The sequence below is a fragment of the Salmo salar genome, unplaced genomic scaffold (genome assembly GCF_905237065.1).
Source record: "Salmo salar unplaced genomic scaffold, Ssal_v3.1, whole genome shotgun sequence".
NCBI lineage: Eukaryota > Metazoa > Chordata > Actinopteri > Salmoniformes > Salmonidae > Salmo > Salmo salar.
Window position 1 is genome coordinate 171,438 of NW_025548647.1, and position 144,179 is coordinate 315,616.

Consider the following 144,179-nt stretch of genomic DNA (forward strand, 5'->3'; position numbering starts at 1 on the left):
GTGTCTCATGTTTATACTGCTCCTAAACACAACCCACCATCACTGTGTCTCATGTTTATACTGCTCCTAAACACAACCCACCATCACTGTGTCTCATGTTAATTCTACTCCTAAAGCTCTTATGAAGTATCCACTCAATCACTCTTACTCCTACTTTCACTCTTACAAAAAGTCTCACCAACAATATATTGCTCTCAGAGGCCTCAAAATAGCATGCACAAGTCTTATACTTGAAACCACGTCATTAAACTCACCTAAGACGAAGAAGAGGAAATTAACTACTTTAAAATGGAGATAGCCCTCAATGGCGCTGCCCATGCTGTTTTTCTGCACTTAAAAATGCATGTCAAATATTAACCCTAAATAAATGAAACACCATCAAAATATCTTACACATAGATTCACATGCAAAGCATAATTCACACTCAAATTCTCTATGTAGGTCTACATTATGTATGTCTAGGTTAACAGACAAACAAACTGTATGTAGGTCTACATTATGTATGTCTAGGTTAACAAACAAACAAAACAGCAATATAAAAACATTGTTATACCCTGCAGAAGTTTGAATTGTCATGCCAGGCAGAAGTTTGAATTGTCATGCCTGGCAGAAGATTGAATTGTCATGCCAGGCAGAAGTTTGAATTGTCATGCCAGGCAGAAGTCTGAATTGTCATGCCAGGCATAAGTCTGAATTGTCATGCCAGGCAGAAGTTTGAATTGTCATACCAGGCAGAAGTTTGAATTGTCATGCCAGGCAGAAGTTTGAATTGTCATGCCAGGCAGAAGTTTGAATTGTCATGCCAGGCAGAAGTTTGAATCAAATCAAATCAACATTATTTATATAGCCCTTCTTACATCAGCTGATATCTCAAAGTGCTGTACAGAAACCCAGCCTAAAACCCCAAACAGCAAGCAATGCAGGTGTAGAAGCACAGTGGCTAGGAAAAACTCCCTAGAAAGGCCAAAACCTAGGAAGAAACCTAGAGAGGAACCAGGCTATGAGGGGTGGCCAGTCCTCTTCTGGCTGTGCCGGGGTGGAGATTATGACAGAACATGGCCAAGATGTTCAAATGTTCATAAATGACCAGCATGGTCAAATAATAATAATCATAGTAGTTGTCGAGGGTGCAACAAGTCAGCAACTCAAGACTAAGTGTCAGTTGGCTTTTTCATAGCCGATCTTTGAGAGTATCTCTACTGCTCCTGCTGTTTCTAGAGAGTTGAAAACAGCAGGTCTGGGACAGGTAGCACGTCCGGTGAACAGGTCAGGGTTCCAGCAGGTCTGGGACGGCAGGTCTGGGAAAGGTAGCACATCCGGTGAACAGGTCAGGGTTCCATAGCCGCAGGCAGAACAGTTGGAAACTGGAGCAGCAGCACGGCCAGGTGGACTGGGGACAGCAAGGAGTCATCATGCCAGGTAGTCCTGAGGCATGGTCCTAGGGCTCAGGTCCTCCGAGAGAGAGAAAGAAAGAAAGAAAGAAAGAAAGAAAGAAAGAAAGAAAGAAAGAAAGAAAGAAAGAGAGAAAGAGAGAATTAGAGAGAGCATATTTAAATTCACACAGGACACCGGATAAGACAAGAGAAATACTCCAGATGTAACAGACTGACCCTAGCCCCCCGACACATAAACTACTGCAGCATAAGTACTGGAGGCTGAGACAGGAGGGGTCAGGAGACACTGTGGCCCCATCCGATGATACCCCCAGACAGGGCCAAACAGGCAGGATATAACCCCACCCACTTTGCCAAAGCACAGCCCCCACACCACTTGAGGGATATCTCCAACCACCAACTTACCATCCTGAGACAAGGCCGAGTATAGCCCACAAAGATCTCCGCCACGGCACAACCCAAGGGGGGGGCGCCAACCCAGACAGGAAGACCATGTCAGTGACTCAACCCACTCAAGTGACGCACCCCTCCTAGGGACGGCATGGAAGAACACCAGTAAACCAGTGACTCAGTCCCTGTAATAGGGTTAGAGGCAGAGAATCCCAGTGAAGAGAGGGGAACCGGCCAGGCAGAGACAGCAAGGGCGGTTCGTTGCTCCACCCTTTCCGTTCACCTTCACACTCCTGGGCCAGACTACACTTAATCATAGGACCTACTGAAGAGATATGTCTTCAGTAAAGACTTAAAGATTGAGACTGAGTCTGCGTCTCTCACATGGGTAAGCAGACCATTCCATAAAAATGGAGCTCTATAGGAGAAAGCCCTGCCTCCAGCTGTTTGCTTAGAAATTCTAGAGACAATTAGGAGGCCTGCGTCTTGTGACCATAGCGTACGTGTAGGTATGTACGGCAGGACCAAATCGGAAAGATAGGTAGGAGCAAGCCCATGTAATGCTTTGTAGGTTAGCAGTAACACCTTGAACTCAGCCCTTGCCTTAACAGGAAGCCAGTGTAGGGAGGCTAGCACTGGAGTAATATGATCAAATTTTTTGGTTCTAGTCAGGATTCTAGCAGCCGTATTTAGCACTAATTGAAGTTTATTTAGTGCTTTATCCGGGTAGCCGGAAAGTAGAGCATTGCAGTAGAAGACCTAGAAGTAACAAAAGCATGGATACATTTTTCTGCATCATTTTTGGACAGAAAGTTTCTGATATTTGCAATGTTACGTAGATGGAAAAAAGCTGTCCTTGAAACAGTCTTGATATGTTCTTCAAAAGAGAGATCAGGGTCCAGAGTAACGCCGAGGTCCTTCACAGTTTTATTTGAGACGACTGTACAACCATCCAGATTAATTGTCAGATTCAAAAGAAGATCTCTTTGTTTCTTGGGACCTAGAACAAGCATCTTTGTTTTGTCCGAGTTTAAAAGTACAAAGTTTGCAGCCATCCACTTCCTTATGTCTGAAACACAGGCTTCTAGCGAGGGCAATTTTGGGGCTTCACCATGTTTCATTGAAATGTACAGCTGTGTGTCATCCGCATAGCAGTGAAATTTAACATTATGTTTTCGAATGACATCCCCCAAGAGGTAAAATATATAGTGAAAACAATAGTGGTCCTAAAATGGAACCTTGAGGAACACCGAAATTTACAGTTGATTTGTCAGAGGACAAACCATTAACAGAGACAAACTGATATCTTTCCGACAGATAAGATCTAAACCAATCCAGAACTTGTCCATGTAGACCAATTTGGGTTTCCAATCTCTCCAAAAGAACGTGGTGATCGATGGTATCAAAAGCAGCACTAAGATCTAGGAGCACGAGGACAGATGCAGAGCCTCGGTCTGACGTCATTAAAAGGTCATTTACCACCTTCACAAGTGCAGTCTCAGTGCTATGATGGGGTCTAAAACCAGACTGAATTGAATTGTCATGCCAGGCTGAAGTTTGAATTGTCATGCCAGGCAGAAGTTTGAATTGTAATGCCAGACAGAAGTTTGAATTGTCATGCCCGGCAGAAGTTTCATGACTATAAATAAATAATAATGAAAAGATAGACATCATCCATCGTACTTACAGCGTGAGGAGAGAGAGGGTAGGTGAGCTTACTGTCCAAGAAGAGAATGAAACAGAAGGGTGTAAGTTCTGTGGTTAGCAGCCACTAGATTTACTGAGGGTATAAGATGGTGATGCAGAGCTGGCTTCCTGTCTTCATGATTCCTCTTCCTGACAACCAACACGTCAGTGAAGGGCTTTAAGAAATGTGTGAACACCTTCATGGGGGTGTCGAGGGCTGGGGGTAAATTATCAGGTCAGACAGTGTCCACAATATGGTCTAAAGATGATGTTGATCATCTGACATCAATGATGTCATGTTTCACAGCTCAGGTCGAGGGAGAGGGGGAAGGAAATTAGAGGAGCACTCTTCTGTTTTATATGTTTATAAATGATAGTTGACGTTTTGACAGATAGACAGATGTCCTTATCCTGTGGAGGTGTACTGGGAGGCTGAGGAGTTGTTGAGGCCTATAGGGTTGGTCCTCTGTGGAGAGGGAGGGGTTCTCTGCATCCAGCGGTCTGGGTACCTGATCACCAGCCTGGTGCTCTCCAGCTCCACCCTTTGGACAGCAGGACAAACAGCAGTAGCAGCCAAAATACTTACAATGGAACCAATAGCATAGTCCCAAAAGTACAATGAAACAAAAGCATTATCCCAAAAGTACAATGAAACCAATAGATTAGTCCCAAAACTACAAGAAAAGGTTCACTCCTTATTTGTAAAAACAGAGTCGTTCAAATGTACTATCTTTGTAGCTAAACTACGTTGTAGCTAATCTTCAAAATAAATCAATGTTAGATGAACAGTATGCATTTCTATGTTGTTGTAGTATTTTGGGTAAATCATAAATCAAACTCCTCTATATTCAATGGCTATGCCACCTTCTAGTGGGGTCTGGTAGTGCAGCTTGTTTATACTATGACCCCAGTGGTGGGGCTGGTAATGCAGCCTGTCTATACTATGTCCCTGTGGTCGGGTCTGGTAGTGCAGCCTGTCTATACTATGTCGCTGTGGTCGGGTCTGGTATTGCAGCCTGTCTATACTATGTCCCTTTGGTGGGGTCTGGTAGTGCAGCCTGTCTACACTATGTCGCTGTGGTCGGGTCTGGTAGTGCAGCCTGTCTATACTATGTCCCTGTGGTCGGGTCTGGTAGTGCAGCCTGTCTATACTATGTCCCTGTGGTTGGGTCTGGTAGTGCATCCTGTCTATACTATGTCCCTGTGGTAGGGTCTGATATTGCAGGCTGTCTATACTATGTCCCTATGTTAGGGTCTGGTATTGGAGGCAGTTTATACTACGACCCCTGTGGTGGGGTCTGGTATTGGAGGCCGTTTATACTATGACCCCTGGGGTGGGGTCAGGTAGTGCAGCCTGTCTATACTATGTCCCGGTGGTCGGGTCTGGTATTGCAGCCTGTCTATACTATGTCCCTGTGGTGGGGTCTGGTAATGCAGACCCCACCACACTATGTCCCTGTGGTAGGGTCTGGTAGAGCAGCCTGGTAATGCAGCCTGTAAAATTGTTCTGCCATCCTGTATTACAGTTATGTTAACTGTGAGGGCTATTTATCTGACATAATTGTTACAGTAGACCACTTATTGGCCAGCTCATCCTCCTCTAGACCACTTATTGGCCAGCTCATCCTCCTCTAGACCAATTATTGGCCAGCTCATCCTCCTCTAGACCACTTATTGGCCAGCTCATCCTCCTCTAGACCACTTATTGGCCAGCTCATCCTCCTGTAGACCACTTATTGGACAGCTCATCCTCCTCAGGAGTATGACATCGTATTCTATTAGGAAATAGCAAGCATTTTTGAAACAGTCTGTTTGAGTTGAGTTTAAAAAAATTGGTTGGCCACAAATACAAGTATTGGATGAGTCAACAAAATGATTTGGGTATGAGTTAACAGAATATTAACTTTTAAAAGTGAAAGTATCACTGGACAGTTACTTTAAGAACCTGCCATTCTACTGTTAAAAACTTCTCTCCAACTACTTCTTACCCGTTATGCTATTTGTCCCTTCCTGCCTCCCGTCCAGGATGAGAACATAATCTGTTCGACAACGTCACTTAGTGAAACTACCTGTGGGCGTGGCCTAACAGTGCAGAAAGAAAGGGTTGAGAATAAGGTCAGTGTGCAAAAAAAGACGAGAGATTGCTGCTAAAGATCACGGTGTTGTAGACAAGACAAAAACGTCAACACAGGAGATAGAAAGTATGTTTTCCATGCAATGAGTTTAGCTTTTTTGTATACATGAATCTGCTGGAAGATTTAGCATAGACACTAGCCGCTAGCCTTTGATCATGACTCTCAGTTCCATTCCATTACATATAAGAGTCATTGGACAAAGGTGTCTTTGTAGGGGGGAGTTTTGTTAAGATCCCCGATGCTCGGTCTGAACATTAACACGCATCGCTTGCAGTATGGTTTTGGAAGCAGAAGGACCTTGTCTTTCATATCAGGAAAAAAAAGAAGAAAAAAAGGTTAAATTGACACACATTTTGATAGGGTTAGGGTTAGTGTTCCCACAAAGCCATATCTTCATGTTACAGCGCTTGCTTATGGAAAACAGATGGAATACATACGGAGACCACCTGTGCTAAATAGCTATCTAGCACGCGCCGAACTCCTGTGTGTAAGCGTAACTCAGGAAGTGTAGTTTCGTCGAATGGAAGCACCCATAGCTGTATGGATCTGTTTCAAAACTGCTGCAGTAAGTGTATCTTTTTATTTTAAGGATTCTTTCTCGCTTACGAAAGATAAGGGCCATATGTTTCGATAGCCATATCGCAATGATTATTGACGATTCTAAGCGTTAAACCACAGCGTCGGGATTGTAGTTCACATGAGGCAGTCGTGGGCGAATCTAATGGCTGTTAACTGTAGGGAGAAGGCAGAATGTCACCTAGAGTTTTCGAGAACTAGCTAGCCTCTAGCTAGCCTAGTGTTTGCTGGCTTATTAACTGTAGCTAGCTAACGTTAGCTTCTCTTGCATTTTTCTTAGGTCTACCAACTATGCTAGCTAGCTAGTTACCATCTACAGAATATAATTTCCCATGCAATCTGTTGAGCAAATAGCTATGATATGAGGGCTACTAAAGCTAGCTAGCCTCAATGGTCTAATCATCCCTGAACCTTGTTCACAGGGTATCGGCACCCCGATGGTATTATGTAAGACACACCTAGCATGTTAACCTTAGTTAGCTAGCTATATACTTATGTCAGCACACTATGAGTAATGTTAGTTCCTTTTAAATGTAACTAAACACTAGCTAACTTATTAGTGATAGTAAGCACTATTATTGCAAACTGGATAACACATCAATTATTTAATTAAATAATTCAATTCAATTAGTTCCTCTCTAGGTTTCTTCCTAGGTTCTCGGCCTTTCTAGGGAGTTTTTCCTAGCCACCGTGCTTCTACACCTGCATTGCTTGCTGTTTGGGGTTTTAGGCTGGGTTTCTGTACATCACTTTGAGATATCAGCTGATGTAAGAAGGGCTTTATAAATACATTTGATTTGATGTTGCTTCAATATATCCACATAATTTTCCATCCTCATGATGCCATCTATTTTGTGAAGTGCACCAGTCCCTCCTGCAGCAAAGCACCCCCACAACATGATGCTGCCACCCCCGTGCTTCACGGTTGGGATGGTGTTCTTCGGCTTGCAAGCCTCCCCCTTTTTCCTCCAAACATAACGATGGACATTATGGCCAAACAGTTCTATTTTTATTTCATCAGATCAGAGGACATTTCTCCAAAAGTAATATCTTTGTCCCCATGTGCAGTTGCAAACCGTAGTCTGGCTTTTTTATGGCGGTTTTGGAGCAGTGGCTTCTTCCTTGCTGAGCGGCCTTTCAGGTTATGTCGATATAGGACTCGTTTTACTGTGGATACAGATACTTTTGTACCTGTTTCCTCCAGCATCTTCACAAGGTCCTTTGCTGTTGTCCTGGGATTGATTTGCACTTTTCACACCAAAGTATGTTCATCTCTAGGAGACAGAACGCGTCTCCTTCCTGGGCGGTATGACGGCTGCGTGGTCCCATGGTGTTTATACTTGCGTACTATTGTTTGTACAGATGAACGTGGTACCTTCAGGCGTTGGGAAATTGCTCCCAAGGATGAACCAGACTTGTGGAGGTCTACAATTTTTTTTCTGAGGTCTTGGCTGATTTCTTTTGATTTTCCCATGATGTCAAGCAAAGAGGCACTGAGTTTGAAAGTAGGCCTTGAAATATATCCACAGGTACACCTCCAATTGACTCAAATGATGTCAATTAGCCTATCAGAAGCTTCTAAAGCCATGACATTTTCTGGAATTTTCCAAGCTGTTTAAAGGCACAGTCAACTTAGTGTAGGTAAACTGTTATAACAGCCTCCACTCTTCAGGGAAGTCATTAATATGGAGTTGGTCCCCCCTTTGCTGCTGTAACAGCCTCCACTCTTCAGGGAAGTCATTAATATGGAGTTGGTCCCTCCTTCGCTGCTGTAACAGCCTCCACTCTTCAGGGAAGTCATTAATATGGAGTTGGTCCCCCCTTTGCTGCTGTAACAGCCTCCACTCTTCAGGGAAGTCATTAATATGGAGTTGGTCCCTCCTTTGCTGCTATAACAGCCTCCACTCTTCAGGGAAGTCATTAATATGGAGTTGGTCCCCCCTTTGCTGCTATAACAGCCTCCACTCTTCAGGGAAGTCATTAATATGGAGTTGGTCCCCCTTTGCTGCTATAACAGCCTCCACTCTTCAGGGAAGTCATTAATATGGAGTTGGTCCCCCCTTTGCTGCTATAACAGCCTCCACTCTTCAGGGAAGGCATTAATATGGAGTTGGTCCCCCCTTTGCTGCTATAACAGCCTGTGTGTGTGTGTGTGTGTGTGTGTGTGTGTGTGTGTGTGTGTGTGTGTGTGTGTGTGTGTGTGTGTGTGTGTGTGTGTGTGTGTGTGTGTGTGTGTGTGTGTGTGTGTGTGTGTGTGTCACACGTCTGGTAAAACAGGCTTTGGTGCCTTGGGGGAAATGAAGACAACAGAAGCGTTAGTGAGAACCTGCTCGATCCACTAATCCACTGTTTTAACAACCTGCAATAACATGTTTTAATGTGGCTCAGATCGTTTCCTCGTAGAGACGGTTTGTCATGTTTGGTGAACATTACGGAGAGAGGATGTGAACTGCACCTTTTTGAGTTGTTCACTTTGAGTTTCTGTTACTGTGGGTCGTCAAAACCACTAGCTAGAGACTGTTACTGTGGGTCGTCTGTTATCAAAACCACTAGCTAGAGACTGTTACTGTGGGTCGTCTGTTATTAAAACCACTAGCTAGAGACTGTTACTGTGGGTCGTCAAAACCACTAGCTAGAGACTGGTACTGTGGGTCGTCAAAACCACTAGCTAGAGACTGGTACTGTGGGTCGTCAAAACCACTAGCTAGAGACTGGTACTGTGGGTCGTCAAAACCACTAGCTAGAGACTGGTACTGTGGGTCGTCAAAACCACTAGCTAGAGACTGGTACTGTGGGTCGTCAAAACCACTAGCTAGAGACTGTTACTGTGGGTCGTCAAAACCACTAGCTAGAGACTGTTACTGTGGGTCGTCAAAACCACTAGCTAGAGACTGTTACTGTGGGTCGTCAAAACCACTAGCTAGAGACTGTTACTGTGGGTCGTCAAAACCACTAGCTAGAGACTGTTACTGTGGGTCGTCAAAACCACTAGCTAGAGACTGTTACTGTGGGTCGTCTGTTATCAAAACCACTAGCTAGAGACTGTTACTGTGGGTCGTCTGTTATCAAAACCACTAGCTAGAGGCCTTCCCTGTAGCTCCGTTGGTAGAGCATGGTGTTTGCAACGCCAGGGTTGTGGGTTCATTTCCCACGGGGGGCCAGCACAGAAAAAAATGTATGAAATTGTATGAAATGTATGTATTCACTACTGTAAGTCGCTCTGGATAAGAGCGTCTGCTAAATGACTAAAATGTAAATGTAATTAGCTAAGTCATGATGATGATAACTCGTATAGTGTAATGTAAATTGCCATAGCTACATTATTCTTCTTTAAAATGGACTAAGGGAGAAGCGCATCTTTGATTTGTAGGTATTTTCACTTGGTAATAGTAATCACATTGTACTTATGCAGATTGTACATATACTCTGTAGTGTACTTGTGTGTTTATCCTCCCACTTGAGGATGACACCCACTTGAGGATGACACCCGTATGGTAGACGCCAGTCAGTGAGGTTGACCTATATCTGATCTGTAAACTCAACCAAGTTAACCCAGATAGTACACTTTTTGGGTGCAAGTGCTAGCAACAACATTGAGTGGAACTTTTGAAAAGTGTGCGTTCACGGGTAAGTAATTAGAGCCTATGTAATCTCGGGACACCCAGAACATCAATCCACAAGAGATTATAACCTTGTGATAGTTATTACTGAATCAAATGCAGCTAACAAGAAACAAAACACTAAATTTGGGGCCCCCGAGTGGCGCAGGGGTCTAAGTCACTGCATCTCAGTGCTAGAGGCACAGACCCTGTTTCGATTCCAGGCTGTACACAACCGTCAGTGTTTGGGAAATCCCATAGGGCGGCGAACAATTTGCACGGGTTTGGCCGGGGTAGGCCATCATTGTAAATAATATTAACCGACTTGCCTAGTTAAATAAAGCTTAAAAAAAAGAAAAAAAAAGTGAATTAAGTGGAAACTTGACCATTTGAAACAAGCATGGTAACAACCATTCGTTGTTACACCTCTGTAATTACAAACTGCAATTACCACCAGTTACATGTTGTTATTACTGTGTAACTATGAGTTATTACAATGAACTACAATGCTTGTTACAGTGTAATTACATTTCTACTCCCCTTCAATCAGTGATTTATTTGACTAAACTAACCTCTATTATGTTAGAGTTAGAGAAGATGGTAGAGAAGACTGAAAGGCAGGTATCTTACATCACAGTTAGGACAGGAAGGAAGCATATATGACTGTCTTATGGTAGTTGCAGACCTCTAGTCAACTTTAACATGTTTCTCAAAAGGGGGTCTGATCAAATAGACCTACACATTTCATTTCCCATGGAGCCTTGTGTAAATAAGTCAAGTATGTGTGTGTTTGGGGAGGGGATGTTAAGCCTGCTTGTTGTAGTACAGTACCCTGGCCATGTGTGTGTTTAGTTAGGGGATGTTAAAACCTTTTAGGGATAGGGGGCAGTATTGTCACTTACGGATGAAGTACGTGCCCATATTAAACTGCCTCCTACTCAAACTCAGAAGCTAGGATATGCATATTATTAGTAGATTTGGATAGAAAACTCTAAAGTTTCCAAAACTGTTTGAATGATGTCTGTGAGTATAACAGAACTCATATGGCAGGCAAAACCCTGAGAGAAATCCAACGAGGAAATTAAAATACGGTTCCTGTAGTTCTCAAGTCCTTGCCTTTCTGACACACAGTGAGTTAGGACTCAAATAGCACTTCCTAAGGCTTCCACTAGATGTCAACAGTCTTAGAAAGTAGTTTGAGCCTTTTGTGGTAAACACAGACCGAAGGAGAACGCTGTTAAGCAGGTGCCCTGAATATCACAACAGTTCAGAGGGCGCGTTCATGTGAGAACTCCCTTTGTGTTCCAAACCATTTTAAGGCTACGCAAACGTCCGGTTGGAATATTACTGAAGTTTCACGTTCTCAAGGCCCTAAAGATTAATGCTATACAACGTTTGACATGTTTGAACGAACGTAAATAGTTCATTTTTTGACTTTCGTCGTCACTGTTTCCCTCGTGCGCCCTACATTTTGAGTAGCCTACAGAGCGCGCAACCAACATGGAGTTATTTGGACATAAATTATGAACTTTATCGAACAAAACAACATTTGTTGTGGACCTGGGATTCCTGGAAGTGCCTTATGATGAAGATTATTAAAGGTAAGTGAATATTTTTTATGCTATTTATGATTTTGATGACTCCAAGATGGCCGGTGTCTATAATTGCCTGCTGTTTTTTTCTGACCACAGTACTCAGATTATTGCAAAGTGTCCTCTCCCAGTAAAGTTATTTTGAAATCTGTCAACGCGATTGCGTTCAGGAGATGTTAATCTATAAATCTTTGAATAACAGTTTAATATTTTATCAACGTTAATGAATAGTATTTTTTAATTTGTTGTGCCGATTCACCGGCAGTATTGGAGGGAAAATATTTTCTGAACATTACATTTACATTACATTTAAGTCATTTAGCAGACGCTCTTATCCAGAGCGACTTACAAATTGGTGCATTCACCTTATGATATCCAGTGGAACAACCACTTTACAATAGTGCATCTAAATCTTTTAAGGGGGGGGTTAGAAGGATTACTTTATCCTATCCTAGGTATTCCTTAAAGAGGTGGGGTTTCAGGTGTCTCCGGAAGGTGGTGATTGACTCCGCTGTCCTGGCATCGTGAGGGAGCTTGTTCCACCATTGGGGTGCCAGAGCAGCGAACAGTTTTGACTGGGCTGAGCGGGAACTGTGCTTCCTCAGAGGTAGGGGGGCCAGCAGGCCAGAGGTGGATGAACGCAGTGCCCTTGTTTGGGTGTAGGGCCTGATCAGAGCCTGAAGGTATGGAGGTGCCGTTCCCTTCACAGCTCCGTAGGCAATCACCATGGTCTTGTTGCGGATGCGAGCTTCAACTGGAAGCCAGTGGAGAGAGCGGAGGAGCGGGGTGACGTGAGAGAACTTGGGAAGGTTGAACACCAGACGGGCTGCGGCGTTCTGGATGAGCTGTAGGGGTTTAATGGCACAGGCTGGGAGCCCAGCCAACAGCGAGTTGCAGTAATCCAGACGGGAGATGACAAGTGCCTGGATTAGGACCTGCGCCGCTTCCTGTGTGAGGCAGGGTCGTACTCTGCGAATGTTGTAGAGCATGAACCTACAGGATCGGGTCACCGCCTTGATGTTAGTGGAGAACGACAGGGTGTTGTCCAGGATCACGCCAAGGTTCTTAGCACTCTGGGAGGAGGACACAAGGGAGTTGTCAACCGTGATGGCGAGATCATGGAACGGGCAGTCCTTCCCCGGGAGGAAGAGCAGCTCCGTCTTGCCGAGGTTCAGCTTGAGGTGGTGATCCGTCATCCACACTGATATGTCTGACAGACATGCAGAGATGCGATTCGCCGCCTGGTTATCAGAAGGGGGAAAGGAGAAGATTAATTGTGTGTCGTCTGCATAGCAATGATAGGAGAGACCATGTGAGGATATGACAGAGCCAAGTGACTTGGTGTATAGCGAGAATAGGAGAGGGCCTAGAACAGAGCCCTAGGGGACACCAGTGGTGAGAGCGCATGGTGCGGAGACAGATTCTCGCCACGCCACCTGGTAGGAGCGACCTGTCAGGTAGGACGCAATCCAAGCGTGGGCCGCGCCGGAGATGCCCAACTCGGAGTGGGTGGAGAGGAGGATCTGATGGTTCACAGTATCAAAGGCAGCAGATAGGTCTAGAAGGATGAGAGCAGAGGAGAGAGAGTTAGCTTTAGCAGTGCGGAGAGCCTCTGTGACACAGAGAAGAGCAGTCTCAGTTGAATGCCCAGTCTTGAAACCTGACTGATTAGGATCAAGAAGGTCATTCTGAGAGAGATAGCAGGAGAGCTGGCCAAGGACGGCACGTTCAAGAGTTTTGGAGAGAAAAGAAAGAAGGGATACTGGTCTGTAGTTGTTGACATCGGAGGGATCGAGTGTAGGTTTTTTCAGAAGGGGTGCAACTCTCTCTCTCTTGAAGACGGAAGGGACGTAGCCAGCGGTCAAGGATGAGTTGATGAGCGGGTTGAGGAAGGGGAGAAGGTCTCCGGAAATGGTCTGGAGAAGAGAGGAGGGGATAGGGTCAAGTGGGCAGGTTGTTGGGCGGCCGGCTGTCACAAGACGCGAGATTTCATCTGGTGAGAGAGGGGAGAAAGAGGTCAAAGCACAGGGTAGGGCAGTGTGAGCAGGACCAGCGGTGTCGTTTGACTTAGCAAACGAGGATCGGATATCGTCAACCTTCTTTCAAAATGGTTGACAAAGTCATCCGCAGAGAGGGATGAGGGGGGGAGGGGGAGGAGGATTCAGGAGGGAGGAGAAGGTAGTAAAGAGCTTCCTAGGGTTAGAGGCAGATGCTTGGAATTTAGAGTGGTAGAAAGTGGCTTTAGCAGCAGAGACAGAAGAGGAGAACGTAGATAAGAGGGAGTGAAAGGATGCCAGGTCCGCAGGGAGGCGAGTTTTCCTCCATTTCCGCTCGGCTGCCCGGAGCCCTGTTCTGTGAGCTCGTAGTGAGTCGTCGAGCCACGGAGCAGGAGGGGAGGACCGAGCCGGCCTGGAGGATAGGGGACAGAGAAAATCAAAGGATGCAGAAAGGGAGGAAAGGAGGGTTGAGGAGGCAGAATCAGGAGATAGGTTGGAGAAGGTTTGAGCAGAGGGAAGAGATGATAGGATGGAAGAGGAGAGAGTAGCGGGAGAGAGAGAGCGAAGGTTGGGACGGCACAATACCATCCGAGTAGGGGCAGAGTGAGAAGTGTTGGATGAGAGCAAGAGGGAAAAGGATGCAACATCACCGCCATTGTGAAATTGTCACGGTTGTCGTAGGGTAGAGACCAAAACGCAGCGGGAAAATGTATACTCATCTTCTTTTATTACTTGGACAAAGAAGGAAAACCAAAACAATCACGTATACAAAAAAACACAAACGAACTAGACAGTCTTGTCAGGCGCACACACAGCAAAACAAGAAACAATCTCCCACAAACACTAAACCAAACACATACCCATATATAGGACTCTCAATCAGAGGCAACGAGAAAGCACCTGCCTCCAATTGAGAGTCCAACCCCCCATCAAACTAAACATAGAAATACAACTGACTAGAATCAACATAGAAATACAAACATAGAACATAACCCCAAAACCCGGAACTAACTAAACAAACCACCACCCCGAACCACATAATACAAATACCCCCTGCCACGTCCTGACCAAACTACAATTACAAATAATCCCTAATACTGGTCAGGACGTGACATTACACTCCCCCAAAGGTGCATACCCCGGATGCACCTCCATGAAAAACATAAATCCCCCAAAACAAAAAGGGAGGGAAGGGAGGGTGGCTGCCGTCACCGACGGCACTTGTGCTACACCCCCCCTCCCCAACCCACCTATACTGGAGGTGGTTCTGGCTCCAGTCTTCTACCCTCTAGACTGTAGGCAGACTCACTTGATTCCGGACCGTAGGCAGACTCCTTCGGTTCCGAGCTGTAGGAAGACTCGCACAGTTCAAAGTTATATTTAAACTCACTCGGTTCCAGATCGCAGGCAGACTCACTCGGTTCCGGACTACCTGCAGACTCACTCGGTTCCGGACTGGACACTGTTGCCGGATACTCTGGACTGGACACTGTTGCCGGATACTCTGGACTGGACACTGTTGCCGGATACTCTGGACGGGGCACTGTCTCCAGACCCTCTGGACGGGGCACTGTCTCCAGACCCTCTGGACGGGGCACTGTCTCCAGACCCTCTGGAAGGGGCACTGTCTCCAGACCCTCTGGAAGGGGCACTGTCTCCAGACTCTCGAGGCTGGGCTGACGCACTGGAAGCCTGATGCGTGGGGCTGGTAGAGGAGGTACCAGGCTGGAGACACGCAACCTAGGGCTAGTGCGGGAAGCAGGAACCGGACGAGAGGAACTACTATTACGCACTAGAAGCCTGATGCGTGGTGCTGGTACTGGAACTGCCAGTTTAAGAACACGCACCCCATGGCTAGTGCGAGGAGCGGGAACAGGCTGAATAGGACTAGGCTGACTCACTGGAAGCTTGATGCGTGGTGCTGGTACTGGACGTGCCAGACTAGAGGTTCGCACTTCCGGGTCAGCACGAGAGGCGGGAACTGGAAAGACTGGGCCAGGGAGGCGCACAGGTGGTCTTGATCGCACCTCCTGCACAACCCGTCCTGGCTGGATGGAACTAGCAGCCCTGTACGAGCGGGGTACTAGTACAGGGCGAACTGGGCTGTGCAGGGGCTTGATGGTTACCGTGCGTAGAGCGGGCGTAGGGTAGCCTGGTCCTAGGAGGCGTACCGGCGATCAGAAGCGCTGCGCAGGCATCCTCCTACCAGGCTGGATGCCCACTCTAGCACGGCATCTGTGAGGGGCTGGAATAGCTCACACCGGACTGTGCGAGCTTATGGGCGAGATCGTGCGCACTTCTTCATAACTCAGCGCCCTCCACTCCATACACTTCTCCATATAAACACGGGGAGCTGGCTTAGGGCCACTTCTCCATATAAACACGGGGAGCTGGCTTAGGGCTCACCCTTGGCCCAGCCAAACTACCCGTGTGACCCCCCAAAAATTTTTTTTATTGGGGATGCCTCTCGTGCTTTTCCCTCAGCGCGTACATAGCCTCGTACCTACGCCTCTCTGCCTTAGCTTCCTCTATTTCTTCCCATGGGCGACGGTATTCCCCAGCCTGGTGCCAAGGTACGGCCCCGTCCAGAATTTCTTCCCATGTCCAATTCCCCTGATAGTCCATGTAATCCACCTGCTGCTCCTTTCTCCGCTGCTTGGTCTTTTTGTGGTGGGAGATTCTGTCACGGTTTTCGTAGGGTAGAGACCAAAACGCAGCGGGAAAATGTATACTCATCTTCTTTTATTACTTGGACAAAGAAGGAAAACCAAAACAATCACGTATACCAAAAAACACAAACAAACTAGACAGTCTTGTCAGGCACACACACACACACACACACACACACACACACACACACACACACACACACACACACACACACACACACACACACACACACACACACACACACACACACACACACACACACACACACACACAGCAAAACAAGAAACAATCTCCCACAAACACTAAACCAAACACATACCCATATATAGGACTCTGAATCAGAGGCAACGAGAAAGCACCTGCCTCCAATTGAGAGTCCAACCCCCATCAAACTAAACATAGAAATACAACTGACTAGAATCAACATAGAAATACAAACATAGAACATAACCCCAAAACCCGGAACTAACTAAACAAACACCCTACCAAATAAACCACCACCCCGAACCACATAATACAAATACCCTCTCTCACGTCCTGACCAAACTACAATTACAAATAATCCCTAATACTGGTCAGGACGTGACAGAAAGGCTGTTTTTGGATATAAATATGAACTTGATAGAACAAAAAATGCATGTATTGTCTAACATAATGTCCTAGGAGTGTCACCTGATGAAGATTGTCAAAGGTTAGTGCATCATTTTAGCTGGTTTTCTGCTTTTGGTGACGCTTTGTCTATGTACTGTCCTAACATATTCTAACTTTATGCTTTCGCCGTAAAGCCTTTTTGAAATCGGACGTGGTTAGACTAAGGAGATGTTTATCTTTCAAAGGGTGTAAAATAGTTGTATGTTTGAGAAATTTGAATTATGACATTTAGTTGTTTTCAAATTTGGCGCTCTGATATTTCACTGGCTGTTGATAGTGTGTACCGCGTGTGGGACGCTAGCATCCCACGTAGCCCATAGAAGTTAAGCCTGCTTGTTGTAGTACAGTACTGTACCCCAGCCATGTGTGTGTTTAGTTAGGGGGTGTTAAGCCTGCTTGTTGTAGTACAGTACTGTACCCCAGCCATGTGTGTGTTTAGTTAGGGGGTGTTAAGCCTGCTTGTTGTAGTACAGTACTGTACCCCAGCCATGTGTGTGTTTAGTTAGGGGGTGTTAAGCCTGCTTGTTGTAGTACAGTACTGTACCCCAGCCATGTGTGTGTTTAGTTAGGGGTGTTAAGCCTGCTTGTTGTAGTACAGTACTGTACCCCAGCCATGTGTGTGTTTAGTTAGGGGGTGTTAAGCCTGCTTGTTGTAGTACAGTACTGTACCCCAGCCATGTGTGTGTTTAGTTAGGGGTGTTAAGCCTGCTTGTTGTAGTACAGTACTGTACCCCAGCCATGTGTGTGTTTAGTTAGTTAGGGGTGTTAAGCCTGCTTGTTGTAGTACAGTACTGTACCCCAGCCATGTGTGTGTTTAGTTAGGGGGTGTTAAGCCTGCTTGTTGTAGAACAGTACTGTACCCCAGCCATGTGTGTGTTTAGTTAGTTAGGGGGTGTTAAGCCTGCTTGTTGTAGTACAGTACTGTACCCCAGCCATGTGTGTGTTTAGTTAGTTAGGTTGTGTTAAGCCTGCTTGTTGTAGTACAGTACTGTACCCCAGCCATGTGTGTGTTTGGGGGGTGTTAAGCCTGCTTGTTGTAGTACAGTACTGTACCTCAGCCATGTGTGTGTTTAGTTAGGGGGTGTTAAGCCTGCTTGTTGTAGGACAGTACTGTACCCCAGCCATGTGTATGTTTGGTTAGGGGGTGTTAAGCCTGCTTGTTGTAGGACAGTACTGTACCCCAGCCATGTGTATGTTTGGTTAGGGGGTGTTAAGCCTGCTTGTTGTAGGACAGTACTGTACCCCAGCCATGTGTGTGTTTGGGGGGGGTGTTAAGCCTGCTTGTTGTAGTACAGTACTGTACCCCAGCCATGTGTGTGTTTAGTTAGGGGGTGTTAAGCCTGCTTGTTGTAGTACAGTGCTGTACCCCAGCCATGTGTGTGTTTAGTTAGGGGGTGTTAAGCCTGCTTGTTGTAGTACAGTACTGTACCCCAGCCATGTGTGTGTTTAGTTAGGGGGTGTTAAGCCTGCTTGTTGTAGTACAGTACTGTACCCCAGCCATGTGTGTGTTTAGTTAGGGGGTGTTAAGCCTGCTTGTTGTAGTACAGTACTGTACCCCAGCCATGTGTATGTTTAGTTAGGGGGTGTTAAGCCTGCTTGTTGTAGTACAGTACTGTACCCCAGCCATGTGTGTGTTTAGTTAGGGGGTGTTAAGCCTGCTTGTTGTAGTACAGTACTGTACCCCAGCCATGTGTGTGTCTCTCTGTGTGTCGTCCCCCTTCATACATTCTTCACCTGTTCCTGGGTCTGTTGCCATTGCTGGGCTGCCTCCTACCAATGTCTGTAGAGATGGCAGAACAGTCCAGCTCAGCTGTTATGTACTCGGGCCTCTCCAGGCCCCGGGCATGGCCTGGCATGGGCAACACCTCAACTCCCACAGCCACTGCAGGCTCCTCCTGCCTCTGCCTCTCTGCCTAGACCAGCCCCCAGAGACCACCACCACCACCTCACAGCCCGGCCCAACACAGCCAGGACGCTGGGGAAATATCAACAGAAGACAACATGGTCAATACAGCAATAACAACAGGCCACTACAGAGAAGAAGTCAGTAAAGGACAGGGTAATGTTCATAAGGCACAACACAGAAGAAACACTGAGAAACAGTATTCTACTTTCTATCTGAACTTGTGCAATATTAAATGCTTGTTTTTTTTCTTCGTTGCAACACATTTTGTTGTGATGTGTGCTCTAATGAACACAACCCAGCTTCAAAAAAAGAACATTTTCAACTCAATAGAGGACAGCACCAACAGGGTTGAGTTCAGGTGGATGACCATGTACACATTGAGTGTTTGTGTGTTTGTGAGTGAATGAATGAACAATGGAGGAGCATCCTCACCTGGATGCCTGAATGGCCATAATGTAAAATTTGCAGAAGCAGTACACACACACACACACACAGCTTGCCCATTGAGTGGTACAGTATACTGCAATAGAATAGTACTGTAGAATGTACCGTAATAGAATAGTACAGGACTGTAGAATGTAACAGAATAGACAGGACTGTAGAATGTAACATAAGAGTACTGTGGAAGGACCACCAGAGGGCAGGCTGGGCTCACGGATAGTAGCCCCACAAGGCATGTGAGACAAGGTAACCAGAGGCAATTAAGCACAGCTGATGGTACTAATGACCTATTATCTTTTCCCTACAAGAGAGAGGAGGGAACCAGCAAGAAGGGAGAAAAACCTATCTCTGGAAGATGACTACCAAGAGAGAGAAGCTAACCATGAAGAATCATTAAGATGGTGACAAACCTGTGACATTTGAATCCTACAGACGAAGAACCATATATGTCACAATTTTTCCATTTTAAGATAATCACTTATTTTTATATTATTCATTGTGTGTACCACATTAGGTGTTTTATGGTTGACAAATAATTCACCATACTCATTTCTTCCAACAACAATTTATATATTTTTTGTTATTTCAAAAAATACTTTTTTTTATTGCCGTTTTAATTTTTAGAATGTGGAAGAACAGTATATCTCCAGTGATGATTTCAGTTTGTGGAAGAACAGTATATCTCCAGTGATGATTTCAGTTTGTGGAAGAACAGTATATGTGACATTTTGCATGACACTTGTAAGATGTCCTTTTTTAATACCTGATATGATGTTTTAAGTACTTTCAAGTACAGATGCCCTTCATGTAAATAACTTAAATGCAATATGTAGTTAATTCATTTGTATGGAGGTTCATTTAAAGGTGGTCTATCAACTTTAGCACTGATGACTTTTCTTAAAAGTTGAGTCATGAAATCTTAGTCTCATTTAAAATGAAGCCCTCAATGTGAACATACCATAGAATAACTACAAAAATAGAATACAATTAAATTAATTCAATCAAAAGAAGCACAACTTGTACATATCAAATATGGATCAATGTGATGTGCCAATATGCATGTCCATTATGCAGGTCCCTAAGGTCAATATTACAAAACGTTCAGAAAACCATTCTCTTTGCGTTTAACACTATGATCTGCAATTAAGTTTTGAATTGTGTTAAACCCATGCTAAAGGCAAGAAATGTCCTTCTGTACTGAGGTGACAGCAGTAAATAAGTTAACTGCTTAGAGTTAATGCTAAATGTGGTGACAGAGAGATGTACTGTATATTGTAATGAATAAAAATAGGGAATCAAGATCAAATGAATACTCACATACTGTATGTGATGACTTATTTGTTTTTAATTCAGATTAAAAAAGGTTATAATGATCACACACAAAATCATTCTCAACAGAACACATTGTACATAACATTTTCTACACTAGGAACAACATCTTAAAATTAAATTAATTCAATATATTGTGCTGGTTGAAATCATACACAAATTGATTCACATAGAAAACACCTACTATACATTTAATTTCCTACAATAGGGGTGACATGTCTTCTGAAATGTATTCAGATTCAACATACTATACAGGTTCAGGGGATCATAAACTCACAGAAAAAACGGTTAATTATGTAGCTTGGTTTAACAACAAATTATTCACTCTGCAGTGATTTATAAAAAGAGCGTGCAGCAGCTGGCAAGTAGTTGAGCATGGTCATCAGATCTTGGTACTTGTTTTTTTTGATGGGCAGAGGACTCTCATATGCTCTAGGGTAGTGGCTTGCAAAATAGGGAGGTTGAGGTATAGCTCCTTGTTTTGGTTTGGCGATCAGCCACGATTTCCATCCCTCAAATAGACTGTGGCTCTGTCTGGCATACAGATTCCAAGGATCCTCAACTGAAATTAGAACAGAAACATTTTAAGTTCCTGACATCAATAAACAACTTTCACAGTCAAGCATTAGGATATTTTATTGTTAGAACAACATGTTGCATGTTGATGGGATGTTAGTAAACTATTCTCTCTGCAATATCTGTGACTTTTAACCACCTCATTGAGGTGATCTGTAGTCCAGCTGGTCGCTTGATGACAGAATCTGGAAGGTGCCTGAAGTCTTCACATTGCATCCTCATCACCTTGAATGGTTTTGCTGGTTGTGCTTCAAGTATCATCTTTGAAACATCATCAGGTGTATGAAGGACTGACACCTTGCGCCTCGTCTCAATGGTGGCAAAAGATCGATCACAAGGAAGAAAAGAATGACCAGAGACCATGAACTTCTGCTCAACTTGGGTAAAGTAACCCATAGAGATGAGCATCGACATCAGATGGAGCATCCGCCAGTTGTTATTCTGCCAACAGCATCTGTCACTGAAGATGATCAACTTGCGCACCTCTGGTTTGGTGAGTGGCGTGAATTTTGTCTTCACCCACTTCAATATGCAGCTTGCTACCTCAATGGACCCTCGGTGTGCAATCCCCTCATGCCAAACACACATGTATGCAGGATCTTCTTTTCCAAGTTCCTGGATGCAAAGGTTAGAATTTGACAGCTGCCGCTGGTAGTAGACATTGGAGTGGGTCAGATTAGGGGTGTACATCACCCCCTGTAGATCCACAGAAATTACATGGCAGTCAGCATTGGCTTAAGCCCACTCAGTGTCACTTTGAAGCTGTGTGTAGGCCTTTTCGGCTTTTTGATGGTGCAACTCACTTTCAACTGCAATCTTCCTCTTCTCCTCTTCAGATGTTGCTGCTGACATCTTAGTGAAGAATGCGTCACATTTTCCACAGGTGTCACTCCTGGGTTGGCCGAAATTGAGACTCTGCTGTTTTAAAATGTCCCTATAAACCCAGAATTTTGCAGATGATGTGGTATTCTTCTCTTTGTAGAGTCGGTACATTCGCAACAAATTCAGATCAGGGCTGAGGTATTCTCTGTGTACATCACCCTTCATCCGAGAGTAGTGGTTCTGGGTTCTTGGGAAAGATAGAATGTGCTCCTTGATGCCCTCTTTCACTGTAGCATGTATCCGATGTGGCCTGTAAGGAGACAACAAGATGTTGTTAAACTTGTATTCTCTCAGTGGTCTAGGGGACCTGCCTTAGAGTGCAACTGTGTCGCTATAACCGGGGTACAAATCCCGGTCACGCCATTGCCGTTTGTGGCCGGGGGGTCCTGTAGGGCGGCGAGAATTAGGCCAGTGCCGTCCGGTGGGAGGGGAAGGTAATTGGCACTCAGTCCTCAATGCTCAGGTTGTAGTTGGACAGCTTAGTTACCATCATTTTGTTTAAAAGTAATAAACATTCGCTATTCATCCATTCGATACTCTATGTTAATGTTTAGAAGATTGTTTAGAGCACTGCTATAGTGAAATAATCCAGGCTGGAATCCATAGCGCATTACCTATTGCTATGCTTCCCTCTTCCATCTTCTAAAGGAGACCTAGCCTCAGTAGCCTGATCTGGAGACCCTGAAACCTCACCTGCCTCAGCTTGAACTCCTAACTTTTCCTGAACAACCTGACCAAAACAATTACATTTCAATTAGCAGGTTCTAAAAAAAACTAGTACAAAGAATACAATATGTTTGTAATTGATATTCATATAGACATTCATTCATATTTTCACTTGCCTGAAGACGGCTGTTGGTTAGCTGGAACACAGACATGAAAGTGACCTTGCACACATTCAATCTCTGGCCTGCTTGCTGTACATGGTATTTGAAGGTTTGTTTCCGTCGTTTGTTCTCCTTTGTATCCTCAGGTTTACGTCTCCGTTTCACCTCATGCTGCAATAAAAATTGACAATGATAAATTCAGAATTTAATATACTGTAGCACATTCAGGGGATTGCTTGATCAGGACCTCCATCTTTCACACACTCCCAACCTATACACAGAATGAGTTTGTATTGCACCGTTGTGTAACACTGCACTTTTAGAGTTAATGTACGTATCATTACTGTCAAAGTTAAACTATGCAAGTGTGCAAACTAGCTATTATAATAATAGGAGTTTTGTCCTATTTGTAACCTGTTCTAAGCCGAAGAGAATCAACGCTTGTTGTTTCTCATATGGGACAGTGAAGAAACTGTTGAACAGATGCAGCTTACGCTCATCAGTCAACTTTCCACAATCCTTTCTGCACGTCGTGGAACATGCTCTTCCCTGCAGGATACAGTGTAACGTTACATATAACTGGCTAGCTACTGTAGCCATGTCGAATCATCCGGTGGATGGAGAAAAAGTAGCTAGCTATGTTTCTTCTATAATCTAGCAATAACATTTGTAACGATAATGTATAAGTTAGTAGCCAACGAACTTTAGCTAATATGTTTTCTCTATAGTTACAAATTAGACAACCCAGAACATACATGTTAGTTACTGTACTCTATAGCTAGCTAGCTTGATTGTTTGATATACGGTTCTTCCACATACCTCTTTTGGACAGCTTTTCCCAGTTTTTTCTTGACCCTTACGATTTGTATAGGGTTTTCCCGCATCCCGTAAGATCTTCCTTTGCCTGTGTTTCCATTCTTTTAGTTTTGTTTTACGTTTCTTTCCCACATTTTGGCGATTTTCATCAGCAACAGAAAAGTTGTGCGCTTGTCCGTCCATTCTGATTGGTGCACATAAACGGTTATTCCACGAGAGCCTATCTTTAAATTTTAAATGATTGTTAATTAGCGCGTGGAAAGCTTGTAAAACCGGTTCACTATAGAAAAAGGGTGTCCATTAATGATTTTTCATGTATATCTCTATTTTTTTTAAATGTCACATATATGGTTCTTCGTCTGTAGGATTCATTTGTTATAGTTTAAAGATAATTGTATTGTGTTCCTGTTTGATCTGGAGAAGAAGATGTATGGTCTTCCTTGGGAGATTTTCATTGATTGTGTTGGAGTGTTTGTATTGACCAAAAACCCTCAAAAGAGAACTGTGTTCAATCAAGAAACCAACTCCTGACTCGTTTATTCCTCCTTTCCGCTTTAGAGTGACGCCAATTTACTTGGTCCGATCACATTGGTGGACAATGCGGGCATTAGGTGGACGAGTGACGCAAGGATTAGTGAGTAAATAAAGATTCTTTCAGTAGACACAGAGGAACCATTCAAGAACGATGGACATCCCCCTACTACAACAGTTGATCACGGCACAGCAGACAACCATAGAACTCCTGCCACAACAGCTGAGCCGGCGAGAAGAACCTAGAGTCAAGTCAAGAGCGGCTGCTCACGCCATCTTACCTCGTCTCTCCAAGGAGGATGATATCGAGGCCTTCCTCGTGACCTTCGAAAGGACGGCCTCCTTGGAAGAGTGGCCGCCCACAGAATGGGCGAGCGCATTAGCCCCTCTTTTGACCGGGGTGGCCCAGGAAACCTATTTTGACCTGGATTCCCGCGAAGCTGCGGACTATGGGCGACTAAAAACCGAGATCCTGTCCCGGTACCAGCTGACTGCCAGAGATAGAGCTGTAAAGTTCCATCAATGGACCTATACGGCTGACCAACCCGTCCGTGCCCAGATCTTCGCACTAATACGACTGACGAAACAGTGGCTGGAACCTGGAAAGGGAGTAGGACATGTAATAGAGACCCTCGTAGTGGACAAGATATTGAGGGAATTACCCAGTGACTTAAAAAGGGTCGTGGGGCAAGCCAACCCAACCCGTTATCAGCCGACGACATATCGCAGGCGGTGGAAACCTTCCGATCTACAGGGGAGTTGTTAAAAGGGGACAAGGAGGAATGGAAGGATTCTGCAAATCCCATACCACGACTCACCCCGGCACGTCCGCCACCGACACGTCCAAACCCCCTCCGGAGGTGGGAGAAGTCATCCCCCACACAGCAGGGTCGGTGTTATAAATGTCGGTCTCCAGACCATTATGCCCCACAATGTCCTAGCAAGGACAAGTTCATGGTCACGGAGTCATCGCTGCCCATCCCGGTTCGAGAGGGCAGGATCAACACTGTTGGTTAGCAGAAATAGCCCCAGCCCCAGAGATTCCGGTTCGAATAGAAGGACAAGATGTGGTAGCCATTCTCGACTCGGGAAGTATGGTTACGTTAGTAGAGGAGCGGATGGTGACCTCCGCAACACTGCTACCAGACAAAGTAGCCGTGTCCTGTATCCATGGAGACACCCACTATTACCCCAACGTGAATCTGTCTATTCTCACTCTGAAAGGAAGGTGTACCGTCAGGGCAGGGAATGTACCCCAGCTGAAGGTGCCATTATTGATCGGGAGAGACTGTCCCCTATATAAAGAGCTTCGGCAGATGACGTTATGCACGGGAAGAAGGGGAACAGGAAAGAAAAAAAAGAAAAAATCCAAGCCCGAGGTAGTAGCCCTTCAAGGAGATGTAGCCTCGTCCTCTGGAGCAGAGGAAGAAATAGCGACCCAACATTTACGACAGATATTCCAGAAAACCACCGATGAAGACACCTGCAAAGGGTTATACACGACGCAGGAAGGAAGGAGCAACCAGGCACTAAGGGAGGTATTTGAAGCCCCATCCGAGGAGGGAACCTGGAAGGGATTCTCCTCGGTCACCCCTGGTGGGGATGGGGAACAGCCTCCACACCCCTCTACCGAGGTCGACCTGCCCCAGGAATTAAAGGGACAGTTCGGCACCTTGCAGCATAGAGACCCAGACCTAAGGGAGGCCATGAGGAAGGTGAAGGTGATCGATGGGAGGAACGTTGACGGATCAGGTGAGCCCCCTCTTCCTTACTATGCAATCAGGTGGGGTCTCTTATATTGGGTTGTGCAACGAAGGGGGGAAAACCAGGAATTACTAATGGTGCCTAGACCATACAGGGATACAGTCCTACAGTTAGCCCATTCCCACGTCCTAGGAGGACACCTGGCACGGGACAAGACTATTGACAGAATCATGCAGAGATTCTATTGGCCCCGTGTCACCCGGGATGTGGCCAGGTATTGTAGGACGTGTGATCAATGTCAGCGTACAGCTCCACGGCCACACCTACGTAACCCTTTGATTCCTCTCCCCATCATAGAAAACCCTTTTGAACGCATAGCTATGTACCTCGTGGGACCCCTCCCAAAATCCGCCAGAGGACACGAGTACATCCTAGTGGTCGTAGATTACGCTACCAAGTTCCCAGAGGCCATACTCCTGCGTAACATGTCGTCAAAGGGAATTGCCAAGGAATTGTTCATGATGTTCTCTCGGGTAGGCCTTCTGTCACGTCCTGACCAGCAGAGGGAGCAATTGTATTAGTTTTGGTCAGGACGTGGCAGAGGGTTTGTGTTACGTGTGAGTTGGTTGTTGGACTCCCAATTGAAGGCAGGTGTGTTGAGTTGCCTTTGATTGGGAGTGCTATATGGTAGTGTGTGTTTTTCCTTGTGGTTGTGGGTAATTGTTTCTGTTCAGTGTGTTATCCTGTCAGTACTGTTGAGCTGTCGGTGTTTTCTTGTTTTGTAGTGTTCCAGTGTTCTTTTTTTATTAAATCATGAACACTAACTCCGCTGCACCTTGGTCTTCTTCTCTCCATGACGACAGCCCTTACACCTTCCCAAGATGATCTTAACCGATCAGGGAACCCTGTTCATGTCCCGGTTGATGAAGGACCTGTGTCGGTTATATCAGGTTCAACAGATACGTACAAGCATATTCCACCCTCAAACAGACGGGTTGTGTGAATGCTTGAACAAAACGATTAACCTATTGGGGATAGGGGGCAGTATTTGCACGGCCGGATAAAAAACGTACCCGATTTAATCTGGTTACTACTCCTGCCCAGTAACTAGAATATGCATATAATTGTTTGATTTGGATAGAAACCACCCTAAAGTTTCTAAAACTGTTTGAATGGTGTCTGTGAGTTTAACAGAACACATTTGGCAGGCCAAAACCTGAGAAGATTCCAAACAGGAAGCTCTCTCTCTGACTATTTCTTGGCCTTCTTGATCATCTCTATCCAAAACAGGGGATCTCTGGCATAACGTGACATTTTCTAACGCTCCCATAGGCTCTCAGAAGGCGCCAGAACATTGAATGGTGACTTTGCAGCCCATGGCTGAAAAACAGTAGCGCATTTGGATAGTGGTCGATCTGAGAACAATGAGACTGGGGGCGCGTGCACGAGCCAACACCATGTTTTTATTTTTTCGTCTTTGAACAAAAACAGGGTTTCCCGGTCGGAATATTATCGCTTTTTTACGAGAAAAATTGCATAAAAATTGATTTTAAACAGCGTTTGACATAATTCGAAGTACGGTAATGGAATATTTTGAATTTTTTTGTCACGAAACGCGCCGGGCGCGTCACCCTTCTTTACCCTTCGGATAGTGTCTTGAACGCACAAACAAAACGCCGCTATTTGGATATAACTATGGATTATTTGGAACCAAACCAACATTTGTTATTGAAGTAGAAGTCCTGGGAGTGCATTCTGACGAAGAACAGCAAAGGTAATCCAATTTTTATTATAGTAAATCTGAGTTTGGTGAGTACCACACTTGGTGGGTGTCAAAATAGCTAGCCTGTGATCGCCAGGCTATCTACTTAGAATATTGCAAAATGTGCTTTCACCGAAAAGCTATTTTAAAATCGGACACAGCGATTGCATAAAGGAGTTCTGTATCTATAATTCTTTAAATAATTGTTATGTTTTTTGTGAACGTTTATCGTTAGTAATTTAGTAAATTCACTGGAAGTGTTCGGTGGGAATGCTAGTCACATGCTAGTCACATGCTAATGTAAAAAGCTGGTTTTTTATATAAATATGAACTTGATTGAACAAAACATGCATGTATTGTATAACATAATGTCCTAGGAGTGTCATCTGATGAAGATCATCAAAGGTTAGTGCTGCATTTAGCTGTGGTTTTGGTTTTTGTGACATTATATGCTAGCTTGAAAAATGGGTGTCTGATTATTTCTGGCTGGGTACTCTGCTGACATAATCTAATGTTTTGCTTTCATTGTAAAGCCTTTTTGAAATCGGACAGTGTGGTTAGATTAACGAGAGTCTTGTCTTTAAAATGGTGTAAAATTGTCATATGTCTGAGAAATTGAAGTAATAGCATTTCTAAGGTATTTGAATATTGCGCCACGGGATTCCACTGGCTGTTGAGTAGGTGGGACGCTTGCCTAGCCCATAGAGGTTAAAAGCATGTTGAGAAGAGTGGTGTCCAGAGACGGGAAAAACTGGGACATGCTTCTCCCACACTTAATGTTTGCCCTGCGAGAAGTACCCCAGGCGTCCACTGGATTCTCCCCGTTTGAATTGCTCCATGGCAGACCCTGTCGAGGGATCCTCGACTTAGCCAAGGAGACCTGGGAGACCCAACCATGCCCCTTTTGATCCACAATAGAACATGTTACCCTGATGAGAGACCGCCTGTCGGCAGTGTGGCCCATAGTAAAGGAGCACATGGAGAAGGCGCAAAGGACCCAAGGCCGGGCCTACGATAAGTCCGCGATATCCCGTGAGTTCACCGTGGGAGAGAAAGTGATGGTGCTCATACCCACGGCTGAACACCGCTTGCTGGTGCAGTGGAGGGGGCCCTACGAGGTAATGAAAAGGGTCTCACCGGTCAATTACCTCATCAAGCAACCTGACAGGAGGAAAAAGGTCCAACTCTATCACATAAACCTGTTGAAGAAGTACCATGGAAGAGAGGAGGAGGTGGCCTTGATGGCCCTGGAGGACAAAGAAAAAGAGGAGGCTCTACCGCAGGTGCGCCGTGGCCAAACTCTCCTGCCGGAGCAGTCGAGACAGCTAGACAAGCTGATTATGAACTTCGGCAGGGTATTCTCTCCATTCCCAGGACAAACAGATGTCTTGTTCCACCATATCCACACTGAACCCGGCAAGAAGGTTCATATCCGTCCTTACAGGATTCCTGAGGCTTGCTGAGTCATCGCTAAGAATGAGGTAAGAGAGATGCTGAGGATGGGTGTGATCGAGCCATCGACGAGTGACTGGTCCAGTCCCATAGTCCTGGTCCCCAAACCTGATGGTAGTATGAGACTCTGTAACGACTTTAGGAGTGTGAATGCCATCTCCACATTCGACGCGTATCCCATGCCCCGCGTGGGTGAATTCTTGGAGCGCTTAGGAAAGGCCAAGTTCATCACCACCCTGGATTTGACGAAGGGATATTGGCAAGTGCCGGTGGCTCCGGAGGACCTCCCAAAGACTGCCTTCGCCACACCGGAGGGGCTTTTTCAGTATGTGAGGATGCCCTTCGGACTGCATGGTGCCGCTGCAACTTTCCAACGCCTCATGGATGCCATTCTACGGCCCCATCAAGAGTATGCAGCGGCGTACATAGACGATGTGGTCATCCACAGCGAGGACTGGGATAGTCAGCTCCTGCGACTACGGGCGGTGCTCATGAGTCTGGAAGCCACAGGCTTGACGGCCAATCCAAAAAAATGCTGCCTGGGTCTGTCCGAAGCGGAATACCTGGGGTACACCGTGGGGAATGGGAAAATACGCCCACAGGCAGAAAAGACCAGGGCAATCCGGGACTGGCCTCGACCCCGGACCAAGCGGGACGTTTGGGCCTTCTTAGGGATAACGGGATATTATCTCCATTTTATCCCTGGATATGCAACCATTGCCAACCCCCTCACAAACCTCATCAAGAAAAACTTGCCAAACCGGGTAGAGTGGAAAGACGAGACAGAAGACGCCTTTCAATTGCTAAAAGATGGCCTGTGTTCTGATCCTGTCCTACAGGCTCCGGACTTCTCACAAGAGTTAATTGTGCAGGTAGACGCCTCAGATACGGGGCTCAGGGCCGTCCTAGCTCAGGGGGAAGGAGAAGCAGAGAGACCGATTCTCTTCATAAGTAGGAAACTCAGCGATCGGGAACCGAGATATGCTACCGTAGAGAAAGAGGCCCTAGCCATTAAGTGGGCCCTCGATTATCTCCGATACTACCTACTGGGTCGGAGGTTTGCATTAGTTACGGACCATGCGCCCCTCATGTGGATGGCTGGTAAGAGAAACAATAACAACAGAATAGCCAGATGGTTTCTTGCTTTACAACCGTTCTCTTTCAATGTCATCCACAGGGCCGGATCGAGGAACGGGAATGCAGACGCGCTGTCCCGACGCGACCAAGACGGTGCGTCTGGCGCCCGACCCTCCGGTCCGGTCCTGAGGGGGAAAGTATGTGGAAGGACCACCAGAGGGCAGGCTGGGCTCATGGATAGTAGCCCCACAAGGCATGTGAGACAAGGTAACCAGAGGCAATTAAGCACAGCTGATGGTACTAATGACCTATTATCTTTTCCCTACAAGAGAGAGGAGGGAACCAGCAAGAAGGGAGAAAAACCTATCTCTGGAAGATGACTACCAAGAGAGAGAAGCTAACCACGAAGAATCATTAACCTCTATGGGCTAGGCGGGACGAATTCGTCCCACCTAAATCGGAGTTTGGTCAGGGCTAAACTTGGTCGGTGTCTAAATGGCTAGCCGTGATGGCTGGGCTATCTACTGAGAATATTGCAAAATGTGCTTTCACCGAAAAGCTATTTTAAAATCGGACACCTCGATTGCACAAAGGAGTTCTGTATCTATAATTCTTAAAATAATTGTTATGTTTTTTGTGAACATTTATTGTGAGTAATTTAGTAAATTTAAATTTAGTAATTTAGCAAATTGCGGACTCCCCTTTAAATCTGCGTGTTCCTCCAAAGCTCCGTTGTCCTGAGTCTGCACAACTCTGCCAGGACCTAGGATCAAGGGAGATACTAAAGTGTTTTAGTACTATATCTCTTGACACAATGATGAAAATAATCATGGCCTCTAAACCCTCAAGCTGCATACTGGACCCTATTCCAACTAAACTACTGAAAGAGCTGCTTCCTGTGCTCGGCCCTCCTATGTTGAACATAATAAACGGCTCTCTATCCACCGGATGTGTACCAAGCTCACTAAAAGTGGCAGTAATAAAGCCTCTCTTGAAAAAGCCGAATCTTGACCCAGAAATTATAAAAAACTATCGGCCTATATCGAATCTTCCATTCCTCTCAAAAATTTTTGAAAAAGCTGTTGCTCAGCAACTCACTGCCTTCCTGAAGAAAAACAATGTATACAAAACGCTTCAGTCTGGTTTTAGACCCCATCATAGCACTGAGACTGCACTTGTGAAGGTGGTAAATTACCTTTTAATGACGTCAGACCGAGGTTCTGCATCTGTCCTCGTGCTCCTAGATCTTAGTGCTGCTTTTGATACCATCGACCACCACATTCTTTTGGAGAGATTGGAAACCCAATTTGGTCTACATGGACAAGTTCTGGCCTGGTTTAGATCTTATCTGTCGGAAAGATATCAGTTTGTCTCTGTGAATGGTTTGTCCTCTGACAAATCAATTGTAAATTTCGGTGTTCCTCAAGGTTCCGTTTTAGGACCACTATTGTTTTCACTATATATTTTACCTCTTGGGGATGTCATTCGAAAACATAATGTTAAATTTCACTGCTATGCGGACGACACACAGCTGTACATTTCAATGAAACATGGTGAAGCCCCAAAACTGCCCTCGCTAGAAGCCTGTGTTTCAGACATAAAGAAGTGGATGGCTGCAAACTTTCTACTTTTAAACTCGGACAAAACAGAGATGCTTGTTCTAGGTCCCAAGAAACAAAGAGATCTTCTGTTGAATCTGACAATTAATCTGGATGGTTGTACATTCGTCTCAAATAAAACTGTGAAGGACCTCGGCGTTACTCTGGACCCTGATCTCTCTTTTGAAGAACATATCAAGACTGTTTCAAGGACAGCTTTTTTCCATCTACGTAACATTGCAAAAATCAGAAACTTTCTGTCCAAAAATAATGCAGAAAAATTAATCCATGCTTTTGTTACTTCTAGGCTGGACTACTGCAATGCTCTACTTTCCGGCTACCCGGATAAAGCACTAAACAAACTTCAGTTAGTGCTAAATACGGCTGCTAGAATCCTGACTAGAACCAAAAAATGTGATCATATTACTCCAGTGCTAGCCTCCCTACACTGGCTTCCTGTTAAGGCAAGGGCTGATTTCAAGGTTTTACTGCTAACCTACAAAGCATTACATGGGCTTGCTCCTACCTATCTTTCTTTTTTGGTCCCTCCGTACATACCTACACGTACGCTACGGTCACAAGACGCAGGCCTCCTAATTGTCCCTAGAATTTCTAAGCAAACGGCTGGATGTAGTGCTTTCTCCTATAGAGCTCCATTTTTATGGAATGGTCTGCCTACCCATGTGAGAGACGCAGACTCAGCCTCAACCTTTAAGTCTTTACTGAAGACTTATCTATTCAGTAGGTCCTATTATTAAGTATAGTCTGGCCCAGGAGTGTGAAGGTGAACGAAAAGGCTGGAGCAACAAACCGCCCTTGCTGTCTCTGCCTTGCCGGTTCCCCTCTCTCCACTGGGATTCTCTGCCTCTAACCCTATTACAGGGGCTGAGTCACTGGCTTACTGGTGTTCTTCCATGCCGTCCATGGGAGGGGTGTGTCACTTGAGTGGGTTGAGTCACTGACGTGGTCTTCCTGTCTGGGTTGGCGCCCCCCCCTTGGGTTGTGCCGTGGCGGAGATCTTTGTGGGCTATACTCGGCTTTGTCTTAGGGCGGTAAGTTGGTCGTTGGAGACATCCCTCTAGTGGTGTGGGGGCTGTGCTTTGGCAAAGTGGGTGGGCTTATATCCTGCCTGTTTGGCCCTGTCCGGGGGTATCATCGGATGGGGCCACAGTGTCTTCTGATCCCTCCTGTCTCAGCCTCCAGTATTTATGCTGCAGTAGTTTATGTGTCGGGGGGCTAGGGTCAGTCTGTTACATCTGGAGTATTTATCTTGTCTTATCCGGTGTCCTGTGTGATTTTAAATATGCTCTCTCTAATTCTCTCTTTCTCTCTTTCTTTCTTTCTCGCGGAGGACCTGAGCCCTAGGACCATGCCTCAGGACTACCTGGCATGATGAGTCTTTGCTGTCCCCAGTCCACCTGGCCATGCTGCTGCTCCAGTTTCAACTGTTCTGCCTGCGGCTATGGAACCCTTACCTGTTCACCAGACGTGCTTGTTGCACCCTCGACAACTACTATGATTATTATTATTTGACCATGCTGGTCATTTATGAACATTTTAACATCTTGACCATGTTCTGTTATAATATCCACCCGGTACAGCCAGAAGAGGACTGGCCACCCCTCATAGCCTGGTTCCTCTCTAGGTTTCTTCCTAGGTTTTTGGCCTTTCTAGGGAGTTTTTCCTAGGGAGTTTTTCCTAGCCACCGTGCTTCTTTCACATGCATTGCTTGCTGTTTGGGGTTTTAGGCTGGGTTTCTGTACAGCACTTTGAGATATCAGCTGATGTACGAAGGGCTATATAAATAAATTTGATTTGATTTGATTTAAAAATGGGCACATATTTCTTTCAAAATTCTCAATACTGCCCCCTAGCCCCAAGAGGTTTTAATTAAGCCATTTTGACACAACTTTGGAAGTATGCTTGGGGTCATTGTCCATTTGGAAGACCCATTTTCGACCAAGCTTTAATTTCCTGACTGATGTCTTGGGATGTTGCTTCAATATATCCACTTAATTTTCCTCCCTCATGATGCCATCTATTTTGTGAAGTGCACCAGTCCCTTCTGCAGCAAAACACCCCCAGAGAATGATGCTGCCACCCGCGTGCTTCACGGTTGGGATGGTGTTCTTCGGCTTGCAAGCCTCCCACTTTTTCCTCCAAACATAACTATGACCATTATGGCCAAACAGTTCTATTTTTGTTTCAACAGACCAGAGGACATTTCTCCAAAAAGTGCAATCTTCGTCCCCATGTGCAGTTGCAAACCGTAGTGCAGTTGCAGTTGCAAACCCGTGGCTTTTTTATGGCGGTTTTGGAGCAGTGGCCTCTTCCTTGCTGAGTAGCCTTTCAGGTTATGTCGATATAGGACTCGTTTTACTGTGGATATAGATACTTCGTACATGTTTCCTCCAGCATCTTCACAAGGTCCTTTGCTGTTGTTCTGGGATTTACTTTCACTTTTCGCACCAAAGTACGTTCATCTCGAGGAGACAGATCACGTCTCCTTCCTGAGCGGTATGATGGCTGCATGGTCCCATGTTGTTTATTCTTGCGTACTACTGTTTGTACAGATGAACGTGGCACAATTGTTGGAAAAATTACTTGTGTCATGCACAAAGTAGATGTCCTAACCGACTTGCCAAAACTATAGTTTGTTAACAAGAAATTTGTGAAGTGGTTGAAAAACGAGTTTTAATGACTCCAACCTAAGTGTATGTAAACTTCGACTTCAACTGTATTATTATTAAACAAAGTATGATAAGCCAAAGTATAATTATTAATATTAGATTGAAATGTAATTTGCATTGAAATATTGAAGATGAAAGTTCACCTGGTAAAATGATCATCAGAGCTGTAGAGTTCCTAGATCCTCTTCCATTCCAGGCCTCACAGTGGTAATGTCCATTGTCCTTAGATTTGAAGTTACTTATGTTGTACATCTGTTCAAATTCATTTAGAAAAGTCTTATTTTGAAAGTACCAGATATATTTGTCCACAGGTGGGTTGGCATCACTGCTGCAGGTCAGAGTCACTGAACTGCCCTCCACTATTTCACCAGAGGGACTGACTGACACTGAGGTGTTCCTTGGTTTATCTGATGTAAAGGAGAATTTATCAGAGGGTTATGACAGTAGTATATTTACGACAGTACTATATTTACAAATGAAATGTCAAAAATAAATTAGAATTTGTCAGATGATTATAATGGTCATGATATAAAATCTGTGAAGCCAGACTATTAAAAATAGAATCCACTAACACAAAACATTAACAGGAACACATGTGATACTGAGCTGTACTTTACTCACATCTCACATTGATGTTGATATACTCAGACCTCCCTGTCTTAATCCCATTCCAGGCCCCACAGTAGTACTCTCCAGTGACTGAGGACTTGATATGATTGAAGACAAGATGTAGTCCTGTGGTCATATAGGTGGTTGATGGATAGTAGACTCCATTCTTCTTGTACCAGGTGTATTTGTCCACAGGTGGGTTGGCATCACTGCTGCAGGTCAGAGTCACTGAACTGCCCTCCACTATTTCACCAGAGGGACTGACTGACAAGGGTGTTTTTTGGTTTATCTGATGTAAAAGGCCCAACATTTTGTCAGAGTAATATTAACAGCGAGTAAAAAGTTTTGTTCTGTAATGATTGATAAAGTAAGACATGTCTCTTTTGCCTGAATGCATGATACTTGCTGAGTAGAATACGGTACTATTGTATTAATGTACTGTACTCACACACTTCTCATTTACAATTGCGACCTGGCCAAGATAAAGCAAAGCAGTGTGACAGAAACAACAACACAGAGTTATACATAAACAAACGTACAGTGAATAACACAATAGAAAATAAAAGAAAGTCTATATACAGTGTGTGCAAATGGCATGAGGAGGTAAGGCAATAAATAGGCCAGAGTAGCAAAGTAATTACAATTTAGCAGATTAACACTGGAGTGATAGATGAGCAGATGATGATGAGCAGATGATGGTGTGTAAGTAGTGATACAGGTGTGCAAAAGAGCACAAAGTAAATAAAAACAATATGGGGATGAGGTAGGTAGATTGGGTGGAGTATTTACAGATGGACTATGTACAGCTGCAGCGATCGGTTAGCTGCTCAGATAGCTGATGTTTAAAGTTAGTGAGGGAAATGTAAGTCTCCAGCTTCAGCGATTTTTGCAATTTTTGTAACTCTTCAGTCCAGGTTCTGTGGTGGTTTTATTCAGTCCAGGTTTTGTTTTGGTTCTCTTCAGTCCAGGTTCTGTTTTGGTTCTCTTCAGTCCAGGTTCTGTTTTGGTTCTCTTCAGTCCAGGTTTGGTTTTGGTTATCTTCAGTCCAGGCTCTGTGGGGGTTTTGTTCAGTCCAGGTTCTCTTCAGTTCTCACAATTGGAGGGTTGAGTGTCTCTCTGAGGGTCTGTATCACTGGGGGAGTCCCTCACACTCTGAAATAATAGGAAACATATTAGCACATTGAGACACAATGAGACACAGTTTCTCAAAACACAGTTAAATACTATATAAAACACAAACACACTCACAAACAAAAAAACACGTACATGAATTAATTATAAGAGACTTACTGCCAGACTGTCGTACTCTGGTGACCTGGTCCTCATGTTCAGAGCTGTGCACATGTCACAGTTAGGGTCCGTGTGGACACTCTGTGGAGAGAGAGAGACTCTCAATACCATGTAAAATACAAACACTTGTCAGCTGGAATCATGTTCTCTGGAGGGATGAATCACGCTTCACCAGGCCTAATGGCTCAACATCAGTCACCAACCTCACTAATGCTATTGTGGCTGAATGGAAGCAAGCCCCTGCAGAAATGTTCCAGCATCTAGTGCAAAGCCTTCCCAGAAGATTGGAGGCTGTTATAGCCGGAAAGGGGGAAACAACTCCATGTTAATGACTTTTTTTTAACCTTTATTTAACTAGGCAAGTCAATTAAGAACAAATTCTTATTTTCAATGACAGCCTAGGAACAGTGGGTTAACTGCCTTGTTCTGGGGCAGAATGTCAGATTTTTACCTTGTCAGCTCAGGGATTTGATCTTGCAACCTCTCAGTTACTAGTCCAACACTCTAACCACTATGTGTATATTTTGTGGTTTCATGATGATGGTGATGAAGGTGAATTAACCACTATTGCTCTCCAAACCAATGTACATTTCTTATTTGGACTCATTCCAAGATGGCGTAGCAGTTCAGACGTCCTTTATCCTCCTCTTGTCGTGTCCCGTGTATATATATATATTTACATATTTTCTTCGCATATCTTTTTACATATTTTTTTTTTCTTCTAAAAACTCAACCTTAACACTCTCTTGCAACCCGCCTCACCAATATAAAAAAGAAAGTATTATTTACCTCAAATCTGAAATCCACAACAGAAGCTAGCCAGAGGTTAGACATTTCACTGGCTAACGTTGGAGTTAAGCTAGCCACGGTTAGCGGTCCTCAGCTATCCATTAGCTCGAAAAGCTATCGCCAGTTTTTGTACAGCGCGACTCAGACCAGAGCATACCGGACCTATTCTCTCTCCATATCCCCGGATTTCTACCGCAGGCTCTGGACATTTACACCTGAATCTTGCAGCTAGCTAGCTGCTACCTGAGTGACTATTGGCAACGTCGGTCCTGGAATTAACATACATCATTACGGAGCTAGCCAGCTGAAGAGTTCCGTCAGCCACTCCTGGGCTATTCCGAGCTAGCCAGCTGAAGTGTCCCATCAGCCTCTCCTGGGCTACAGTCACCTATCCGGACCCGTTTTACTGCCGATGCGGAGCCCCATCGGGCCTTCACGACTGGACCACCGACGTTATCTGCCCGAGGGAGTTATCCAACTGGCCCCTCCGTCGCGACGTAACCTGAACGCCCATCTGCGGCCCGCTAATCATTAGCTGTCTTATCGGCTGCTATCTGAATAGGTCTATCGGACACTTTTCTTGGGCCACAATAACTAACTATTTTGCCAACTGGACTGGTCCCCCCTACCACACGGAACCCCACTAATCTAAAGACGGAAACGCACGAGGTGGCTAAAAACAGACCTCCCTCCATCTTCCACCAGCTTGCTACCTATGGCTCGGCTAGCTATCTAACTCTCACTGGACCCTTTGATCACTCGGCTAAGCATGCCTCTCCTTAATGTCAATATGCCTTGTCCATTGCTGTTCTGGTTAGTGTTTATTGGCTTATTTCACTGTAGAGCCTCTAACCCTGCTCATTATACCTTATCCAACCTCTCAGTTCCTCCACCCACACATGCTTTGACATCTTCTGGTTTCAATGATGTTTCTAGAGACAATATCTCTCTCATCATCACTAAATGCCTAGGTTTACCTCCACTGTATTCACATCCTACCATACCTTTGTCTGTACATTATACCTTGAAGCTATTTTATCGCCAACAGAAACCTGCTCCTTTTTCTCTCTATTCTGGACGTCACAGACGACCAATCCTCATAGCTTTTAGCCGTACCCTCATACTCATCCTTCTCTGTTCCTCTGGTGATGTAGAGGTGAATCCAGGCCCTGCAGTGCCTAGCTCCACTCTTACTCCCCAGGCGCTCTCTTTTGATGACTTCTGTAACCGTAATAGCCTTGGTTTCATATTAACATTAGAAGCCTCCTCCCTAATTTTGTTTTATTCACTGCTTTAGCACACTCTGCCAACCCGGATGTCCTAGCCGTGTCTGAATCCTGGCTTAGGAAGTCCACCAAAAACTCTGAAATCTTCATCCCTAACTACAACGTTTTCAGACAAGATAGAACGGCCAAAGGGGGTGGTGTTGCAATCTACTGCAGAGATAGCCTGCAGAGTTCTGTCCTGCTATCCATGTCTGTACCTGAACAATTTGAACTTCTACTATTAAAAATCCATCTCTCTAAAAACAAGTCTCTCACCGTTGCCGCCTGCTATAGACCACCCTCAGCCCCTAGCTGTGCTCTGGACACCATATGTGAACTGATTGCCCCCCATCTATCTTCAGAGCTCGTGCTACTAGGTGACCTAAACTGGGGCATGCTTAACCTGTTAGGGCTAGGGGGCAGTATTGACACGGCCGGATAAAAAACGTACCTGATTTAATCTGGTTACTACTCCTGCCCAGTAACTAGAATATTTATATAATTATTGGCTTTGGATAGAAAACACCCTAAAGTTTCTAAAACTGTTTGAATGGTGTCTGTGAGTATAACAGAACTCATATGGCAGGCAAAAACCTGAGAAGATTCCAAACAGGAAGCGCCCTCTCTGACAAGTTGTTGTTCATCTTGGCTCTTTTTATTGAAGACTGAGGATCTTTGCCGTAACGTGACATTTCCTACGGCTCCCATAGGCTCTCAGAACCTGGGAAAAAGCTGAATGATATCGAGGCAGCCTCTGGCTGAAACACATTATCGCGTTTGGATAGTGGCTGGTCAGAGTACTCTGAGACTCACGCTCGTGCACGAGGGCACGAGATGTATTTATTTTCTCTCTCTTTGTACGTATATAGGCTTTCCCGGTCAGAATAGTATCGCTTTTTTATGAGAAAAATTGCATAAAAATTGATTTTAAACAGCGGTTGACATGCTTCGAAGTACGGTAATGGAATATTTAGCATTTCTTTGTCACGAAATGCGCCATGCTCGCCACCCTTATTTACCCTTTCGGATAGTGTCTTGAACGCACGAACAAAACGCCGCTGTTTGGATATAACAATTGATTATTTGGGACCAAACCAACATTTGTTATTGAAGTAGCAGTCCTGGGAGTGCATTCTGATGAAGAACACCAAAGGTAATCAAACTTTTTTAATAGTAAATCGGAGTTTGGTGAAGGCTAAACTTGCTGGGTGTCTAAATAGCTAGCCCTGTGATGCCGGGCTATCTACTGAGAATATTGCAAAATGTGCTTTCACCGAAAAGCTATTTTAAAATCGGACATATCGAGTGCATAGAGGAGTTCTGTATCTATAATTCTTAAAATAATTGTTATGTTTTTTGTGAATGTTTATCGTGAGTAATTTAGTAAATTCACCGGCAGTGTTCGGTGGGAATGCTAGTCACATGCTAATGTAAAAAGCTGGTTTTTGATATAAATATGAACTTGATTGAACAAAACATGCATGTATTGTATAACATAATGTCCTAGGGTTGACATCTGATGAAGATCATCAAAGGTTAGTGCTGCATTTAGCTGTGGTTTGGGTTTATGTGACATTATATGCTAGCTTGAAAAATGGGTGTCTGATTATTTCTGGCTGGGTACTCTGCTGACATAATCTAATGTTTTGCTTTCGCTGTAAATCCTTTTTGAAATCGGACAGTGTGGTTAGATAAAGGAGTGTCTTGTCTTTTTAAAATGGTGTAAAATAGTCATATGTTTGAAAAATGGAAGTTTTCGGATTTTCGAGGACTTTGTATTTCGCGCCACGCCCATCATTGGATATTGGAGCAGGTGTTCCACTAGCGGAACGTCTAGATGAAAGAGGTTAACAACCCTCCAGATGAGCTTCAATGCCATACAACTTTCCTTCCGTGGCCTCCAACTGCTCCTAAATACAAGTAAAACTAAATGCATGCTCTTCAACCGATCGCTGCCTGCACCTGCCCGCCTGTCCAGCATCACTTCTCTGGATGGTTCTGACTGACAAGCTGGATGCAGTCTATCACAGTGCCATCCATTTTGTCACCAAAGCCCCATATACTACCCACCACTGCGACCTGTACGCTCTTGTTGGCTGGCCTTCGCTTCATAATCATCGCCAAACACACTGGCTCCAGGTCATCTACAAGACCCTGCTAGGTAAAGTCCCCCTTATCTCCGCTCACTGGTCACCATAGCAGCACCCACCTGTAGCACGCGCTCCAGCAGATATATCTCTCTGGTCACCCCCAAAGCCAATTCCTCCTTTGGCCGTCTCTCCTTCCAGTTCTCTGCGGCCAATGACTGGAATGAACTACAAAATTCTCTGAAACTGGAAACACTTATCTCCCTCACTAGCTTTAAGCACCAGCTGTCAGAGCAGCTCACAGATCACTGCACCTGTACATAGCCCATCTATAATTTAGCCCAAACAACTACCTCTTCCCCTACTGTATTTATTTATTTTATTTATTTTGCTCCTTTGCACCCCATTATTTCTATTTCTACTTTGCACTTTCTTCTATGACAAATCTACCATTCCAGTGTTTTACTTGCTATATTGTATTTACTCTGCCATCATGGCCTTTCTTGCCTTTACCTCCCTTATCTCACCTCATTTGCTCACATTGTATATAGTCTTATTTTCTACTGTATTATTGATTGTATGTTGTTTTACTCCATGTGTAACTCTGTTGTTGTATGTTATCGAACTGCTTTGCTTTATCTTGGCCAGGTCGCAATTGTAAATGAGAACTTGTTCTCAACTTGCCTACCTGGCTAAATAAAGGTGAAATAAAATAAATAAACATTTGTAGTTACTGTATGTACTGTACAGTAGAAGAGGTGTGATTTTGAAAGCTTTCCATTTTGTCTCCATTGAAGATACTGTAATAACAAGGTGAAAACAATGACGATTAAGTTTATTCTGATAAAAAGTCACACTTCACACAGTAGCTTACAAAAAAAATACATTTGATTAAAGCGATAAGAAACCTTGCGTCAAGCAGAACTCTTTCCTGGACATAAAATATTTTAAAAATATACCAAACTTCTACTATGTGTATCATCTAACAGTAACATATGAAGTAATACAATATAATAGAAACAGAGAATTACTTTATTGTTCTTAGCCTTCATACAGCATATAGTCTCACAAGTCTGATGATTGTTTCAGAAATATAACATAAAAACATATATAGAATATATAAAATATAACTCGACCTTGAGGTTGCCTACTTCAGAAATACACAATTTTGGGAAAAAGATATTGGAAATGTTTACAATTTTACAAAAAAAATGTATTTTAATGTTAAGGTCCTTTCTTATTCATCATAGTTTAAAAGCCAAAACTGACCCTAGATCAGAACTCCTACTCTAAGTGTGAATAGAGTAGTCCTGTGTGGCCCAGTTTGTACAGCATGGTGCATGGGTTCGATTCCTGCTGGGACTACACATACAAGAAATGTATTCATACTTTCATGACTGTAATGACTGAGTGAATTTGGATAAAAGTGTCTGCTAGATTGAAAATATTATTATAAGCTGGGTGGTTTGGGTCCTGGATGCTGATTGGCTGAAACAGCATTTCAGAAGTGTATACTGTATATCAGACAATATACCACGGGTATGATGTAAAAATACTTGTTTACTGTTCTATTTATGTTGGTAACCAGTTTAAAAAAGAAATAAGGCACCTCGGGGTTTGTTGTATATGGCCAGTATACCACGGCACATTCACTTTGTGTCAAGAACAGCCCTTAGCCGTGGTACAGTATATTGTCCATACACCACAAACCCCTGAAGTTTGTTATTGCTATAATAAATGTAAGCAATAAGGCCAGAGGAGGCGTGGTATATGGCCAATATAGCACGGCTAAGGGCTGTTCTTATGCAAAACGCAACACTGAGTACTTGGATACAGCCCTTAGCCGTGGTATATTGGCCACATACCACAAACCCCCGATGTGCCTCATTGGTACTATAAACTGGTGACCAATGTAATTAGACCAGTAAATAGTAATTTTATGTCATACCCATGGTATATATGGTATGATATACCACACCTTTCAGCAAATCAGCATTCAGGGCTCGAACCTACTGGTTTATATTGGCCAATTTTCCACACCCCCTCAAGCCTTACATCACTTAGTTTGAATACAAGGTTCCAGATATACAAGGTCTTTGTCAAATTGTTGTGTTCAGGTCTTCTTGGTTCTGGGTTTGTTGTGTTCAGGTCTTCTTGGTTCTGGGTTTGTTGTGTTCAGGTCTTCTTGGTTCTGGGTTTGTTGTGTTCAGGTCTTCTTGGTTCTGGGTTTGTTGTGTTCAGGTCTTCTTGGTTCTGGGTTTGTTGTGTTCAGGTCTTCTTGGTTCTGGGTTTGTTGCGTTCAGGTCTTCTTGTTTCTGGGTTTGTTGACTGTACTGTAGAGAACAGAGGGGTCCACCTCAGCTGCTTGTGCTGCTGTGGGTCTGAGGAGAGAGAAACAGAAATGAAACAAAGCTTGAATCCCAAATGGCACCCTATACCCTTTATAGTGCACTGCGTTTGACCAGGGCCTATAGGTCTCGGTCAAAAGTAGTTCCCTAAATAGGGAATAGGGTGCCATTTGGAACTCATTTCACTCCCTCATTATAGTCATATCACAGTAATTGTCTTGAGATGTCCATTGTTGGGTTAGTAGATTAAGGAAATGACATCACTAGTGGTCACTAGGGTTCAACTGTTTTGCATATTGATGACATCTCCTACAATAAGCAGCAGCATATGAATGACATTAGTGCAGAATATGGTCACCGGGTGGCTGCAGTGAGGCGGTTACATTTCACAACAGCTTATTGCACATCCTCATCCTGTTTCTGTTGTTGAGGCATGAATGACCTTTGATGACATCATCATTGTCTACTCCTCCAATGAGCACATGGCCGTAACTATGTCTAATTTTTAAATAATAATAATAGCCTAAGACAAATACTGTACACAATAAAGAAAATGAATTACGCATCAACATCTAAATATTGCTCCCTGCGTTGTTCAAAGCTTCTATTCTTGATCTGACTAATCACTAATCACCTCTTTGCGAACGGTTGGAATCATTAACTGTGGTTTGTTCGTTATGTTTGCCTGCTTCCCCCAGATCTGCCTCCCTGATTTGCCTTTTTAGCAGCATATTCACCATTCTCTCAAACGGCTAATTCCCCTTCTCGGCACAGGCCGAGGGTGACATGAAACAAACTACCCCAGCTCACAGGTTGCTCTGCTAACAGTGTGTTTGCGAGATGCCAGACAAAAGGCAATTTGTTAAACCGTCCTGCGACTCCTGCCGTGTCTACAGACATCCCCCAAAAAATCACTCTCGGAGAATGAGTGCACAACTGGTTAACAGTCTCTTATAGATAACGTTACATACTGTATGTCAGTCATTCAGGTTGAGGGGATAGCTGCAGCAGAGACTTCTATTGCAGTAACATTGAAGCTTTCTGGGTAATATTACTTAGCCAGCTAGAAGGATGAAGTAAGATGCTAACGTTAAACGGAGCCTACCTCAGCAGGAGTAAACCATACCCTACTAAGTCCTTTACAGAGAGTAGGCTACTGAGACAGACAGTGATGTGGCGATCAGTGTTGAGGCTGAGGCAGGCTGCAATGCAGGTGTAAGTAGAGGAGACAGAGAGGAAGCGAGCAGAGAGATGTTTTTAAAGTTGTTCCCAAACTTGGGGTCAGGCCCCCATGTGGGTTCCCCTGAGAAAATCTGTACTAATCTAATCAAACAATTCAGGAACATAAAAAGAAGATATATTTCAATATGAACATCTCAACAGCACCTATCTTCCATATAATCCTACATTAAAATGCTAAAAACATGCAAACAATACAGTTCTAAAAATGTCACACTTTTTTGTTTTGTCGCTGATTACTGTGTTTGGTTGTAATCAAGCAAACTTCTCCTTTAATACTGTGTGTCCACAATGTGTTCACAATGTGTTCACAATGTGTTCACAATTGATTGTTGTTGTAATGGCAGAATATGCTCACTGGGTGGCAGCACTGAGGTGGTTGAATTTCACAGCAGCGTATTGGACATCTTCGTCTTGTTTCTGGACAGTGGAGTACAGAGGCACTTCCTGGTTTTTGGAGCGAGAGAAGTGGACGCTGGCGTAGTGAACATCATCCTGGTCGTCTGTGGCTGCTGTCTGTGCTGCAGTAGGGGTCATGGCCATGCTTGAGATGTTGTCATATACTGGACTAGAGTCTCCCTGATGGAGAGAGAGGACAGACAACATGAGGAGTGGAAATGTTCCACAAAGAATACACATTAATCACAGTCATCTTCTGATTCCAACAGACTCACCTGTCCATCATCTGCTGTGTCTCTTGTGTCAGAGGGGGATGTGGAGGCCTTCTTCCTGTTTTACACATGAATGAATGTATGAAGAAAAAAATCGATCAATGAAGTTATTTTTATTTATTTTTATTTAACATTTATTTAACAAGGCAAGTCAGTTAAGAACAAATTCTTATTTACAATGACTAAAGTGAAATTATGTACAAAATATGCATTCTCACTCACCTGAACCACATAAAGACAGAGAGACAGAGGATGAGAACCAGAACAACCACTATGATTCCTACAGCTGCAGTCATAACTGAGGTCTGTTTCCCTATAATATAATATGGATGATATGAATACACAGCATGTTCTTGTATTCTAAAAACTAACATAATACAGAATATCAACACAATACATGTTAATACTTTGGGATCTTATAATACTTGTGATATCATAAGCCAACACATAATTATAAACTAAAGTGTAATCAGTCAAAACACAATGATTAACATTAGATTGAAACATGTAGTTTTGTATTGAAGTATTGAGATTAAACTTTACCTGCTACAATGATCATCAGAGATGTAGAGTTCATAGATCCTCTTCCATTCTGGGCCTCACAGTAATATTCTCCTCTGTCCTCAGAGATGATGTTAGTGATGATGTAACTCTGTCCTGATGCTTTTGGTGAGGTTACGTTCTTCTTGTACCAGGTGTATTTGTCCACAGGTGGGTTGGCATCACTGCTGCAGGTCAGAGTCACTGAACTGCCCTCCACTATTTCACCAGAGGGACTGACTGACACTGAGGTGTTCTTTGGGCCATCTGGTGGACAATATGTAACAACAGTGTTTAAAATAGTGTTTTACCTGTAATTGAAACATGAATTTAAATGTGATCCTCTGATTAAAAGATGAGGTTAGGTGAACTAACACTGAACGTCCACAGGCAGAGAAGAAGAGATGAGACGTCCATATTTATTCTCAGCCTCACAGTAGTATTCTCCTCTGTCCTCAGAGCTGATGGTGGTGAAATTGTATGTCTTTTCAGATCCTGTCAGTGAAGCTCCATTCTTCTTGTACCAGGTGTATTTGTCCACAGGTGGGTTGGCATCACTGCTGCAGGTCAGAGTCACTGAACTGCCCTCCACTATTTCACCAGAGGGACTGACTGACACTGAGGTGTTCTTTGGACCAACTGGTGTTGAAGATGACAGAACAAATAACAACTCATATAACATGTAAGATACCAAGAGATTATGTAAATTAGTATATTACACTGACATGTAGAACCATGTATTAGAGAGATGATGTAAATTAGTATAGATTAGTATATTACACTGACATGTAGAACCATGTATTAGAGAGATGATGTAAATTAGTATAGATTAGTATATTACACTGACATGTAGAACCATGTATTAGAGAGATGATGTAAATTAGTATAGATTAGTATATTACACTGACATGTAGAACCATATATTAGAGAGATGATATAAATTAGTATAGATTAGTATATTACACTGACATGTAGAACCATGTATTAGAGAGATGATGTAAATTAGTATAGATTAGTATATTACACTGACATGTAGAACCATGTATTACAGAGATGATATCAATGACTTTCACTGTAGATATATCAACACCCCATGCACTCACATCTGACAGTGAGAGTCTCTTCTGGAGAGAGGATTCTCTCAAAGCCTTCTACAGCACAGGAGTAGTTCCCTGTATCCTCACTGCTGACTGGGTCTAGGATCAGACTGTTATAACTGGTGATTGGTTTGGTCAGACGTTGTCCGTTCTTGTACCAGATGTAGGTGGGGTTGAGACTGACTGGACATTTGGTTCTACATCTCAGTGTGACTCTCTCCCCCTCAGACACAGACGTAGGATGCATCTCCAACAGGATATCTAAGAGGAAACATCAGTCATATTTGACTCCAGACAGGCTTGTCATGTGATTAGACTTGTCCTATTACAGTACTAACTGTAGGTGGAGTATTACCTGTGACAGTCAACATCACACCAGGAAGACCAGAAAATCTCCCATCATGTGTTGTTAGTAATCTGAATTTGTATTCAGCCGAGTCCTTCTCTGTCAGGTCTGTTATTGTCATGGTGTGGTGGTTCTCTGTGTTTCTATTGTACTCCACACGACCTGCATACTCTGGATATGAACTGAAATCCACAGGGTGTTTCTGTGTAAACCAGAATGAACCTTGTTCTATATAACTAGTGGGATGAGTGTAAGAACAGGATATGTTCACTGTTGACCCCTTCAAGACACAGATTCTCCTCTTGGTGTAAGTCACCCTCCAGCAGTTGTCACCCTGAGCACCTGAAAATACATGAAATAGTTTTTTTCACACATACCTTGAAGTTAGAAAATTGCCTTACTTTGTTAAACAGAAAGGTTAGCTACAAATTATCCCAATAGAATCCAGACTCACACACTGCAGGAGAGTGGAGTTCCTCATGGCCTTTAACAGCACAGGAGTAACTCTCTGTTTCAGAACTCCAGACAGAGTATTGTTGGGAAGTGGGCCAAGCAAGAGACTGTCCATTCCTGTACCAGATGTAGGTGGGGTTAACAGTCAGAGAACAGGTGGTGCTACAGGTCAGTGTCCTCTTCCCTGCCTCTGTGTCAGGACTCACCTTCACCTGCAGGTCTGAATGAGAGCATATAAAAACACACTTTCTGGTTTCCTTCTGTAGTTGACAATATTACTCAACATGACTTAAAGATAACCCAGTCTAACCTGTGGGATATATGGTAGTGCAAGGCAGGTCCACTGATGGTATCAAGGAACAGATAATTCTACTGGTGTAGGTCACACTCAAGCAGCTAAGAGAAGAAGTATCTGGAACAAATGATGAAGCACATGATGATGGTGATGGTGATGATGTTGATGGTGGTGATGATAATGATGATGGTGATGATGATGGTGAAGATGGTGATGATGATGGTGAAGATGGTGGTGATGATGGTGGTGATGATGATGGTGATGATGATGATGGTGATGATGATGGTGAAGATGGTGATGATGATGGTGATGATGGTGGTGATGATGATGGTGATGATGATGATGATGGTGATGATGATGGTGATGATGATGATAATGTTGATGGTGAAGATGGTGATGATGATGATAATGTTGATGGTGATGATGATGATGATGATGATGATGATGATGATGATGGTGATGATGATGGTGAAGATGGTGATGATGATGATGGTGAAGGTGATGATGATGATGGTGATGATGGTGAGAATGATGGTGATGATGGTGAGGATGGTGGTGATGATGGTGGTGAAGATGGTGATGATGATGATAATGTTGATGATGATGATGGTGATGATGATGGTGAAGATAGTAATGAAGATGGTGATGATGAAGATAATGTTGATGGTGATGATGGTGATGATGGTGATGATGATGGTGATGATGGTGATGATGGTGAAGATGGTGATGATGATGAAGATGGTGATGATGATGGTGAAGATGTTGATGATGGTGATGATGATGGTGATGATGGTAGTGATGGTGATGGTGATGATGGTGATGATGATGATAATGTTGATGGTGATGATGGTGATGATGGTGATGGTGATGGTGATGATGGTGATAATGATGGTGATGATGGTGATGATGATGATAATGATGGTGATGATGATGGTGAAGATGGTGACGAAGATGGTGATGATGATGATAATGTTGATGGTGATGATGATGGTGAAGATGGTGATGATATTAGCTTATTTGTATGATTCTTAGCTAATCTTCAGTACTAACATGTTATATGGTAATGAGCTATAGTTACTTAGAAATCAGTAATCTGAATTGACTGAAAATATCAAGTCTGTTTACAATAAGAGAGGAAAACTCTGGAGGTAAATCACAACACTCACCCACTGTGACTTTGGAAGAGCTGAGTTTCTCATGGCCTCTTAAGGTACAGGAGTAGCTGTCAGAACCTCCTCTACTGACTGAGTATTGATACTGGGGAGAGGAGTCAGAAAATAGGTATTCTCCATTCTTGTACCAGATGTAGGTGGGGTTGGGGATTTCAGTCAGAGTACAGGTGGTGCTACAGGTCAGTTTCACCCATGATCCTTCTGTCACTGTGTCAGGAATCACCTTCACCTGCAGGTCTGAATGAAGAGAGAATAACAACATAAAAGAACAACCCTCATTATTTCCACCTACTACTACTAGAGATAAAGTAGTTACAGCATGTCATAATGTTATGTAAGTGTAGTATTACCAGTATATCATAATGTTCTGTAAGTGTAGTATTACCAGTATATCATAATGTTCTGTAAGTGTAGTATTACCAGTATATCATAATGTTCTGTAAGTGTAGTATTACCAGTATATCATAATGTTCTGTAAGTGTAGTATTACCAGCATATCATAATGTTCTGTAAGTGTAGTATTACCAGCATATCATAATGTTATGTAAGTGTGGTATTACCAGTATATCATAATGTTCTGTAAGTGTAGTATTACCAGTATATCATAATGTTCTGTAAGTGTAGTATTACCAGTATATCATAATGTTCTGTAAGTGCGGTATTACCAGTATATCATAATGTTCTGTAAGTGCAGTATTACCAGTATATCATAATGTTATGTAAGTGTAGTATTACCAGTATATCATAATGTTCTGTAAGTGTAGTATTACCAGTATATCATAATGTTCTGTAAGTGTAATATTACCAGTATATCATAATGTTCTGTAAGTGTAGTATTACCAGTATATCATAATGTTCTGTAAGTGCGGTATTACCAGTATATCATAATGTTCTGTAAGTGTGGTATTACCAGTATATCATAATGTTCTGTAAGTGTAGTATTACCAGTATATCATAATGTTCTGTAAGTGTAGTATTACCAGTATATCATAATGTTCTGTAAGTATAGTATTACCAGTATATCATAATGTTCTGTAAGTGCAGTATTACCAGTATATCATAATGTTCTGTAAGTGCGGTATTACCAGTATATCATAATGTTCTGTAAGTGTAGTATTACCAGTATATCATGATGTTCTGTAAGTGTAATATTACCAGTATATCATAATGTTCTGTAAGTGTAGTATTACTAGTATATCATAATGTTCTGTAAGTGTAGTATTACCAGTATATCATAGTGTTCTGTAAGGGTAGTATTACAAGTATATCCTAATGTTCTGTAAGTGTAGTATTACCTGTATATCATAATGTTCTGTAAGTGTAGTATTACCAGTATATCATCAAGTTCTGTAAGTGTAGTATTACCAGTATATCATAATGTTCTGTAAGTGTAGTATTACCAGTATATCATAATGTTCTGTAAGTATAGTATTACAAGTATATCATAATGTTCTGTAAGTGTAGTATTACCAGTATATCATAATGTTCTGTAAGTATAGTATTACCAGAACATCATAATGTTCTGTAAGTGTAGTATTACCAGTATATCAAAATGTTATGTACGTCTAGTATTACCAGTATATCAAAATGTTATGTACGTGTAGTATTACCTGTATATCATAATGTTCTGTAAGTGTAGTATTACCACTATATCAAAATGTTATGTACGTGTAGTATTACCTGTATATCAAAATGTTATGTACGTGTATTATTACCTGTATATCAAAATGTTCTGTAAGTGTAGTATTACCAGTATATCAAAATGTTATGTACGTGTAGTATTACCAGTATATCAAAATGTTATGTACGTGTAGTATTACCAGTATATCATAATGTTATGTACGTGTAGTATTACCAGTATATCATAATGTTATGTAAGTGTAGTATTACCTGTGACAGTCAGAGTTGTTCCTGGGAAACTATGACCCCATTCAAAGTTGTCTGTTTTAAAAGTGAAGCGATACTCAGCTGAGTCCTCCTCTCTCAGGTCTGTGATTCTCAGGATGGAGGGACCTCTGTATGTTCCAGTGTACTTCACACGACCTGTATACCCTGGGTCTCTGGTTAGGTCTTCAGGGGTCGACTTATCACTTCTAAACCAGAATGTTGATGTGGTGGAATAATAACCAACATAAGTACAGGATATTTCCACTGTTGACCCCTTCAAGACACAGATTCTCCTCTTGGTGTAAGTTACTCTGTTGCAGATCTGACCCTGAACACCTGAAACACAGTGACATAACAAGAGGACAACTGGATTATATTCTCAGTTCTTTCTAGAAATGCTAACAGTTCTAATATTACATAGTGAAACCAACACACACAGAGGTTGTACGGTACTGTTAATTAAAGAAACACTCACACACTGCAGGAGAGTGGAGATCCTCATGGCCTTTTACAGTACAGGAGTAGCTGTCTACATAGTTACTGGAGACTGGGTCTTTGTACTGGGGGGAGGTGCTCTCATCTAGATGTTGTCTGTTCTTGTACCAGATGTAGGTGGGGTTGTCAGTCAGAGTACAGGTGGTGCTACAGGTCAGTGTGTTGTCATACATCCTCTCCACCTTTAGATCTGAAGGGCGAGGTTATGAAACAATAATGGAGGAAGTCTGTCAGTCACCACCATTTCACTGTTCTCATAGAACATGTAATAAATAACTTGAGTTGTACTATACTATTTATAAAGTACCTGTGAGACTGAGAATGAATCCGTATGAGCCATATTTCCATTCTGAATACTGGGTTGTTTTATATCTGAAGTAATATGTTGTTACGTCACTCTGTCTCAGGTCTGTGATTCTCAGGATGCAGTCTTTCTCTGTAGTTCCACGGTACTCCACACGACCTTTATAATTAGGGTCCCATCTCAGATCATAAGGCTCATGATTCAACCGTTTGTTATACCAGACTATGACTTTGGTCCAAATGGGATTTGTTACAGGACAGCGCAAGTCCACTGATGACCCCTTTAAGGCACAGACACTCCTCACAGTATTTTGTCCCAGAACACCTGAAAAACAATGAAACACCTGAAACACCTGAACACAGTGACATGTCACAGGACTCAACCATAAAAGAACATGTGTAGCATACTGTAGGACCCATCTACTCTAATGTACATTCCCTTATATCATTCTAGTATTCACTTCAATATACATCATGGAAGTAAACAGTACTGGTTGCCAGGGTTGGGGTCAATCCCATTTAAATTCCAGTCAATTCAGAGAGTAAAACAAATTCCAATTCCACATTTTCTAAATGTTCCTAATTGAAAAGCATTGAAAATAATTGGAATTGGAATTTCAGTCTACTTCCTGAATTGAGTGGAATTGACTCCAACCCTGCTGGTGTTTGACAACATTCTTATTCTGCTGCTGCTGCTGATGTGCAGAAGTGTGAATGGAAACCAGAGATAAGCATCACTCAATGAGGTGTGAAATATAACTATTCAAGTGAAGTGGAGACTCCTAACAGAACACACCAGAATAACATTACAATTGTTATGCTTTTAGAAATGTCTTTAGATTGATATACAGAGCAACTAAAACATTATGAATAAGACCATACCTGCTACAGACCAGAGAAAGAACACCAACACACTTCCTGTTGTTCTCAAGGCCATTGTTGCATCTCCCACCCTGCAGTCTTAGAAACATAAACAACAACTCACTCTATAGCTGGTGAATAACTCCACCTGATACATTGAAGTAGAAACTGTAAATGGGGTACAGGGCCTCATTACTGAAAATGAACCAGGCTCATATTGTGTTGTGTTGTATTGTGCTATTGTCACGATTCCCACCGACGGTGGCGTCCCCTCCTGCTCGGGTGGCGCTCGGCGGTCGTCGTCACCGGCCTATTAGCTGCCACTGATTCCCTTTTTTGGTTTTCCCTTCCTTTTGGTTTCGTGCACCTGTGTTTAGTTTGGTTAATTCGCGGGGCTATTTATGTTAGCTGGTCCGCTTCCGTGTTGTGCGGGATGTTCGTGTCGGCGCTATTTTACGCCGTGTGTATTTTCTCCCCTGTGTGTGGGAGTATTTTGTTTAATGAGTGAGTGTACATTAAATACGCCACTACCCTGTGCTCGCTGCTTCCTGTGCCTCATTCCTTCACCACGACTGCCAATCCGTTACAGCTATATAGTTGTCTATGTGAATACTGTCTGTCTGTAAGTCTATTGCACTATGTATGTATTGTGTGATGTGTTGCATGTCTCTCTACGTCTGTCTGTTTAAGATGACATGATGCAAAAACAATTTCCTAATGTATACAATAGTCATCATCATCAACAACAACAACAATCACTTATTGAAAAGATCTGTAGTACTGTAAACACATATTTATACATTGATTGTTCTGAAGCTGTTTTATTCTCAGAACCCCAAATATAGGAGGATAAATGTTCAATCCTCTACGGTCCGTCAAGCTGTACAGCAGCCTAAAGACTGACCACCAGGTTCAATGATAACTCCTATCCCCAAGCTGTGAGGCTAAACAGCAATGACTTACACACACACACACACACACACACACACACACACACACACACACACACACACACACACACACACACACACACACACACACACACACACACACACACACACACACACACACACACACACACACACACACACACACACACAGAGGCTGTCCAAGCTCCATGAGGGGCTGGTATTTAAGCAGCTTCTCTGTAAAGACCTGCTCCATGTAGCCTTTAAATGAGCAGCCCACTTCCAAAATGAGCACCCCTCCCCCCAACAACAACAATATATGCCGTATTTGGCTCACAGAAGAACACATCATCATCAACATCAAACCAGCTTCCCCTTACACAAGAACGTTTATGCATGTGTGCTGTTGGTGAGACTACTTGTCTCACCTCGCTGGCTAACATGTCAAAAAGGTGGTCATGTCTAGCAATGTACAAATCCCCCGCACACACACACACACACACACACACACACACACACGCACATGCACACTGCACTGTTCCAATGTTTGTTTGCATGACTTTTTTACCCTGGTTAATCATCTCATCCCTATGTAGATCAACACTCCTACACTGAGACACTTTATGAATACTGACCCTGATGTAACAACCAAAACACAGCTCAAAACATAACAAGAAGTAAAATGATACATTACCCTCAAGTATATGAATTATGACTAATAACAAGTAACTAAAAACTATATTTCAAGACATTGTCAAGAGTACTTACAGACTGAAGGGGAGAGGTCTTGTACAGTGAGTCAACTGACTGGTAGTGAGTGGGAACTGCTAGTAAGTGTCAGTTCTGTGGTTGATACATATTTAAAGTAGTCAGGACACGAGTAGATGATTGGATAAAGTAATCCTTCTAACCCCCCCCCCAGCCCAAAAAAGATATAGATGTACTATTGTAAAGTGGTTGTTCCACTGGATATCATAAGGTGAATGCACCAATTTGTAAGTCGCTCTGGATAAGAGCGTCTGCTAAATGACGTAAATGTTTAAAAAATGAAAATATAGAACTGTCATCTCCTTCCTCTTTAAGACATTAACATGCATGACGATCAGAACAACATGTCAGAAAAGGGAGGTTACTGTATTAGAGTGGGCCCTACATTTCTATAATGGACAAAATGTCCCCCATATCCACTTTTATTGAAATACAGCACCATGTTAACAATATGTTGACTATTCTATATGGAATGTTTATAATATCTTAGAATGTGTTGCCTTGTCCCTCTGAGTTCTACATGGAACAGGTCAAAGTGTCATTTACATTTGGTCAGTTCCATGATGTCATTTATTCTATTCTACAAACACATTCAATTTACACTCCTCATCAGCTGCATCAAAGTGGTACTGAAGGTTCCAGTGTTCTAGACCGGAGCTCTCCCTACTGGCATCTCAACATTACTGCACCATCCTAATAATAATGTCCTCAATAATATTGGGCTAATAACAACATTACAAACTGACAATACATCAGATAGAATGGTGAAACACAACACTGGCTACTACTTGACAAAGTCACATTTAATCACACAAACACTGATGTCTGTAGTATTACAACATGCCACTATCATATTATGTTACACTGTTGACCCTTGTGTACAGTTCTGGTAGTAGCATTAGTTAGCAGAGGAATCAGTATCATCATCACCATAGCCTGCTGTATTGTCTGCTGCTGTCCATATACTGTATAGTCTAATGTAGCCTGTTATCCATATATAGTCTAATGTAGCCTGTTATCCATATATAGTCTAATGTAGCCTGTTATCCATATATAGTCTAATGTAGCCTGTTATCCATATATAGTCTAATGTAGCCTGTTATCTATATATAGTCTAATGTAGCCTGTTATCCATATATAGTCTAATGTAGCCTGTTATCCATATATAGTCTAATGTAGCCTGTTATCCATATATAGTTTAATGTAGCCTGTTATCAATATATAGTCTAATGTAGCCTGTTATCTATATATAGTCTAATGTAGCCTGTTATCCATATATAGTCTAATGTAGCCTGTTATCTATATATAGTCGAATGTAACCTGTTATCCATATATAGTCTAATGTAGTCTGTTATCCATATATAGTTGAATGTAACCTGTTATCCATATATAGTCTAATGTAGCCTGTTATCCATATATAGTCTAATGTAGCCTGTTATCCATATATAGTCTAATGTAGCCTGTTATCCATATATAGACTAATGTAGCCTGTTGTCCATATATAGTCTAATGTAACCTGTTATCCATATATAGTCTAATGTAACCTGTTATCCATATATAGTTTAATGTAACCTGTTATCCATACATAGTCTAATGTAGCCTGTTATCTATACATATTCTAATGTAGCCTGTTATCCATATATAGTTTAATGTTGTGTCGAATTCCTACACAGAGCCTTCACCGTGCGCTGCCACTTTAAGAGCACATTGGCAGTCAGGAAGGAGGAAATAAAGTTATTCCTGCTCTCTGTGTGGAGCTGTCAGTTGGTGCACAGTGTGTGCTGCTCTGTAGAAGTCTTGTTTATTTTCAGCGTGCTTAGTTGTAAAGTGTTAAGTTGATCGCCGGTGTTACCTCTCTAGGTCGTGGTTTTAAAATACTTGTTTTTCCAGACGTTGAAGTTAGGTTCACTTTAGGTTCTGAATGAAAGATGAAAAGACATGATTTATAGACGTCTTTGTTTGGGCCAAATGAAAGCTGGTCCAGACCAGGCAAAATCTCAACCAAACACAGACGTATATGATTGGTTCAGATTTGGTCCGGACCAGACCAAAAACCAACGTCCGTGAATGTGGAAATCAGGGCCGGTCCGGAATGCACCAAAAAAACATCCAGTCCAGACAGGACCAAAAAAAGACATCCAAAAGGTGTCAGTGTTGGACGGTGCTTACTGAGGTATAGCCTACAGTGTTGTCTGAAATAGAATTTTAGGAATGCCCATCTATGTTGTAGGTCTACCATTTGTAAAACACCAAAAAAGACTGCCAGTTCGGACATGACCAAAGATGTCCAAAAGATGCCGGGCACAATTGAATTTTATGAATGCCCATCCATTTGGTATGTCCACCGTTTATAAAACAGGCCGTTGCATCAAGTTAATTAGTCCTGATTCCTGTGACTAATCAATTTGGCTAATTAAGCTCTGAAAATCAGCTACCCAACTTTATCAGGAGGAGTTATCCTGAGCCTATTTGCAATGTGTTTACACAGCAACAAATGCAGAAATATTTAATTTTCGCTATGATCAGCTTAGTAAAAAATTGAAGGATACAAACTTAAAACCACTGATCATGACAATTTAGCCCATGGATGAACCTCCTGGACAGCAGTGACTAGCCTGGTTGTCCTTACCATATTGTCTATTTTACTTTGACCTGTCCTGTTTTTAGAATATGTGGTTTGTTAAGTGTCAGCACATTTTTAAAGTGACTGGGCGCCATTTAGGTAAGCCTATTTGATCGGAGAAACCTGATATAAAAAGTTTCCCGAAAAGGCCACATACTCTTTCTTTCTTTTTTTACAGAATGTTGGTGGAGCTCAGCAGTGATGCGTCTCTCCAACAGCACCCTGGAGAGGAGCGCTGGGAACGGACAAGATACATATTTTGCATCCCTGCCATTGACAAAGTGGTTACTGCTTATCACAGGGTGGAATCAGTGCTCACCTAAAAACCACACTGGTTGAGAGAAATTGTCATTGTTTTTAGGCAGAATTATGTGAGGTTTTCTGTGTTGTTAGAGGTGGGTCTTGGTCAGTTTAGCTCAGAAAATGCTGCCCTCGTCAATCTGCCGACATAGGCCTAATCCTATGCAGGCCGGCCTTGTGTTTCATGTTAATACTACTGCTAAACAAAACCAGCCATCACTGTGTCTCATGTTAATACTACTCCTATACACAACTCACCATCACTGTCTCATGTTAATACTACTGCTAAACACAACCCACCATCACTGTCTCATGTTAACACTACTCCTAAACACAACCCATCATCACTGTGTCTCATGTTAATACTACTGCTAAACACAACCCACCATCACTGTCTCATGTTAATACTACTCCTAAACACAACCCACATCACTGTGTCTCATGTTAATTCTACTCCTAAACACAACCCACCTTCACTGTCTCATGTTAATACTACTCCTAAACACAACCCACCATCACTGTCTCATGTTAATACTACTCCTAAACACAACCCACCATCACTGTGTCTCATGTTAATACTACTCCTAAACACAACCCACCATCACTGTCTCATGTTAATACTACTCCTAAACACAACCCACCATCACTGTGTCTCATGTTAATACTACTCCTAAACACAACCCACCATCACTGTGTCTCATGTTAATACTACTCCTAAACACAACCCACCATCACTGTTTCATGTTAATACTACTCCTAAACACAACCCACCATCACTGTGTCTCATGTTAATACTACTCCTAAACACAACCCACCATCACTGTGTCTCATGTTAATACTACTCCTAAACACAACCCACCATCACTGTGTCTCATGTTAATACTACTCCTAAACACAACCCACCATCACTGTCTCATGTTAATACTACTCCTAAACACAACCCACCATCACTGTGTCTCATGTTAATACTACTCCTAAACACAACCCACCATCACTGTCTCATGTTAATACTACTCCTAAACACAACCCACCATCACTGTGTCTCATGTTAATACTACTCCTAAACACAACCCACCATCACTGATTCTCATGTTAATACATACAATATAGCTCAGTATTTGTCAAGGGTGCAATTCATTCTGGTCATGACTATATATCCAACAATCAGATTAATATATAAAAATACATTGACACTCACACAGAAACAGACACATAACACACACACACACACACAAACACACAGTTATACTTGACCCTGTTATACTTTGACAGTGAACATTGAATTGAGATCCGTCCATTACAGCATACTCTACTGATCACGTATTAAACATTTTTATTTATTTTATTTATTTATTTCACCTTTATTTAACCAGGTAGGCAAGTTGAGAACAAGTTCTCATTTACAATTGCGACCTGGCCAAGATAAAGCAAAGCAGTTCGACAACATACAAAAACACAGAGTTACACATGGAGTAAAACAACATACAATCAATGATGCAGTAGAATAAAAAAATAAAAAAATAAGACTATATACAATGTGAGCAAATGATGTGAGATAAGGGAGGTAAAGGCAAAAAAATGCCATGGTGGCAAAGTAAATAAAGTATAGCAAGAAAAACACTGGAATGTTAGATTTGTAGTTTGAAGAAAGTTCAGAGATAAAATATAAATAATATGGTGCAAAGGAGCAAAATAAATAAAATAAATAAATACAGTAGGGGAAGAGGTAGTAGTTTGGGCTAAATTATAGATGGGCTATGTACAGGTGCAGTGATCTGTGAGCTGCTCTGACAGCTGGTGCTTAAAGCTAGTGAGGGAGATAAGTGTTTCCAGTTTCAGAGATTTTTGTAGTTCATTCCAGTCATTGGCAGCAGAGAACTGGAAGGAGAGACGACCAAAGGAGGAGTTGGCTTTAGGGGTGACCAGAGAGATATACCTGCTGGAGCGCGTGCTACAGGTGGGTGCTGCTATGGTGACCAGTGAGCGGAGATAAGGGGGACTTTACCTAGCAGGGTCTTGTAGATGACCTGGAGCCAATGTGTTTGGCGACGATTATGAAGCGAAGGCCAGCCAACGAGAGCGTACAGGTCGCAGTGGTGGGTAGTATATGGGGCTTTGGTGACAAAACGGATGGCACTGTGATAGACTGCATCCAGCTTGTTGAGTAGGGTATTGGAAGCTATTTTGTAAATGACATCGCCGAAGTCGAGGATTGGTAGGATGGTCAGTTTTACGAGGGTATGTTTGGCAGCATGAGTGAAGGATGCTTTGTTGCGAAATAGGAAGCCAATTCGAGATTTCACTTTGGATTGGAGATGATTGATGTGAGTCTGGAAGGAGAGTTTACAGTCTAACCAGACACCTAGGTATTTGTAGTTGTCCACAAATTCTAAGTTAGAACCGTCCAGAGCATGCATTTAGTTTTACTTGTGTTTAGGAGCAGTTGGAGACCACGGAAGGAGAGTTGAATGGCATTGAAGCTCGTCTGGAGGGTTGTTAACACAGTGTCCAAAGAAGGGCCAGAAGTGTACAGAATGGTGTCGTCTGTGTAGAGGTGGATCAGAGATTCACCAGCAGCAAGAGCGACATCATTTATGTATACAGAGAAAAGAGTTGGCCCAAGAATTGAACCCTGTGGTACCCCCATAGAGACTGCCAGAGGTCCAGACAGTAGGCCCTCCGATTTGACACACTGAACTCTGTCAGAGAAGTAGTTGGTGAACCAGGCGACGCAATCGTTTGAGAAACCAAGGCTACTGAGTCTGCCGATGAGGATGTGGTGATTAACAGAGTCAAAAGCTTTGGCCAGGTCAATGAATACGGCAGCACAGTATTGTTTCTTATCGATGGCGGTTACGATGTCGTTTAGGACCTTGAGCGTGGCTGAGGTGCACCCATGACCAGCTCTGAAATCAGATTGCATAGCGGAGAGGGTGCGGTGGGATTCGAAATGGTCGGTAATCTGTTTGTTGACTTGGCTTTCGAAGACCTTAGAAAGGCAGCGTAGGATGGATATAGGTCTGTAGCAATTTGGGTCAAGAGTGTCACCTCCTTTGAAGAAGGGGATGACAGCAGCTGCTTTCCAATCTATGGGAATCTCAGACGACACGAAAGAGAGGTTGAACAGGCTAGTAATAGGGGTTGCAATAATTTCGGCAGATAATTTTAGAAAGAAAGGGTCCAGATTGTCAAGCCCAGCTGATTTGTAGGGGTCCAGATTTTGCAGCTCTTTCAGAACATCAGCTGAATGGATTTGGGAGAAGGAGAAATGGGGAGGCTTGGGCGAGTAGCTGTGGGGGGTGCAGTGCTGTTGAATGCAGTAGGGGTAGTTAGGTGGAAAGCATGGCCAGCCGTAGAAAAATGCTTATTGAAATTCTCAATTATAGTGGGCTTATCGGTGGTGACAGAGTTTCCTATCCTCAGTGCAGTGGGCAGTTGGGAGGAGGTGTTCTTATTCTCCATGGACTTTACAATGTCCCAGAACTTTTTAGAGTTGGAGTTGCACGAAGCGAATTTCTGTTTGAAAAAGCTAGCCTTGGCGTTTCTAACTGCCTGTGTGTATTGGTTTCTAACTTCCCTAAAAAGTTGCATATCGCGGGGCAGTTCGATGCTAATGCAGAACGCCACAGGATATTTTTGTGTTGGTTAAGGGCAGTCAGGTCTGGGGAGAACCAAGGGCTATATCTGTTCCTGGTTCTAAATTTCTTGAAAGGGGCATGCTTATTTAAGATGGAGAGGAAGGCATTTTAAAAAAAATAACCAGGCATCCTCTACTGACGGGATGAGGTCAATATCCTTCCAGGATACCAGGGCCAGGTCGAATAGAAAGGCTTGCTCGTTGAAATGTTTCAGGGAGCGTTTGACAGTGATGAGTGGAGGTCGTTTGACCGCTGACCCATTACGGGTGCAGGCAATGAGGCAGTGATCGCTGAGATCTTGGTTGAAAACAGCAGAGGTGTATTTAGAGGGCACGTTGGTTAGGATGATATCTATGAGGGTGCCAGTGTTTGCGGCTTTGGGGTTGTACCTGGTGGGTTCATTAATAATTTGTGTGAGATTGAGGGCATCAAGCTTGGATTGTAGGATGGCTGGGGTGTTAAGCATGTCCCAGTTTAGGTCACCTAGTAGCACGAGCTCTGAAGATAGATGGGGGGCAATCAGTTCACATATGGTGTCCAGAGCACAACTAGGGGCCGAGGGGGGTCTATAGCAGGCGGCAACGGTGAGAGACTTGTTTTTGGAGAGGTGGATTTTTAAAAGTAGAAGTTCAAATTGTTTGGGTACAGACCTGGATAGCAGGACAGAACTCTGCAGGCTATCTCTGCAGTAGATTGCAACACCGCCCCCTTTGGTCATTCTATCTTGTCTGAAAACGTTGTAGTTAGGGATGAAGATTTCAGAGTTTTTGGTGGACTTCCTAAGCCAAGATTCAGGCACAGCTAGGACATCCGGGTTGGCAGAGTGTGCTAAAGCAGTGAATAAAACAAACTTAGGGAGGAGGCTTCTAATGTTAACATGCATGAAACCAAGGTTATTACGGTTACAGAAGTCATCAAAGAGAGCGCCTGGGGAGTAGGAGTGGAGCCAGGCACTGCAGGGCCTGGATTCACCTCTACATCCCCAGAGGAGCAGAGAAGAATAAGTATGAGGGTACGGCTAAAAGCTATAAGAATTGGTCGTCTGTGACGTCCAGAATAGAGAGAAAAAGGAGCAGGTTTCTGGGGGCGATAAAATAGCTTCAAGGTATAATGTACAGACAAAGGTATGGTGGGATGTGAGTACAGAGGAGGTAAACCTAGGCATTTAGTGATTATGAGAGAGATATTGTCTCTAGAAACATCATTGAAACCAGAAGATGTCATAGCATGTGTGGGTGGAGGAACTGAGAGGTTGGATAAGGTATAATGAGCAGGGCTAGAGGCTCTACAGTGAAATAAGCCAATAAACACTAACCAGAACAGCAATGGAGAAGGCATATTGACATTAAGGAGAGGCATGCTTAGCCGAGTAATCAAAGGGTCCAGTGAGATTCAGACAGCTAGCCGGGCCATAGGTAGCAAGCTGGTGGAAGATGGGAGGGAGGTCTGTTTTTAGCCACCTCGTGCGTTTCCGTCTGTGGGTTAGTGGGGTTCCGTGTGGAAGGGGGGACCAGTCCAAGTTGGCAAAATAGTTAGTTATAGTGGCCCAAGAAAAGTGTCCGATAGACCTATTCAGATCGCAGCCGAAAAGACAGCTAACGATTAGCGGGCCGCAGATGGGCGATCAGGTTACGTCGCGACGGAGGGGCCAGTTGGATAACTCCCTCGGGCAGATAACGTCGGTGGTCCAGTCGTGAAGACCCGATGGGGCTCCGCAAACATGCAATTGATTAAACTGAAATAAACTAAACACATGAAACCACAGTCCAGGATCAGTATTCACAAAGTGTATCAGAGTAGGAGAGCTGATCTGGGATCAGTTTAGCCTTTTAGATCATAATGATATGGACCGCCTGAGACACTTTATGAATACAGGCCCTGATGTAACAACCAAAACACAGTTCAATATAAACCAACAAGTACAAAGATACAGGAAGTCATGTGATGTATGGCTAAAAACATCAAAACAAAACTATATTCCAAGATATCATCAAGTGTACTTACAGAGTTAAGTGAAGGGGAGAAGTCTTGAACAGTTAGTCAACGTACTGTCAATGGTTGGAAACATGAAGTAGTCTACTGTAAGTATTAGTAGAAGCAGGCGTAGCCTGTGTGAGTTCTGTGGTTGACACATTTTAAAGTAGCCTAGTCAGGGCATTAACATGCAGCAACAGCATGTCACATAAGGGATGTTACTGTATCTAAATAGAAAATGGTCTAAAGTCAGCATACTGTAGTTGTATTTCTTTTTTTGAGGAGTGGGCCTATATGTTTTACAAGAGACAAAATGTGACCCATTCCATCACTCTTCATCAGCTGGTACTGAAGGTTCCAGAACAGATGAAAGGGGAGTATCTTTGGTACCAGTGTTCTAGACTAGAGCTCTCCCTACTGGCATCTCAACATTACTGCAGCTTCCAGGCTTCACTTGTCCCTACTTGTCCGTTGAAAATATACAAAATAGAAGGTAGAAAATGGCATAAATATAGAATAAAACAGTCACGCACGTAAAAATACTGTGTTATTGGGACTTATGTTGAACTGGCGTTTGAATTGAGTGAATTAGTGAGCTCAGCTAGCTTGTTAGCTACATGAAGCTGCTGTTATTCAGTGATAAACAAGCATTTTTGTGCATCACACAGCTACTCTGAATGGAGTGGATTGTGAACAATACGATGCACTGCTGCTGAAATTACAGCAAGACCGCATCATTAGCTAGTGAGCTAGCTAGTTAGCTAACATTTAGCTATCAACATTAGCTAGGTAGAAACAACAGACAACAGTGAGCTGTCATTATGCCAAGGCCAAGGCAAGCTGCTCTGAATTTCCAGTGTGCTTGTGTGAAAGAGGTGTCTTCAGCTCACTGATCTTCAGAACAATGGACTCAAAGTGAACCCTGACATGCATATAACTAAGTCTGTTATAAGTCTGTCTGTCTGTCTGCTACCCTATGCTTTGACCTCTTTCTGCCTCTCTCTCCAGATGAAATCTTGCGACTTGTGACGGCCGGCCGCCCAACAACCTGCCGGCTTGAACCTATCCCCTCCTCTCTTCTCCAGACCATTTCCGGAGACCTTCTCCCCTACCTCACCTCGCTCATCAACTCATCCTTGACCGCTGGCTACGTCCCTTCCATCTTCAAGAGAGCGAGAGTTGCACCCCTTCTCAAAAAACCTACACTCGATCCCTCTGATGTCAACAACTACAGACCAGTATCCCTTCTTTCTTTTCTCTCCAAAACTCTTGAGCGTGCCGTCCTTGGCCAGCTCTCTTGCTATTTCTCTCAGAATGACCTTCTTGATCCAAATCAGTCAGGTTTCAAGACTGGTCATTCAACTGAGACTGCTCTTCTCTGTGTCACGGAGGCTCTCCGCACTGCTAAAGCTAACTCTCTCTCCTCTGCTCTCATCCTTCTAGACCTATCTGCTGCCTTTGATTCTGTGAACCATCAGATCCTCCTCTCCACCCACTCCGAGTTGGGCATCTCCGGCGCGGCTCACTCTTGGATTGCGTCCTACCTGTCAGGTCGCTCCTACCAGGTGGCGTGGCGAGAATCCGTCTCCGCACCACGTGCTCTCACCACTGGTGTCCCCAGGGCTCAGTTCTAGGCCCTCTCCTATTCTCGCTATACACCAAGTCACTTGGCTCTGTCATATCCTCACATGGTCTCTCCTATAATTGCTACACAGACGACACACAATTAATTTTCTCCTTTCCCCCTTCTAATAACCAGCTGGCGAATCGCATCTCTGCATATCTGGCAGACATATCAGTGTGGATTACGGATCACCAGCTCAAGCTGAACCTCGGCAAGACGGAGCTGCTCTACCTCCCGGGGAAGGACTGCCCGTTCCATGATCTCGCCATCACGGTTGACAACTCCATTGTGTCCTCCTCCCAGAGTGCTAAGAGCCTTGGCGTGACCCTGGACAACACCCTGTCATTCTCCGCTAATATCAAGGCAGTGACCCAATCCTGTAGGTTCATGCTCTACAACATTCGCGGAGTACGACCCTGCCTTACACAGGATGCGGCGCAGGTCCTAATCCAGGCACTTGTCATCTCCCGTCTGGATTACTGCAACTCGCTGCTGGCGGGGCTCCCTGCCTGTGCCATTAAACCCCTACAACTCATCCAGAACGCCGCTGCCCGTCTGGTGTTCAACCTTCCGAAGTTCTCTCACGTCACCCCGCTCCTCCGCTTTCAGTTGAAGCTCGCGTCTGCTACAAGACCATGGTGCTTGCCTACGGAGCTGTGAGGGGAACCGCATCTCCGTACCTTCAGGCTCTGATCAGTCCCTACACCCAAAGAAGGGCACTGCGTTCATCCATCTCTGGCCTGCTCACCTCCCTACCTCTGCGGAAGCACAGTTCCCTCTCAGCCCAGTCAAAACTGTTCGCTGCTCTGGCACCCCAATGGTGGAACAAGCTCCCTCACGACTCCAGGACAGCGGAGTCAATCACCACCTTCCGGAGACACCTGAAACCCCAACTCTTTAAGGAATACCTGGGATAGGATAAAGTAATCCTTCTAACCCCCCCAAAAAAAGATATAGATGTACAATTGTAAAGTGGTTGTTCCTCTGGATATCATAAGGTGAATGCACCAATTTGTAAGTCGCTCTGGATAAGAGCGTCTGCTAAATGACGTAAATGTAAATGTCTGGGATTATTGTGTCCCATTGTGTCTGCATGATGCGTGTTTCTTTTAAATGACAATGAATAATCTTTCATGTAATTGGTTATTGCTGATTCATTATTGTTATTTTATTGTCAGATTTTTTTGTAGCATTTTTAATAAAATCAACTGCATTGTTAGTTAAGGGCTTGTCATTAACCATTTTACAGTAAGGTCTACAGCTGTTGTATTTGGCGCATGTAACTAATACAAGTTGATTTGATTTGTGTGTTTAGGTGCTGGACATTGCTCCCTCTGACACTGGGATTCTGAACCTCTACATGTCTAAAACACATGATAACAACAGATGTCAGCCTCCTTAGTGTTTACAACATGGTCATCATAGAGGAGGCTCCCTGGGCAAAGATCCCATCAAGGTTCTAATGATGACATCATCTCCATTATCTGACATCAATGATGACATCATCTCCATCATCTGACATCAATGATGACATGTTTCACAGCTCATGCCGAGGGAGAGGGGGAAGGAAATCAGAGGTGCACTCTTCTTCACTTTGATTTACACTTCACACACTCATTCTATATGTCTAGTGTTCTGTCCCCCCCATCCACCATCCCCCCCAAACCTCCTGTTCCCTTTTAAAGTTGGGACACGGTCCCTCATCCTCTTCCTTAATCTTCATCATTCTCCTCCCTCTCTAGTATCCAGTCACTGTGTGGTGGTCAGGGTTGTCATGGTGGTCAGCGTTGCCATGGATTCCTGTCTCTTCCTCTCTAGTCAGGCTTGTGTTTGAAGCGACATTTGTCACCATAGAAACAGCCGGTGGTCCTCCAGAAGAAACACTCGTCACCGTTGATGGGAGCCATCCTCCTGGTCCTGGGAGAGAGAGACAAACAGTATCAAAACACAAACACCTGCACCTGTGCTCCTGCTTCCTCCTTCCATCACTTTGTACATTTCAAAAGTTTATGAGTTGATTGATAACACTTTAGAATAACTCATAATGATGTTTTGACAGACAGATGGATGTCCTTACCCTGTGGAGGCGTACTGGGAGGCTGAGGAGGTGATGAGGCCTATAGGGTTGGTCCTCTGAGGAGAGGGAGGGGTTCTCTACAGCCAGCAGTCTAGGTACCTGATCACCAGCCTAGTGCTCTCCAGTTCCACCCCCTGGACAGGAGGACAAACAGCAGCAACAGTCAAAATATTTAGAATGGAACCAATAGCAAAGTCCCAAAAGTACAATGGAACCAAAAGCATTGTCCCAAAAGTAAAATGGAGCCAATAGATTAGTCTCAAAAGTACAAGAAAAGGTTCACTTATTATTTGTAAAACCAGAGAGTCATTCTAATGTACTATCTTTGGTGAAACGTAGCTAAACCTCACAATAAATCATTATTAGATGTACAGTATGTATTTCTATATTGTTGTAATACTTGCTGTCTGGGTACCTGATCACCAGCCTGGTGCTCTCCAGCTCCACCCCCTGGACAGGAAGACAAACCGCAGGCATAGTCCAAATACATACAAATGAACCAGTAGCATGGTCCCAAAAGTACAATGGAACTAATAGCATTGTCCCAAAAGTACAATGAAACCAATAACATTGCATTGGATTTTATTACCGGCTTGTTTTTCATTTGCCGCCAGAAAGGAGTTGAATCGTTGTACTTTTCTCTCTGTGTTGGACTGTGATACTATTTATGTGCAAGACTCATGCTCTCCACCGAAGGCTCTTGACTCTGTGTATCATGCAGAGACGTCTAACTCACCATTGTGATCTCTACAGTGCTGTCAGGTGGACATCAGTAGCAACACGCAGGCTCAAACACTGGTACATTCTTATTTAGAAGACCATTTAAGGAAAACTGCCATGTTATATATGCTCTCTTCTAGCATGAAATGAGAACACATACAAACTCAGATCTCAATCTTGTTTTATGCTAACAGTTCTGAAAATTAGAACCAAACATGAAAAAAAGTATTTTCATTTCATTATTCAGCCCCTTGATATTAGAATGTCCTCCATTGGAGGAGTTCAAAGGACAAATAGATGAACAGGTTATTGAGATATGTAGCTGTTTCTAGTTGTCAGCCCATGTCACTAGTTTGTATTGCCTTATTTTAAGCCCCCGTCCCCACAGGAGACCTTTTGCCTCTTGCCAGGCCGCCATTGTAAATAAAAATTTGTTCTTAATTGACTTGCCTGGTTAAATAAAGATTATCCAAAAGTGCAATGGAACCAATAGCATAGTCCCAAAAGTACAATAGAACCAATAGCACAGTCCTAAGCGTACAGTGGAACCAATAGTATAGTCCCAATAGTACAATGGGACCAATGGCATAGTCCCAAAAGTACAATTGAACCAATAGCATGGTCCCAAAAGTACACACTCCTTAAGGTCAAGCTAAAAAATTGATAGCACATCTCACATAGTTCAATGCATATGACAGCATTATGTTTCATCCCACCACTCACCTTTAGCCTCTCCAAGGTGCAAGTGGACACGTTGGGATTCTTGAAGTTGACAAAGGCACATAATCTCTCTTGTAGAACTCTGATACTCTCTCTCTCCCCACAACTACAGTACATAAACTAGATTTAGAATGTAGAACGTTGATACTCTCTCTCTCCCCACAACTACAGTACAGAATAAAGAATTAGAATGTAGAACTCTGATACTCTCTATCTCCCCACAACTACAGTACAGAATAAAGAATTAGAATGTAGAACTCTGATACTCTCTATCTCCCCACAACTACAGTACAGAACATAGATTTAGAATGTAGAACTCTGATACTCTCTATCTCCCCACAACTACAGTACCGAATAAAGAATTAGAATGTAGAACTCTGATACTCTCTATCTCCCCACAACTACAGTACAGAACATAGTTTGTATCAAAGTTCTACCTTCTAATTATATCTCCACACAACTAAAGTACAGAATGTAGGAGAGGAAGGGAGGGAGGTGACCACAGTCAAAATACAATGCATATAGGAACAGGGTGCTATTTGAGACAGCCTATAGAACCTATAACTTTAGGAATATATACTGTGGAATAACCTGAATTAAACATACCCACCCACTGGAGTCCTGAGGGGAGGAGAGGACCACCACTGGAGTCATGAGGGGAGGTGAGGTCCACCACTGGAGTCCTGAGGGGAGGAGAGGTCCACCACTGGAGTCCTGAGGGGAGGAGAGGTCCACCACTGGAGTCCTGAGGGGAGGAGAGGTCCACCACTGGAGTCATGAGGGGAGGAGAGGCCTACCACTGGAGTCCTGAGGGGAGGAGAGGTCCACCACTGGAGTCAAGAGGGGAGGTGAGGTCCACCACTGGAGTCAAGAGGGGAGGTGAGGTCCACCACTGGAGTCCTGAGGGGAGGAGAGGTCCACCACTGGAGTCCTGAGGGGAGGAGAGTTTCGCCACTGCAGTCCTGAGGGGAAGAGAGGTCCACCACTGGAGTCCTGAGGGGAGGAGAGGTCCAGCATGTATTTCATGTACAGCATGTATTTCATTATTGTTGTAGTGTTTTGGGTAAATCAGAAATCAAACTCCTCTAATAATGGCTATGCTCCCTGTGGTGGGTTCTGGTAGTGCAGTCTGTCTATACAATACCCCCTGTGGTGGGGTCTGGTAGTGCAGTCTGTCTATACAATACCCCCTGTGGTGGGTTCTGGTAGTGCAGTCTGTATATACAATACCCCCTGTGGTGGGGTCTGGTAGTGCAGTCTGTCGATACCATACCCCCTGTGGTGGGGTCTGGTAGTGCAGTCTGTCTATACAATACCCCCTTTGGTGGGTTCTGGTAGTGCAGTCTGTCTATACAATACCCCTGAGGTGGGGTCTGGTAGAGCAGTCTGCATATACAATGCCCCTTTGGGGGGGTCTGGTAGTGCAGCCTGTCTATACTATGGCGGGTAGCCTAGCTGTTAGAGCTGAGTTTAGGAAACGCTGGCCTAGCCACTCATGGTTAAATGATTCAATGCCACCATCATGTGTCTAATAGGCAGAAATACAAGAAACAAGAGCTGAGTGGAAATAGTTATGAATCAGTGTATAATTAGTTAATCAAATAATCTATGTATTTATTGTCTTAAATGTTGATCTTGTTTACAACATGATGCTTATACTGTATTGACACTAAACCACACAGTAAAAACTGCAAAGGTAAACATGTATTTAACGTATATAAAGTACGTAATAATAAAAAATGTGATGACAAAACAAGTGATATCATGACACTGAACAATATAGCATTACATAATATACAATTATAATGAATATAAAATGTAAAAAACTGCAACTGTTTAAATGTATGTAATGTACTGATTACATTTTTTTTAAATAAAAAAACAATATCGTATTGCATAATATTTTTTACCTTTATTTAACTAGGCAAGTCAGCTAAGAACAAATTCTTATTTTCAATGACGGCCTAGGAACAGTCTTGTTCTGCCTTGTTCTTGTTCAGGGGCAGAACGACAGATTTATACCTTGTCAGCTCAGGGATTCAATCTTGCAACCTTCAGGTTACTAGTCCAACGCTCTAACCTCTTCAGAGGGAGATTCCCCTCACATTCTGAAAGAAGACATACTGAATTAGCGCTCCCTCTAAAATGTTTATGGACACACACACACACACACACACACACACACACACACACACACACACACACACACACACACACACACACACACACACACACACACACACACACACACACACACACACACACACACACACACACACACACACTTACTGCCAGGGTGTCATACTCTGGTGACCTGGTCTTCATGTTCAGAGGTGTGTACATGTCACTGTTGGGGTCACTGGTAGGGTCAGGATGGACATTCTGTGGACAGAGAGAGAGAAAGATGGAGTTGGAGAGAGGAAATGCATGACTTCATTGAGACACTAGTCTTTCTAAAACGTATAAAACAAACACACTAACAAACAATCAAAATGAATTATAAGAGACTTACTGCCAGAGTGTCATAGTCAGGGGACATGGTCCTCATGTTCAGACCTGTGTACGTGTCACTGTTACAGTCAGGACGGACACTCTGTGGAGAGAGAGAGAGAGATAGAGATAGATAGAGAGATAGAGAGAGAGATAGAGAGATAGAGAGAGAGATAGAGAGAGATAGAGAGATAGAGAGAGAGAGAGATAGATAGATAGATAGATAGATAGATAAAGAGATAGAGGGAGATAGAGAGATAGATAGATAGATAGAGAGATAGAGAGAGAGAGAGAGAGAGAGAGAAAGGTAACAATTAAAATAGTATGAAAGAGACTGTAGTGACACAGTAAATGAATGAAAATGGAGTTGTAACTCAGGGTTTCCCAAACTCAGAGCTGGGCCCTGCACACTTTGATCTCAGAGCTGCACATTTTTTTTCTTATTTTTTTTTCTTCTACTGCATCATTGATTGTATGTTGTTTTACTCCATGTGTAACTCTGTGTTTTTGTATGTTGTCGAACTGCTTTGCTTTATCTTGGCCAGGTCGCAATTGTAAATGAGAACTTGTTCTCAACTTGCCTACCTGGTTAAATAAAGGTGAAATAAAAATGTAAAAAAACATTTTGTTTTTTGCCCGAACACTACACAGCTGATTCATATAATCAAAGACTGATGAGTTGTTGGGGGGGGGGTCCTGGTGTAACTGATATAAACACCTGTGTGTCTGCTGTGGCATCACTTCCTCCTGTGGATCTCCTGTAAAGAGGGACAGAGTGAGTTCTGCTCTCTACTGACCTCTAGTGGAAGTTGATATGTTACCAATATAGTTTAGTAGTTAAGGGCTTTGGGCCAATAAATAAATGAATGAAGTTAATAACAAATCAGAGTGATAAGGTGAAAGAATAATACAAATATCAATTTTCCCTTCTTCACTATACCTGAACCACATGAGTCCAGAGAGACAGAGGATGAGAACCAGAACAACCACTATGATTCCTACAGCAGCAGTCAGAACTGAGGTCTGTTTCTCTATAATATTATATGGATGATACGAGTACTGGCATTTTATAAACTGAAAATAAACATAGTCCAGGACAATAATACAACATTTGTTAACTGATCTAATCTCAACGTATATATAATTATAAAACAAAGTCTGATAAGCCAATGTATAATTATTAATATGAGCATAAAATGTCATTTTGTATTGAAATATTGAAGATGAAAGTTCACCTGGTAAAATGATCATCAGAGCTGTAGAGTTCCTAGATCCTCTTCCATTCTGGGCCTCACAGTGGTAATGTCCATTGTCCTTAGACTTGAACTTACTTATGTTGTACATCTGTCCAAATCCATTTAGAAAAGTCTCATTTTGAAAGTACCAGGTGTATTTGTCCACAGGTGGGTTGGCATCACTGCTGCAGGTCAGAGTCACTGAACTGCCCTCCACTATTTCACCAGAGGGACTGACTGACACTGAGGTGTTCTTTGGAGCATCTAGTGAAGCAGAATTTGTCAGAGGGTTAGGACAGTAGTATACTACCTCAAATGACGTCATGTGTAAAATAAATGATATCTAAATTCAGAGGACTATCTAAAACTATCACTTACAAAAAACATGAACAAGAATACATTTGGAGATACTTTAGGACCAGAGTGTCTACTAAACTATACTTCAAGTGTTTGAGGTACTGAACATTCTAACTATAGACATGCATACATCTATGACATTGTCTGTAATTTCTATGTAATGATGAATATTAAAGTATTACCCTTCTCATTGACCTTAAATGATTGATACTTTCTAAGTAGTTTAATTCGTACTCACACACTGCAGGAGAGTGGAGACCCTCATGACCTTCAACAGAACAGGAGTAACTGTCCTCAGAATCACCCAACACTACTAGGGTATTACTAGAGTATTGTTGGGAAGTGGGCTCATCTAGACGTTGTCCGTTCTTATACCAGATGTAGGTGGGGTTGTCAGTCAGAGTACAGGTGGTGATACAGGTCAGTGTCTTCTGTCCCTCTGCAGCAGGAGTCACCTTCACCTGCAGACCTGAAACAATATGTATAAAACCACATACACCTCTGTGTTAACAGGATGGTTCATTTATTTTCTCCTGTAATTCAATATGATTTACAGTTGTATCATACAGTGTAGTATTACCTGTGACAGACAGAGTTGTTCCTGGGAAACTATGACCCCATTCAAAGTTGTCTGTTTTAGAAGTGAAGCGATGCTCAGCTGAGTCCTCCTCTCTCAGATCTGTGATTCTCAGGGTGAAGGGACCTCTGTATGTTCCAGTGTACTTCACACGACCTGTATACCCTGGGTCTCTGGTTAGGTCTTCAGGGGTCGACTTATCACTTCTAAACCAGAATGTTGATGTGGTGGAATAATAACCAACATAAGTACAGGATATGTCCACTGTTGACCCCTTCAAGACACAGATTCTCCTCTTGGTGTAAGTTACTCTGCTGCAGTCCTGACCCTGAACACCTGAAACACAGTGACATAACAAGAGAACAACTGGTTTTTATTCTCAGTTCTTTCTAGAAATGCTAAAAGTTCTCCTACTACAAAGTGAAACTAGCACAGACACAGATAATCAGTTTTACAGTTTTACAGTGATGTATTAGGGACAGATTTATTTATTTATTGCTTTGGGGAGGATGGAGTGTTTTTTTACATTCAGCCCAGGATCTCCACATCCGGCTTCTTGACCTGCGGGATCATCTGAGAACAGCCACCCAGACAGCTGATGAAAGTGAGGAGTATTTCTGTCTGTAATAAAGCCCTTTTGTTGTGAAAAACTCAGTCTGATTTGCTGGGCCAGGCTCCCCAGTGGGTGGGCCTATGCCCTCAAGCCCACCCATGGCTGCGACCCTGCCCAGTCATGTGAAATCCATAGATTAGAGCCTAATTGATTTATTTCAATTGACTGATTTCTTTATATGAACCCTAACTCAGTAAAATATTTGAAATTGTTGCATGTTGCGTTTGTTTTTGTTCAGTATAATTGTATATGTATTTATGTATAACATAGGGACCACAATGGAAATACGTCCCTGACTTTATTGTGCAATCGTGGTCACTTCAAAAAATATTGTGTATGTATGTCTTTTTTTTACTGACTGTCACAAGGGTCGTCGAAAGGGGACCAAGGCGCAGCGTGTAAAGTGCTGATAACACTTCAACAAAATAACACTTCAACAAAATAACAAAAACGACAGCCAACAGTTCCGTCAGGTCATAGACAAAACGGAAAACAACTACCCACAAAACCCAAAGGAAAAACAGGCTGCGTAAGTATGGCTTCCAATCAGAGACAACGATAGACACCTGCCTCTGATTGGAAACCATACCCGGCCAAAACATAGAAAACAAAACATAGAAATCTAGAAAAAACCCACATATAAACAGAAAACCCCAAACCACCCAAAACAACCACCTGTCACGCCCTGACCACTCTACTATGGAAAATGACCTCTTACAAGGGTCAGGATGTGACAGTACCCCCCCCAAAGGTGCAGACCCCGACTTCACCCAAACAAAAATCAACAAAAACAACCCAAAACAGAAAGGGAGGGAAGGGAGGGTGACAAACATCTATGGCGGCTCATGTGCTACACCCGGACCCTTCCTCTCCCTCCAATCCTCCAGCAACAGAGGTGGCTCCAGCTCAGGGCGTAACCCCCGTTCTGCCCACAGATCCCTCCGCTTCTGTAACACTGGCCTGTGGATCATTATCGGAGGAATCGGATTGTAGGTCATTACCGGAAGCTCTGTGCTGTAGACCACCGCTGGAGGTTCTGACCTACAGCCCGCCGCTGGATGATATGGGCTGCAGGCCACCACTGGAGGATCCGGGCTGCAGGCCGCCGCTGGAGGATCCGGGCTGCAGGCCACCACTAGAGGATCTGGGCTGCAGGCAGCCGCTGAAGGCTCCGGGCTGCAGACCGCCGCTTGAGGCTCCAGGCTGAGGAGCGTCGCTGGAGGCTCCGGGCTGAGGACCGTCGCTGGAGGGAGAGTGCGCGGAGCAGGCACAGGGTACACTGGGCCTTGGAGGCGCACTGGAGGTCTGGCTCGATGTTGGCCATAGCCCGGCAAGGGCGGGGAGCTGAAAAAGGCCACACTGGGTTGAGCTGGCGAACTGGGGTTACCGTGCGTAGAACTGGCGCAGGATAACCTGGGCCGAGGAGACGCACCGGAAACCAGGAACGCTGAGCTGGCGCACTCCTTCCTGGATGAATGCCAACTCTAGCACGGCAGCGGTAAGGAGCTTGCACCGAGTGCACCGGGCTGTGAGTGCACATGGGAGTTAGCTCAGGTCTTAACCTTGCCTTAGCCATTCTACCCGTGTGCCCCCCCCCCCAAAAAAAATGTTTGCCGCTGCCTCTCGGCCTCCAGTTGCTTGCCTAGTCGTTCCTCCCAGTATCGCCGTTCTGCCCTCGCTGCCTCTATCTCCTCCAGCGGGCGGCGATATTCTCCCGGCCTTGTCCACGGTCCTGCCCCATCTAGGATCTCCTCCCAGGTCCACTCCTCTGAGCCATACTGCTTAGTCCCGCTCATCCTCCTGGAGAATGCACGCTGCTTGGTCTTCTTGTGGTGGGTAGTTCTGTCACAGACGTCATAATGAGTCGACCAAGGCGCAGCATGTAAAGTGCTCATATTTCCTTTATTAATGATAACACTTCAACAAAATAACAAAAACGACAGCCAACAGTTCCGTCAGGTACATAGACAAAACGGAAAACAACTACCCCCAAAACCCAAAGGAAAAACAGGCTGCCTAAGTATGGCTTCCAATCAGAGACAACAATAGATACCTGCCTCTGATTGGAAACCATACCCGGCCAAAACATAGAAAATAAAACATAGAAATAGAAATCTAGAAAAAACCCACATATAAACAGAAAACCCAAAACCACCCAAAACAACCACCTGTCACGCCCTGACCACTCTACTATGGAAAATGACTTCTTAGAATGGTCAGGACGTGACACTGACAAATAAAATCAATCAGTCAATCAATCCGAACTGTGCAGCAGCCATTTGATGAATGGAAAGAGACATTTGTTACAAAACACCAAAAAGTTTAATGACATTCAGAGATTGTCAAGCCAAGCCTTCGATACTCGGTAAGACTACAAGGTAGGGAGGGATGTATTCTCTGTTTGTCCAGATTTACATTGTCTATTTATTGTGGCGTTGAAAACACAAACCATGATATTTAAGTGCCCGAAGTTTGTACGCTTTGCTTATTGGTTGTGTGGTGCATTGGCACAGAAACCTGTTGGTGGAAAATGTATTCCATATATTTTGTATATGATCGTAGTGTAATGAAACAGGCAGGCAGGGTGAGCTTGTCTGTAGTGATTGGGAACTGTCAAACTTCTGGTCCGCAGCCCTGCGTGGCATCGACCATGCCACAAAAGCATGCTGAAGTGGCAAAGTCGATATTCACGTTTATGAATACAGTTATTTTTATTTGTCGCCGTAAACATTATTTTGCATGAATTATATGAGGAGGAGGGTGTTCAATTTATTTTACAGTACAATAGGAGGGTCATGTGAAAATATTTTCAACTTTGGAGACCAGCCCCATTCCATGCCGTCCCTTAAAACCTGTTGGGGATAGGGGGCAGTATTTGCACAGCCAGATAAAAAACGTACCCGATTTAATCTGGTTACTACTCCTGCCCAGTAACTAGAATATGCATATAATTGTTTGATTTGGATAGAAAACACCCTAAAGTTTCTAAAACTGTTTGAATGGTGTCTGTGAGTATAACAGAACTCATTTGGCAGGCCAAAACCTGAGAAGATTCCAAACAGGAAGCGCTCTCTCTGACCATTTCATGGCCTTCTTGATCATCTCTAACCAAAACAGGGGATCTCTGGCATAACGTGACATTTTCTAACGCTCCCATAGGCTCTCAGAAGGCGCCAGAAAGATGAATGGTGGCTTTGCAGGCCCTGGCTGAAAAACATTAGCGCATTTTGATAGTGGTCGATCTGAGGACAATGAGACTGGAGGCGCGTGCACGAGCCGACACCATGTTTACTTTCTCTCTCTTTGAACGAAAACAACGACTCCCGGTCGGAATATTATCGCTTTTTTACGAGAAAAATTGCATAAAAATTTATTTTAAACAGTGGTTGACATGCTTCGAAGTACGGTAATGGAATATTTAGACATTTTTTGTCACGAAACGCGTCGGGCCCTTCTTTACCCTTCGGATAGTGTCTTGAACGCACGAACAAAACGCCGCTATTTGGATATAACTATGGATTATTTGGGACCAAACCAACATTTGTTATTGAAGTAGAAGTCCTGGGAGTGCATTCTGACGAAGAACAGCAAAGGTAATCAAACTTTTCTAATAGTAAATCGGAGTTTGGTGAGTACCACACTTGGTGGGTGTCAAAATAGCTAGCCTGTGATGGCCGGGCTATCTACTCAGAATATTGCAAAATGTGCTTTCACCGAACAGCTATTTTAAAATCGGACATAGCGAGTGCATAAAGGAGTTCTGTATCTATAATTCTTAAAATAATTGTTGTGTTTTTTGTGAACGTTTATCGTGAGTAATTTAGTAAATTCACCGGAAGTGTTCGGTGGGAATGCTAGTCACATGCTAGTCACATGCTAATGTAAAAAGCTGGTTTTTGATTTAAATATGAACTTGATTGAACAAAACATGCATGTATTGTATAACATAATGTCCTAGGATTGTCATCTGATGAAGATCATCAAAGGTTAGTGCTGCATTTAGCTGTGGTTTGGGTTTATGTGACATTATATGCTAGCTTGAAAAATGGGTGTCTGATTATTTCTGGCTGGGTACTCTGCTGACATAATCTAATGTTTTGCTTTCGTTGTAAAGCCTTTTTGAAATCGGACAGTGTGGTTAGATTAACGAGAGTCTTGTCTTTAAACTGGTGTAAAATAGTCATATGTTTGGGAAATTGAAGTTATAGCATTTTTAAAGTTTTTGTATTTCGCGCCACGCTCTACCATTGGATATTTGGCGAGGTGTTCCGGTAGCGGAACGTCTGTCCTCAACATTAATAAACATTTTAAGACTCCAACCATCTTCCTCCTGTGTCTGCATTTGGGTCTTGCCTTGTGCCTTGATAGAAACATTGGTGTTTTTACGCAATAAATTACTAGGAGGTTATACATATGGAGTGTCTTTGTTGTTATAGCTTACAGTTTATTCCCCTTTAGTCAGCACAATAAATAATTTTCTCTGGGTGTGCGCCAGCTCATTATTTGTATTAGATTAATACAAATCAAGACAATATCCAGACCTAAAGGGACAATGAAGATTAATCATGTAACGCGGGTCGTATAAAGGGGACAAGGCACAGCGTGTAGAGTGCTCATACTTTACTTTAATGAAAAAACACTTAAACAAAAACAACAAAATGACAGCCAACAGTTCCGTCAGGTATACTAAGAAAACGGAAAACAACTACCCACACCAACACAGGAAAAACAGGCTGCCTAAGTATGGCTTCCAATCAGAGACAACGATAGACAGCTGCCTCTGATTGGAAACCGTACCTGGCCAAAACATAGAAAACAAAAACATAGAATGCCCACCCACCTATCACACCCTGACCTAACTAAACAGAGAAATCACAGCTCTCCTAGGTCAGAGCGTGACAGTACCCCCCCCCCCAAGGTGCAGACTCCTGGCCGCAAATCTGAACCTATTGGGGAGGGTCCAGGTGGGCAACCATATTTGGCGGCGGCTCTGGTTCCGGGCGTAGAACCCCCCCTGCCCACTGATCCCCCCCGCTTCTGTGTGTCCGGAGGAACCAGACCGTGGGTCATCGCCGGAGGCTCTGAAACGGCAACCGCCACTGAAGACTCTGAGCTGAAGGCCGCCACTGAAGATTCTGGGCTGCGGATCGCAGTATGGCTTCCAATCAGAGACAACGATAGACAGCTGCCTCTGATTGGAAACCATACCTGGCCATAACACCCTGACCTAACTAAACAGAGAAAACACAGGTCTCCTAGGTCAGAGCGTGACAAAACAGAATATCAGACAAGAGCATGTTACCTGTTACAGACAGAGTGACTCCAGGATCACCAGTATATAGAATGTTACTGTACCTGTTACAGACAGAGTGACTCCAGGATCACCAGTATATAGAATGTTACTGTACCTGTGACAGACAGAGAGACTCCAGGATCACCAGTATATAGAATGTTACTGTACCTGTTACAGACAGAGTGACTCCAGGATCACCAGTATATTTCCCTCCAGTCTGATCTGTTATAAATCTGAACTTGTACGTAGCTGAGTCACTCTCTCTCAGGTCTCTGATTGTCAGGGTGTGATCATTGTTCTTATCTCCCTGGTAAGTCATACGACCTTAGTAGTCTGGGTCATCACTCAGACTCAAAGGATTACCCTCACCATCATTTTTAGTGAACCAGAATGTTGCTGTGACTGTATGACCACTGGGATATGTGTAAGAGCAGGACAGCTCCACTTTTGACCCCTTAAAGGCACAGATACTCTTCTTGGTGTAAGCCACACTCCAGCCATTCTGACCCAGTACCACTGAAACATTCACACAACACAAGTGTATTACCTATTGGCTTACACTAACAGTAGGGTGTGTCCACACTTTTTGTCTCTAGTTTCTGAGATGAGTGTAAATGGTATCCACAGCTACACTTATCGAGGTGTGAAATGCAGCTATAAAAGTGAAGTGGAGATTCCTAACAGGCGACATCACTGAACACACCAGAATAACATTAAGATCGGTATTCTTTCAGAAATGTCTAAGGATACTATAATACAATTATGAATAATAACATACCTTTCACAGACCGGAGAAAGACCACCAACACACTTCCTGCTGTTCTCAAGGCCATTGTTGCATCTCCCACCCTGCAGTCTTAGAAACATAAACAACAACTCACTCTATAGCTGGTGAATAACTCCACCTGATACATTGAAGTAGAAACTGTAAATGGGGTACAGGGCCTCATTACTGGAAATGAACCAAGCTCACATTGTTTTGTGCTGTATTGTGTTACGGATGTAGGATCTTAATTTGATCACTCTTTAGTTGTAGAGAATTTTCCTTCTCAGCAGGAACTGCAATCTTGTAGTGTATTCAAGATTTAAAGTTTAAAGTTTGTAATTTCAACTGTCAGACTTCATTTTCCCTAATGAAAACTGTGTCAACCACCACATTAATTATAATCCACATAATAATTCACTTTTCCTGTTGCTGCAGGATTACTTGTAAGATCCTACATATGTATATGGTTGTGTGAATACTGTCTGTCTATTGTACTGTAAACACATATTTCTACATTGATTATTCTGAAGCTGTTTTATTCTCAGAACCCCAAATATAGGAGGATAAATGTTCAATCCTCTACGGTCCGTCAAGCTGTACAGCAGCCTAAAGACTGACCACCAGGTTCAATGATAACTCCTATCCCCAAGCTGTGAGGCTAAACAGTAAGTGACTCTCACTCACTCACTCACTCACTCACTCACTCACTCACTCACTCACTCACTCACTCACTCACTCACTCACTCACTCACTCACTCACTCACTCACTCACTCACTCACTCACTCACTCACTCACTCACTCACTCACTCACTCACTCACTCACTCACTCACTCACACTCACACTCACACTCACACACACACCTTTTATATAATAATTATATGGACTGGGGGCCCTGATCCTAGATCAACACTGTGGCAATGAGACACTTTATGAATACTGGCCCTGATGTAATCACCAAAACACAGCTCAAAACATAACAAGAAGTAAAATTATACATTACCCTCAAGTATATGACTAATGACTAAAAACAAATAACCAAAAATTATATTTTAATATTTTGTCAAGTGTACTTACATAGGTAAGTGAAGGGGAGAGGTCTTGTACAATGAGTTAACTTACTGGCAGTGCATGGAAAGTGACATTATGTCACGTCCTGACCAGCAGATGGAGCTATTGTATTAGTTTTGGGGTCAGGACGTGGCAGTTTTGTGTATGTGAATGATTGTGTTGTTGATTGGGACTTCCAATTGAAGGCAGGTGTGTTGAGTTGCCTTTGATTGGAAGTCCTATATAGGTGTGTGTGTTTTTCTTTGGGGTTGTGGGTGGTTGTTTTTGCACTGCGTTTCTAGCCTGCAGAACTGTTGCTGCTGTCACCGTTATTGTTTTGTCAAGTGGATGCTTTACTCCTTTTTTAAAATTAAATATGAGTATTCACATACCTCCTGTGCCTTGGTCTTCTCTCCATGACAACTTCTGTTACACATTAAGTGTGAATTCTGTGGTTGATACATATTTAAAGTAGTTAAGACACAAGTATCTGATGCAGAACTTCCTTCCTCTTTAAGTCATTAACATGCATGAGGACCAGACCAGCACATCAGAAAGGGGAGGTTTTATTTCAATAGAAAATACACAACAGACTGCATATCTAGTTGTATTTCTTCATTTGAGGAGTGGGCTTACAGTTTTTAAATATGGCCCATTTACAATGTATTCTATTGACTAAATACAGAATCATGTTTACTGTAGCCTACTATATGGAATGTTTATAATATCTTAGAATGTGTTTACTATAACCTACTATTTAGAATGTTTATAATAAATTAGAATGTGTTTACTATAGTCTACTATTTAGAATGTTTATAATATCTTAGAATGTGTTTACTATAGCCTACTATTTAGAATGTTTATAATATCTTAGAATGTGTTTACTATAACCTACTATTTAGAATGTTTATAATATCTTAGAATGTGTTGACTATAGCCTACTATTTAGAATGTTTATAAAATCGATAGAATGCGTTTACTATAACCTACTATTTAGAATGTTTATAATATCTTAGAATGTGTTGACTATAGCCTACTATTTAGAATGTTTATAATATCTTAGAATGTGTTGACTATAGCCTACTATTTAGAATGTTTATAATATCTTAGAATGTGTTGCCTTGTCCCTCTGAGTTCTACATGGAACAGTTCAAAGTTCCATTTACATTTGGTCAGTTCCATGATGTCATTCATTCTATTCTACAAACACATTCAATTTACACTCCTCATCAGCTGCATCAAAGTGGTACTGAAGATTCCAGTGTTCTACACTAGAGATCTCCCTACTGGCATCTCAACATTACTGCACCATCCTAATAATAATGTCCTCCATAATGTTGGACTAATAACAACATTACAAACTGGAAATGAATCAGATAGAATGGTGAAAAACAACACTGTCTGGTACTCGACAAAATCACATTTAATAAGCAAACAAACACTTGTAGCGAAATCCTGCATGGAGTCTTCACCGTACACTGACGCTTTAAGAGCGAAGGAGCAGTCAGGAAGGAGGAAATCAAGACGGCTTCTCCGGCTCAGTGTAGGAGCTCTCGATTGGCGGGGCAGTTTTGACGGGTTTGTTCAACTCCGCATACGTCTTCTTTCGTTTATAACATTTCTAAGTTTGATCGCTGTTGTTATCGCGCTACTCCTGACGAGTTGGAAGCGTTCTGGCCTCTGATCTCATCGATTACTAGCAACATTGTTGCAAGCTTTTGTCAAACGAACAACCAAGTATTGTGTCGGACGGACAAATGCACGTTCAAGCCTGGACGCAACAGCTAAGCCCATCTCACTTTCTATCTCTTTCTTCAGTGAACTATTGTATCTCTTTGTGCTGCTCTCCCTTTCATGTTCAGTGCATTCAGTGAACTAATAATGCACTTTAGGACTGTTTGACATTTTAGGTAAAGGGAGGTTGCGTGAGTGTTTTGAACTTTATTGATTTTGTGTGGGACAACTGACATTTGGACATTTTTAAGTCCTTTTTTTTTTATCTATGAACACACCTACACCCACCCATTCATAACCCCTCCCTCTTTCATTTGGAGGTAATATAAAATATTGCAAATGCTCTACGTTTTATGACTGGGTTCTTTCTTGTCCATTGTTTCTAGGAAGTTGCCTTTGAATTGCTTTGACATTAATTTTGTGTGAGGTATTATTGGTTGGGTTACCCCTGTGCTGTGACGTGTGTGTTTTTATATGGTGTCTTTTCCTCCACTGGCTATCTGGCCAACAGGCTACCCTATAGGCAGTCTCTTCTGCTGATGTCTGGTAGTGGTTCTCTATCTATCCTACTCTTTCCAGTTCAGCAGGTTAATACCTGTCTGGTAGTGGTTCTCTATCTATCCTACTCTTTCCAGTTCAGCAGGTTAATACCTGACTGGTAGTGGTTCTCTATCTATCCTACTCTTTCCAGTTCAGCAGGTTAATACCTGTCTGGTAGTGGTTCTCTATCTATCCTACTCTTTCCAGTTCAGCAGGTTAATACCTGTCTGGTAGTGGTTCTCTATCTATCCTACTCTTTCCAGTTCAGCAGGTTAATACCTGTCTGGTAGTGGTTCTCTATCTATCCTACTCTTTCCAGTTCAGCAGGTTAATACCTGTCTGGTAGTGGTTCTCTATCTATCCTACTCTTTCCAGTTCAGCAGGGTTAATACCTGTCTGGTAGTGGTTCTCTATCTATCCTACTCTTTCCAGTTCAGCAGGGTTAATACCTGTCTGGTAGTGGTTCTCTATCTATCCTACTCTTTCCAGTTCAGCAGGTTAATACCTGTCTGGTAGTGGTTCTCTATCTATCCTACTCTTTCCAGTTCAGCAGGTTAATACCTGTCTGGTAGTGGTTCTCTATCTATCCTACTCTTTCCAGTTCAGCAGGGTTAATACCTGTCTGGTAGTGGTTCTCTATCTATCCTACTCTTTCCAGTTCAGCAGGTTAATACCTGTCTGGTAGTGGTTCTCTATCTATCCTACTCTTTCCAGTTCAGCAGGTTAATACCTGTCTGGTAGTGGTTCTCTATCTATCCTACTCTTTCCAGTTCAGCAGGTTAATACCTGTCTGGTAGTGGTTCTCTATCTATCCTACTCTTTCCAGTTCAGCAGGTTAATACCTGTCTGGTAGTGGTTCTCTATCTATCCTACTCTTTCCAGTTCAGCAGGGTTAATACCTGTCTGGTAGTGGTTCTCTATCTATCCTACTCTTTCCAGTTCAGCAGGTTAATACCTGTCTGGTAGTGGTTCTCTATCTATCCTACTCTTTCCAGTTCAGCAGGTTAATACCTGTCTGGTAGTGGTTCTCTATCTATCCTACTCTTTCCAGTTCAGCAGGTTAATACCTGTCTGGTAGTGGTTCTCTATCTATCCTACTCTTTCCAGTTCAGCAGGTTAATACCTGTCTGGCGCCTGAACATAAAAACCTTTCTCTTTACCTCTCTCTAACAGTACCGCTACAAACTGATGTCTGTATTGGTACAACATGCCAATGTCATATTCTGTTACACTGTTTCTGTCTCAAATGGCACCCTAATCCCTATATAGTGCAATACCCAGAGCACATAGTCAAAAGTATTGCACTATATAGGGATTAGGGTGATGTATGTGTTCCAGGGGATGACTCATATCATGCTCTCCATCTATGATACAATATGATGGGAATGTATTTGCCAGCAGCATACCACCCTGCATCCCACTGCTGGCTTGCTTCTGAAGCTAAGCAGGGTGGGTCTTGGTCAGTCCCTGGATGGGAGAACAGATGCTGCTGGATGTGGTGTTGGAGAGCCAGTAGGAGGCACTCTTTCCTTTGCTCTAAAACAATATCCTAATGTCCCAGGGTAGTGATTGGGGACATTGCCCTGTGTTGGGTGCCCTCTTTTGGATGGGATGCTAAACGGCTGTCCTGACTCTCTGGTCACTAAAGATCCCATGCCACTTATCATAAGAGTAGGGGTGTTAACCCTGGTGTCCTGGCTAAATTCCCAATCTTGCCCTCATACCATCACCTTCATCCCCAGCTTCCAATTGGCTGATTCATCCCCCTCCTCTCCCTGTAACTATTTCCCAGGTTGTTGCTGTAGATGAGAATGTGTTCTCAGTCAACTTACTTGGTTAAATAATATAAAAAATGTACCCATGGAGCATGTCGACAACTTATTCCAGGTAACAGAACTAACCACGTTTGCAAACATTTTTAATTGTGTTTTTGCTTTGTCATTAATGGGTATTGTGTGTAGATTGAGGGGAAAATAAACAATTTCATCCATTTTAGAATAAGGCTGTAACTTAACAAAATGTGGAAAAAGCCAAGGGGTCTGAATACTTTCTGAATCCACTGTGGCCCTTCAGTCAATCCAAATGTGCTTGTAGACAATATGTTTATTTAAAGGCAGAGTTCCTGCGTTAGTGGAGATCACATTCAAGGTAAACACAGCAGATGTCGGCTCAAATGGAAATGACCTTTTAAATGCTTTAGCACGGTTTCTAATTGGATCCAGGCCCCAGGGTTAGATACGTCCACATCCTGTGGTTTGTAATTGGATCCAGGCCCCAGGGTTAGATACGTCTACATCCTGTGGTTTCTAATTGGATCCAGGCCCCAGGGTTAGATACGTCTACATCCTGTGGTTTCTAATTGGATCCAGGCCCCAGGGTTAGATACGTCTACATCCTGTGGTTTCTAATTGGATCCAGGCCCCAGGGTTAGATACGTCTACATCCTGTGGTTTCTAATTGGATCCAGGCCCCAGGGTTAGATACGTCTACATCCTGTGGTTTCTAAATGGATCCAGGCCCCAGGGTTAGATACGTCTACATCCTGTGGTTTCTAATTGGATCCAGGGTTAGATGCGTCTACATCCTGTGGTTTCTAATTGGATCCAGGCCCCAGGGTTAGATACGTCTACATCCTGTGGTTTCTAATTGGATCCAGGCCCCAGGGTTAGATACGTCTACATCCTGTGGTTTGTAATTGGATCCAGGCCCCAGGGTTAGATACGTCTACATCCTGTGGTTTCTAATTGGATCCAGGCCCCAGGGTTAGATACGTCTACATCCTGTGGTTTGTAATTGGATCCAGGCCCCAGGGTTAGATACGTCTACATCCTGTGGTTTCTAATTGGATCCAGGTCCCAGGGTTAGATACGTCTACATCCTGTGGTTTCTAATTGGATCCAGGCCCCAGGGTTAGATACGTCTACATCCTGTGGTTTCTAATTGGATCCAGGCCCCAGGGTTAGATACGTCTACATCCTGTGGTTTCTAATTGGATCCAGGCCCCAGGGTTAGATACGTCTACATCCTGTGGTTTCTAATTGGATCCAGGCCCCAGGGTTAGATACGTCTACATCCTGTGGTTTCTAATTGGATCCAGGGTTAGATACGTCTACATCCTGTGTTTTCCACAAAGTGTTTTAAAAGGATCCTGTGGACATAATCTTCTCCTTATTGGTGCACTCAGACCTTATGAACAACCAGGACCAAAAGGTGAAATAGGTTGTGCTTATATTTGTCCTGTTTCAGAGGTAAGTGTGTAACCTGTACAGTGTGTGTGGTGTGAAATGGAAATGTGTTTTTTTGCATATCCCACTCCTACTGAGACACCCTCGGGGAGGAGAAAGGGTTGCATATTCAACTGTTTCTCTGTTAGAAAATGGACAAGAACAAAGATGGTGTGGTCACCATTGAGGAATTTCTGGACAGGATGCCCATATTTAGCCCACAGCCTCCACCCCTAGCTCTCCTCTATCCCTAAACACAGACTCATTAGGGCTGTCAGGGGGGTAAAACGTGCCCCTCCATGGATCTCCACTCTCCCATCCGCCACCCCCCCTCCAAAAAAGAGAGACCCCTACCTGGGAAGATCAGACAACAGTTAGGTGGGCAATAGGTACACCTCCATGGGTCTCCACTCTCTCATCCACCTCTAGCCCATCTCTGCTCCCCAAAAGAGACACCCCTACCTGGGAAGGTCGGACAACAGTTAGGGGCTCAAGAGCCACGCCATATTGGAGACCATAACACTCATTCTATATGACATCACATTCTCACTGTACAATAATGTCCTTTATTCTCTAACTACTAGTTGGACAAAATTAGACTGAGGAACCCTACAGGAAGATCAAGGATTCCAACAGAGAAGATGACAACGACATAGGGGCGTAAATATATATATACATTGCAATTATTCTCGAAAGAGCGGCCGTTCATGTGCAAAGGATCAGCATTTCAATGAATGTTATTATAGACTGTGTAGTGAATCCATTTTGTCTTTCCCGCCCCTTTCTTTTGTCTACCAAGAGGTCATATAGTGCACTAGGGACTTTTCTATCATTGTCAGTAACCAATATCTACTGTTTGTTTATGTCATTCTGTGTGATTATTTAGTTAGTAAATAAATGAGCCAATTTGTATATTGCTGATTCATTATGGAAACCAGAGTTCGTGCAAATAACCAATAATTTTACGACGTTCAGATGTGACTAAATGAGGTCAAGAATAATTGATGACTGAAATGTAAGATATTTTTAGATCTGTAAGAGTTAATTTGGAAGAGGGAAATCCTTTAAATAAGCCCCAGGTTATTAGTGAGTTAATTGTTGCATGATTTAATTCAATCACATAATCAATTAAACGTTAGGTAATGGATTTGTTAAAATAGCATGTCATCATATGACAGTCACTACAAAGTGATAAGAAACGTTGCATCAGAACAATGAGGTAAAATATTACCATAACTTTGTCATAAAACCAATAATAAATGTATAGGAAAATATCAAGGTAACATATTATGTGTATCATCTTACAGTACTGTAATAGAATAGTACTGTAAAAGTACAGGACTGTAATAGAATAGGACTGTATAACGTAATAGAATAGTACAGAATACTGCAATATAGTACTGTAGAATGTACCGTAATAGAATAGTACTGTAGAATGTATCTGAATATTACTGTATAAAGTAAATGAATAGTACAGTACTGTAGAATGTAACAGAATAGTACTGTACAGGACAGTAGAATGTAACAGAATAGTACTGTAGAATGTAGTATAATAGTAAAGTACTGTAGAATGCAACAGAATGGTACTGTTGTAACAAGGCCTCTCGATGGAGGGGGGTGTGTGGAATCAGGAGCAGGAGAGCAGAAGGGTTCAAGGAGAATCCACTGTTTATTTTGGTGGTTCCACAAGCACAGCGACACACACAGGGGAGAAATCTCAACTCCGCTAGCCACGAGCAAATATATCCCCGGTAAACACATACCGTAAATGAAACAAACAACGCCCGTGGTGCAGGCACGCACCCCTTACATGTTCCCTAAGGCAAACAATCCCGCACGCAGCCTAACCTGCAGCGGGGAAAATTATACCTACCTAAATCAGAGAAAACAAGACACAGGTGTGTAAAACTAGACAGCACTAAATGAAAAGGAAAAGGGGATCGGTGGCAGCTAGTAGGCCGGCGACGCCGAGCACCGCCCGAACAGGGAGAGGAGTCACCCTCGGTGGAAGTCGTGACAACTGTAGAATAGAAGTATTGTTCCTGTGAGCAAACATCAAGAAGAAATTAAAACATATTTATAATGTTCTCAGCCTTCATATAAAATAGAACTGTACATCGAGGCTATTACAGAAATACAAAGCAAAGTTGTGTTCAGATTCTGTTCCATGTTACTTAAACATTTCTGGAAAAATATTTAACATACAAATTATTTACAAGGTTTCCCATCTTATTCATCATAGTTTAAAAGGCAAAACTGACCCTAGATCAGCACTGCAACTAAGTGTGAATACAATAGTCCTGGGACTCAGTTGGTAGAACATGGTGTATGGGTTCAATTCCCAATGGGGCCACCGGCATGAAAGATGGATCCACACATAATAACTCACTTTGGATGAAAGCATTTCTAAATGGCATATCATGATATATTATTATAACACTTAGTTGGACTAGACAGGTTCCAGATATACAAGGTTTCTGTCAAACTTGTTGTGTTCAGGTCTTCTTGGTTCTGGGTTTGTTGTGTTCAGGTCCTCTTGTTTCTGGGTTTGTTGTGTTCAGGTCTTCTTGGTTCTGGGTTTGTTGTGTTCAGGTCTTCTTGGTTCTGGGTTTGTTGTGTTCAGGTCTTCTTGGTTCTGGGTTTGTTGTGTTCAGGTCTTCTTGGTTCTGGGTTTGTTGTGTTCAGGTCTTCTTGGTTCTGGGTTTGTTGTGTTCAGGTCTTCTTGGTTCTGGGTTTGTTGTGTTCAGGTCTTCTTGGTTCTGGGTTTGTTGTGTTCAGGTCTTCTTGGTTCTGGGTTTGTTGTGTTCAGGTCTTCTGGGTTCTGGGTTTGTTGTGTTCAGGTCCTCTTGGTTCTGGGTTTGTTGTGTTCAGGTCCTCTGGGTTTGTTGACTCTACTATAGATCTCAGAAGAGTCCTCCTCAGCTGCTTGTGCTGCTGTGGGTCTGAAGAAAGAGAAACAGAAATTTAACTGAATCTGCATCCCTCCAAAAAACCTTCATATTCTCTTTTATAGTGCATTACTTTGACCAAGACCCATCATGGTCTTCTCGTCCAATAAGCAGCAGCATATGAATGAGCTGTAATCAAGAATATAGCTTGTTTACAACCAAATCTAAAAACATATGTAACTGGAATGTTACAGGAGGGTCCAGATTATTTTGGTGCGAATTCACTCTTTTTTTGAGAAACTATTCCCAACCAACGATTCACTTCCTCATCCTCGTTGTTCAGTAAGTGGGCTCCAAAAACACCCCAAAACATGCTTTAAGAAACAAAAAAGCTATACATAGTCTATAGTGAGTGATGCATGTCTCTAGATGTTGTACACATGAAATTGTGTCATCCAGAACTTTATCCCCAACGTTTTGTTCCATGTTGTTGAGACTTGAACGATGCCTCTCGTCCGTTCTAGCAGCATGATACACAGAGAATAGAACAGTTGGACGGGGAAACAGCACGAGTCACACAAAATGGAATATAACGTTGTGGATAACGTTTGGAATGACACAATTTCATGTGTACAACTGTTACATCTAAAGAGCTGCATCACTATACTGAGATATTTCTGTTTCTAAAAGACAGTATTTGGGAGTTTTTGGAGCATTTGTTCATGTTTTTTCAGAGCCTCTACTGCACAACGAGGATGAGGAAGTGAATTGCTGGTTGGGTAAATCGCAATAAAAGGTGTCTGGACCCTTCTATAACATGGCATTTACATAAAAAAAATAGAAATTTGGTTGTAAAAAAGCCAACTTCTCCTATATTGCGGTGTATCCACAATGCTCTAGAATTGACTCTATGTTGTAATGGCAGAATATGCTCACTGGTTGGCAGCACATGGGAGGTTGAATTTCACAGCATCGTACTGGACATCCTCTTCCTGTTTCTGGGGTTGAGGCAGCTGGACAGTGGAGTACAGTGGCACTTCCTGGTTTTTGAAGCGAGAGAAGTGGACGCTGGCATAATGAACGTCATCCTGGTTGACGGTGGCTGCTGTCTGTGCTGCAGTAGGGGCCATGGCCACGCTTGAGACGTTTTCATACACGGGACTAGAGTCTCCCTGATGGAAAGAGAGGACAGACAACATAATGAGTAGAAATGTTCCACAAAGCAATACAAATAATCTGATTGTAACAGACTCACCTGTACATTCTCTGATGTGTCTCTTGTGTCAGAGCTGGATATGGAGGACTTCTTCCTGGTTTGCACATTAATTAATACATTTATTATTTAATGAATCAATGAACAAAGTAAGTTAATAAAAAAAGAGTTATAGTGAAATAATCTTTAAAAGAATCACTCACCTGAACCACATGAGTCCAGAGATACAGAGGATGAGAACCAGAACAACCACTATGATTCCTACAGCTGCATTCAGAACTGATGTTTGTTTCCCTATAATAAAATATGAATGATATGAGTACAATAGTACAATATTTGTTAACTGATCTAATATCAATGTATATATAATTATTAAACAAAGTCTGATAAGCCAATGTATAATTATTAATATGAGCATAAAATGTCATTTTGTATTGAAATATTGAAGATTAAAGTTCACCTGGTAAAATGATCATCAGAGCTGTAGAGTTCCTAGATCCTCTTCCATTCCAGGCCTCACAGTGGTAATGTCCATTGTCCTTAGACTTGAACTTACTTATGTTGTACATCTGTCCAAATCCATTTAGAAAAGTCTTATTTTGAAAGTACCAGGTGTATTTGTCCACAGGTGGGTTGGCATCACTGCTGCAGGTCAGAGTCACTGAACTGCCCTCCATTATTTCACCAGAGGGACTGACTGACACTGAGGTGTTCTTTGGACCATCTGGTGGACAATATGTAACAACAGTGTTTAAAATAGTGTTTTACTTGTAATTGAAACATTAATTTAAATGTGATCCTCTGATTAAAAGATGAGGTTAGGTGTACTAACACTGAACGTCCACAGACACAGAAGAAGAGTTGAGACGTCCATATTTATTCTCAGCCTCACAGTAGTATTCTCCACTGTCCTCAGAGCTGATGGTGGTGAAATTGTATGTCTTTTCAGATCCTGTCAGTGAAGCTCCATTCTTCTTGTACCAGGTGTATTTGTCCACAGGTGGGTTGGCATCACTGCTGCAGGTCAGAGTCACTGAACTGTCCTCCACTATTCCACCAGAGGGACTGACTGACACTGAGGTGTTCTTTGGGCCGTCTGGTAAAGGAGAATTTGTCAGAAGGATATGACAGTAGTATATTTATGACCGTAGTATATTTACAAATGTCATGTCATGTCAAAAATAAATGATCTGTTAAGTCAGAGAACTATCTGAAACTCTGACTAACACAAAACGTTAATAAATACAGATGGAGATGTTATGCTTTAGGACTAATGCATTTAATTCCAATTGTTTTGCTACCTTATCATTCAAACACTGAGCTGTACTTTACTCACACTTCACATCCATGTTTATGGTCCTAGACCTGTCTGTCCCCATCTCATTCTGGGCCTCACAGTAGTACTCTCCAGTGTCAGATGACTGGATTTGATTGAAGACATGCTGTGGTCCTGTCATACTCTGATAGTCACCTCCATTCTTCTTGTACCAGGTGTATTTGTCCACAGGTGGGTTGGCATCACTGCTGCAGGTCAGAGTCACTGAACTGCCCTCCACTATTTCACCAGAGGGACTGACTGACACTGAGGTCTTTGGTTTATCTGATGTAAAAGACAAACATTTTGTCAAAGTGATATTAACAGCGAGTAAAAAGAAAAGTTTTGTTCTGTAATGATTGATAAAGTAAGACATGTCTCTTTTGCCTGAATGCATGATACTTGCTGAGTAGAATACGGTACTATTGTACTGTACTCACACACTGCAGGAGAGCTGAGACCATCGTGGCCTTTTACAGCACAGTAGTAGCTGTCTGCATCCTCACTGCTGATGGAGTACATGTGAGAGGAGGTATCTTGTACATTCTGTCCATTCCTGTACCAGATGTAGGTGGGGTTGTCAGTCAGAGTACAGGTGGTGATACAGGTCAGTGTCTTCTGTCCCTCTGCAGCAGGAGTCACCTTCACCTGCAGACCTGAAACAATATGTATAAAACCACATACACCTCTGTGTTAACAGGATGGTTCATTTATTTTCTCCTGTAATTCAATATGATTTACAGTTGTATCATACAGTGTAGTATTACCTGTGACAGACAGAGTTGTTCCTGGGAAACTATGACCCCATTCAACGTAGTCTGTTTTAAAAGTGAAGCGATACTCAGCTGAGTCCTCCTCTCTCAGATCTGTGATTCTCAGGGTGAAGGGACCTCTGTATGTTCCAGTGTACTTCACACGACCTGTATACCCTGGGTCTCTGGTTAGGTCTTCAGGGGTCGACTTATCACTTCTAAACCAGAATGTTGATGTGGTGGAATAATAACCAACATAAGTACAGGATATGTCCACTGTTGACCCCTTCAAGACACAGATTCTCCTCTTGGTGTAAGTTACTCTGCTGCAGATCTGATCCTGAACACCTGAAATACAGTGACATAACAAGAGGACAACTGGATTTTATTCTCTGTTCTTTCTAGAAATGCTAAAAGTTCTCCTACTACAAAGTGAAACTAGCACAGTTTCAACTGTTCTGCCTGCGGCTATGGAACCCTGACCTGTTCACCGGACGTGCTTGTTGCACCCTCGACAACTACTATGATTATTATTATTTGACCATGCTGGTCATTTATGAACATTTTAACATCTTGACCATGTTCTGTTATAATATCCACCCGGCACAGCCAGAAGAGGACTGCCCACCCCTCATAGTCTGGTTCCTCTCTAGGTTTCTTCCTAGGTTTTTGGCCTTTCTAGGGAGTTTTTCCTAGCCACCGTGCTTCTTTCACATGCATTGCTTGCTGTTTGGGGTTTTAGGCTGGGTTTCTGTACAGCACTTTGAGATATCAGCTGATGTACGAAGGGCTATATAAATACATTTGATTTGATTTGATATACAGTTTATACAGTTTTACAGTGATGTATTAGGGACAGATCAATTTATTTATTGCTTTAGGGAGGATGGAGTGTTTTTTTACATTCAGCCCAGGATCTCCACATCCGGCTTCTTGACCTGCGGGATCATCTGAGAACAGCCACCCAGACAGCTGATGAAGGTGAGGAGTATTTCTGTCTGTAATGAAGCTCTTTTGTTGTGAAAAACTCAGTCTGATTCGCTGGGCCAGGCTCCCCAGTGGGTGGGCCCATGCCCTCAAGCCCACCCATGGTTGCGACCCTGCCCAGTCATGTGAAATCCATAGATTAGAGCCTAATTGATTTATTTCAATTGACTGATTTCTTTGTATGAACCCTAACTCAGTAAAATATTTGAAATTGTTGCATGTTGCGTTTGTTTTTGTTCAGTATAATTGTATATGTATTTATGTATAACATAGGGACCACAATGGAAATACGTCCCTGACTTTATTGTGCAATCGTGGTCACTTAAAAAAATGTTGTGTATGTATGTATTTTACTGACAAATAAAATCAATCAGTCAATCAATCCAAACTGTACAGCAGCCATTTGATGAATGGAAAGAGACATTTGTTACAAAACACCAAAACGTTGAATGACATTCAGAGATTGTCAAGCCAAGCCCTCACATCTCAAAATTGGGTTACTTAATGTTAGATCCCTCACTTCCAAGGCAGTTATAGTCAATGAACTAATCACTGATAATAATCTTGATGTGATTGGCCTGACTGAAACATGGCTTAAGCCTGATGAATTTACTGTGTTAAATGAGGCCTCACCCCCAGGTTACATTAGTGACCATACCCCCCGTGCATCCGGCAAAGGCGGAGGTGTTGCTAACATTTACGATAGCAAATTTCAATTTACAAAAAAAAAACAACAATGACGTTTTCGTCTTTTGAGCTTCTAGTCATGAAATCTATGCAGCCTACTCACTCACTTTTTATAGCTACTGTTTATAGGCCTCCTGGGCCATATGCAGTGTTCCTCACTGAGTTCCCTGAATTCCTATCGGATCTTGTAGTCATAGCAGATAATATTCTAATTTTTGGTGACTTTAACATTCACATGGAAAAGTCCACAGACCCACTCCAAAAGGCTTTCGGAGCCATCATCGACTCAGTGGGTTTTGTCCAACATGTCTCTGGACCTACTCACTGCCACAGTCATACTCTGGACCTAGTTTTGTCCCATGGAATAAATGTTGTGGATCTAAATGTTTTTCCTCATAATCCTGGACTATCGGACCACCATTTTATTACGTTTGCAATTGCAACAAATAATCTGCTCAGACCCCAACCAAGGAGCATTAAAAGTCGTGCTATAAATTCTCAGACAACCCAAAGATTCCTTGATGCCCTTCCAGACTGCCTCTGCCTACCCAAGGACGTCAGAGGACAAAAATCAGTTAACCACCTAACCGAGGAACTCAATTTAACCTTGCGCAATACCCTAGATGCAGTTGCACCCCTAAAAACTAAAAACATCTGTCATAAGAAACTAGCTCCCTGGTATACAGAAAATACACGAGCTCTGGAAGCAAGCTTCCAGAAAATTGGAACGGAAATGGCGCCACACCAAACTGGAAGTCTTCCGACTAGCTTGGAAAGACAGTACCGTGCAGTATCGAAGAGCCCTTACTGCTGCTCGATCATCCTATTTTTCCAACTTAATTGAGGAAAATAAGAACAATCCGAAATTTCTTTTGATACTGTCGCAAAGCTAACTAAAAAGCAGCCTTCGCAAATGGAGGATGGCTTTCACTTCAGCAGTAATAAATTTATGAACTTCTTTGAGGAAAAGATCATGATCATTAGAAAGCAAATTACAGACTCCTCTTTAAATCTGGGTATTCCTCCAAAGCTCCATTGTCCTGAGTCTGCACAACTCTGCCAGGACCTAGGATCAAGGGAGATACTAAAGTGTTTTAGTACTATATCTCTTGACGCAATGATGAAAATAATCATGGCCTCCAAACCCTCAAGCTGCATACTGGACCCTATTCCAACTAAACTACTGAAAGAGCTGCTTCCTGTGCTTGGCCCTCCTATGTTGAACATAATAAACGGCTCTCTATCCACCGGATGTGTACCAAGCTCACTAAAAGTGGCAGTAATAAAGCCTCTCTTGAAAAAGCCGAATCTTGATCCAGAAATTATAAAAAACTATCGGCCTATATCGAATCTTCCATTCCTCTCCAAAATTTTAGAAAAAGCTGTTGCACAGCAACTGACTGCCTTCCTGAAGACAAACAATGTATACGAAACGCTTCAGTCTGGTTTTAGACCCCATCATAGCACTGAGACTGCACTTGTGAAGGTGGTAAATGACCTTTTAATGACGTCAGACCGAGGCTCTGCATCTGTCCTCGTGCTCCTAGATCTTAGTGCCGCTTTTGATACCATCGATCACCACATTCTTTTGGAGAGATTGGAAACCCAAATTGGTCTACATGGACAAGTTCTGGCCTGGTTTAGATCTTATCTGTCGGAAAGATATCAGTTTGTCTCTGTGAATGGTTTGTCCTCTGACAAATCAATTGTAAATTTCGGTGTTCCTCAAGGTTCCGTTTTAGGACCACTATTGTTTTCACTATATATTTTACCTCTTGGGGATGTCATTCGAAAACATAATGTTAAATTTCACTGCTATGCAGACGACACACAGCTGTACATTTCAATGAAACATGGTGAAGCCCCAAAATTGCCCTCGCTAGAAGCCTGTGTTTCAGACATAAAGAAGTGGATGGCTGCAAACTTTCTACTTTTAAACTCGGACAAAACAGAGATGCTTGTTCTAGGTCCCAAGAAACAAAGAGATCTTCTGTTGAATCTGACAATTAATCTGGATGGTTGTACAGTCGTCTCAAATAAAACTGTGAAGGACCTCGGCGTTACTCTGGACCCTGATCTCTCTTTTGAAGAACATATCAAGACTGTTTCAAGGACAGCTTTTTTCCATCTACGTAACATTGCAAAAATCAGAAATTTTCTGTCCAAAAATGACGCAGAAAAATTAATCCATGCTTTTGTTACTTCTAGGCTGGACTACTGCAATGCTCTACTTTCCGGCTACCCGGATAAAGCACTAAATAAACTTCAGTTAGTGCTAAATACGGCTGCTAGAATCCTGACTAGAACCAAAAAATTTGATCATATTACTCCAGTGTTAGCCTCCCTACACTGGCTTCCTGTTAAGGCAAGGGCTGATTTCAAGGTTTTACTGCTAACCTACAAAGCATTACATGGGCTTGCTCCTACCTATCTTTCCGATTTGGTCCTGCCGTACATACCTACACGTACGCTACGGTCACAAGACGCAGGCCTCCTAATTGTCCCTAGAATTTCTAAGCAAACGGCTGGAGGTAGGGCTTTCTCCTATAGAGCTCCATTTTTATGGAATGGTCTGCCTACCAATGTGAGAGACGCAGACTCAGTCTCAACCTTTAAGTCTTTACTGAAGACTTATCTCTTCAGTAGGTCCTATGATTAAGTATAGTCTGGCCCAGGAGTGTGAAGGTGAACGGAAAGGCTGGAGCAACGAACCGCCCTTGCTGTCTCTGCCTTGCCGGTTCCCCTCTTTCCACTGGGATTCTCTGCCTCTAACCCTTTTACAGAGGCTGAGTCACTGGCCTACTGGTGTTCTTCCATGCCGTCCATGGGAGGGGTGCGTCACTTGAGTGGGTTGAGTCACTGACGTGGTCTTCCTGTCTGGGTTGGCGCCCCCCCCCCCCTTGGGTTGTGCCATGGCGGAGATCGTTGTGGGCTATACTCGGCCTTGTCTTAGGACGGTAAGTTGGTGGTTGGAGACATCCCTCTAGTGGTGTGGGGGCTGTGCTTTGGCAAAGTGGGTGGGGTTATATCCTGCCTGTTTGGCCCTGTCCGGGGGTATCATCGGATGGGGCCACAGTGTCTTCTGATCCCTCCTGTCTCAGCCTCCAGTATTTATGCTGCAGTAGTTTATGTGTCGGGGGGCTAGGGTCAGTCTGTTACATCTGGAGTATTTCTCTTGTCTTATCCGGTGTCCTGTGTGTATTTAAATATGCTCTCTCTAATTCTCTCTTTCTCTCTTTCTGTCTTTCTCTCGGAGGACCTGAGCCCTAGGACCATGCCTCAGGACTACCTGGTATGATGACTCCTTGCTGTCCCCAGTCCACCTGGCCGTGCTGCTGCTCCAGTTTCAACTGTTCTGCCTGCGGCTATGGAACCCTGACCTGTTCACCGGACGTGCTTGTTGCACCCTCGACAACTACTATGATTATTATTATTTGACCATGCTGGTCATTTATGAACATTTTAACATTTTAACATTTTGACCATGTTCTGTTTTAATATCCACCCTGCACAGCCAGAAGAGGACTGGCCACCCCTCATAGCCTGGTTCCTCTCTAGGTTTCTTCCTAGGTTTTTGGCCTTTCTAGGGAGTTTTTCCTAGGGAGTTTTTCCTAGCCACCGTGCTTCTTTCACATGCTTTGCTTGCTGTTTGGGGTTTTAGGCTGGGTTTCTGTACAGCACTTTGAGAATATCAGCTGATGTACGAAGGGCTATATAAAAATAAATTTGATTTGATTTGAAGCCTTCGATACTGGGTAAGACTACAAGGTAGGGAGGGATGTATTCTCTGTTTGTCCAGATTTACATTGTCTATTTATTGTGGTGTTGAAAACACAAACCATGATATTTAAGTGCTCGAAGTTTGTACGCTTTGCTTATTGGTTGTGTGGTGCATTGGCACAGAAACCTGTTGGTGGAAAATTCATTGCATATATTTTGTATATGATCGTAGTGTAATGAAACAGGCAGGCAGGGTGAGCTTGTCTGCAGTGGTTGGGAACCGTCAAACTTCTGGCCCGCAGCCCTGCGTGGCATCGACCATGCCACAAAAGCATGCTGAAGTGGCAAAGTCGATATTCACGTTTATAAATACAGTTATTTTTATTTGTGGCCGTAAACATTATTTTGCATGAATTCTATGAGTTGGAGGGTGTTCAATTTATTTTACAGTACAATAGGAGGGTCATGTGAAAATATTTTCAACTTTGGAGACCAGCCCCATTCCGTCCCGTCCCCTAATAAATGTTGATTTGTCCCTTAAATAAACACTCACACACTGCAGGAGAGTGGAGATCCTCATGGCCTTTTACAGCACAGGAGTAACTGTCTACATAGTTACTGGAGACTGAGTATTTGTACTGGGGGGAGGTGCTCTCATCTAGATGTTGTCCATTCTTGTACCAGATGTAGGTGGGGTTGTCAGTCAGAGTACAGGTGGTGATACAGGTCAGTGTCTTCTGTCCCTCTGCAGCAGGAGTCACCTTCACCTGCAGACCTGAAACAATATGTATAAAACCACATACACCTCTGTGTTAACAGGATGGTTCATTTATTTTCTCCTGTAATTCAATATGATTTACAGTTGTATCATACAGTGTAGTATTACCTGTGACAGACAGAGTTGTTCCTGGGAAACTATGACCCCATTCAACGTTGTATGTTTTAAAAGTGAAGCGATACTCAGCTGAGTCCTCCTCTCTCAGGTCTGTGATTCTCAGGGTGAAGGGACATCTGTATGTTCCAGTGTACTTCACACGACCTGTATACCCTGGGTCTCTGGTTAGGTCTTCAGGGGTCGACTTATCACTTCTAAACCAGAATGTTGATGTGGTGGAATAATAACCAACATAAGTACAGGATATGTCCACTGTTGACCCCTTCAAGACACAGATTCTCCTCTTGGTGTAAGTTACTCTGCTGCAGATCTGATCCTGAACACCTGAAATACAGTGACATAACAAGAGGACAACTGGATTTTATTCTCTGTTCTTTCTAGAAATGCTAAAAGTTCTCCTACTACAAAGTGAAACTAGCACAGTTTCAACTGTTCTGCCTGCGGCTATGGAACCCTGACCTGTTCACCGGACGTGCTTGTTGCACCCTCGACAACTACTATGATTATTATTATTTGACCATGCTGGTCATTTATGAACATTTTAACATCTTGACTATGTTCTGTTATAATATCCACCCGGCACAGCCAGAAGAGGACTGGCCACCCCTCATAGTCTGGTTCCTCTCTAGGTTTCTTCCTAGGTTTTTGGCCTTTCCAGGGAGTTTTTCCTAGGGAGTTTTTCCTAGCCACCGTGCTTCTTTCACATGCATTGCTTGCTGTTTGGGGTTTTAGGCTGGGTTTCTGTACAGCACTTTGAGATATCAGCTGATGTACGAAGGGCTATATAAATACATTTGATTTGATTTGATATACAGTTTATACAGTTTTACAGTGATGTATTAGGGACAGATCAATTTATTTATTGCTTTAGGGAGGATGGAGTGTTTTTTTTACATTCAGCCCAGGATCTCCACATCCGGCTTCTTGACCTGCGGGATCATCTGAGAACAGCCACCCAGACAGCTGATGAAGGTGAGGAGTATTTCTGTCTGTAATAAAGCCCTTTTGTTGTGAAAAACTCAGTCTGATTCGCTGGGCCAGGCTCCCCAGTGGGTGGGCCCATGCCCTCAAGCCCACCCATGGTTGCGACCCTGCCCAGTCATGTGAAATCCATAGATTAGAGCCTAATTGATTTATTTCAATTGACTGATTTCTTTGTATGAACCCTAACTCAGTAAAATATTTGAAATTGTTGCATGTTGCGTTTGTTTTTGTTCAGTATAATTGTATATGTATTTATGTATAACATAGGGACCACAATGGAAATACGTCCCTGACTTTATTGTGCAATTGTGGTCACTTAAAAAAATGTTGTGTATGTATGTATTTTACTGACAAATAAAATCAATCAGTCAATCAATCCAAACTGTACAGCAGCCATTTGATGAATGGAAAGAGACATTTGTTACAAAACACCAAAACGTTGAATGACATTCAGAGATTGTCAAGCCTTCGATACTGGGTAAGACTACAAGGTAGGGAGGGATGTATTCTCTGTTTGTCCAGATTTACATTGTCTATTTATTGTGGTGTTGAAAACACAAACCATGATATTTAAGTGCCCGAAGTTTGTACGCTTTGCTTATTGGTTGTGTGGTGCATTGGCACAGAAACCTGTTGGTGGAAAATTCATTGCATATATTTTGTATATGATCGTAGTGTAATGAAACAGGCAGGCAGGGTGAGCTTGTCTGCAGTGGTTGGGAACCGTCAAACTTCTGGCCCGCAGCCCTGCGTGGCATCGACCATGCCACAAAAGCATGCTGAAGTGGCAAAGTCGATATTCACGTTTATAAATACAGTTATTTTTATTTGTGGCCGTAAACATTATTTTGCATGAATTCTATGAGGGGGAGGGTGTTAAATTTATTTTACAGTACAATAGGAGGGTCATGTGAAAATATTTTCAACTTTGGAGACCAGCCCCATTCCGTCCCGTCCCCTAATAAATGTTGATTTGTCCCTTAAATAAACACTCACACACTGCAGGAGAGTGGAGATCCTCATGGCCTTTTACAGCACAGGAGTAACTGTCTACATAGTTACTGGAGACTGAGTATTTGTACTGGGGGGAGGTGCTCTCATCTAGATGTTGTCCATTCTTGTACCAGATGTAGGTGGGGTTGTCAGTCAGAGTACAGGTGGTGATACAGGTCAGTGTCTTCTGTCCCTCTGCAGCAGGAGTCACCTTCACCTGCAGACCTGAAACAATATGTATAAAACCACATACACCTCTGTGTTAACAGGATGGTTCATTTATTTTCTCCTGTAATTCAATATGATTTACAGTTGTATCATACAGTGTAGTATTACCTGTGACAGACAGAGTTGTTCCTGGGAAACTATGACCCCATTCAACGTTGTATGTTTTAAAAGTGAAGCGATACTCAGCTGAGTCCTCCTCTCTCAGGTCTGTGATTCTCAGGGTGAAGGGACATCTGTATGTTCCAGTGTACTTCACACGACCTGTATACCCTGGGTCTCTGGTTAGGTCTTCAGGGGTCGACTTATCACTTCTAAACCAGAATGTTGATGTGGTGGAATAATAACCAACATAAGTACAGGATATGTCCACTGTTGACCCCTTCAAGACACAGATTCTCCTCTTGGTGTAAGTTACTCTGCTGCAGATCTGATCCTGAACACCTGAAATACAGTGACATAACAAGAGGACAACTGGATTTTATTCTCTGTTCTTTCTAGAAATGCTAAAAGTTCTCCTACTACAAAGTGAAACTAGCACAGTTTCAACTGTTCTGCCTGCGGCTATGGAACCCTGACCTGTTCACCGGACGTGCTTGTTGCACCCTCGACAACTACTATGATTATTATTATTTGACCATGCTGGTCATTTATGAACATTTTAACATCTTGACTATGTTCTGTTATAATATCCACCCGGCACAGCCAGAAGAGGACTGGCCACCCCTCATAGTCTGGTTCCTCTCTAGGTTTCTTCCTAGGTTTTTGGCCTTTCCAGGGAGTTTTTCCTAGGGGAGTTTTTCCTAGCCACCGTGCTTCTTTCACATGCATTGCTTGCTGTTTGGGGTTTTAGGCTGGGTTTCTGTACAGCACTTTGAGATATCAGCTGATGTACGAAGGGCTATATAAATACATTTGATTTGATTTGATATACAGTTTATACAGTTTTACAGTGATGTATTAGGGACAGATCAATTTATTTATTGCTTTAGGGAGGATGGAGTGTTTTTTTACATTCAGCCCAGGATCTCCACATCCGGCTTCTTGACCTGCGGGATCATCTGAGAACAGCCACCCAGACAGCTGATGAAGGTGAGGAGTATTTCTGTCTGTAATAAAGCCCTTTTGTTGTGAAAAACTCAGTCTGATTCGCTGGGCCAGGCTCCCCAGTGGGTGGGCCCATGCCCTCAAGCCCACCCATGGTTGCGACCCTGCCCAGTCATGTGAAATCCATAGATTAGAGCCTAATTGATTTATTTCAATTGACTGATTTCTTTGTATGAACCCTAACTCAGTAAAATATTTGAAATTGTTGCATGTTGCGTTTGTTTTTGTTCAGTATAATTGTATATGTATTTATGTATAACATAGGGACCACAATGGAAATACGTCCCTGACTTTATTGTGCAATTGTGGTCACTTAAAAAAATGTTGTGTATGTATGTATTTTACTGACAAATAAAATCAATCAGTCAATCAATCCAAACTGTACAGCAGCCATTTGATGAATGGAAAGAGACATTTGTTACAAAACACCAAAACGTTGAATGACATTCAGAGATTGTCAAGCCTTCGATACTGGGTAAGACTACAAGGTAGGGAGGGATGTATTCTCTGTTTGTCCAGATTTACATTGTCTATTTATTGTGGTGTTGAAAACACAAACCATGATATTTAAGTGCCCGAAGTTTGTACGCTTTGCTTATTGGTTGTGTGGTGCATTGGCACAGAAACCTGTTGGTGGAAAATTCATTGCATATATTTTGTATATGATCGTAGTGTAATGAAACAGGCAGGCAGGGTGAGCTTGTCTGCAGTGGTTGGGAACCGTCAAACTTCTGGCCCGCAGCCCTGCGTGGCATCGACCATGCCACAAAAGCATGCTGAAGTGGCAAAGTCGATATTCACGTTTATAAATACAGTTATTTTTATTTGTGGCCGTAAACATTATTTTGCATGAATTCTATGAGGGGGAGGGTGTTCAATTTATTTTACAGTACAATAGGAGGGTCATGTGAAAATATTTTCAACTTTGGAGACCAGCCCCATTCCGTCCCGTCCCCTAATAAATGTTGATTTGTCCCTTAAATAAACACTCACACACTGCAGGAGAGTGGAGATCCTCATGGCCTTTAACAGCACAGGAGTAACTGTCCTCATAGTTACTGGAGACTGGGTCTTTGTACTGGGGGGAGGTGCTCTCATCTAGACGTTGTCCGTTCTTGTACCAGATGTAGGTGGGGTTACCAGTCAGAGTACAGGTGGTGATACAGGTCAGTGTCTTCTGTCCCTCTGCAGCAGGAGTCACCTTCACCTGCAGACCTGAAACAATATGTATAAAACCACATACACCTCTGTGTTAACAGGATGGTTCATTTATTTTCTCCTGTAATTCAATATGATTTACAGTTGTATCATACAGTGTAGTATTACCTGTGACAGACAGAGTTGTTCCTGGGAAACTATGACCCCATTCAAAGTTGTCTGTTTTAAAAGTGAAGCGATACTCAGCTGAGTCCTCCTCTCTCAGGTCTGTGATTCTCAGGATGGAGGGACCTTCGTATGTTCCAGTGTACTTCACACGACCTGTATACCCTGGGTCGCTGGTTAGGTCTTCAGGGGTCGACTTATCACTTCTAAACCAGAATGTTGATGTGGTGGAATAATAACCAACATAAGTACAGGATATGTCCACTGTTGACCCCTTCAAGACACAGATTCTCCTCTTGGTGTAAGTTACTCTGTAGCAGATCTGATCCTGAACACCTGAAACACAGTGACATAACAAGAGAACAACTGGATTATATTCTCAGTTCTTTCTAGAAAAGCTAAAAGTTCTCAACTGACAAAGTGAAACCAACACACAGTATACTGTATTAAATAAACACTCACACACTGCAGGAGAGTGGAGATCCTCATGGCCTTTTACAGCACAGGAGTAACTGTCGTCATAGTTACTGGAGACAAGGTCTTTGTACTGGGGGGAGGTGCTCTCATCTAGATGTTGTCCGTTCTTGTACCAGATGTAGGTGGGGTTACCAGTCAGAGTACAGGTGGTGATACAGGTCAGTGTCTTATCCTGATGTCCACCAGTCACCTTCACCTGAAGACCTGGAGAAAAAACAATATCACTGTAAATCCCTTTATCACTGACTTATCACTCTAATACAAAGATGGAGGAAATCTTATGTTATACAGACTATCATAAATACACCACAACAATTGTCCAGAACTAATTGTAATTGAACATAATAGCTGGTTTTTACTTTACCTGTGACAGACAAAGTCACTCCAGGATCACCAGTATATAGAATGTTACTGTACCTGTGACAGACAGAGTGACTCCAGGATAACCAGTATATTTCCATCCAGTCTGATCTGTTATAAATCTGAACTTGTACGTAGCTGAGTCTTTCTCTCTCAGGTCTGTGATTCTCAGGTTGTGACCATTCTTCTTATCCCCATGATACTCCAGACGACCTGCATACTCTGGGTCCTGACCTAGATCTTCAGGTTCTACACCAGTCCCCCATTTAGTGAACCAGACGGTTGATGTGACTGTACCACTGGGATATCTGATAGAGCAGGACAGCTCCACTGTTGACCCCTCCAAGACACAGATACTCTGAGTGGTGTAAGTCACACTCCAGACATTCTGCCCCAGTACAACTGAACATCCACAGAACACAAGAGTATTACATTAAGCCAATGCCAATTGGATCACACTAACAGTATAGGCTTTGTCCACACTTTGTTGCCATAGTTGCTGATTTGAGTGTGAATGGAAACCAGAGATAAACATCACTCAGTGAGGTGTGAAAGATAACTATTTAAGTGAAGTGGAGACGCCTAACAGAACACACCAGAATAATTAAACGCAAATATAATGTTAAAATGTTATAAATGTCTGTAGATTGACAAACATATCAAGTTATGAATGAGACCATACCTGCTACAGACCAGAGAAAGACCACCAACACACTTCCTGCTGTTCTCAAGGACATTGTTGCATCTCCCACCCTGCAGTCTTAGAAACATAATCAACAACTCACTCTATAGCTGGTGAATAACTCCACCTGATACCTGACATAATCATGAAAAATGTGAAGAATTTAATTATCTGGTTATGATAAAAAATATGCATAAAACATAAAACATTAAATATAAAACATAAAACATAAAAACAGTCCAGGGTCCATATTCACACAGTGTCTTTAAGTAGACTAGGAGAGCTGATCTACGATCAGTTTAACTTTTTAGATCATTATTATATGGACCAGGGGGACCTGATCTTAGATCAGCACTCCTACTCTGAGACACTTCATGAATACAGGCTCTGATGTAACAACCTAAACACAGCTCAAAACTAAACAAAAAGTTAAAGGATTTAGTATGTCGTACCACGTCATTTATGGCTAAAACATAAAATAATAACAATGATAATAATAATAACATAAAACACTCAACTATATAATATACTGTAGCGTACTTACAGAGTGAAGGGGAGAGGTCTTGTACAGTGAGTCAACTTACTGGCGTAGCAGGGCATAGAAACAAGAAGTGTGAGTTCTGTGGTTGATTGACACGCTTTTAAAGTAGCCTAGTCAGGAATTTAAAACAATCACATGCATCAACAGCATGTCAGAAAAAAAGATGTACTGTATTTTATGTATCTAAATATAAAATGTGACCACATAGCTAGTTGCATTTCTTCATTTGTGCCAAAAAAAAGTCAACAGGCAAAATGCAGCCCATTTTCAATGTGGTCTTTATACAGATCCAGTACAACGTGTTGACTGGAATGTACATGGTTTCTTAACCCTCATACTACCGACTGGGGTCATTTTGACCCCAGAGGCATATTTTTTATCATAACCAGATAATTAAATTCTTCACATTTTTCATGATTATGTCAATAAACGTGTTCTTAATGCATCTAAATCATTGTTTAGGGTTTCTGTATCAATATGGAATTTGAAAAGTTTGACCCCGTGCAAAAACACCTATTCCGCCCATATTAATTTGAGTGGACCTGTATCAGGGATTTTGATCACATAGACAGATCATCTGCAGAGATATAGCTCCCCATGTACTCTCCTCAGATCTTAGTTTTCTGTAAACCACTAGCCCTTTCAGTCTGATTGGCATTCAGGCCTGTCAATCACCCTCACATGCCAACCAATCAGGGCTCTTGGACGTTTTCCAGGGATCCGCACCTGACAACTCAAATTAGAGCTTGTTTAAAATGCTGTCCATAGAGAAGGATAGAGGCCTCAAGTGGCCAAAAGGCCGTGTTAGCATGGGCAGTGTCATTTTAATGTAGTCAACTGGATGTGACTTTCAACTTTATTGGCTGATCCCTCCTGGTGACCCAGTTGGAGTCATGTTCAACCAGCCAATCGTGAAAAATTCAAAATGGAGATAGCCTCAGTGGCGCTGACCATGCTGTCACAGATACTATAATGGCACAGATACAAAGATGCAAGAAGAAGAAATTGTTGTGCTGAGGGACTGTTCACATGCTGTTTCCTAACTCAAGTGTTGTGTGGGTCAATTGGCATGTACATTTTGGCATACACTATAGGGGATATATTCGGTGTGATGAAACTGAACAAAAATATAAACGCAACATGTAAAGTGTTGGTCCCATGTCTCATGAGCTGAAATAAAAGATCCCAGAAATGTTCCATAAGCACGAATAAGCTTATTTTTCTCAAATGTTGTGCATAAATTTGTTTACATCCCCATTAGTGAGCATTTCTCCTTTGCCAAGATAAGTCATCCATCTGACGGGTGAGGCATATCAAGAAGCTGATTAAACAGCATGATCATTACACAGTTGCACCTTGTGCTGGGGACAATAAAAGGCCATTATAAAATGTGCAGTTTTCTCACACAACACAATGCCACATCCCAAGTTTTGAGGGAGTATGCAATTGGCATACTGACTGCACAAATGTCCACCAGAGCTGTTGCCAGAGAATTTAATGTTCATTTCTCTAACTTAAACTGCATCCAACGTTGTTTTAGAGAATTTGGCAATACATTCAACTGGCCTCACAAGCACAGACCAGGTGTATGGCATTCTGAGGGAGAGCGTTTTGCTGATGTCAACGTTGTGAACAGAGTGCCCCATGGTGGTGGTGGGGTTATGGTACGGGCAGGCATAAGCTACGGACAACAAACACAGTTGCATTTTATCAATGGCAATTTGAATGCACAGAGATACCGTGATGAGATCATGAGGCCCATTGTCGTGTCATTCATCCGCTGCCATCACCCCCTGTTTCAGCATGATAATCACTGCCTCATGTCACAAGGATCTCTACACAATTCCTGGAAGCTGAAAATGTCCCAGTTTTTCCATGACCTGCATACTCACCAGACATGTCACCCATTGAGCATGTTTGGGATGCTCTGGGTCGACACGTGACGACACTGTTCTCCAGGTCCCACCAATATCCTGCAACTTCTTATAGCCATTGAAGAGTAGTGGGACAGCATTCCACAGACCACAATCAACAACCTGATCAACTGTATGCAAAGGAGATGAAACACAACGGCCCTCGTTGTGATTTTAAAGGTACTGTATCTGTGACCAACAGATGCATATCTGTATTCCCAGTCATGTGAAATTTCCTTATTTCCTTATGTGACCTCAGTAAAATTTTAGTAATGATTGCATGTTGCATTTGTATTTTTTTAAGCAAATATCCTGTATATACTTCCTTCTCACATCTATCTACACACTTTCCTCCTCCCACTTTTTCCCTTGCTTGTGGATTTTCAGGGCACAGCACATCAGCTGTATACAGTGTATATATACAGTATCAGTCAAAAGTTTGGACACACCTACTCATTCAAGGGTTTCTCTTTATTTATAATTTTTTAAATTTTCTACATTGTAGAATAATAGTGAAGACATCAAACTATGAAACAACACATATGGAATCATGTAGTAACCTAAAAAGTGTTAAACAAATATTTTATATTTTTCAAAGTAGCCACCCTTTGCCTTTATGACAGATTTGCACACTCTTGACATTCTCTCAACCAGGTTCATGAGGAATGCTTTTCCAACATTCTTAAAGGAGTTCCCACATATCAAATCAAATCAAATTTATTTATATAGCCCTTCGTACATCAGCTGATATCTCAAAGTGCTGTACAGAAACCCAGCCTAAAACCCCAAACAGCAAGCAATGCATGTGAAAGAAGCACGGTGGCTAGGAAAAACTCCCTAGGAAAAACTCCCTAGAAAGGCCAAAAACCTAGGAAGAAACCTAGAGAAGAACCAGGCTATGAGGGGTGGCCAGTCATCTTCTGGCTGTGCCGGGTGGATATTATAACAGAACATGGTCAAGATGTTAAAATGTTCATAAATGACCAGCATGGTCAAATAATAATCATAGTAGTTGTCGAGGGTGCAACAAGCACGTCCGGTGAACAGGTCAGGGTTCCATAGCCGCAGGCAGAACAGTTGAAACTGGAGCAGCAGCACGGCCAGGTGGACTGGGGACAGCAAGGAGTCATCATGCCAGGTAGTCCTGAGGCATGGTCCTAGGGCTCAGGTCCTCCGAGAGAAAGAAAGAAAGAGAGAAAGTGAGAATTAGAGAGAGCATATTTAAATTCACACAGGACACCGGATAAGACAAGAGAAATACTCCAGATGTAACAGACTGACCCTAGCCCCCCGACACATAAACTACTGCAGCATAAATACTGGAGGCTAAGACAGGAGGGATCAGGAGACACTGTGGCCCCATCCGATGAAAATATGCTGAGCACCTGTTGGCTGCTTTTCCTTTACTCTGCGGTCTAACTTATCCCAAACCGTCTCAATTGGCTTGAGGTCGGGTGATTGTGGAGGCCAGGTCATCTGATGCAGCACTCCATAACTCTCCTTGGTCAAATAGCCCTTACACAGACTGGAGGTGTGTTGTGTCATTGTCCTGCTGAAAAACAAAATACGCAAAACAGATGGGATGGCGTATCGCTGCAGAATGCTGTGGTAGCCATGCTGGTTAAGTGTGCCTTGAATTCTAAATACATCACTGACAGTGTCACCAGCAAAGCACCCTCACAGCATCACACCTCCTCCTCCATGCTTCCCAGTGGGAACCACACATGCAGAGATCAACCGTTCACCTCCACTGCATCTCACAAAGGCACAGCAGTTGGAACCAAAAATCTCAAATTTGGACTCATCAGAAAAAAGGACAGATTCCCACCGGTCTGATGTCCATTGCTCGTGTTTCTTGGCCCAAGCAAGTCTCTTCTTCTTATTGGTGTCCTTTAATAGTGGTTTCTTGACAGCAATTTGACCATGAAGGCCTGATTCACGCAGTCTCCTCTGAACAGTTGATGTTGAGATGTGTCTTACTTGAACTCTGTGAAGCATTTATTTGGGCTACAATCTGAGGTGCAGTTAACTCTAATGAACTTATCCTCTGCAGCAGAGCTAACTCTGAGTCTTCCTTTCCTGTGACGGTCCTCATTAGAGCCAGTTTCATCATAGCACTTGATGGTTTTTGTGACTGCTTTTTCAAAGTTTGATCTCATTTTTGTGAAAGATGAATTTCTCTCTTTCTTTGAGCTTTGTGTTAGTATTAAATATCATTTTCAAAAACCAAAATGACCATACAATATAACAATATATTTCTATTATTTAGTTCATACAGTCTTTATGCTCATCTTTATCAAGGGTGCCATTCACTTGGGACCTGACTGTACCTATCCAGGCAGCAATGTAACAAACTGGTTTCTAACCTAGGTCTCCTGCAGGCCACAAGACTGTGTTACCCTGCTACACCAAGTAAGCATAGGCGTTAGCTTAGGAAGCTTATACAAATCTTCAGGTCTCAGACAAGTTCTCAACACCTACATCACTTTTCAGGTTCCATCCCGTGTGGCTCAGGTGTAGTCCCGTGTGGCTCAGTTGGTAGAGCATGGAGTTTGCAACGCCAGGGTTGTGGGTTTGATTCCCACGGGGGACCAGTACGGAGAAAACAATGTATGAAATGTATGCCTTCACTACTGTAAGTCGCTCTGGATAAGAGCGTCTGCTAAATGACTTAAATGTAAATCCCCTAATGCCTTGGTGGCCGTGACGAAGACACTTTGCCCCTAAACTGCTCCAAGGACAAGACTGACTCTGTTGTGCTCCTGTTCTGTGCCTGATGTGTCATAGGGTTGGGTACTGTGACAGCAGAAATACACTTTCCCATTGTACAATAGACTTTCATATAAAAAAAATACAAATGTTGCCGGAGTGTGTGTGTTTTATTTTGTCACATGACTGTGTGCCTGTGTGTGTTTTTGTAATACATGTTGAGACTGTATGTAGGGGTATGTACTGTACCATTATGTGTGTTTGTAATACATGTTGAGACTGTATGTAGGGTTATGTACTGTACCATTATGTGTGTTTGTAATACATGTTGAGACTGTATGTAGGGGTATGTACTGTACCATTATGTGTGTTTGTAATACATGTTGAGACTGTATGTAGGGTTATGTACTGTACCATTATGTGTGTTGGTAATACATGTTGAGACTGTATGTAGGGTTATGTACTGTACCATTATGTGTGTTTGTAATACATGTTGAGACTGTATGTAGGGTTATGTACTGTACCATTATGTGTGTTGGTAATACATGTTGAGACTGTATGTAGGGTTATGTACTGTACCATTATGTGTGTTGGTAATACATGTTGAGACTGTATGTAGGGTTATGTACTGTACCATTATGTGTGTTGGTAATACATGTTGAGACTGTATGTAGGGTTATGTACTGTACCATTATGTGTGTTTGTAATACATGTTGAGACTGTATGTAGGGGTATGTACTGTACCATTGTGTGTGTTTGTAATACATGTTGAGACTGTAAACGTCAAAATAAAAGTCCAGTTTTTATTACAGTATTACACATTTCTTTAGTAGAAGAACATGGTGGGATTGAGCCAGATGGTTGCTGGTGTTACTGACTGGTTTAGACTCTGCTGAGCACAAGCCAATGTGTTAGCTTGTGGAGCTAATGCAAGTATTCCGTTTTCAGGCAAGGTTACGATGCTAAAATGACACCAATTACACTGGTGTTATCCAGACCTGGGTTCAAATAGTATTTTATATCGTTCAAATATTTTGAGAGTTTGCTTGAGCCCGCCTGGAGTGCCAGCTGAATGTTTTTTGCACCTTTGCACCTTTGTTCCATTGCACCAAACAAGCTCAATCATCAAGTACAGCTCATTAAAGTATATGAAATACACTATTTACACACAGGTGTGGTCCCAGCCCCTTCTGCCATTGTAGCCTTGTACAAGGCAAATAAACGCCTTAATTGCTAATGCTACCTGGTTAATGCTCTGAGGATTACCCAGTGTTCCCAGACTGTTGCACAAATAGCATGTCAGTGGGGTTGGGTACTATGACAGTAATAATTTGCATTTCCGTTGTGCTGATAAATAAAGAGCTATTCAAAAGGGACTTCTATTTTGAAAATTCCTTACAAATGATGTCAAATAAATGTGTTATGACAGTTGTAATGAACGATTCTGGAACACTAATGAAGGTTTCATAAAGGTTTCATAAAGGTGTAATGTGGTTCTGAGGTAACATGTTTTTATCACCTTATCATCAAGGCTGACCAAGGGCCTGTTGATTTTTTTTAACCTTTATTTAACTAGGCAAGTCAATGAAGAACAAATTCTTATTTTTAATGACGGCCTAGGAACAGTGGGTTAACTGCCTTGTTCAGGGGCAGAACGACAGATTTGATCTGGGGATTTGATCTTGCAACCTTTCGGTTACAAGTCCAACCCTCTAACCACTAGGCTACCTGTCGCCCCGTGAGAACAATTGATGAGAAGCATTATGATGAATGTTTGATTGCTGCATGCTATTTAGACATATCATTCATGTCAATCACCACTAATACATAAAATATGCCTATTTTAGACATTTCAGACTGATAAACTGAATAAGCAAAATGCAACATGTGTTTGATAGTTTGACCTCTCAACGAGTTACTCAATGGTGTTGGTTTTGAAGAAGTCAGCAAGAACAAACACAGGAAGAGAGGTTTCCTGTGTTGCAAACTTATCTTTGCCGCCTGTGCATTCACCAAACTGTCAGAACTGCTGTCACTGCAGGCTTATTCAGAATGTATGAAAATAGATACATTTTGATCAACTAATGATCAAATGTTAATTGTCAGTTGGATCTTCCTTCAGACTCAAGAAGGCAGAGCCATGTGTCTCATGCTGGGTACATAATGGCACATAAAAACATTGATTTTGGTATTATATTTATTACATGAACGGTTGAAGTTATATGTTATTCATTAAAAAAGTTGTTACTCACCTGAAAACATAATCATGGCAAAGATGCACCCTCTATCCAACTCTATGTCAGGGACCAAGAAGCTGACGCAGATGGCGTCCTTCCTCAACAACACATTTACATGCTTGACAACCAACAATGTAATGCAATATTATAATAACTGTTTACTGTACCGTGGAATACATGTTTAACCCTTGTGTGGTCTAAAGGGTAAAAAATGACCTGCCACTATGTTTAACAGCAGGGAAAACCCCCTAAATTATATTGTTTCAACTTAAAATTTGATGACTTTTCCAAGAGTGACCCCAACTTTAGAAAAAGTGAAAAATCACCTTTGTTCATATTTCCATGAAAGCTGTACACCACCAGGGTACAAAGATCGTCTTAGGGTCCTTTTTGACCCGGCAGTTATAAAATCATTTACACACCACACACACACACAAAATGAGAAATTGAGATTATGTGCAATACTGATTGAACTCAGCCAGCAGCTCCTGAAGAGGAAGATCACCGTGGTTGGCATAGTTAGAAAGAACAAGCCTGAGCTCCCCCTGCACTCCTTGCAACAAGGGGGAGAGAGGCCTTCTCATCAAAGTTTGCCTTTACCCCCACTCTAGTTTCTTACCTCCCAAAGTCGAACAAGAATGTGGTCCTCCTGAGCACACTGCACAAAACGGCTGAGATCAGCGATCGTGAGGACAGGAAGCCAGCCATCATCCTGGACTACAACCACAACAAAGGAGACGTGGACAACCTGGACAAGGTGATTGGAACTTACAGCTGCAGGAGGATAACTGCCCGCTGGCCATCTTCCATAAAATCATTGATTTGTCCTCATACAATGCCTTCGTGATTTGGAACAAGATCAACCCTACCTGGATGCCTGATAAGCAGAACAAGATGGTGTTCCTGGAGCAGCTGGGAAAGTCACTAGTAACCCCACACATTCGAAGAAGGGAGCGCCTCCCCCACACAGCAGCCTCTGCAGCGCTTGTGAAAGCTGTTGAGGGGGACTAAATCTTGTCCTGATCCACCTAAGGCTGCAGCAGGCAAGAGGAGGAGATACCAATTCTGCCCCCCAAAGAAGGACTGTTAAACAAATACTATGTGCTGCACATGTGAGAAATGCATCTGCAAAGTCCATGCACACACACACACACACACTTGTATACTGTCCTACATGTGCTAATTAGAGTTGATTGATTTATGTTCTTCACGTTTTTGTATCTATTATCTTATTCATTGTTGTTGTTTATACACCTTGTGGGTGGGGGCAATCATTAAAAAAGGGAGAAGACTAGCATTTTGTAGTTGAATTCCTAATTGTACATTAAAATGCATTCAAAACTACATTCTGCATATTTCTGCTACTTTCTTAGGCTATACAAGTGCTATCTCTTGCAAACAATGTTTTACACCTATGTAGTACCTTTAGCAATAATAATAAACCTCTACTTTAGTAAAGAAAACAATTATTACAGGTGTGTTGTCATAAAAACAAGTGGTGTCACCTGTTTAAATGCAGTCTTTCTGCATTGTGAAGAGGGAAAACCCACATATTCACAAAGTTTGTGATGAATGACAGGTTGTTTCTTCATGCAAAATAGATTTGGGGTTTAAAATTCAATTAAGCTGCTTTATTTTAAGGGTTTAGTGAAGGTGGGTAATTTTTTACCCATAGGACAAGGGGAGTATACAGAATGTTAAGACTTCACAAGGGTTAAAGCTTTTTCATTTTTCAAGTTAACACACAGTAAAGAATGGCAGGCTGAGCTGTAATATTTTCAAACACAATTAAATGTGTATTTATTGTCTTAAACTCTGAGCTTATTTACAACATGATGCTTATAATGTATTGCCACTAAACCACACTGTAAAAACTGCAAAGGTAAACATGTAATTAAATGTATCTAAAATAGGCAATAGTGAATAATTTGATGATAAAAACAAGTGATATCATGATACTGAACCATAAAGTATTACGTAATAAAAACTCTTAGTAACAGGCCATTGAGTAATAATGTCTGACAGCAATACAAAGCTAATTATTAAACACATAAGGCGCATAAGAGATGGTAGCGGAAACATTATGTACAAAAAAAAGTAAAAAAAAATAAAAAAGTTACAATCAACGCAGATAAACGAACCAAAAAACAATTGGTTGGGGGTACGTAAAACTCTGGTGCCATCTTACACTAAATATGCAAATGCATTTGTCACATTCTTCTTCGTCAGATGATAAAGAAAAATCATTGTCGGACCAAAATGCAGCGGGGTTATGTGCACTCATCTTCTTTTATTGAATTGGCAAAGAAGGAAAAACCAAAATAAACATGTACACAAAACACAATGACGAATAACAGGCCGGTAAGGCATAAAAGCTATACCTAGCACAATCTCCCACAAACTACCAACACAAACCTATATATATATAGGACTCTCAATCAGAGGCAACTAGGAAACACCTGCCTCCAATTGAGAGTCCAACACCCAATGACCTAAACAAAGAAATACTAATACTAGAATGAACATAGAAATACAAAACATATAACATAGCCCAAAACCCGGAAATAATAAATCAAACACCCTTCTAAACAACCAACCACCCCGAACCACATAAAACAAATACCCTCTGCCACGTCCTGACCAAACTACAATAACAAATAACCCCTATTACCGGTCAGGACGTGACAGCAATGATATGCATGCAATGTTTTATTATTATAAAAGGACATTTGATTTCTCTTTCTAGTACCTCAGAGCTTCCCAGGTCACCCCCCTCTCGTGCTCACTTTTTATTCCGGCAACTCCCAATTTTGTAAGGCAAAGTAAAAAATAAACTGAAATATCACATTTACGTAAGTAGTCAGACCCTTTACTAAGTACTTTGTTGATTAACTATTTGCAGTGATTACAGCCTCGATTCTTCTTGGGTATTACGCTACAAGCTTGGCACACCTGTACATGGGGATTTTCTCCCATTCTTCTCTGCAGATCCTCTCATACTCTGTCAAGAGTGGATGGGAAGCATCGCAGCACAGCCATTTTCAGGTTTCTCCAGAGATGTTCGATCGGGTTCAAGTCCGGGCTCTGGCTGGAACACTCAAGGATATTCAGAGACTTGTCCCGAAGCAACTCCTGCATTGTCTTGCCTGTGTGCTTAGGGTTGTTGTCCTGTTGGAAGATGAACCTTTGCCCCAGTCTGAGGTCCTGCGAGCTCTGGAGCAGGTTTTCATTAAGGCTCTCTCTGTACTTTGCTCCGTTCATCTTTCCATCGATCCTGACTAGTCTCCCAGCCCCTGCCACTGAAAAACATCCCAACAGCATAATGCTGCCAACACCATGCTTCACCGTAGGGATGGTGGCAGGTTTCCTCCAGGCATGACACTTGGCATTCAGGCCAAAGAGTTCAATCTTGGTTTCATCAGACCAGATAATCTTGTTGCTTATGGTCTGAGAGTCTTTAGGTGTCTTTTGGCAAACTCCAAGCAGGCTGTCATGTGCCTTTTACTGAGGAGTGGCTTCCGTCTGGCCACTCTACCATAAAGGCCTGATTGGTGGAGTGCTGCATAAATGGTTGTCCTTCTGGAAGGTTCTCCCATCTCCACAGAGGAACTCTGGAGCTCTTTCAGTGTGACCATCAGGCTCTTGGTCACCGTCCTGACCAAGGCTCTTCTTCCCCCGATTGCTCAGTTTGGCTGTGCAGCCAGCTCTATGAAGAGTCTTTGTGTTTCCAAACGCCTTCCTATTACAAATGATGGAGGCCAGTGTTTTTGGGGACCTTCAATGCTACAGACATGTTTTGGTAACCTTCCCCAGATCTGTGCCCTAACACAATCCTGTCTTGGAGCTCTACGGACAATTCCTTTGACCTCATGGATTGGTTTTTGCTCTGACATGCACTTTCAACTGTGGGACCGTATATAGACAGGTGTGTGCCTTACCAAATCATATCCAATAATTGCATTTACCACAGGTGGACTCCAATAAAGTTGTAGAAACATCTCAAGGATGATCAATGGAAAAAAGGATGCACCTGAGCTCAATTTCGAGTCTCATAGCAAAGGGTCTGAATTCTGTTTTTATAATATTAGCAAAAATTTCTAAACCTATTTTATCTTTCATTATGGGGTACTGTATGTAGGTTGTTTAGGGAAAAAAAATTATAGAATTTGCTTTAGAATAAGGCTGAAACACAATGTGGAAAAAGTAATGGGGTCTGAATACTTCCCGAATTACACTTAGGCTCATATATACAAGTATTGCTTTATTGCTGTGTATTCATTTGCGGTTAATAATAATAATATGTACTTGTCTCATCCATATTTTATTATAGGGAAATAAACCTCAGTTATGACTGATTCAAATAATCAAAAATCCAAATAACTTCACAGATCTTCATTGCAAAGTTTCCCATGCTTGTTCAATGAACCATAAACAATTAATGAACATTCACCTGTGGAATGGTCATTAAGAAACCAACAGCTTACAGATGGTAGTCAATTAAGGTCACAGTTATGAAAACGTAGGACACTAAAGAGGCCTTTCTATTGACTCTGAAAAACACCAAAAGAAAGATGCCCAGGGTCCCTGCTCATCTGCATGAACGTGCCATAGTCATGCTACAAGGAAGCATGAGGACTGCAGATGTGGCCAGGGAAATAAATTGCAATGTCCGTACTGTGAGACGCCTAAGACAGCGCTACAGGGAGACAGGACGGACAGCTGATCGTCCTCGCAGTGGCAGACCACGTGTAGGAACACCTGCACAGGATCGGTACATCCGAACATCACACCTGCGGGACAGGTACAGGATGGCAACAACAACTACCTGAGTTACACCAGGAACACACAATCCCTCCATCAGTGCTCAGACTGTCCGCAATAGGCAGAGAGAGGCTGGACTGAGAGCTTGTAGGCATGTTGTAAGGCAGGTCCTCACCAGACCCTGGCTGAGGGAACCTCCTTCCCTTAGCCAGGGCATTGAAAATGTGTTGTGGATGGGTATTCCAGCATGACAATGACCCAAAACATACGGCCAAGGCAACAAAGGAGTGGCTCAAGAAGAAGCACATTAAGGTCCTGGAGTGGCCTAGCCAGTCTCCAGACCTTAATCCCATAGAAAATCTGTGGAGGGAGCTGAAGGTTCGAGTTGCCAAACGTCAGCCTCGAAACCTTAATGACTTGGAGAAGATCTGCAAAGAGGAGTGGGACAAAATCCCTCCTGAGATGTGTGCAAACCTGGTGGCCAACTACAAGAAACGTCTGACCTCTGTGATTGCCAACAAGGGTTTTGCCAGCAAGTACTAAGTCATGTTTTGCAGAGGGGTCAAATACTTATTTCCCTCATTAAAATGCAAATCATTTTATAACATTTTTGACATGCGTTTTTCTGGATTTTTTTGTTGTTCTGTCTCTCACTGTTCAAATAAACCTACTATTAAAATTACAGACTGACCATTTCTTTGTAAGTGGGCAAACGTACAAAATCAGCAGGGGATCAAATACTTTCCCCCCCCACTGTAGATATGTACCTAACTAGGAATAAAGTGACAGATAAAAGACAAAAGCAGCAGCGTATATGATGAGTCAAAAGAGTTACTGCAAAAAGGGTCAATGCAGATAGTCCGGGTAACATCAGTGGGCTCCAAAAGTATTGGGACAGTGTTGTCATTTTGGCTCTGTACTCCAGACTGTGAGGATAAAGTGCAAATGGTCAGCTTTCATTTAAGGGTATTTACATCCATATCGGGTGAACCCATAAGAAATTACAGCACTTTTTGTACATAGTGCCCCATTCTAGGGGACCAAAAGTATTGCGACAAATTCCCTTATGTGCATTAAAGTAGTAAAAAGTTGAGTATTTGGTCCCATATTCATAGCATGCAATGACCACATTAAGCTTGTGACCAAGGTTAAAGTGCAGACTGTCAGCTTATAACTAGATTCTTTAAGAATCAATGGAGATATATATATATATATATATATATATATATATATATATATATATATATATATATATATATATATATATATACACACACACACACACACACACACACACACACACACACACACACACACACACACACACACACACACACACACACACACACACACACACACACACACACACACACACATATATATATATTTTAAAAAAATGGATGTAGCAACTACAGATTGCCCCTTTAAGTCTAGCAAAAGTGTGCGAATTTGAGCATGTGTCCATTAGGCCTATGGATAAAAAGAAATATCAGCATGAATTAGATTGAGCAATAAAATGCCCACTTTTATTCCATAGTTTGGGATCTGCACTATGCAACTGTTGCAAGAGCACATGTTTCACTGGCTGTCCACTGGTTGCAAAAACAATGATTGATAGGCAGCAAAAACTTCTTGAACAGCCATCCACAACAACCACAATCCGTAGGCGCAAACAGCTAAATGAGAGAGCAGCAGTATGATTCACATCAATGCGCTATGTAGATATCAATAATAAGAGATATCCATATCGCCGTAGACTACACCACTGCTGTCATCCTTACCTCCAAACGTTTATTCAAGTTGGATAATCTTTGGATGCCGACTGTCACGTATACTCCCTCTCCGGCCTCTAGGTCATCAGGCTGCTGATTATCCCGCACACCTGTCACCATCGTCTCGCGCACCTGCGCCTCATGACACTCACCTGGACTGCATCACCTCCATGATTATCTTCCCTATATTTGTCACTCCCCTTGGCTCTTTCCTCATGTGTTATTGACTCTGTTTTCATGTCGGTGCGTTGGTTCTTTTATTTATTAAAACGCTCACTCCCTGAACTTGTTTCCCGACTCTCAGCGCACTCGTTACACCGACAGTAGTCGCACCATTGGAAGACATAGCTTGGACAGTAGCCAACAAAAGCCTTTTCCTGCGATCCATCAAACACATTTGGTGTGTCATCACACTGGTCTCTAACTTGTGGTCAGACTCGCTTAGGTGCAACAAACGTAAGCTTTATTCAATGCCAATTTGAATGTCATTGAAAAACAAGTGTCAAAGATGTTTTTTCTTCGCAAACACCCTTTTTGAATTTAAAAGTAATCAAGTTTTTCAAAAGTATCTGTAATCCGATTACAATATTTTTGCTGTTACTGTTTTTTTTGTACTCCCTTACATGTAATCCATTACTCCCAAACCCTGCCCAAACATAACATCCAGAGATTTGCAGACTTCCCTTGCTGCATCTCAGGTAACTGTGCATGCTTCAACAATAAGAACACTGAATCGAAATGCCATTCATGGGAAGGTTGCTAGTGTAACAGTGTAGGTTCCGTCCCTCTCTTCGCCCCAACCCGGGCTCGAACCAGGGACCCTTGCACACATCAACAACTGACACTCCACGAAGCATCGTTACCCATCACGCCACAAAGCCGCGGCCCTTGCGACGCAAGGGGAAACCCTACTTCAAGTCTCAGAGCGAGTGACGTAACCGATTGAAATGCTACTAGCGCGCACCACCGCTAACTAACTAGCCATTTCACATCGGTTACACTAGGAAGAAGCCTCTGGTTCTTTTGACAGCAAACTGCCTGTAACTTTGCCAAGGACCACCTGGACAAACCTGAAGGTTTCTGGAAGTCCATTCTCTGGACCGATGAGTCCTGAATTGACATTTGGTCACAATCAACACCGCTATTTTTGGCAAAAACCCAACACTGCCTACCACCAAAAGAACCTTATCCCAACAGTCAAGCATGGTGGTGGGAATGTCAAGATCTGGAGCTGCTTTTCCTCCTCTGGACCTGGACGACACCACATCATTTAAGGGAACCATGAATTCTGAGGTATACCAGGAGATTCTTGAACAGAATGTCAGGCCATCAGTCAAGGAGCTAAAGCTGAGCTGAAAATAAGGTCTTCCAACAAGACAACGACCCAAAGCATTCAAGCAAATCTACCAAAGATTGGCTCAGGAGAAAGAAGACTTGTGTTTTGGATTGGCCAAGTCAAAGTCCTGACCTAAATCCAAGTATGTAATGTTTATTTAAATATTTTAAAGCAAAATAATGACCAGCCCTGTAGGGTTCACATACTTTCAAGATATGAGATGACAGATTACCTGTTGACAGTCAGGGAGACAGCTGAGACAGAAAACTTTCCTCCAGATGTTATGAATCTGAACCTGTACCCAGCAGAGTCATTCAGTCTCAGGTCTGTGATTCTCAGGGTACAGTCACTCTTCTTATCCCCAAGGTACTCTATATGACCCTCATACCCTGGCACTGAGCTCAGATCTTTAGGACCAATACCAGACTCCCATTCAGTAAACCAGAAAGTTGTTTTGATCTCATGATAACTGGGATATGTGTAAGAGCAGGATATGTTCACTGTTGACCCCTTCAAGGCACAGATACTCTGAGGGGTGAAAGTCACACTTCTGACCGATATACATTGTTTATACAGTAGGGGGGGAACAGTTTAGCTCTATTGAATGTAACTGTACCTGTAACAGACAGACTCCAGGATCACCAGTATATAGAATGTTACTGTACCTGTGACAGACAGAGACTCCAGGATCACCAGTATATAGAATGTTACTGTACCTGTTACAGACAGAGTGACTCCAGGATCACCAGTATATAGAATGTTACTGTACCTGTGACAGACAGAGACTCCAGGATCACCAGTATATAGAATGTTACTGTACCTGTTACAGACAGTGACTCCAGGATCACCAGTATATAGAATGTTACTGTACCTTTTACAGACAGAGTGACTCCAGGATCACCAGTATATAGAATGTTACTGTACCTGTGACAGACAGAGACTCCAGGATCACCAGTATATAGAATGTTACTGTACCTGTTACAGACAGAGTGACTCCAGGATCACCAGTATATAGAATGTTACTGTACCTGTGACAGACAGAGAGACTCCAGGATCACCAGTATATAGAATGTTACTGTACCTGTGACAGACAGAGTGACTCCAGGATCACCAGTATATTTCCCTCCAGTCTGATCTGTTATAAATCTTAACTTGTACGTAGCTGAGTCACTCTCTCTCAGGTCTGTGATTGTAAGGGTGTGACCAGTCTTATCTCTATGGTACGTCACACGACCTTTGTAGTCTGGGTCATCACTCAGACTCAAATAATCCTTCACAACATCCATTTTGGTGAACCAGAAGGTTGTTGTGACATTACCACTGGGATCAAATCAAATTTTATTGGTCACATATACGTGTTTAGCACATGTTATTGCGGGTGTAGCGAAATGCTTGTGTTGCTAGCTCCAACAGTGTATTAATATCTAACAAGTAGTATCTAACATTTTCACAACAATACGCACAAATCTAAGTGAAGGAATGTGATAAAAATATATAAATATTTGGACGAGCAATATCGGAGCGGCATAGACTAAGATACTGTATTCTGTTCTACTGTATATACGCATGAGCTGAGTAATGCAAAATACATGTAAGAGCAGGACAGCTCCACTGTTGACCCCTTCAAGGCACAGATAGTGTGACTTACACCAGACTATCACGGTTCCCCCCAGTACTGCTGCTCATTCCGTTCACCAGCTCAGAAGGTCTACGTCACCGGCCTTCCAGGAGTCACTGAACTGAATTCATTACCACCAACCCCGGACTGTCTTGTCTCATTATGCACACCTGGTTCCCATTCCCCCTGATTAGTATGTTATATGTGCCCTCTGTTCCCCATTGTCCTTGTTGATTATTGTCCCCATGTCCGTTGGTCCTGTGAGTACCTGTGCTATTGTATCGGCTTCCATGCTACGTGTTATTATGCACTTGTTTTACGGGTCTCGTCCCGTGTATTATTTAGAGGTTTACACCTCGCTCTTTTGTTTAGGTGGAGAAAATAAAAACTATTTCGTATTCCTGCCCCTGTCTCCAATCATTAGACAACGTGACACACACTCCAGCAATTCTGACCCAGCACCAGTGAAACAGTCACAGAACACAAGGATATTAAGCCAATGCCTATTGACTCACACTAACAGTAGGGTTTGTCCATACTTTGTTGCCATAGTTGAGCGTGAATGGAAACCACAGATAAGCATCACTCTGAGGTGTGAAAGAACTATATAAGTGAAGTGGAGACTCCTAACAGAACACACTAGAATATCATTATGATTCCTTTTAAAAATGTTTGTAGACTGTTAAACAGATAACCTAAAAGATAGGAATGAACTGTCACAGACCAGAGAAAGACCACCAACACACTTCCTGCTGTTCTCAAGGCCATTGTTGCATCTTCCACCCTGCAGTCTTAGAAACATAAACAACAACTCACTCTATAGCTGGTGAATAACTCCACCTGATACATTGAAGTAGAAACTGTAAATGGGGTAAAGGGCCCCATTACTGAACATAAAATGGAAAATATTCAGCACAGTTTCATTTTTTTATTTGAAGAGTGGGCCTACATTATTTTTAAAGAGGCTAAATGTGACTCATTCCCATCACTCCTCATCAACTGCATCAAAGTGGTACTGTGTTCTAGACTAGAGCTCCTCCTACTGGCATCTCAACATTACTGCAGCCTCTAGTCTCATGTCCTCATCCATTTGGATCATCTGAAGTTTTTATTAGAACAGTCTTCAGCTGTCCTTCCTACTAATTAGTATAACATCTCTCTATTAGTAGGAAGGACAGCTAAAGACCGATGCATGTTCATGGGTTTTTACTAAGAGCTTCAGATCAACATTACATTTACATGTTGGGTAAGATCACTTCAGAACAGTCTAATATGACCCCCAAAGCCACACCCCCATTAACCCCTTGTAGCTGGGCAAAAAGTAACTCAGTACATAACAGATCAATAATAAACTAGTAGTAAGGTGCCTGAGTATTTTATTTAACCTTTATTTAGGAGGACCCTTTCCTAAGTGTGCAAGTGCACACTTCCTGTCATGGATTTTAATGTATGGAATTGGTGTGAACATTGGCTGCAGATTCCATCTTTGTTAAATCCATATGAGAAAGTGTGCAAGTAGATACTTCAGGTGGAGAATCGAGACATAGTCAAAAAGGCATAGGGCCAATGACGTCTATAAACCCTGGATTGCTGATGCTATGTATTGGGTAATGACAGGATTTGAGGCCACCAGTCAGCCATAGTGGTACTCCCAAGAAGAAGCAGTCCCCCATAGGAATTAATTTAATTCTACCAGAGGAGGCTGGTGGGAGGAGCTATAGGAGGATGGGCTCATTGTAAAGACTGGACTGGAACTCATGGAACATATAGAAACCACTTTTGACTCAGTTCCAATAATTCCATTCCAGCCATTACAATGATCCCGTCCTCCTATAGCGCCTCCGACCAGCCTCCTCTGAAATCTACATATTTCAATTCAATGTTTCAAGGACAAATTTACATTTATTTAAGTATTTTTGTTGTTGTAGTGGGAAAGGAACATTGGTACTTTCCAAAAATTCTAATTTAAAGATTTTTTTTTTTAATATTGTTTTATTTTAAATGTTTGTGTTTAGCTCACATAATATAATTTAAAAGTATGCATTTTTCTTTGCCACTAATTGGTGGCCTTTTGTCCATTCAGATCAGGAAAATTACTCTGGCCCAGTGGGAGTACGATTCGTGGAGAAAATGGATCAATGCCTTTTGGCCGATCCGTTTATGGTATCAGGCTGTGTGAAGAAGGAGTTGGGTTCTGTCAATTTGGTCAAACTATCCAGAAGTGGATTTTTTGTGTGTCTGCTGCCCAGAGGGACAGGGCGCTATGTGTTTTGCAACTCGGAACGAGCTCTGTGTCCTGCTTTGCTCTCTGCAGCAGAAAGGTGTGATAACTGTTCAGTGTTTAGTGTTGAAGTGGATCTACTGAAGTTGAGAATCCCCGGTGTCTGTGATGCACGCCATTTGGTGTGTAGCAGACCCGCTGGCGAGTGAGAGACTAAGAAGACCCTGTCTGTCCTTCTGAGTTTTGATGCAGAGTTTTTGCCTGATAAAGTCATGCTACGGGATACAAGTTATCCTGTGACAGCTTTTGTTCCGAACCTAGTACGGTGTTTCAGGTTCCAAGTTTATGACCATGTTGCAGCAGTATGTAGGAGGGAGATTCCCAGGTGTGATAAGTGTGCAGGAGGGTATGGGACAAAGGACTGTAGTTTCGGTGAAAAAGTGTTTCAATTGTGAGGATGACCATGGTGGGGATCAGAAATGTCCATTGTGAGTGAGACAGATTGAAGTGCAGCAAGTGTCATATACTGAGACAGTGAGGAAAGTACAGGATGGTGGGCTAAGGATGAGGGAGCCTGAGAGGATCCATGTGAGTACTAGGCCGGTACAGAGTAACCCAAACAATTTTTGCTTTAGTAAGGTAGGCTTCTTGGCATGTATTGCTGTAGTCATTAATTGTACCGCAAAGATGGAAAGGAAATCCCAGAAGATTGAATTCAAAGTAGCAGCAGCAGAGAAGTGTTGGGGTATCAGAGATTTTAGTGTAGAACTACAGGTGGTTTTGAGAGAAGGGGTTCCAGCCTCCTAGGTGTAGGATCTGTTAGGTCCAAAGTAGTGGTGGGATGTGTTGGAGATAGTGGGATATATAAGTTTAGATGGTGATGCAATTTCCTTTTGTCCCCATTTCCCTTTTTTGTGAATAAATGTGCAATGCACTTTCCAAACTGTGAAAGGGCAGCAATAGCAACAATGTGTCTAGTCTGTTGGAAAACCACAGGAAGAAGAAAAAGCCAGGAGCAGAGAGGAAGCAGCGAAGCCAACATTTTGGCCAGGGACCAGGGAACCAGGCAAGGGTTTCACATTTCCCACAAAAGCGTTTCATCAATTGAGTACGTTTATAATAAGGTGACCAGATTTCTGAAATTAAAACCGGGACATTTCCAGTTCGGCGGTCAATATACCATTAAAATATCCAATGTTATTATATATGAAATAAAAAGGGGACAATTACAGTTTCATGTATTTAGTCTAACAGGCTCACTGTGATAGAGAAAACAACTATATTACAGAAACACTACAGACAAGACAGAACTGTCCAATCTGAACAGCCATTCAGTGGTCCTGGTAGTCTGGGTAGAATAAGAGCAGAAGAGAACATGAGAAAAATAAAAAAAAAACAGACAATAGTATATGTGAAATACTTAACATAATAAAAAAATTAGACGATGATGTGATTGGTAACTACATAATATACTTATTCCAACCTAATCTGTATATTTCTCAGAAGAATGTATCTTCTTCAGGATTGCTCCGTCTTTGGCCAGCTTCTCCATGAACTCCTGGCAGGGGAGGTTGAAGTTTAACTTCACAATAAGCATGGCCTTGATGGTAGGAACATTGAACCTATTTCTTGCTGCTGTCCATATATCATTCATTCCGTTTCTTGGAAAGAGCCACTGTACCTCCTCTGTCTTCTCTTCTTACTCGCTTAACTTTTTCTTCTGCTCGAATCTTTCTCCTCCTCTTTTCTTCACTCATCTTCCTTTCCTTCTATTCACCTCACTCTTCTACACTCTCCTTGCTTCACTCTTTTTACTCCCTTAATTTTTCCTTCTCCTTCCTCTCCAATCTTTAATAATAACTAGTTCACTATTAGATAAAATACTTTGGTTAACAGATTCCCATTGCTTGCCTCATTTTTGTATTTTATATCAAAAACATTGTTAAGAATAATAAATTGGCAGGCTCTGTAATCATATCTTTACCTTTCCCCCTCTCTCTTTCATTCTTCTTCCTATCCAGTCTTCCTCCTCTCGTTCCTCTCTACTCTAACAGAAAACATTATGCTAATGTTATCCATGAAAATGTCAAAATATATTTTCACACTACTTATAATGCCAAACCATTAAAATTGTAATCTACAAATAAATATCCTCATAATTAATTGTGCATTCATTTAATATCATATTTTCAAAATAGCCCGTCCACTGCATGTTTACATATTGTAATGACCTGACTAGATCATGAAGGAACAAATGTCCAGACAGAGGATGGAGTTAACGAATGGACGGTTTATTAACCCAACTTAACACAGGCTACTGTTTGGCCGTAGCCCACGCCAAATAAATGAAAGGTACACTACAAACCAACCGTGACCTTCTCTTGTGAAGCCCAGACGTAAGAGAGAGAACAATGGCTAAACCCGGTCTTAACTTCCAATGCTCCATCCCCCTGCCCAACCCCCCTTCACGCCACTCCGCCAACTACCAGGCTGCCCGGTATCAGAACATTCCAGGCATTCCCGTGATTGGCAGATAGCAGGTTGATTGGCATGACTCCGTGAACACTGGTAAGTACGACACAACCCACTAATAGCCTAACACATAACCCACAACTGTCTGTGCGGGTCGCTACACAGCCCCCCCACCACAAAGTCCCTCGTCCCCGAGGGAACAAACAAAGTCTCTGAAGCGACCCGGAGGTCTCCTTTGCCTGCGTGGCCGTGATGGTCGCAGAGTGTCCAGATGTGAAACAGGGGGCTCCATCCGTGGCAGGGGGCTGCCCCTCTGGGACCCAGGGGATGAAGGAAGGGATATGGGGGACAAGGAAGCGGGAACGGGGAATACAGTCCGTTGCTCCAGGGAACCACGCGGTGACACAGGGAGGGAGACAGGGGGAGTGGGCCGTCTGGAGCCTTGTCGACGGCACCTGGGGGTGGGTGCCTGGAGAATGTCCTTGCCAGAGAGGGGAATTGTGGGGGTCCCTGGGGTTTGGGGAGAAGCGGACCCTCTGTATGGGGCTAACCTGTCCCGGTGCAGTGCCACCTTTCTCCCCCTGGAAGGAAGCTGCACCCGGTACACAACCTCCCCTACCCTCTCCAGGACGCTGCTGGGCCCCACCCAGTGACTGTCCAACTTGGGGCATTTGCCTTTTTCCTTAGGGGGGCTGTAGACCCAGACCAGCTCCCCAGCCACAAAGTGCCTTCCCCAGGTGTGCACGTCATAGTTCCTCTTCTGCCTCACACCTGCATTCACCAGCTGCTCTCTGGCGAAGGTCTGGGCTGTCTCCAGGCCGTCCTGGAGTCTCCGGGCATACTCCGGCCCCGGGGGAACATGAGGGCTATCCAGGGGCCGACCAAACGCCATCTCCGCAGGGGTGCGGATCTCTCTCCCCAGCATGAGGAGGGCAGGCGTGCAGGAGGTGGAGTCTTGGACAGCGGAACGGCATGCCATGAGGACCATAGGTAGGTGCTTGTCCCAGTCACGCTGGTGTTTGGCAGAGTCGATGGCCAGTTGCTGTCCAAGTGTTTTGTTGAAGCGCTCCACAAGGCCATCACTTTGAGGATGGAGAGGAGTAGTGTGGGTCTTGTGAATACCCAGCCTCTCACACATGGTGGCGAACACACGGGACTCAAAGTTTCTGCCTTGGTCGCTGTGGATGGACTCCGCAGCTCCAAACCTGCTGAACATCCCCGCTGTCAGGGCGTCGCCGATGGTCTCTGCCTCCTGGTCAGGCAGAGCATAGGCCTCAGGCCATTTTGTGAAATAGTCCATAGCCGTGAGCACCCAGCGGTTTCCACTGTCTGTGGTGGGGAACGGCCCAACTACATCCACTCCCACCCTCTCCATGGGAGCCCCCACTGGGAACTGTTGGAGCTGAGCATGAGAGCGGCTTGGGGGGCCCTTTCTCGCTGTGCAGTTGTCACAGCGGCGGCAAAAGTCCTCCACATCCCTCTTGTGCTGCCCCCAGTAAAAGCCCTGACGGAGGCGGCGGAGTGTTTTTGTGACCCCAAAGTGTCCAGTCCCCACCCCCCCATGAGTACTCTGGAGCACCGCCTCCCGCAATGCTTATGGGACCACCACCTGCCACCTCTCCTCTCCCGTAGCTGACTCCTTCCATGCCCGCTGTAGCACGCCATCAGCCAGCCGCAGTCTCTCAAACTTTGACCACAACCCTTTGGTCGCGAGTGAGAGCGCTGTCACCTCTTCCCATGGTGGCCTCACCTGTGCCTCTACCCACTGTAGCACTGGCTGTAGGTCTGTGTCCCGTCCCTGCTGCTGCCCCCATTCAGCCACGTCGACAGTCTGCAGCTCACAGCAGACAGGGCCGCTCACCCGACACACTGTGGCACAGACCCCCTCCTCTGCACTCAGCGCTCACTCCCGTCCCTCTCTCCGTTCACAGTGGCGGCAGCCATCTGCAGTACAGGGCCGACGGGACATGGCGTCGGCGTTGGAGTGGCGTGCCCCTGCCCTGTGCACCACTGTGAAGTCATACGGCTGAAGCTCCTCCAACCAGCGTGCCACCTGCCCCTCTGGTTCTCTGAACGACATGAGCCACCGGAGAGCAGAGTGGTCAGTCCTCACAGTAAATGGCAGGCCACCCAGGTAGTACTTCAAGTGTTTGATGGAAGCCACAACAGCCAAGAGCTCCCGCCGGGTGACACAGTAGCGGCGCTCATGTTTGTTAAATGTTCTGCTGAAGTAGGCCACCACTCTCTCCCCCTCTGGCCCCACCTGGGCCAGCACCCCACCCATGCCCACATTGCTCACGTCGGTGTCCAGGATAAAGGGCAAGGTGAGGTCAGGGGGGGCGAGCACAGGGGCCTCGATCAGTGCACATTTGAGGGTGTTGAAGGCCTCCTCACACTCCACTGTCCAAGTGAAGGCCTTGTCCTTCGGCAGCAGGCGGTTCAGGGGAGCAGCGACACTTGAGAAGCCCGTACAAACCTCCTGTAGTACGAGGCCAGGACCAGGAAGCTCTTCAGCTGACGCTGGTCGGTGGGGGTGGGCCAGTCTCGGACAGCCCCCACCTTGTCCTCCATGGTGCTGATCCCCTCCTTCCCCACTCGGTGGCCCAGGAAGGACACCTCTCTCCTCATGAAGTGGCACTTCTCGGGGTGGAGCTTCAGACCTGTGGCAGCCACCCGCTCCAGCACACTCCGTAGCGCCACCAGAGCTGACTGGAAGGAGCTGCCATGGGCCAGGATGTCATCGAGGTATACCAGACACTGCTGTCGGGGGATGCCATCCAGCACCCTGTCCATCAAATGCTCAAAAGTAGCTGGAGCGTTGCACAGGCCAAAGCACAGGACCTTGAACTGCCAGTGTCCTCTGTTAGTGGAGAATGCAGTTTTGGCTCTGGGCTCTGGGGAGAGGGGCACCTGCCAGTAGCCACTGCGGAGGTCTAGTGAGGAGAACCAGGAGGACCCCCTAACCAGGTCCAGCGACTCATCGATACATGGTATGGGGTATGAGTCCTTCCTGGTTACCTCATTCAGCCGCCTGTAGTCCGCACAGAACCTCAGCTTGCCCCCCTTCTTAGGAACCATGACAAACGGCGCCGCCCAGGGGCTGTCTGAGGGCTCGATGAAGTCTGCCCGCTGCATCTCCAACACAGCCTTGTCTGCCGCCTCCTGGCATGCCAGCGGGATACGGCGGGGACGCATCTTGATGGGTCGAGCATCACCTGTGTCAATCTCATGCTGCACCAGATGAGTCTGACCCACCTCTTCCTCACTCAGCGCAAAGCTGTCTCTGAATTCAAACAGCAACTGCCACAACCGTTCCTGCTGCTCAGGGTCAAGACCAACACCGTTCCTCTCCCATATCTCCCTCACTGCAGACAGTGTCCTCTCCTCTCCCATCTGGGGTAGCTGGGCTGGGGGGGTGCGGCCCGGGCTCACGGAGGGCTGTGTCGTGGGGGTAGCTGGGGAATGTAACACACAGCCGTAGGTGACAGGGGGGCTGGGGAAAAGTCACACACAGATGTGGGGGGGGGGGGCAGCCATGAGTCTCTGCTGCTTTAACTGTTGGAGTAAAGGGTTTGTTGGGTTGAGTGTATGTGATATTAGGGGGGGCCATGATGACTGCAGGCCCTCCCTGGAAGCTCAGTGTGCCCCCATTTAGGTCTAACTGGCAGCCTGTGCTCCTAAGAAAGTCCAACCCCAGGATACAAGGGTCCTGCACAGCCGCCACCCACACGGGATGACGCACAGTCCTGCCCTACTGTCAGAGTCATTATTCCCTTCCCTTTCATGGGTGCCAGCTCACCTGTGACTGTGCGGAGCTGCACAGTTGTGGGCTCACACTGAATCCAACCTGGTACAATATCTGGCCTCACCAGGGTTACTGTGGACCCAGTGTCCACCAGGGCAGAGCAGGGCACCCCCTCGACAGTGACATGACAAAAGTCCCCAACACAGGTCCGGCCCACCACAACAACAGGCTCCGTCCGCTTGCCCACGTCTGCTTCTGGGGGAAGTGGAGCCTTGCTTCCCCGTCTGGGCCGGTGGGCTCCTCCTGAAGAAGATGGTGGTGGTTGGGATAGAAAGCCAGGGGTCCGCACTACCCGGTCAATGCGGACCCCGAGCCGTTTCCCTAAGCTCCGGGGGACTTGGGGCAATCCCGGCGCAGATGGCCTGTCTGGCCACAACCCCAGCAGACCCGGGGACCACGGCATGTGTTTCGTTCCACCTGTAGCGACACAGCACGAATGAGTTCTGTCATATCAGCCACGCATGCAGGCTTTTCCGGCTCTGGGCTGCTCTGCCCCCCAGCTCTCCCAGAGGGTCTGCCTCCCTGCGCCCCCACCAAAGACCCAGCTGAAGCCCCAGCCCACACCAGCTCCCTCTCCAAAGCCATCTCCAAGGCTATCTGCAACGACTCAGGATGAGCCAGCTGGGTCTGTAGGCGCAGCTCCGTAGGAGAAAGCACCTGTATGAACTGGTCCCGTGCTAGCTCGCTCTGCACGTAGGGGGGGCATGTGAGCATATGCCCGCCGAGAGGCTCTCAATGTTATTAGCTAGCACCCGTAGAGGCTCTCCAGGCTGCCTGCGTCTATTACTCAGTTCGGAGCGCAGCAGCCCGGGCTGTACACACTGTCCATAACGCCTCCTCAGTGCTCCCACTAAGGCACCATAATCGCGTCTGTCCTCGGGGCTAATCAATATCAAACAGGCCAGAGCATCATCCGTCAGGCATAAAGCCAACTGCAGTGCCCTATCTTCATTCGACCACCCCCTAAAATGAGCTAACAGTTCAAACTGAGCATGAAAAGCTTCCCAATCCGCCTTACCGGAATACTTTGGGGTCTTAACGATACGGACGCAGCCGGGGGCTGGGCGCCGCCATGTTTGTTTACATCCTGAGCCCCAGATTCCTCGTCGACGTCACCCCTTCGGTCCGCCCACCAGAATCCGCACGAAACACGTTAGACGAAGCACTCATGCCCGCTTCAGCCGCCATCACTCCAACGTCCTCCCTCAAGCGGCCTCTGGGATCCGACGCCCTGGCGATCTCCTCAGCCAGATCCTCCGACGTCCATGCACACGCACCTCCTTGGCCATAATCGTCCCCTACCTCCACCTTCACTTTTGGATTCCCTTGAAGCATTTTCAACCCCGTTCTCACCTACGTTAGCTAGCTGGCTAACTTCTATACACGTTTTTACTTCTGACACCAGTGTAATGACCTGACTAGATCATGAAGGAACAATTGTCCAGACAGAGGATGGAGTTAACGAATGGACGGTTTATTAACCCAACTTAACACAGGCTACTGTTTGGCCGTAGCCCACGCCAAATAAATGAAAGGTACACTACAAACCAACCGTGACCTTCTCTTGTGAAGCCCAGACATAAGAGAGAGAACAATGGCTAAACCCGGTCTTAACTTCCAATGCTCCATCCCCCTGCCCAACCCCCCTTCACGCCACTCCGCCAACTACCAGGCTGCCCGGTATCAGAACATTCCAGGCATTCCCGTGATTGGCAGATAGCAGGTTGATTGGCATGACCCCGCGAACACTGGTAAGTACGACACAACCCACTAATAGCCTAACACATAACCCACAACTGTCTGTGCGGGTCGCTACAATATGAACGTTTTTTAACCTAGCTACCATGACAGTAGCTAGCTAACCTAGCTAGATAACTTAGTCGACATAGCTAATGTTAGCTAGCATAACCTATTTAAAATCTTATAGAGCAGATCATCTATCAACACAATAAATTGTGACATATAACATCACTAGCTAGTATCTCAAACGATTGTAACTTACCTGGCTTGAAAAGGCATTTGTGGTGATGTTGTGTATTCACTTGACACTTGCTAGCTTCTGGTCGAGTTTTCCACAGCAGTTTTCTCTAAAACCAGCGGGAGCAAGTAGTTAGTAGAAGAGTGAATGAAGCTGATATAGCGAGCAGCCCCCTCTGCTGGACAAAACAAGCACAACGCGATTGAGACGTCAACCGGTAGGCTCTGCTGCCCGGTCTTTCTTGCCACGTTAAATATTATTTCACTCTGCGGTCTGTTTTTAATGCACTGTTAAAAACGGGGACATTTCCGGTGACAGCTCCAGCCGGGGACAGGCCACCAAAAACGGGGACTGTCCCCGGAAAACATGTAAGACAGCGTGTTTATGTAAAGTCACTTTACATGCACAGTAACAATTCAATATTAAACGGATTATGGCAGTAGGCAGGTGCAATAGTCATGTAAACACCTTACATGACTATTAATCGGTGTAAGGTCAAAATTGAAGTAAGCATACCGATATGAGATTGAAAAACCTGGTTTTCTGAGCAACCTTTCGAATTATTAGGACATGTAAACACCTTAATCAGCGTTCCAGCTGTGTATTTGATCTGCATGTGCTAGCACGAGCCAAGCGAGGCTCCTCCCTCTTTAGCGTGAGTACAACGGAATGTATGCATCTTAGAAATAGTTTTAAAATACAAACTTTACATGTCCGAACCCATAATCAAATATGCTCACCAAAAATAACATGGTCGCTGTGGTAGAACTTTTATTTTGATTAGCGATTTTCTGTATTTATCAGAGTGCTATAGACACATCTGAAATCAGGTTTCTATGTAAACATTATTATTTGGGAGATCGTTCTTCGTACAACGCATATAAATGTATAAACTATTATATGAATCAGATTATCCACAATAATCGCATTATTGTGTGTGTGCTTGTAACCGCACTCAATGTTATTGTTTTTCTTTGATTGAAACAACTAAAGTGAATTCAAACAATCCAATCAGAGAACCAGACCTGCAAATCTTTACCGCTCACCCCGCCCGTATTTTATAACCGACCAATCAGTGGTGGAGTGGGCGGAGTCAGGGATACCAGCGGAGGATTCAAACGGAAAATGGCAGCGGATAAAGATACAAATGAAAATACACAAAACAGAAGGTAAAATAACATTTAAACAATATGTAGACAGAATAAACCATGCACGCACGTAAATATACTATGGAGTTGTGGTACTGGCATTCGAATTTGGCTTGCTAGCTTCTCTGACATGCGTGTTGTTTTTCAGTGACAGTGAAAGCTAATTGAGCTAGCTAACGTTAGTTAGCTACTGTAGCGCTGACAATCAAGTGACGTGTTGTGGCAAAATACAATTTCAGTGCATCACACAACTACTCTGAACGGAGTGAACAACAATACGGTGCATAGCATTTATTTCTGCGCTGTCGCTGAATTACAGCAAGACTCCATAGTTAGCTAGCTAGTAGTCGCAAATATAGACACAGCAGTGAGCTGTCATTGGTCGACTACGTTTTGAATGGTCCGGTGAGCGGGGTTTGTTGATTTTTAGACCATTCCATTGGTCCTGAAGTGAAATCTCCACTCACTTGAGGCACCAGGCCATGTAAAACCAACTCCCCACCATTATGCCAAGTCAAGCTGCTCTGAATTGCCAGTGAGTGTGTACTTGTGTGAAAGAGGTGTCTTCAGCTCACTGATCTTCAGAGCTATGAGTTCACTGATCTTTAGCGCAATGGACCCATACTTTCTCCTGTCTGTCCAACCACTAACCCATTCATCGACGCTAACTACCTTTAGCGCGTATGGACGACAGTATCTTCTGGCCGGAGGAGAAACATAAGGAACGTAGCTTTCATTTTCAAAATGCAAAAAGTTCAATTACTACACAGCTTTTTATAGGGTTACGGTTCAAATCAAATTTATTTATATAGCCCTTCGTACATCAGCTGATATCTCAAAGTGCTGTACAGAAACCCAGCCTAAAACCCCAAACAGCAAGCAATGCATGTGAAAGAAGCGCGGTGGCTAGGAAAAACTCCCTAGGAAAGGCCAAAAAATACGGTTCACACACGGCCACTGAAGACAGACACTACAAACATGTTGTCACTGAAAAATACTGTTGGCTGCAACTGTTAAAGCTTTCTACAGTACGTGCATTTTTTGCATTTGTGAAATTATGTTGAAGTGATATGAAAGTGGAGGGCTTTATGTTTCTAGAACTGTACCGCAATTGAGAACCGATTCACATTTAGATGGAGTATTTTGCTGTTTCAGCTGCCAGATTCAATTCGCCTCTAACAAAACATGAGGTCTTTGGACTATAGTAACGTTAGGCTTCTTTAGTCCGTTATTGGGCTAGCCAACCACTACACCATCATCATACGTGTGTGTAAGAGGGAGACAGATTTGGTGTGTGTGAGAAAGTCAGTGTAAAGATAAAGCGGTTGTTTAAAGATTTGCCTAGATCTTCAGCATCTGTATGTGTGTTCCATCAGGGGTACGGTGTGTAAGGTGGTGATCAGCCAGGATGCAGGGGGATCTTCGGGCGGCGGTGGTGTTGGTGGCTGCCCGCCCGTCATCTTTAACCCAGATTTCTTTGTGGAGAAGCTACGTCACGAGAGACCTGAGGTGTTTCAAGAGCTGGTGCTTAGCAACATCAGCCGCCTCATCGACCTTCCCGGTGCTGAGTTCTCTCTGCTGTTAGGGGACGAGGGAGGGCACAAGACACTCACAGGGGCCGGAGGGGGATTCTTCCGCTCCTTCAACTTCCTCAAACGTAAAGGTGAGAGACCTGCCATGAGGATCAACCAAGGCTGTCTTCACCTGGGGTGTGTTCAGCAGGATGCAATGTAGAACAAATATGCCTGTCTGACATGTAGAAGAGGGAATCACGATGGCTTTACTCATGGCATTTTAATCTGCAACGTTTGACAGTGTTTGGCTACTGAACGTGGCCCTGGGTTGCAATAATGTTGAATAATAATATAAATGTACAGCACTCAGATTCTCGTCCTTTGGCCGTTGTCATCGTCACAGATAAGGAAGTGGTGTTTGGGACTCCTTTGACAGAGGGAGGCATCGCCCAGATTTACCAGCTCATCGAATACCTCAGCAAGAGTGAGTTGATCATGTTGTTGTTACAGTTCCCATCTGAGGCATGATCCCTGAATGTAATTCTCTCTTCTCTGTCCTAGCACCCAATGGTAGAACCAGCTAGGACAGCAGTGTCCCTGCCCATCTTCCGAAACATCTAAAACCCTATCTCTTCTAAGAGTATCTTAAGTAATCCCACAGAACCCCCCCCCCTTCTTTCTAGCTCTAACTTTGCTGATAGCTACTTTATTGAGGAAAAATGTACTTAATATGCCTGTGATATGTGGTTGTCCCACCTAGTTATCTTAAGATAAATGCACTAACTGTCGCAAAGTGTCTGCTAAATGACTCAAATGTAATGTAAAATCTTATCAGAAAGTAGGCTAAACTTGCTGTTCTGACATGCAGTGTTGTAGTACTCAAGTCTGTAGTACCAGCTTTCTACATTAAGCAATGGAGCTTTTAGCACTACCAAGGGAGTCGTAACTGGAATGTAAAAGACTGACTCGAACACTAGGGACTTGGGACTCGGTGTAGTACCCCCCCCCCAAAAAAATACGATTCTCCATGACTGTCTGTTTTATTTTGATTGTTAGTTCTCAAAGGTGATCTTATTTAAAAATATGTAGTTATATAGCTCCTTATATAGTGTTGGTCTCATATTTCATGAGCTGAAATAAAAGGTCCCAGAAATGTTCCATATGCACAAAAAGTGTATTTCTCTCATTTTGTGCACAAATTTGTTTACATCCCGTTAGTGAGCATTTATCCTTTGCCAAGATAATCCATCCACCTGACAGGTGTGGCATATCATGAAGCTGATTCATCCGCATGATCATTACACAGGTGCACATTGTGCTTGGAACGATAAAAGGCCACTTTAAAATGTGCGGGTTTGTCACACAACACAATGCCACAGATGTCTCAAGTTTTGAGGGAGCGTGCAATTGGCATGCTGACTGCAGGAATGGCCACCAGTGCTGTTGCCAGAGAATTTTATATTAATTTCTCTACCATAAACTGCCTCAGTCTCCAACCTCATGCATCGGCATGATAATGCACGGCCCCATGTGGCAAGGATTTGTACACAATTCCTGGAATTGCACCAGCCATTGCACCAGACATGTCACCCATTTCGCATGTTTAGGATGCTCTGGATCAACATGTAAGACAGTGTGTTCCGGTTCCCGCCAATATACAGCAACTTTGCACAGCCATTGAAGAGGAGTGGTACAGAATTCTACAGGCCACAATCAACAGCCTGATCAACTTTATGCAAAGGAGATGTTGCGCTGCAGGAGGCAGATGGTGTTCACACCAGATACTGACTGGTTTTCTGATTTATACACCCCTACATTTTTTAAGGTATCTGTGACCAACAGATGCATATCTATATTCCCAGTCATGTAAAATCCATAGAGTAGGGCCTAATGAATTAATTTCAGCTGACTGGTTTCCTTATAGGAACTCTAACTCAGTAAAGTCTTTGAAATTGCATCATGTTGCCTTTTATATTTCTGTTCAGTATACATACTGTATATCTGGTTTTAGTAGTTTAAGTTTGCACTGAAAACATTTTACAAACCCTAAAATAATTTCCATTCCATAAAAAAAATATTATAATAACTTAATTTTTTGGAATGCCGGGAATGATTTATAAATGAGTATTGGAGAAACACTGCTGATTGATTCACTACATATTTGACTTATTGATTGATTTCCACCATTGATTGATGATCAGACTTACATGTTAAGGGCCTGTTCAGGGTGCTAGGTGATTTGTTTCATTGATTGATTGATGATCAGACCTGCAGGTAGAGGGTCTGTTCAGGGTGCCAGGTAACAGTGTGCGGCAGCAGGCCCTGAAGGAGCAGCTGAATAGTGGGGCAGATATCGACCTGGAGGCAGGGGGCTTCCACCCCAACGACGTGGCCACCCTCCTCAAGACCTTCCTGGGAGAGCTACCTGAACCCCTCCTCACACACCAACACTTCCACGCTCACCTCAAAATAGCAGGTACTCCTGTCTGAGCACCTCCCCACTCTCTCTCTCTCTCCTGTAGCTTTTTAGTTTTCAAAAACCTACAAAAAACAATCACACCCTGGTGCTCAAAAATCTGTAGAATTGATGTTCAGTTTTTAATATACCTATATTGAAGTCTCTTGTGTGTTCTGTTTCTGTCCCATCCCCATCTTCCCCTCTCTCCTCCCTCCATTCCCCCAGACATGACTCTGTTGGATGAGAAGGGCAACATGACGTCAGTACCTGATAAGGAGCGTCAGATTGAGGCCTTACAGCTCCTCTTCCTGCTGCTGCCCCAGGCCAACCGCAGCCTCCTCAAACTGATCCTGGACCTGCTCTACCACACCGCCAAGCAGCAGGACAAGAACAAAATGTCCGCCTTCAACCTCGCCCTCATGTTCGCCCCCCACGTTGTGTGGCCCAGAGATGTATGTACTGCAACTCAAATTCAAATCAAATGTGTATTATAAAACCTGTTTTTATGTCGGCAGTTGACAAAAAGTGCTTTATAGATACCCAGCATAAAACCTCAGAGAAAGCAATGCCAAGGCAGAATCACAGGGACTAGGAAAAACGCCTGAAGCTGGACTGTGCCGTGATCATTTATCATGTGGATCAGGGTTTCCCAAACTCTGTCCTGAGGCTTGTTGTCCTAGCACTACACAACTGATTCAGATAGTCACAGTTTGACCATGACTTCCTTATTTCAATCAGCTGTGTAGTGCATAATACATGAGTATTCAGACCCTTTGCTATGAGAGTTGAAATTGAGCTCAGGTGCATCCTGTTTCCATTGATCATCGAGATGTTTCTACAACTTGATTGGAGTCCACCTGTGGTAAATTCAATTGATTGGACATGTTTTGGAAAGGCACACACCTGTCTATACACTGTCAACTGTGGGACCTTATATGTCAGAGCAAAAAACAAGCCATGAGGTTAAAGGAATTGTCTGTAGAGTGCCCGAGACAGGATTGTGTTGATGCACAGATCTGGGGAAGGGTACCAGGTACCAAAAAAAGCACAGTGGTCTCAATCATCCTTAAATGGAGGAAGTTTGGAACCACCGAGACTCATGACCAAACTGAGCAATCGGGGGGAAAAGGGTCTTGGTCATAGAAGTGACCAAGAACCCAATGGTTCAGAGCTTCAGAGTTCTGTTAAATGTAGGCTTTACTGTCCTGTAGTCATGGCGATTTATTCACTTGGCTTGCCTAGTAGAACCTCAGATATACACTGGCCCACAAATGTGTTCAGTGTTTTGTTCTGGTACAGCCTATCCTCACAGTGCACTGTGTTATGAATTGTAGAATCAGGAATGTAATAAAATAAAAATGCATTCAATTTAGATGTGAATATAAATAATTAGGTGGGTGCTTATTTGTCCTATTTCACACATGTAATGTTACGCATGTATTTTTTTTTTTTTGCATATCCCAACTCCCCCTGAGACCCTGGGAGATTGGGGTCACGGCCAGGGTCTGCCATTATCAACGGCGACCCTGGAGCAATTAGGGCTAAGAGCCTTAATCAAGGCACATCAACACATTTTTCACTTTGTCGGCTCTGGGATTTAAACAAGGGACTTTTTAGTTACTGGCCCAACGCTCTAACCACTAGGCTACCTCTGACTGATTGATTTTCATTCAGCTACAGTAATTTGTGTGTGTTTTATCCAGATGGTGGCCAGTGACCTCCAGGAGAATCTGAAGAAGCTAAACAACGGCATGGCCTTCCTCATCAAACACTCCCAGAAACTATTCAGGGTCAGAGAGACTAACTTCACACTCTGGGCCAGTTTCCCAACCCAGAATAAGCCTAGTCCAGAGGGGTTTCTATACAGCAGGATCAAAGAGTTAGCCAGCTAACTTGCCTAAATATTCTGCTAACTTTGAAACATTTTGAAAGATCATCTTGAAATGAGCATGGTCTAATTGATTCAACAAACAAAAACACATATCTAAGTTTAGCTTCTTTAAAAACAAAATTACAAAAATTTGAACCAGAAAATCTATAGTTATTTCTGATTGCTTTTCAAAGTTAGCTGGCTAACACATTACTCCTGCTTTGTACTATGCCACACTGGACTAAAACACTTCTGAACACATTGAGAATACCTCATACTATTGGCTTCAACTGTGTCTGGGAAACTGGCCCAGTTGTCAGTGTTATTTTATAAGATCTGTGGAACATGGGCTACAATAAGGTAATGCTTTGTGTCAAGTACAGAAGAGAAATATAATCATTATTTTTGGTGTGTTTTGATAATTATTGTGTGTGTCCACTCAGGCTCCTATGTACATGAGGGAGCATGCCAGAATGCACTTCACGGGATCTAAGACCCTGCAGACCAAGGTTAGTAGTAGGACTCTTTCACCTGGTGGGTTTACATCTATATCATTAAAGGATGTTGCACTTCTCTCAAACAAAGGACCATATTTGATCAAACTGGGGCAAGTGATCATGAAGCGTCTCAAAGCAGGAGTGCTGATCGAGGTTCAGATCCTCCCCCTTTCCATTCATTATAATCTGCAGGGCCAAACTTATCCTAGATCAGCACTCCTCTGAGACGCTTTATGAATACAGGCCCTGTATAGGTGTAAGCATCCCAGTTTACCAGAAGGCTAGGTGGAGCTATTGCCCAACTTGTTTACACCTTTCTAGTCTTTTTAGATCCACCCGGGCCTATTATAAGTGTCTAGGTCCTAGAAATGTCTAGCTGTGGTTTAGAAATGTCTAGCTAAAGCAGGATCATAGAGTTAGAAATGTCTAGCTGTGGTTTAGAAATGTCTAGCTAAAGCAGGATCATAGAGTTAGAAATGTCTAGCTGTGGTTTAGAAATGTCTAGCTAAAGCAGGATCATAGAGTTAGAAATGTCTAGCTGTGGTTTAGAAATGTCTAGCTAAAGCAGGATCATAGAGTTAGAAATGTCTAGCTAAAGCAGGATCATAGAGTTAGAAATGTCTAGCTGTGGTTTAGAAATGTCTAGCTGTGGTTTAGAAATGTCTAGCTAAAGCAGGATCATAGAGTTAGAAATGTCTAGCTGTGGTTTAGAAATGTCTAGCTAAAGCAGGATCATAGAGTTAGAAATGTCTAGCTGTGGTTTAGAAATGTCTAGCTGTGGTTTAGAAATGTCTAGCTAAAGCAGGATCATAGAGTTAGAAATGTCTAGCTGTGGTTTAGAAATGTCTAGCTAAAGCAGGATCATAGAGTTAGAAATGTCTAGCTGTGGTTTAGAAATGTCTAGCTAAAGCAGGATCATAGAGTTAGAAATGTCTAGCTGTGGTTTAGAAATGTCTAGCTAAAGCAGGATCATAGAGAATGTTAGTTAGAAATGTCTAGCTGTGGTTTAGAAATGTCTAGCTAAAGCAGGATCATAGAGTTAGAAATGTCTAGCTGTGGTTTAGAAATGTCTAGCTAAAGCAGGATCATAGAGTTAGCAATGTCTAACTGTGGTTTAGAAATGTCTAGCTGTGGTTTAGAAATGTCTAGCTGTGGTTTAGAAATGTCTAGCTAAAGCAGGATCAAAGAGTTAGCAATGTCTAACTGTGGTTTAGAAATGTCTAGCTGTGGTTTAGGGGCGTAGATCAACCTAATCTCCCTCTAAGGTGAAATAGGTTCTGTCCCATGTGGCACCCTATTCCCTTTATAGTGCACTACTTTATATAAGGAATAGGGTGCCATTTGGGATGTATCCATAGACTCATGTTGTGATGGAAACTAATAGCTCCTTTCTCACCCCCTCCCTCAGGATGATATAGACCTATTATCTGTGACTGGTTTCCATGCCCCTGTTCCCCTGAAGAGGTGTTGGGCTGACCCGTCTCAGTACCTGTCCCCCTCCTCGTCGTCCCAGGGCCAGCAGCACCACACAGAGGAGTCCCTGAAGGAGCTGTTCAGACACGTCCATGACAACATGCCCAACTCTGCCAAGAAGAAGAAACTCTTACGACAGGTACTCACTGCCGGACTGCTTCTTAATATTCTCTTTCCTTGTCTCCTTTTCGATACGAGGCAGATTTCACATTTCATGTAGATTAGAATGACTAGCTAATCCCAATATCCTGTCTCCTCATCCTCCATCTCGTTCTCCTCCTGCAGCTTGCTAAACAGACCACCCCCGGCCTGGCCCCAGGGACACCCATCAACAACTATCAGACCCCCCCGGCCCAGAGCAAGAAACACCCCCGCTCCCGCTCCTTCGGAGGATTCATCAAGGTGTGTGTCATTGTGTTTATGTGTATTTGACTTACAATTGTAATATCCAATCAACACACTTTGCATGTATTTTGTAAATGTGTTACTTTGTATCCAATATGAACTTAGTATGTTGTAGTCACCATCTGCTACATCATAACTGTTCTGTCTATTGTATATGAGGATCTTTAAGGGCAATTCCTCCCCTTTTCAACCTCCTATTCATTATGCCAAGCACCATACCAGTGAAAATGGGCATTTCTACATTATATAGCTTCAAAAGTTATCTATGACATTATCAAAAAAATATTTCCTGGTAAAGTGAAGGTTAAATAACTGTTCTGTCAACTGTCCTACCCTCCTGATCAAATGAACCAATAAAAACAGAGGAGACATAAGGGGGACCAACAGGCGTTGGAGAGGAGGGGCAGACAAATCTCCCCGGAGATGGTTGCTGCGGCGATGGGACGGCTGGGAAAGGAGAACGTCGTCCTGCAGTCGGTGAGCGACATTGACACACAAGGAGACCACACAAACACACTTCCTTGTCCACAGCTTCCTTGTTTTTTGTAGATGTTCATGGTTGTGTGTGTGCGTCTCCAGGTGAACAGTCCGGTGACGGTGAATAATAATACTCCAGTGGGGGTCAAGGCCTATGATAGCATGGCCCTCAATAGAGAGAGGAGACTCAACTATCAAAGGTGTGTTGCTTTTGGATTGATAACATGGCAATTCCCACTTTTTTTATAGACATTTACATACATGTGTTTTTGCGTATGTTGTATATCTTTCCTGATGCACTTCAATGTCATCATTCAACATTACAATACAGCCACATTTCCACATCTTGTGAGCTTTGTTAACTTTATCTGTTTTGTCCTGTGTCTCATTCATCTTCTTTCTTTTTTCCCCTTTATCTCTCCGTCTCCCTCCCTCCAGGACTCTTCATCCATCTCCAGAATGTGTTTCTCTCCCTCCCTAGAAACATCGATGTAGAGGATTGGTACTAGCAACACCGGACTTGTTTTTTTTTTTTGGTCTTTTATAAAGTAAACTGTATTGTAACTTTCTAAATCCGTGACGAATACAACATTAGTCCCCAGCCAGACATGGGTTGCATCCCAATAATCTCTTATTTCTCCTGAAGTGTGCTCTTGTTCACTTCCCTCAATGAGCCTACATAGATACTTTTACAGTTGACCACTAGCTGAGCCTATATGGATACTTTTACAGTTGACCACTAGCCGAGCCTATATGGATACTTTTACAGTTGACCACTAGCTGAGCCTATATGGATACTTTTACAGTTGACCACTAGCTGAGCCTACATGGATACTTTTACAGTTGACCACTAGCTGAGCCTACATGGATACTTTTACAGTTGACCACTAGCTGAGCCTATATGGATACTTTTACAGTTGACCACTAACTGAGCCTATATGGATACTTTTACAGTTGACCACTAGCTGAGCCTATATGGATACTTTTACAGTTGACCACTAGCTGAGCCTACATGGATACTTTTACAGTTGACCACTAGCTGAGCCTATATGGATACTTTTACAGTTGACCACTAGCCGAGCCTATATGGATACTTTTACAGTTGACCACTAGCTGAGCCTATATGGATACTTTTACAGTTGACCACTAGCTGAGCCTACATAGATACTTTTACAGTTGACCACTAGCTGAGCCTATATGGATACTTTTACAGTTGACCACTAGCTGAGCCGATATTGTACTATATGTAAGTATCTTGTTTGTGTTTTTTACATTTTCTTCTGAATCTGATGTTTGTACTACTCATCTGAAAATGTGGTGTCTAATTTCAGTAATATTCTACGTCCCAATTGTTGCCCTACACACACACAGCACACTGACGGGATGATTATATCCCCCTACAAAATGCTGATTAGCACCAGTCACATTCGTCTGGGGCCTGTTCCAAAAAGCTGGTTCAATGAGTTAGCCAGCAAACTGGCCCAAATTGCTTGAAATGACTCAACAACAACAGAAACAACTATTATACAAACGAAGATTATTTTAATCAACCAGGAAATCAAGAGAGCTGAGGCAAAGGCTGTTAATCAACCCTGCCTTCTGGAATATCAAAGTTAGCTGGCTGATGTATTAACCCTGCCTTCTGGAATATCAAAGCTAGCTGGCTGATGTATTAACCCTGCCTTCTGGAATATCAAAGCTAGCTGGCTGATGTATTAACCCTTCCTTCTGGAATATCAAAGCTAGCTGGCTGATGTATTAACCCTGCCTTCTGGAATATCAAAGCTAGCTGGCTGATGTATTAACCCTGCCTTCTGGAATATCAAAGTTAGCTGGCTGATGTATTAACCCTGCCTTCTGGAATATCAAAGCTAGCTGGCTGATGTATTAACCCTGCCTTCTGGAATATCAAAGTTAGCTGGCTGATGTATTAACCCTGCCTTCTGGAATATCAAAGCTAGCTGGCTGATGTATTAACCCTGCCTTCTGGAATATCAAAGCTAGCTGGCTGATGTATTAACCCTGCCTTCTGGAATATCAAAGTTAGCTGGCTGATGTATTAACCCTGCCTTCTGGAATATCAAAGCTAGCTGGCTGATGTATTAACCCTGCCTTCTGGAATATCAAAGCTAGCTGGCTGATGTATTAACCCTGCCTTCTGGAATATCAAAGTTAGCTGGCTGATGTATTGACCTGCCTTCTGGAATACCCCACAGCTCTTATGGTGTCTAAAGGCCAGTGGGTTTACTGATACTGTCTGTTAGCTCAAATGACTCCCCCATTCCCTATATAGTGCACTACACTTTATAGTAGTGCATGTGGTGGTGTTGGAGAGAGAAACACTGGCTCAGGGTTTTCTTGGATCTATATCATACAAATACAGGTCAATACATATTGGATGATGATGAACAAACCAACCTGTAATGGCATCTGTGTTTGGGAGAGATGTAGGTAGGGCTTCATTTTGGGATGACTATTTATTTTTATTGTCTGAGATTTGTGTATTAACTGATTTGAACTCCTCAATGTGTACAATGACATATTTCACCTGCCTGGTTTGGCCTTTGAGGTTTGATAGTACAATGTTGTGATTATAATTAATTTTCTTTTATTTTTTAACTGGAAGTCATGGGTTTTTGGGTGGATATTGGTTGGGACGCTAATGTTGTTGAAAGATTTTCTGGAAGTCTGAGATGGTTTTTGCTTTGTTGGAGAGAGAATTTGTAGTGACGGTGTCAATAGAGGATTCTCTTACAGTACCTTCAGTGTTGCCCGGTCTGATACAAGTTTTCTTTATTGAGCGTGAATTGGGACATTTTGATCTGGGTCATGTTCTTTAGGCACCAAATAGAACAAGACGGATTCAAACTGGGAGGGACTACCTGGACTTTGTCCAATAAGGAACCCTTATTTTCACTTTCCGTTGCAGAACGTTTTGAAAAGTTTTTGTGTACCCTAATGGACATGACGTTGGTTTTAATGGGGCTGTTTTTAGAGGAAGTGTTAATGGGGAATGTGTGAGAATGGGTTTGTGGTAAGTTTCAAAGAGATGGGTGTGTTTTTTATGAATTTTTTTATACATGAAATGAAAGACACCAGAAGCTTGCT

At 43.2% G+C, this 144,179-nt stretch overlaps 2 protein-coding genes and 1 long non-coding RNA gene across 7 annotated transcripts in view; 1 reads left to right on the plus strand and 2 right to left on the minus strand.

Annotated features, from left to right (window-relative positions):
• Positions 1-41,139: 41,139 nt before the first annotated feature.
• Positions 41,140-104,468, minus strand: LOC106601628 (sialoadhesin). Of its 5 annotated transcripts, XM_045712623.1 has the most exons (22): positions 104,411-104,468; positions 103,867-103,944; positions 103,242-103,586; positions 102,810-103,028; positions 102,351-102,683; positions 102,018-102,239; positions 100,029-100,361; positions 99,696-99,917; positions 97,707-98,039; positions 97,374-97,595; positions 50,373-50,705; positions 48,477-48,719; positions 47,326-47,427; positions 47,017-47,235; positions 46,572-46,904; positions 46,223-46,477; positions 45,495-45,758; positions 45,123-45,386; positions 44,802-44,892; positions 44,583-44,637; positions 44,267-44,487; positions 41,140-42,702 (listed from the first exon to the last, which is right to left on the minus strand). In XM_045712623.1, exons 2-22 carry the CDS (start codon positions 103,919-103,921, stop codon positions 42,621-42,623), a joined length of 4,746 nt encoding a protein of 1,581 aa, XP_045568579.1. In that variant the 5' UTR covers positions 103,922-103,944; positions 104,411-104,468; the 3' UTR covers positions 41,140-42,620. The 5 variants fall into 5 exon arrangements, with proteins under 5 accessions (XP_045568579.1, XP_045568580.1, XP_045568581.1 ...); XM_045712624.1 differs by lacking the exon at positions 47,326-47,427; XM_045712625.1 differs by lacking the exons at positions 102,018-102,239; positions 102,351-102,683.
• On the minus strand, positions 71,814-78,877 carry LOC106601637 (uncharacterized). The gene is made up of 3 exons (XR_006763660.1): positions 78,724-78,877; positions 78,114-78,461; positions 71,814-71,931 (listed from the first exon to the last, which is right to left on the minus strand). It is a non-coding gene; the product is annotated as an uncharacterized lncRNA (long non-coding RNA).
• Positions 104,469-132,243: 27,775 nt separating the features above from the next.
• LOC106591504 (rho GTPase-activating protein 19) overlaps positions 132,244-144,179 on the plus strand; it is a 12,785-nt gene continuing 849 nt past the window's right edge. Inside the window, exons 1-12 of the mRNA XM_014182728.2 lie at positions 132,244-132,398; positions 133,754-134,040; positions 134,295-134,375; positions 136,158-136,367; positions 136,575-136,801; positions 138,053-138,139; positions 138,663-138,728; positions 140,125-140,328; positions 140,475-140,591; positions 140,958-141,071; positions 141,174-141,271; positions 141,510-144,179. The exon at positions 141,510-144,179 is cut by the window's right edge and continues 849 nt beyond it. Coding sequence (XP_014038203.2) covers positions 132,355-132,398; positions 133,754-134,040; positions 134,295-134,375; positions 136,158-136,367; positions 136,575-136,801; positions 138,053-138,139; positions 138,663-138,728; positions 140,125-140,328; positions 140,475-140,591; positions 140,958-141,071; positions 141,174-141,271; positions 141,510-141,552 — 1,578 coding nt within the window. The 5' untranslated portion in view covers positions 132,244-132,354 and the 3' untranslated portion in view covers positions 141,553-144,179. The remainder of the gene's footprint in view (positions 132,399-133,753; positions 134,041-134,294; positions 134,376-136,157; positions 136,368-136,574; positions 136,802-138,052; positions 138,140-138,662; positions 138,729-140,124; positions 140,329-140,474; positions 140,592-140,957; positions 141,072-141,173; positions 141,272-141,509) is intronic.

Excerpts from the sequence above, each read along its gene's own strand:
- LOC106601628 (XM_045712623.1), bottom strand. The coding sequence starts at position 103,921 with ATGTCCTTGAGAACAGCAGGAAGTGTGTTGGTGGTCTTTCTCTGGTCT. Across the intron at positions 103,029-103,241 it reads AGTCACTCTGTCTGTCACAG|GTCTTCAGGTGAAGGTGACT; the intron begins GTACAGTAACAT and ends TTTTTTCTCCAG. Across the intron at positions 98,040-99,695 it reads TCTCCACTCTCCTGCAGTGT|GTGTTCAGGATCAGATCTGC; the intron begins GTGAGTGTTTAT and ends ACTGTATTTCAG.